This window comes from Lepus europaeus, chromosome 20, assembly GCF_033115175.1.
Source record: "Lepus europaeus isolate LE1 chromosome 20, mLepTim1.pri, whole genome shotgun sequence".
NCBI lineage: Eukaryota > Metazoa > Chordata > Mammalia > Lagomorpha > Leporidae > Lepus > Lepus europaeus.
The window spans coordinates 63,769,227-63,909,591 of record NC_084846.1 but is presented as its reverse complement, the minus strand read 5'-3'; the positions used below and the strand labels follow the sequence as shown (position 1 = coordinate 63,909,591).

The window sequence follows — 140,365 nt, the reverse complement described above, 5'->3', positions numbered from 1 at the left end:
GTGTGTGTAAGTATATGGCTGTGTATGTGGGTGTGTGTTTAGGTGTGTATGTGTGACTGTGTGTGTGTAGGTGTGTGTATAAATGTATGGCTGTGTATGAGGTGTGTGTTTAGATGTGTGACTGTGTGTGTGTTTAGGTGTGTGTATAGGTTATGGCTGTGTTTAGGTGTGTGTAGGTGTGTCACTGTATGTGTGACTGTGTGTGTGTGGGTGTGTGTATAGGTGTATGGCTGTGTTTAGGTGTGTCACTGTGTGTGTAGGTGTGTGTGTGCACCTGTATCAGTGTGCCCCTCTGGCTTCAGGGTGGGAGAACTGTGGGGTCCTCTGACTGCACAGCCCACGCCACGCGGCCTGGCGTCTTCACCACACTCTGGCCACGCTGCAGTGTCTGCTGCGGCCCACGCGGAGCCCAGGCTGCCTTGGGCTCTAACTCACACCCACTGCCCCTCTGCAAACTCCTGCTCAGAAGGCACCGTGCGGCAGCCCGGGCCGGCTTCAGAGGCCAGCACGAGGGCTCCGGTGGACACAGCGTCCTTCCCCCGCCCCGCCCCGCCCCCACTTGACAAGAGTCCAAGGAAATGATCCCCGCGTGCACACAGTGGGCCTGCAGGTCCCACATACACACACACGTTCGACCACGGCTCCGTCTCAGGCCCTGGTTGCCAGCGGACCCAGCCCCCGAGGCTCACGGCTCCGTCCCCATCTCTGTCCCTCAGTGCCGCCCCTCCAAGGGCAGAAAGCGGGGCTTCTGCTGGTGCGTGGACAAGTACGGGCAGCCCCTCCCGGGCTACAACACCAAGGGCAAGGACGAGGTGCACTGTCTGGGCCTGCAGAGCCAGTAGCCGCCACGCAGCCACGTAAGCCCGGGGCGGGTGGGAGCTCCTCCTCCGGGCAGCAGTGGGGGCGAGGATTGCTTGGGGCTGGGGAGCAGCAGCCAGGCAGCAGGGAGGGGAGCCGGTGGGAGGGAGGCCTCTGGCCGGCGCAGAAAGAAAGCCCCGCGCGCACCACAGCCCAGGCACATCGCAGCCCAGGCACGCACCGCGGCCCAGGCACACCACGGCCCAGGCACACCACGGCCCAGGCACACCACGGCCCAGGCACACACCACGGCCCAGGCACACCACAGCCCAGCCGAGGCCAGGGTGGCTCTGAAGCTTCGTTTCCAGCATGGCTGCATTCGAACCCCTGGTTCCTAAGTTAAATTCCAAGTTAGAGACGTGGCCCTTTTTTCCTGTGATATAGGTTACGAATATTTTCCTAGACTGTGGTTAACGTGATTGTAGTAGAGTTCACGTACGTCTCGGGCAACACTGGCGCTTTGAGCTATAATTTTAAAGAATGCTGTGCTAGTCAGTGTTCTTTTGCACTTAAACGTGAGGGAGTCTGGGGGCAAGACGGATACCTGCCTTTCCCTTCAGCTTCGCGAGATGAATTTGATAAGCAGAAGAAACTTGTATGGATTAGAATGTTTTATCTTGCAAGTTGGAAAAAAAAAAAGTTAGCTCTACCTTCCGGTAGCTTGATTGACAGTGAGCGCCGCGGGCCTCCCCCAGAGCTCCCGCTCTGCTGGAAGTGCAGGTGGAGACCCCTGGCGGCGAGCAGGGCGGAGCCCCCGCCGGGTTTGTCTCCAGGTCCCTGTCTTCTCCGTTTAGTTCTCCTGGAGCTCCAATCCGCCTTACTTTGCACAAGAGACTGCCAGGGCCACGGCCTCCGCTCGGATCTCTCTGTGGTGAACTGATTTTCCTCAAACCAAAGTTCAAAAGTTCTGGAAGCACCTGTGGTTCCGGAGATGCCCACCAGGGCACCTCCCCGCCCCAGAGCCCCACACCCCGCCGGTCCCCTCCCCACGGAGCCCGCCCCACTGTGCGCTTCCCTCCGCCCCGAAGGCCCCGACCGCTGTGCTGCCCGGCACAGAGCACACTTCATACCACCCTCCACGATCCCGATCCGTAGGGAGCCCCTGAACCCCAGTCATCTGGAGACCCCTGGGGGGCCGCCGAGCTCCCAGTGGGAGAGGTCAGATGTAGTCTGACTGTTCAAACAGAAACGACCCCCCGGGAATTCACCGGGCAGCTCCGGGGGCCGCGGGCGGGAGGGGCAGGTGGCAGCCAGCGCCAGCCTCCCTGTCCAGGTGCCCCCGTGACGACGCCATTCTTCAGATGCCTGTAGAGAACAGCCTTTGCCACGCACCGGCTCCTGGGACAGGTCTGTGTCTGAGGATCAGCTCCGGGAAGAGCAAGACGCCTGCGTCCCCATCACTCACCTATCTAACCGGGCCGGAGGGGTGGCTCACCGGCGGCTGGGCAGCGGGGGCCGCTCTCGCCCTTTTCTTTGTAATTCACACATGTAAGCAGAGAAGCCACGCTCCTGATTCACTGTTCACATTGTATGCAACGTAGCCCGAGTATAACCGGATCTGTGCTAGCCATTCCTAGGTGAGACGCTGGAGAAGCTGCGTGCCCGGCCGGCTCTCCCGGCACCCTGCCTGCCTGCTGGCTTCTCTTTATTTTTTTAATTAAGTTTTCGGGGGAAAAAGTATTTTTGAAAAGTTCATCTTGCAGTGTATTTATAAATAGTAAATAAAGTTTTTACCATTACAACCGAAGCCTGCTTTCGCCTTCTTCCTTATGGCCCCCGTGTTTTGTGTCTCTGAGGGGGTAGAATGTTCTAGACCGAGTTGCAAACTTCATAAGCTCAGGCAGGCTCCCCTGCCCGATTCTCAGCGAAAGACCCGGAACCAGGCAGGAAATCCCACCCTGGGGGCTGTGTGTGGGCTCCACTCCCCTGGCACTGTGGGGCAGGGCAACAGGATAGCAGGTGTGTCTCCCCAGCCATCGTCCTCACCTGTGGGCTTGCTCCCCGACTTGTCCCATCTGACACCCAGAGCAGGGACGGTCACACCAGAGGGGACGGTCACTCCCCCAGCCAGCCTACATCCTGCCCTCCGGGAGTGGACAGGCAGCCCCCTGGAGCCCATGCTTGTGATGCTGGGGACTGGAGGGAGACGGTGAGCAGAGCAAGCTCACTGGGTGGAGGTGAGGGGCGGTGGGGACCCCCAGGAGCCCAGACAGGAACCCAGCAGGCCCTGTGCAGCCACCACCCTGCTCTGTGAGCCCACGGTGTCTCCTTCCTGCCCTGACCTCGGGGTCCAGGAGAGAGGCCTCGGGTGTGACTGCACGTGTTCCGGGATGACACTGCCATTTGGCTCGCTGGGCTCAGGAAACTGGACTGGGCTCAGGAAAGTGGACTGGCCCTCCCCGACGTGTGTGGGTCTCACAACCTGCAGAGGGGCCGCAGAGAGAACAAAGTCACAGCTTTCTCCCGCCTCCTACAGCCCTCACCTTCTCTGCCCGGGGATCAACCCCAGGTGAGAGGGCTCTGGCCTCCGGGCTCCGGGCTCCGGGCTCTGGGCTCTGGGCTCTGGGCTCCGGGCTCTGGGCTCCGGGCTCTGGGCTCTGGGCTCTGGGCTCTGGCTGGAATGCACCATGGGCTTTCCTGGTTCGTCAGCAGATGGCAGCATCTGTAACTGTGCAACTCGATTCTTCATAATAAATCTCCTCTGATAGGAGATGGCCCAGCCGCATGATTGGCAGGTGGAGGGAGGGTGGGAGGAGGGAGACAGGGCGGATGGACGGATGGGCGGCTTGAACGCCGTGGTTCTGCTTCCCGGAGAACGCTGGCTGACATCGCTCAGCCGCCACTGGCAGCAACACCAGGGAGCTGCACCCGCCTGGACCCTCCTGCCCTGCGGTTCTCGACCTGCCTGCTGGCCTCCCAGCTCGACCCTTGGAGCTCCTGGGAGTCGCCCTTTTCCCTGGCTACCTTCTGCCCACTCGGGCTTTAACTTCCAATAGCCCTAAGATCACGAGATCACTAGCACCCATCTCCCACTCAGAGAAGGGAAGGAGCGTGGCCCCAGGCTGGCCAGCATCCAGGGAGGGAGAGGCTGTGGAATCAGCCCTCATCCTAACCATAACCCTAACCCCAACCCTAACCCTGACTGTAACCAACCCTAACCCTAACCCTAACCCTAACAAACCCAAACCAACCTTAACCCTAACCAAATCTAACCCTAACCCTAACCAACCCTAACCAACCCTAACCAACCTTAACCCTAACCCTAACCCCAACCCTAACCCTAACCCTAACCCCAACCCTAACCCGAACCCTAATCCTAACCCTAATCCTAACCCTAATCACGGGGGTGGGCCAGTTTGCATGGCGGGGTTCCAGGCACCAGCTGGAAGGGGCGCCTCCCATCTGGCCGAGGGGAACCGAGGGGTGACACCAGGGCAGGGGCTTCCCCACAGAGGCCCCTAAGACACTGCCAGAAACCAAGGAACTGAGGGCGGGGGCCCTGGGGCCAGCAAGAAGCCTTCAGGCTCTGTGAGAGGGAGCCGCTGTGCCTGCAGCGAGGGGAAGGGGGACACGCTCCAAGCCGGTGACACCTGGGCCATTGCAGCCACGCTTAGGGGGCAATGGGGCGGAACCCAGCTCCCGACAGGATGCCGAGCGGCAGGGGGCCCAGGACCTTCTTCCAGGGAGCCCCAGAGGAGTCCTAACTTGAAGATCACTGTAAACAGGGAGGAACCCCTCGGCGATGGGACCGGAAGGAGACCTGGGTGGGGGGTGAGCACACGGAGCGCTCTCGGGGATGGCAGTGCAGCAGCCCAAGCCGGCAGGAAGTGGATCCTGTCCTGCCGTGCCGGGCACACCTGTGACCTCTGTGGCTTGGGAGCAGCCCGCACCTGCCCCGCACCTGCACAGACACCAGGTCGATGCTGGGATCTGGGGCGTCGGACCTGGCTGCCGCTCAAACCAAAGACGCAAGAGTTAGTAAGGAACCACACTCGTGGAACGCAGAGTGGGGCGGGTGCGGCTCAGGGCTGACTTAGGGAAGCGGCAGAAGGAAACAGAAGTCAAGGTTCAGAAAGCACAGGCGGACAGTAGGACGAGGGCGAGGAAGAGCGGGAAGCCCGAGTGCAGACGGACAGTAGGACGAGGGCGAGGAAGAGCCGGAAGCCCGAGTGCAGACGGACAGTAGGACGAGGGCGAGGAAGAGCGGGAAGCCGGAGTGCAGACGGACAGTAGGACGAGGGCGAGGAAGAGCCGGAAGCCCGAGTGCAGACGGACAGTAGGACGAGGGCGAGGAAGAGCCGGAAGCCCGAGTGCAGACGGACAGTAGGATGAGGGCGAGGAAGAGCGGGAAGCCCGAGTGCAGACGGACAGTAGGACAAGGGCGAGGAAGAGCCGGAAGCCCGAGTGCAGACGGACAGTAGGACGAGGGCGAGGAAGAGCGGGAAGCCCGAGTGCAGACGGACAGTAGGACGAGGGCGAGGAAGAGCCGGAAGCCCGAGTGCAGACGGACAGTAGGACGAGGGCGAGGAAGAGCCGGAAGCCCAAGTGCAGACGAGAGGCGTCCTGGAGGAGACGGAGGACGTGGCAGACCACGCTTGTCCGACTCAGCACAAGGTTTGACATTGCATGCGGAGGCCTCGTGGAAAGTGCAAAGGATTGGAGTCTCACAGCACAGCCAGATAAACTGTGACGGCCTGAAGTGCGGAAGTTTCAGGGGGAACAACATTCCCCAGAAACAAGGACCCAGGGGGCACCAATTCCTTACAGTGACTCTGGATGCAGAAACAAAGGGAGTACTTTTCACAACTGGTTTTACACCCAACCGGCTGGCTCTAAGAGCAAAGGCACGGGGAGTGTCTGGCTTGGCGGTTACGTCAGAGCGCCTGGGTTCAACGCCTGTCTCCTGATGCCAGGTTCCTGCCAATGCAGACACTGGGAGGCGGCAGTCATGGCTCAGGTTACTGGGCCCCTCCCTCCCACAGGGAGACCTGGACTTCGGTCTAGCCCCAGCTCAGACCCGGCCCAGCCCCAGCCATCACAGGCATTTGGGGAGTGAACCAGCAGACGGGAGCGCTCTCTCTCTCAGGGGGGCCCAGAGGGGATGAGAGAACTCACCTGGAAAGAAATAAAGCAGACGTAGAGACAAGCTGGGACCCGCGGGCATAGCTGAAGCCGGGCGAGCGAGGAGATTCCACCCACGATCCCTTACCAGGGACAATCCGCCCCACCCCGCCCGCAGGCGTCTGTGGAGCTGCACCTGCCGGCATTCCCGGCCTCTGTGGAGGAGGTCCCAGGCCCCCAGCCCAGGAGCGAGCCCACCCAAAGTGCCAGCAGCGCCGACTGAGAAACCCTGATGCCAACAGCTGGGACAACTGTCCAAGTGCAGAACAGGCAGGTCCGGTGGCTCAAAACGAAGACGTACAAAGGGCCTTCAAAAAGGTCGTGAACGTGTGTACTATGAAAAATACAGGTTTTTAAAGTTTCCGCGCAGAAATAAGCGCATGTTTTCATTCCGTTCTCCACAAGCTTCTTGAAGGCCCTCCTGGTTTATTGCAACAGGCAAGGCTGAGAGAAAACGCGGGCGAGGCTGTGTCGGACACCAGGTCAGCAGGTGGGACTGCAGACAAAGTCCATCTCGAGCCAAAGAGAGATCGAAAAAGTCCCGACGAGAAGATGGGAAACCAAACCCGCCAGGAGTGCCTGTGCAGTCTGCGCAGGTGTGCGCCAAACAGATGATTTCCGCTGAAGCTACGGAAGGAAATTCAGACGTCTTCCCTCTTCTCACTGCTAATAGGCAGACCGGACAATCAGTAGGGATTAGAAGGCAGACCGGACAATCAGTGGGGATTCGAAGGTCTGGAACCTCCAAACACCACGTTTGCCGTAACGAATGTGTCAGAGCACTCAGAATGCAGGACATGGGGAGCGGCCGTGTGTGGGGGTGGACAAGAGGCCCCAGAAGCTGCTGGAGCGATGGCACAAGGCAAGAGTGTATGGCTGAAGCCGTCTCTGGAAATGCCCACGTTCCTGGGACGTTAACAGGCACACGGCTAAACAAGGCAAGGTTAACGAAGGCATCAGCCCTGACATGAAGAGCTGTGCACTTTACAATTCAAAGCCACCTGAGCTCCCTGGAGGGGCAGGTGTCGTAGCACATGAGCCAAGCAGCCGCTGGGGGCCCCGGCGCCCCATATGGCTGCATATTGTCCCACACTGTCACTTCTTCTTCGTCCTACTTCCCTGTCTACCCAGCTTCCTGCTAAGCCATCCTGGGAGGCAGCAGGTGATGGCCAAGTGCTTGGGCCCTGCTACCCACACCAGATGGAGCTCCCGGCTCCTGCCTTCAGCCTGGCCCAGCCCTGACTGCTGAGAGCATTTGGGGAGTGACCCGGTAGATGGGGGATACAGCTCTCTCCCTCTCTCCCTCTCTCGCTCTCTCTCCCTTTTGCTCATTCAGGCAAGTGAAAATAAACTTTTTTTTTTTGTTAAAACTCCCTAGATAACCCTCACGATGGTCACAAAAGCAAACAGGAGCTGGGGCTCGAGGGAGAAGCAGAAGAGACGGGAGTCAGCGCACAGGCGAGGGCAAGGAGAAGCGAGCTGGGCAGATGCCCCAGGCCGAAGCTGCTTCCGTGGAAAATCAAACCCGAGTGGCTGCAGAGAGGAGGGGGAAGGCGCGGAGCTGCGTGCCGACCACCGCCTCGGCAGACACAGGCCCGGCAACACGGGGCTCCAAGCTGAAAAACCTGACGCGCCCTGTGTCTCGGCACACACAGCTTCCGAGAGCAAAGCGAAGCCTGCAGTTCCTGAAAACGTGGCGCATGGGAGGGAAAAGTCTAGAAGATTCTCACCAAGAAGAGGCCGGGTGTCCGAGGAGCCGTTCCGGGTGCGTGGGGAGCACCCGGCCTGGGGGACACACACCCCACAGAAGCTTTGGAAGACAGTGCAAGACCGGGGGCCGGACCCGAACCTCACACACACAGGACAACGCAGAGGCCTCATCAAAGCCAAAATCCCCAGGAGCCGGTTCAGCAGCCGGTCCCCGGTCTGCACAGAGGGCACCCTGCTATGCCGCTGCCAGCCCGGATCTTCTGCAGACTCCCGAAATAGTTTCATCTATAAACACAGTCGGTCACAGTCCTCAGCAAAGAGGACAACTTGTGTTTTGATGGAAACAGTAAAAGCACTGTGCAGAGCTCGCAACAAAAGTGCTAAATCAATTTTTTTTTTTTTTTGACAGGCAGAGTGGATGGTGAGAGAGAGACAGACAGAGAGAAAGGTCTTCCTTTTTGCTGTTGGTTCACCCTCCAATGGCTGCTGCGGCCGGCTCATCGCGCTGATCCGAAGCCAGGAGCCAGGTGCTTCTCCTGGTCTCCCATGCGGGTGCAGGGCCCAAGGACTTGGGCCATCCTCCACTGCCTTCCCAGGCCATAGCAGAGAGCTGGCCTGGAAGAGGGGCAACCGGGACAGAATCTGGCGCCCCGACCGGGACTAGAACCTGGTGTGCCGGCACCACAAGGCGGAGGATTAGCCTGTTAAGCCACGGCGCCAGCCAAAGTGCTAAATCAATTAAGAGTGAAAGGGAGCCCCGCCAGCTCAGCAGTTTTGTTGATCTTGCCAAAGAACCAGGCTGGTAACGTTTCTCCGGCGTCTTTGTGGCTTAGGGTTCACTGGTTCTGACTTCGTTATTCCGTTCTCTGTCCCAGCTCAGGCTGAATCGCCCTTGGTGCCGTACGCTCCCAAGCCGGAGGCTCCAGTGACTGATTCGGGGTCCTCCTGCACGCACTGTGAGGCCGTACGTGCCCAGCAGGATCCCACGAGTTTGGAGAAACTGGGCCTGAAGTCTTCGTTTAGCTGAACCCCGTCATAATTCCTTGGAGACTCCTTTCTTTGAAAGCGTTCGGTCAGCCCCGAACGTCCTGTGATTTCCCACTCAGACCCGCCGTCGTCTCAGAGAGAACACGAGTGGCATCCGTTGGCCTTAACGTGCTGTGTCGTGCTTGTGAGCCGGAATGCAGGCTGCCCCACGCAAGGCCCCAGGTGAGCGTGAGCAGAGGTGTGTGCAGTGCGTGCCCACTGGATCCGGGTGGCGGACGGGGCCGCGGCTGCAGCTCTGTGTCTCCAGCTACCCACGGGGGTCCGTCCAGTTCTCCTCTCACGTCTGCCGGGTTTTGCCCCATTTACCTTGATGGCCTGTTGTTAGACACGGCTGTTACGCCTTTTTGAGTGAATCCTCGCTTTATTATGTAAAGTCTCTGTTTTAAAGTGATCATTTGGGGCCAGTGTGGTGGTGTGGGAAGCTAAGATTCTACCTGCAGGCCAGCGCCGCGGCTCAATAGGCTAATCCACCGCCTTGCGGCGCCGGCACACTGGGTTCTAGTCCTGGTCGGGGCACCGATTCTGTCCTGGTTGCTCCTCTTCCAGGCCAGCCCTCTGCTATGGCCCGGGAGGGCAGTGGAGGATGGCCCAAGTCCTTGGGCCCTGCACCCCATGGGAGACCAGAAGAAGCACCTGGCTCCTGCCTTCAGATCAGCGCGGTGTGCCGGCCGCAGCACGCCGGCCACGGTGGCCATTGGAGGGTGAACCAATGGCAAAAAGGAAGACCTTTCTCTCTGTCTCTCTCTCACTGTCCATTCTGCCTGTCAAAAAATTTTTAAAAATAAAAAATAAATAAAAGATTCTACCTGCAGCAGCAGCGTCCCCTTCGGCGCCAGTTTGGATCTCCGTCTCTCCCTCTCTCTGTCTGCAACTCTGCCTCTCAAATAAATAAATAAAATCTTTAAAAAATAAAAATATTTTTTAAAAAGTGGTTGTTTCCCTTGTGTGAAGTTTTCTCTGTATCAAATCCTGCTTTCTTTGATTCCTGTCAGCCTGCTGTATACGCCCCATCCCTTTGTCTTTAACCTGTCTTTATATTTAAGGTAGGACCCCCCAGGCAACAAACAGTCTGCTCCTCTTCTATTCTTTAAAGATTTACTTATTTATTTGAAAGGCAGAGTTAGAGACGCAGAGAGAGAGAGGTCTTCCATCCTCTGATTTACTCCTCAGATGGCCATAACGGCCAGAGCTGCGCTGATCCGAAGCCAGGAGCCAGGAGCTTCTTCCAGGTCTCCCACATGGGTGCAGGGGCCCAAGGACTTGGGCCATCTTCCACTACTATCCCAGGCCATAGCAGAGAGCTGAATCGGAAGAGGAGCAGCCGGGACTCGAACTGGCACCCATACGGGATGCCGGCTCTGCAGGCAGCGGCTTTACCCACTGTGCCACAGCGCCGGCCCCTGGTTCTGTTTTTTCAAGCACTCTGACGACCTCTGTCATCTAGTTGTTGCATTTAGAACATTTTGTTGAAATCACCCGTGTTTGTGAATAGTTTGTTTGCATTATTCCTCGTCTCTTTCCCCCTTTTTCTGCCTCCTCTAGTGTTAGCTGAGCAGTTTCTGATTTCGTTTCCCGTGAATTGCAGTTACTTTGTGAACGTTGGCTGTGAAGTTAACGCTGCCTGTCAACTGACGAGGAGCCCGTGGGCAATCAGACACGCTTCCGCTGCTTCTGTGTGGGTGTTGGGAGGGGTTCCCGTTGACGTCGGTACACTGGGTACAGCAGATCGCTCTCTGTGGCGTGGGCGGGCCTCAGCCACTTGGCTGAATGATGAGCAGGGTGAAAAGCCTCCTCCCCCGGGCAGTAGCCAGGCCTCCGGCGCTGGACCTGAGCTGCAGCCTGGGCCCCAGCCTGCAGGCCTTGGGAACGCGTGAGCCCACGGATCTAATAGCTCCATCCCGGCAAGAGAGAGAGCCCTGGCAGGCCACAGCCTGCCGTGGCAACAGAGGCCCAAAATATCACCCCTGGGTGCTTGCAGGAGGCACGGATAAGGCCTTCAAACATCCACGGCAAACAGGTACAGCGGCCTCCAAAGCTGGAGACAGTGCGGAGACATGAGGACGAGCTCGGGCTGGGAGTTCCCAGCCCACCGCCCTGGACCGGGCCTGGAAGCCTCTGTGTCTGCCCTGAAGGAGACCCCGTCTCACCCTGTGTCTCACTGGAGCACCGCATCCCACGAGCCTAACTTACACAAGCAGTGTGCCCTGTGACCATGACGGGGACGGGATGTGGACATCGGCCACGTGGGAAGCCCTGGTGAAGCTGGGGGCGCTGAGCCCCGAGATTCCGCTGATGGCCTGCGCGGGCAGAGCCCCCCCCCCCCGCCCCATCCAGGCCAGTGTCCTGGCCCCCAAGGCTGCTGCAGCGGCACCCGAGACACTGCCGCTGCTGTTCAGAGCCCACAGGTCTCTGAAGGGGAAAGTCAAAGCGTGACCACTAGGAGGCGCACTCACGCGAGAGAACGCCTGTGTGTTCGCATCTGCACAGACGCCTGTCTGGAGGACCCATGGGGATGGACACAGAGTGTGGGCTGACGGTGGGAGGACTGTAGCCCAGGATCCGCTACACTTACTAAGACGGACACGCTGAGCAGGGATTCCGACAGGTTGGTTGCCTGGTCGCTGGGTGGCTCAACTACAGAGCAGAGGTGGCCATGGGAAGCTTATCGGAATGCTGGCCCAGTGCTGGCCCCGTGCTGGGCCGCTGCCTGCGGTGCTGGCGTCCCATATCGGAGTGCAGGTTCAAGTCCCGGCTGCTCCACTTCCAATCCAGCTCCCTGCTCCTGCAGCCGGGAAAGCAGCCGACGATGGCCCAGATGCTTCGGCCCCTGCCACGCACACGGGGGAACCGGAAGGAGGTCCTGGCTCCTGGCTTTGGCCTGGCACTGACAGCCCCTCTGCCAGTTCTGAGACTTCCATCTCTCTGACACCCACCGGTATTACCAGCAAGGCTAGAGGTGGGGCACTTCGTGGTCCAGTCAGCGTGGTGTCACCAAAGGGTTGACCAGGGTAGGGCCTTGTGGAAGGGAGAAGCCAGCCAGATCCCTGGGATCCGAATTACAGCAGAGGCTGGGGGCCGTGGCACGCCAGGGAGGAGAGACAGCCCTGCCACTGCTCAGCCAGGGGAACAAGAGCTGGCCCATGGCTGGGAGCCCTTGGGATGAGGAGGGGGCTGGGCTGCAGGGAGGAGGGGGGAGGTCAGCCAGAAGCCACAGGGAAGGGGCTGAGGACCCTGGGAGGCAGGGGACTGGCGGAGAGGTGGAGGCCCAGGAAGGGGTGCTCGGGGCTGCGTGCACACAGACCACGGCGCCCCCATATGGCACGAGCCCAGCGCGCACGGGCAGGGTTGGGGTGAGGGTGAGGGACGCGAGATCCCAGAAACAAAGACCACAGGCGATTCCACCATCCTTGGTGACAAGCACGGGCCCAGGCGGGCGTTTATTCCAAACAGGCCAGGCGTGTGTGGGTAACAGCAGGGTCGACCCAGGCAGCCAGGGTTAGGCACGCAGAACCTATACTTGCCCTGCCAGTCCACACCACCACCACCCCCCCAGCATGCAGCAGGCCGTCCCCGGCCCCGGGAGGGAGTGTGGAAGCTCCACGCCCGTTTCTGGGCACTGCTTTCCCACTCTGAAAACCCAGAGGGGCTGCAACGCCAGGATTTACACCCAGGCGATGAGAAGTGCGTCCTGTACTCTTGTATAAGTTAATACAGCAAATGTTACTATGTAGAAAAAATAAACTTACAGAGAATAAATAAACTAACAGCCTTACATAGAAGTTGTATGTGGAGTATAAAAAGTAGTCCTATGTATATACAAGCACAAATATATATATAAAGTGTGTTTTCCAGAGGATAAATACACCCGATGCTTAAATAGTGGGGGAGCTCAGGCTACAGCCATCCTCAGTTTTGTGCATTAAAATACTGGTGGCATTTGGGGTCCCCTCTGATCTCCAGGGACCCCGGGATCCTCTTCCCACTCCACGGGTAGACGCACCAGCAGAGCCCGGCCTCTCCATCCAGGGACGTCTCACACTGCAATGCAAGGACCAAGGTTAGCTGAGTGGGGCGCTGTCACCAAGCCCCCTGGTGCCGAGGGCCACGTGCCACCAGGACTCCACGTAGGTGCTGTGACAGCTGCCGGCTTGGTGGTCCCCGTGCTGGGGGTACCCTGCCCCAAAGGAGCAGGCCCTGAGTGTGACCCCCCCACTCTCCGTCTGTTACAGAGCCGTGCCTCAGTTTCCCCCAATAAAACCCACAGGGCCTGTGCTTCGCAGGGCCTCCAGTGCTTCTAGGTTGACGCCTCGGCGTGCCGGGGCGCGTGTACTATTTGACAAGCCTCGGAAACACGGGTCCAAGTGGGCACTGGTTTCCCTGCTCCTGGATCTCAGCTGAGGGTAGGCACGAGCCCTTCACCTCCATTGCTTGCCGAGTGACTGAGCCCTCGCTGGGCCATGGTCTGCAACGTGCACTGTGCGTGGGGGGTGGGCACTGGGGGTGGCATTCTCGGCATGAAAGACCACGCGCCCGCAAGGCCACCCACCTGCTTGCTGTGATAGAAGCCGTTCTTGTTGCAGTTGGGCAGGTAAAACCTGTACACTTCTCCCCCTGCCTCCTGCTGCGCCTTGGCCAACTGCTCCAGCACGCGGTAGAGTTCGCGTTGGCAGGGCCCCTGGAAGACAAAGGGCAAGAGACAGTGAGCCTGCAGCCCAGGGAACGACCCGTCCAGGAGGCTTCGTCCCAGCTGGGAGGACGGGGCAGGGCGGCCGAAAGCTGGCCGGGGACCCTGCACCATGGGTGCCGGCAGGTGCCCTCTCTGAACCCGCTGTTCCACCGGCAAAGGGAGGGCCACCAGTCTGCCTTGAGCTGACAAGTGCAGGGGACCCGGTTCCCTCCCTCTCTGGGTATTGTCTGAGCGCCTGTCACAGAAGCCCAGGCAGGAACCTGGCTCACTCCAGGAAGATTCTCGCTGCCCCTCTCGGACAATGCAGGCCCCCTCCCACTCAGAGCGGCTCTGCTCTCTGCACGGAGAACTTCATTCCGCTCTCTGCACGGAGACCATCCCAGGGTCCTTCCTCTGCCACCAGCAAGGTCATTTCACGAGCGAGTGAGGCCTGAGCCTCCGAGAACCAGCGTCCCTCCTTCTGCCCTCACTTCCTGGTGTGAATATGCGGGGTCCTGGGCTTTCCTGGGCGTCAGCTTCTGCAGAAGGGACCCCTGGCTCCCAGCCCCAAGGAATGCCTGCGGCTCCAACTTTGGTTCTCTGTCGCCCCCAAGTGGCGGCACGGACGACCGATGTGGATGGAGGTGACCAGGAGCGGCTACTTGGGTTCAGAGTCTCATAGTGAGATGAGAAAGTTCTAGAGACGGCGACAATGGTTGCGAAATAACGGAATGTGTTGGGTGCCTCTGAGCCCACCCGTAAAGATGTCCACCAGAGTGTGTGTACATCCCCTGTGCTCGGCCACAGCACTTAGGGCAGGGCGAGAAATGTCCAGTGGGGAGGAGGCCACGCACGCTACTCCCAGGGGCCAGGACCAGGAAGCAGGGGCCTGGGCTGCCAGCTCCCCAGCCCAGCCGACCCCAGCCGGGGGCCCCGAAAGCACGGCGCCCACCGCATGGGCCTCACCTTCCGCTTTGTGCCGGGTGCGCCCTCCTGGGCCCCCGTGCCCTTCAAGGTGCTAATGGCGTTCCAGAGGGCCGGACCGTCCTCGTTGGAAGGGGCCATCAAGTGGAAACGCTCCAGCAGCTGCTCCTCCGTCATCTCCCCGCTCTGGGGGGCCGCGGGGGGCTCTGGGGAGGAAACACGCAGACCCTGAGCCCTGGGGAGGCCCCGCGCCGCCCCCCAGGTCCCCTCCCTCCCAGGCTTCTGCTGATGCCCCCTTTGCAGGAGCTTTCTCTGATGTCCAGGGGGAGCGAAGACCCAGCAGCGAGACCGGCTCCATCCCAGCACGGCGGGGAGGGTCGGCTGGAGGCGCTGGAGCCACGTGCATGGCACTCAAGGGCTGGGGTCAGCTCCTGACCCCATGGATGGGAGCCTTGGCACCTCAGCTCTCTCTTCCATCGATGGGACGTGACATGCGGAGCCCGGCGGCTTGCAAGGGGTCCCAGGGAGTGGCCCATAAGGGACCGTTCCCTCCTCCATGACTCCACAGAAGTGGCGCCACTCACAGGGCTGGTTCTGAACACCCACAGTGGAGGGTGGGGGCAGCATGGGGAGTCCCCACCCCGACTTCCCGAGGCACCCAGAGCCAGCAGCGAGGTGGCAGCTGCGCCACCCCACAGGCACAGGCCCTCACCAGCTCTGCACTAAGCTGTGTGGCCCTGGGGCCTCGCCATTCCTCTCCTCTGCCCCACCATGACCACACCAGGAGGCCCCGACTGGCACCTGTAGCTTCCCTCCCCTCCCTGGCCTGGGCTCTGGCTGCAAACACTGGCCCAGTGGGTTTTGGATAAGACCCTGCGAGACCGCACAGGGCTCATGTGTCCCAGGAGCAGGGACCTGGGGATGGGGGCAACGGTACCTGGAGCTTTGGTGCTGGGGGCAGCACGCTGGGTGGCCGCAGTCTCCTCCCGCACACAGGCGCCCTGGCCGCGGGTGAGTGCGTGAAGGGGCCGCGGCTCCCCAGGCAAGGCGCGGCAGCTGAGTCCGCGGGCGCATCGCGCAGTGGCCACGCCGCACGCAGCGCCCAGCGGCAGGGCGCACACCGGGCAGCAGCCGCAGCCAGCCGGCCGTGAGCGCTCTGGGCACGAGGCGGGCACGGGTGGGCAGAGCGCCAACTTCTCAGCAGAGCAGGGTGCGCAGTGCCATGGCTGGGGAGCGCCGGCGGCGGCGGCCTGGCTGGCCAGCACGGTCAGCAGGAGCAGCAGCGGCCGGGGACTGATCACCAGGATTGCGGGCATCTCGGGCGGGCAGGACGGCTGTCGGCGCTGGATGCTCTCTGGGGGAGAGGCAGAGGCACAGTGGCCGATGCCGCCAGGGGCAGCGTGCGCGCCTTATGAAGAGCCGGGCCGCGCCTCCGCGAGGTTAATGATTGGCAGCGTGGTGCGCTAGCAGCTCGGTGTTCAAAATAAGTTTGTTTTTCTCGTGGGCCCAAGGCCCCGGGTAAACGCGGCGAGGAGGGAAATGGTTGTTTCAGACTGTTTGTCCCGTTGTTAAGGGGTCCGCCTGGGGCCAAAGTCCAGTTCTGATGACGAGCGCTCGGCCAGGTGCAGGTGGCTCCTGTTTGGTTCCAGAAGCATCCAGTGCCCCTTGCTGACCCCCGCACATCCCCGAGGGTCAGCGGCCACTTCCCCAGTGCACCCCGGTTTCATTGCAGCTCTAGGGCCGAGCCTGTGCCCTGCGCTCTGCGTCTCCAGGGGCCTCCCGTGCTGGCCAAGGCTGGCCAGCGGCTCCAGCCAGGAGCCCTCCTGCCTCGGCTTTCTCTCGAGGTCACTTTCCCATTTCCTGGGTGATGAGAACTCGGTCAGGCTTCAGAGAGAATCTGAACTCCACAGCTGGCCTTGGCCTCCTCCAGCACCCGCTGCATGGCCTCCTGGGAGAGCGGCCTTCCCGGCCCGCCCCGGGGCCTCTGCTGTGTCCCCCAGCCAGGCACGTCCCTGCCAGCTCGGCCGTCTCGGTCTCTAAGTCCAAGAGCCCTAGACCGGCCCCAGCAGCCAGCCCAGAGCCATGTTTCAGGCCTGGGCTGTCAGAGGGAGCCTGCCCAGTCCTTCAGTTCCCAGAGGGCACTGGGGCCGGAGCAGGAAGGACATGGACAGAACTCACTCACCCCTGTCGCCTGGCCCAAGCTCCCGCTCACCGAGCCTGAGCCTTGGGGAGACGCCTTGCTCTGTACGGGGCGACTCGGCACCCTCCCGTTCCAGAGCAGGCGGCAACAGTGACCACTAGGGTTTCTTACTTGAAGCCAGAACCGATGAGGGCAACAGCCAGGCTCCTGGGAGACAGCCGGTGGGCACCAGGGAGCCGGGGCAGGGAAGCCCCCTGGAGAGAGGGTTCTCGGTTCGGAGTGGGGGGGGGACGGATGGAGCAGGAGGCGTGAGGTTCTGGATGAGACATCGCAGCGAACCCTCTGGGTTTGGAGGGGGGAAATCCGTACTCCAGGTGAGGGCACTCAGAGTCTGTCCATCCCCGGGGAGGGACGGCACACGCTCAGCCGGCTCTGTGCCTGGGAAGACGACACAGGACCTGACAGCGACACCTACTTGGGGGACGGGAGGGTGAAGCTGGGGCACAGGACAGCCTGGGTGACTTCAGGAGAACGTCACAGCCCATGTGAATAGCAGCCAAAGTAAGACGGCTTCTCCCCCACTTCCGGCCACTTCCCAGGCTCCCCCGGGGGACGCCGCGAGCCCTAGCGGACCCAGGTCTACTCCACAGCCGTCAGGGAAGGTCAGCGAGAGACACGGCAGCTCCAAGGTCACAGCCAAGCTTGCTGCTAACTCTCAACCTACCAATGAGTTTGAAGCTTCTTGGGTTTTTAAATACGTATTTCCATTTTGTTTGAAAGGCAGCGAAAGAGCGAGAAAGCGAGAGAGAGAGATTCTCCTGTGCTGGCTCACAAATACCCACAACATCAAGGCCGAGCCAGCCGAAGCCAGGAAATGAGAACCCAGGTCTCCCCAGGGGCGCCACCTCTGCTGCCCTCCAGGGTGTGCGCTAGCAGGACGCAGGATCGAAACACAGCCAGGGCTCCTGAAAAGGACGGAGGTGTCCTGGGCGGCGTCTCCAACCGCCGCACCACATGCCCGCCCCAGTTTTTTAGTTTAAATTCACATTTTTAACTTTACATTTTCTGTTTTAAATCAGCACTTCTATGCAGGTGCATGAATGCATTGAGCTCCAAGCACAGAATCTGTCTGCAGCGTCCCTCGCTCCTCCGTGTCCACACCTGCCGTCTGCTTAGCCGAGTGCGTGAAGCCATGGGGCCCGTGTTCCGGAATGCGGGACCTGGGCAGTCACACGCTTGCCGGGCGCTCGGCCAGCCCGGCCTGCTCCCCGGGGTCTGTCACCCGGCACGTAGCAGCACTTCCTCCTGCAGAATCGATTCCCCAAATGTTTCCATTGCTTGCCTCATAGCAACAGCAAACCACACCGTGCGTGTCAACACGAGCAGAACCCGGCCCTGCCTCCAGGCCCCTGTGGGCGGGCTGGCCAGCTGTCCATCTGCCCGAGCCTCCCCCGGCCCACAACGCCCACTCATTTCCCAGCGTCAACTCCTGTTCCCCTCTTAATTTGAAAAAGCCAGCATCACCGTGTGTCCCCAGGAGCCCTGTGTGTTCACGCTGTTCTGGGGCCTGAGCTGCTGCCGGTCCCTTGTCCCCGTCCCTCAGCCCTTGGTCTCCTACCTACATCCAGCAGCTCTGTCCTGGGACCCCGCCTCCTGCAGCCACCCCCCCAAAACTGCGCTGCTTGTGCAGCGGCGGGGACGGCAGCTGGCCCTGGTGACGACTATGGTGGGAAGAGGGGGTGTCCGGCCGTCACTGGGCACCTGGCCTCGGAGGGCAGGTGGGAGTGCCGTGTGAGGGGAGGGGGACACCAGCCATTCTCTTCCTGCCCAGAAGTTGGGATATGGGGGGAGAGAGAGGGGAGCAGGGGCTCTGGACACGACGCATGGGGGCTCAGACCCCACTGGGGAGGCAGAGGCCGTCGGTGCGAGGACACAGCAGGTGGAGCCCCCCCCTTACAGAGCAGCAGGAAGGGGCCGCAGTGGGGACCCTCACTCAGGCAGCCCCTCCCAGCACCAGCCACATACTCGGGTGGACACTGAGGGCCGGCCGTCGTTGAGACAGCTGCAGGGCGGAAGGAGGGACGCTGGGGCCAGGCTGCCCCACGGGCAGAGGGACAGGCAGCAAAGGCCCGGCCGAAGCGCAGGACTCGCCGGGCTATCGTCATGAAGAGGCCTGTGTGTGCATGCGCATGTGTGTGTCTATTTGCATGTGTGCATGGGAAACTTGGCCTCCCTCCAGCCTGGGGGCAGCACCAGGGTCCAGCCGTCCCAGGACACGGCAGATGCCCCGAGCCCATCTGATGAGGGACCGCCCAGTCAAGAGCTGAGAGCCCCCAGGTGCGGGGCTCAGGGGCTGGGGACGGCTCGGAGCCAGCGTTTCATCAGCACGGGCGGTGTGCTCCTCGGGCCATGAGCAGCTGTGAAAGTCCCCAGGGGCCTCCTCAGCACCCCTGTGCTGCCCAGGGTCGTGCCCGTCCCTTCCTGCCCCACACGGGTATTTGCTCTCAAGTGGCCAGAGACGCGAGCGAGTGCCAGGCCGCAGGGCGCACTCCAGGAGGCAGGGCTGCTGGGGTGCGGGAGAGGCTTTCGGGGCCAGCCAAGGGACTCCCATGGGACCCACATGGCGAAAGCCAGCCCTGGACCAGGGACCCAAGACGGAGCCTCTGCCTCCAGCCCCGGGAAGTCGTCTGCTTCCAGAGGGCAGGAGTAGGCATGGCCTGGCCCCAGGGCCACCAGGCAGCGGCCACTCTGCCGACTCACTGGCCCTTCCTGACGCACCCAGAGCAAGCACAGCGCACAGCCCTCGACCCAGAGCTCCGTTAGCAGCTGGAAGGAAGGTGGCAGAGGCTGTGCCCACCCGCGAATGCACCGCACGTGACCCTGGGCCTCAGTTTCTCTCCTAGCAGCGCTTGGCACACGTGTGCGCTGAACAGACACCAGCTGTTTGCCTCCTGGGCCACACTGCGCAGCTCACTCCTCCAAGGCTGATGAAATCACCCGGGGCTCCCCTCACCCGCTGCTCCCCGCTCTGCCCCCAGGCGGTGCGTCCCCCGCTCGCCAGCAGCCGGAAGCTTGGGCAATCCCTGATCTGAAAACAGTATGCAGGGGTCAAGGGCAACGTCAGACTTTCAAAGGGAACAAAACATTGCAATCCAGGGAAGCCTCAGAAGGGAAATTGTTTTTAACCTGGGAAACACACACACACACACACACACAGTGTTCTGGCCGTGTTCAGGTCAACGCCAGAATGATGTAAACGCGTACAAAGGCCCGGCCGACTGCCCTGGTCTCCCGGGCAGGTGAAGGGCACTGCTGTGCAAACTACAGGAAAAGCACTCACGCCCACGCTGCCCGAGGCGGGAGTCACCCAGCCCTCGTCACGTCAACAAACCCGGCTCTGAACACAGCGGCAGTTGGAGGTGTCCAGGGGCCGGTGCCCCAAGACCAGGCTCAGACGGCCGCTTTCAGTCTCCGCGCTGGCCACCAAAGCTGGGCAATGCCAGTGTCCCTGCACTCAGGGTACAGCTGGCGTCCGCCTAGCCCCTCCACATCAGTGGCCTCTGCATGAAGTGTGTGCAGAAATGTGAGCCCTGGGTGAACGAGAGCCCCAGAGACTTGATGCACACTCCACTCGGAGGCCACGGGCTCACCAAGCCCTCCGGTCCCAAAGTCACTCACACCGCCCCCGGCAGGGAAGGGGAAGAGGACTGTGGGGAGCAGGTGCATTTGGAAGGAGGACAGAGCAGCTGTGGCTGCAGCTGGGAGCTAGGGTGGCCAAGAGAAAGGTGAGTGGCCCCAAGGTGGCCCGAGGGACCTTCCCACACAGTCCCCGCTGCCCATGTGCAAACGGGGATCAGAGAGGACCACGCCCACCCAGGACGTCCCGGGCATCGGGAAGCGGGGTCTGCTCTGGGAGCCCGGTGTTGCTGGCTAAGCAGATTCACCTGCTGCAGGAAATGGTGGAAGGCACCGCCCCAGGCTGGCCCTGTGAGGGGAGACAGGGCTGCCATCGGCGAGCGCCCTTGGTGTGCCAGTGAGGCCACCCCTCGCCCCAGCCGCCTGCGGGTGCCCCCAGCCGGGGCTGGGCCCCAGCTCCTTCCTGAGTGCCACTCACCAGGGCTTCCACAGGTCTGCGTGTCTGCAGGCATGGAGGACTGGCAGCCCCCAGCTCTCCAGGGCTCCGGGCAGGCAGCCACGGCCCCAACCCACAGCAGGGGGGTCTCAGCGCCCCCGTCACAGTGTGCTCATTGCACAGGGGTGCTGTCCCCAGCTCCCAGTGTGCCCCGGGAGCCCCCGCCACGCCTGGCTCTGCTGTCGGACCTGCCGCCGTGGCGCCCTGGGTTTAGAGTCTGGACCTCCTTTCCACCTGCAAACTTCTCTTCCCCGTGACCGCGCAGACCCACAGGTGCGAGCGGCGAGGCCACCGTCCCGGGCCACGTGGCACTTGCCTTGGATGGCAGGGGCCGTGTCATGGCACACCTGCTGTCTCAGAACACCTCGCTGGGCCCATGCCCATCACAGCAGGGGCCCAGTGCCTGGCTCACCCAGGGACTTGGCCAACCCCCCCTCTGCCTCCCCAGCTCCCCCTTGAATGGACTATGCCAAGTGAGTTTCAGTTTTTAGAATTTTTACTTACTCATCACATGTTGTCCTAGAAAAATCAGGAAGAGAACTTAGAGTTCACCCATCATTGTGCCTGTCAGGTATCACCAATGTCTGTGTCTCTCTCCAGGCATGTGCGTACATGTGTGTGCATTGTGTACATGTGTGTACATGTGTGTGCATGTGTGTACATGTGTGTGCACACGTATATGTGTCTGCTTTTTAAAATGGATCCCCCATGTTATCTGTTCTGTAGGCTTTCTCATTCCATGTGTCACCAACATCCCGCCTACAGCGTACACATTCACACGCGTACACGCACAGATGTACATACATGTACATGTGTGTTTGCATACACACACTTTATCAGCTACAAAGCTTTCCCTTAGATTTGCCACACTGACTTCCTCCATGCCCTTCTCCTGAAATTGTGCACTAATTGGACCCATAAAGATAACCCCTCTGGCTATCAGTAATGGCGCTAAGTACCAACCCCGGCACGACCCCCGACACTCGGCAGGTGGAATTGCTGGCTCAGTCACCCACACTTAAGCTCACAGCACATGAATGCCGACTTGCCCCTGCCGCTGGGCAGCCCTGTGCCACCAGGACAGGCAGGTGGGTCCCACGGAGGCCCCTGCTCTCTGTGGTCAGGAACCTCAGCCTCTCTGGCCACCAACTGGGTCCTCAGAGCGGTGTCCGGACAGTGCCACGGCACCTACCCCAGGTGTTAGCTCCGCACCTGCCCGTGGTCTCTGCGCCGTGCGTCCCTTGCCGAGGTCCCTGTGTGCACTGATGTCAGAGCTGGAGCAGCCCTCCCAGCTGACCGCACTGCACAGAGAAACCAGAGGGCCAGTGGCAAAATCCACCGAAAGCACACGGGGACTTAATGGAAGGCTCAGGAAATTAACTTATTAAACAGTATAAACGAGCAGGAAGGGTACAGGCGGTACCTTGGTCAGATGGTCCTGGGGTCCTGTCTCACTTGTGCTAACCACCCCGGGCTGTTCTCCCCACCCCCGGGCGCCATCTCCCCTCACTGCAGGGGGCGCACTGAGCACTGCCCTGCAGGTGCCGGGCGCCTGGGAGCAGGAGGGTCCTGCAGAGGCGCTGTGCAGATGGAATTAAAAGGTAAGTGCATCTTGGTAAAAATATTCTAAATCCACGCATCGTGATACACTGTGTCTGTGAACCCGTGGGAGACCTGGCCTGTGTCTGAAAGCAAGAGACCACAGCGGCCGCTTCTGGTCCAGCCTCTGGCCGGGTTTTCAGGCCCTCCCCCAAGGCACAGGTGTGTGGATACCCAGAGGGGGAGGAGATGGGTGTTAGCAGATGGCTCAGATGGGTGCTTGTTACCCACCTCTGCTCTGGGTCCACAGGGGGCCGGCAGCAGGGCGCCACCTGTCCCTCCAGGCCTCGGCCAGGCCTTGGCCAGGCCTGACCTGCTGGAGGCCGGGGACACACACAGGTGCACACAGGAGGCACCAGCCAGGTGGAGGCCCCTAGCGAGAGCGAAGCCAGCCTGCCCTGCGCCTGCGCAGCCGCGTGCTCATTACATGAGCTCCAGCACAGGTGAGCGAGCTCCTGCCTGCGCTGGACGTGCAGTGGGAGGGGGCTCAGGGCAGGCGCCACTACGTCGCGAGTGCCCAACTCTCCGTGGAGGCCGGTCCTTCAGGGAAACAGGATGGAGCCTGGGACACAGGTATGGTGGAGGGGCTTTGATACGGGAGGACGAGGAGGCAGGGTCCCGCCGGTCCGCGGCTGGCACAAGGCTGTGACCCTGCCCTGGCTGCTCTGGGCAGGACCTGACCGTGCTGCCACCCTGGGTCCTCTGTGATGTTGCCTAGGGTCCCCACAGGGCACTCCCACCAGCCAAGCCTGCTGCCGTGTCCCCCTAACCTGGGCTGAGGCATCAAGAATGCACCCCAGGCCTGGCCAGGACCTCAGTGACAACTTGGGGGGGGGGCAGGTCCTGTCCTGAGACATGGAGCATTTCTGGGTCCATCCTGCATCCAGGAGTCTCGCAGTAGGAGCCTCCTGACCACAGCTCTCCCTCGGCCACGGCTAAGGCCACGGCCAGGAGGGGCCCCAGGACCATGCAGGTTCCAGGCCATCCCAGGTGCAGGCCAGTCTGGTTAATTGGCACCTGCTGGGCGCCCCGAGGCCCCGACGGCCTGGAGGCTCTGATGGGAGGAGGCGGCACCTGGGTGATTCAACAATGTGCAGGTGCTTCAGGAAGTTCCTGGAAAATGGAACCAAAAGCTAAGCTCATTTTGGTGCAAACGACTCTGGGGTCCACGCAGAGGACGCTCTGCCGCCTTCGAACGCCTTAGAGCACAGGAAGAGACAGCAGCCTGGCTCTCCCCGGAGGTGAACGAGACTGGAGCTGCCGCTTGTCTTCCCTCGGTTTGTGTCTCTGGTGCAGACAGGCTCTCCTGCTCTGTAAAAACGCTGTACTTTTACAAACGGCCGTGTCCAGGAAACGGACCACGAGGGCGAGGGTGGGGGTGGTTTTCAGTCTTCTACAAAACGATGCCATGAACACACATCCTCCTAGAATAGAAACTTCTAGAAGCAGAGTTCCCTGTCAACCGCAGCACGCGGAACGCTGCCCGGTTGCCTCCCTGCCGTGTCTAAAGCTCTCGTGCTTGGGGTCTTTGTCTGCTGGATTAAACAGTGTGGGCTGGTTTCCTTCTGATCCGTGCTCTTCCTCGGGGTGGAGTGGAGCAGGTGCGTGCCGAGGGGCCAGGCTCTGTGACCCACTGGGGCGCTGGTCCCCAAATAACAAGGATCCGCCTCTTGTTGCCCTCGCATGGGATCGACATTTGTCTTTGAGTTTTCATGAGCGTTTCCTCTTTGCCTGCAGGAGTTGGTATTTACTCTGACTTTTCTCTTACGGCGTCTATGCTGGGAGTCCCGGAAAGGCCTGATTAGGACAAGTGCTCAGAACCACCCTCCGCCTCCCCGACCCACCCTTCTGTAGCTCTGCTTTTCCGTGTCGGTCCTTATTCCACTTGGGATTTTCCTTGGCAGGTGACGTGCCACAGCAATCCGGGTCCGGTTCAGATTCCTTTACAAGTTTCTGGTAATCGATGAACTGTTAACACAATCCTGATTGCCTGTGGCGTGTTCTGGCTCGAGGCAGGAGGTGGGGTCCCAAGCGCCACTCACTTCCTAGATGGCCAGGACAGCAGGTGCTGGGAGACGGGAGCTCCCCCGCCCACCTGTGAACGGGTGGCAGGAACAAGGTTCAGATCGTCCTGTCAGCCGCCCACATCTTGTTAACTCACCAGAAAAACACAAATCACGTGCTGGCCCTGAGGCAGGCGACTTTATAACCGCCGAGTTCCCCATCACCGTCTGGGGCCCTTCTGGCTGTGTGTGCCTGGCCCCTCTCTCTCAGAGCCACCAGGATTTAGTGACAGGGCTCCCCACCGCCACAAGCACCTCCCAGAGGCCACGCCTCCCGGCACCAGATTCCATGAAGTGCCCACCCTCTTAAGACCCCAAAGTGGGGTTAAGTCTGAACCCGCAAGGCCAGGGCACCCAGACCACGCCAAGGTACCCACATGCAATCACGATTCTTTCCTCACTTTTACAAATAGGTTAAAAGGAGCCCATTAGTAAGAAACTATATTACTTTGCAGTTTCTTTTTTTAAGATTTACATGTTTGAAAGCAGGGTTAGAAGGAGAGAAGGAGAAAGAGATGGATGGAGGGAGGGAGAGATAGGATGATAGAGAGAATGAGAATATCTTCTATGTTCTGGTTCACTCCCCAGAGGCTGCAAGGACCAGGGCTGGGTCAAGCCAAAGCCAGGAGCTTCATCCGGGTCTCCCATGTGGGTGCAGGGGCCCAAGCACTTGGGCCACCATCCACTGCCTTCCCAGGCCACAGCAGAGAGCTGGATCGGAAGTGGAGCAGCCGGGACTCGAACCCGTGCCCATAAGGGATGCTGGCGCTAGAGGTGGTGGCTTAACCCACTGCACCACAGCGCCGGCCCCTGCAGCTCCTTTTTGATAAAAGCCCCTGTCTCCAATGCCCACGCGTGTCTAGAACACAGAGGCAGTGACAGGCCATTCGGTACGAGCAGTGTTCCAGGGACACTGGAGAGCACACGCCTTCCTTCTGAAAGCTGTGTGCAGGGCTGGGATCACCTGAATGGAGGCCGCACCCTGGACGAAGGCTGGCTGGACGTTGTCCACATGCAGCCACCAGCCCACCATGTTCCCCCGGCCCATGCATGAAAAACTGCCGCGTCCAGCGGGCTTGCACTGTGAATGTGCACGTTAGGTTTCATGTTAACTGCACATGTTAGGGTTACATGTTAACTTTGCATGTTAGATTCACATGTTAACTGCACGTGTTAGGTTTACGTCTTAACTATGTGTTAGGTTTACATGTTAACTTTGTTAGGTTTACATTATTAACTTTGCATGTTAGATTTATGTGTTAACTGAACATGTTAGGTTTAGATATTAACTTCTCATGCTAGGTTTACATGCTAACTGTGCATGTTAGATTTACATGCTAACTGTCCGTGTTAGGGATACATGTTAACTTTGCACATTAGGTCTATGTGAAAACCGGCCAAGCTTGGATCTCACAAGCCTGTTTCTGGCCAGGGCTGGCTGCACTGGTGGTGATGGTGGTGGCCTGGCTCCGGGGGCATCTCGTCCTGGGGCTCCACGTTGGTGACCCGGGCGGTCGTGCTGGGTCAGCTCCTGGCTGGGATGGGGGTCGCATGCCCTCTGAGACCCAGGTCTCCTGCTTCCCCCTGCAGGTGCCAGCACTGAGCCCCTTCCCAGAGACGAGCCCCCCTGTGAGACGGCCGGTCACACACAGCACCCCCGCGGGGCCGGCCCTGGGCTGCAGCCCCCCGGCCCCAGGAGGGGCCTCCTGCCTCACTGCGTCCCCTGAGGCCACACTCTCCTCCCAAGAGCTCGTGTCCCACCCAGCAGGGGTCAGCCCTGCGACCACCGCCAGCAGGAGGAGGCTGTCCACCATCAGGGCATCCGGTCAATCTTCGGCTCTCTCGGTCCCCGGGGAGGAACCGCGCACATCGGCCCCGGAGCCTCAGCAGCAGCAAGGAGTCCCACAAGCAAGGAGCGGGCTGGGGACCACGGGACTGCCTGGGATTCCTGACCCAGCCCCCAGGAAGAGACGAGACCCCCAGGCCCGGGCTGCGGCGGTACGCTCCGCCCCCGTCCCCCGCCCCAAACCCCAGAGCTCAGGGTCCCTGCCCTGACAAGTGAGCTCAACACTTGCCTCTGGCCTCTTCTGTTTCCATGGCCCTGGGCTTCAGGAGGCAACACCCCCACTCTGCAGGGGAGTCCTCCTGGGCTGACCCAGGCCCTCGGGCCATGGACGCCAGTGCTGCCTGTCCCAGGGTGGCTCTGCCTACTGTGACCAGTGCTGCCTTCGGAGACCCCGCCCTCTCGTCCCCGGCTGTGGGGCCTGGCTGCTCCTGGCCTCTAGTCAGCGCACAGGGGCCTGGGGCCAGCCTCTTGGCAACCACTTCCCAGGGCACCTGAGCTGCACCTGGTGCTGCCATTGCTACTCCTGGAACTGCCCTGGGCTCTGAGGGGTCGGCAGGGACCTGGCCCCATGGCCCTGCACGGCTGCGGACAAGGCTAGCCCACCCGCACTCCGTGAGACCTCTGAGTGCCCAGGAGCCAGGGAGTGCCTGGCACTGCCGGAGACCTCCCTCCTCCACCGGCAGGGGGCACTCTGTTCTCGCGCACCTGCTAGGATTGGAGGAGAAGCCCCTGGGAGCAGAGCAGGTGGGGGGCCCTGAAGCAGTTCTGTGCCCTCTGCATGCCTGGAGTCCTGGAGGGAGTCCACTCGCTAGCCCGGCTGCCTGCAGCACTGGAGGCCCCAGCCTGACGGGCGCATCTTCTCCCCGGCGTCTGTGCCCCGGGCAAGGACGCCGGGCCTGGCGCCTTGAGCCTGCTCGCAGTAACGATGGGGCGCCCTTCCTGTACAGATGGAGCGGGTGAGGCAGTGGGAGATCCGCCTGCTGCTGGACATCGAGGAGGCCGTGCAGCACGAGCTGACCATCCAGGAGGAGTGAGTGCCTGGCCCCAGGCCAGGGCGGGGGGCCCCCACTCGGCTGTGCCCTCCTTGGGCTGGCCCCAGGCCCACGCCCCCTCGCCAGTGAGGTGTGGGAGGTGAGGCAGGGCCCTGTGTGTCGTCCTGTGCTCCAGGACGAGGCTGCAGGCCTGGATGGGGCCTGGTGCTCACCTCGGGGATGTCTCTGCCGTCACAGCCTGGGTTTGCTTCCCTGAAGACAGACGTGACCGCTGCACGAGGGCGGCCAGCTGTCCGGCTCCCGGGGTCCTCTGAGAGGGCGGGGAGCTGGAGCCGTGGGCTGTTCCGGGCTCTGTTCCTTCAAACCCTCAGGTCCTTGGGACCAGAGAGGGGGCTGTTGCAGAGAAGAAACACAAAGCCCAGGGCACCGGAGCTGACCGGGCCTGAGACAGACGCGGCACCCTGGGCTTTGTGCCGAGGGAGGGGCGTGCAGGGCCCAGCTGCTGTGCCCAGCGTGGACTTGGAGCCGGGGCCTGGCTCCGTGACGGATGTGAGGAAGAGGAGACGGCCCCTGGAGCCCCAGCGTTGCCTCCCACTTGTTCTTGTGAGGATCCACGACTCCCCTGCTCACCCAAAGGGCTGCCATTTGCTTTCTTTGGATGAGAGAGTGAGGTTCCAGGCCAGGCTGGCTGCTTCCTGCCACCCCGCTCCGTGTGTCTGCTGGCTCCTCTGGGGCACAGGGTCAAGGCCGATGGCAGAGTGGACTCACAGGGCAACCCCACGGGAAACGTCAGCCTGGACTGAGAAACAGGCGCCAAGTCCCTCTGCACAGGCCCCAGCCCCTCTCTGGGGAAGCCCCCACCCCCTTCACACGGTGCCAGCCAGGGGCAGTGGCGAGCGAGACTGCGCCCCTAGGGCTGAGCCTCTGGCTGGCGGCTCCAGACACCATGGATGTCCTTCCAGTGCCCGGGCTGTGTCTGCTGTGTCGTGGGAACCCTCACAGCTCTAAGTTCTCCCTGCACCAACAGGTGTCCAACTGTTCACTTTCTTCTCTTTTGTAAAATTATGAATTGTCGAGTTATAAAACTGATGTATTAAAATGGTAAATTTGCTTTTCAAATAAGATTTAAAGTACAAAGCAGAAAAACTAAGTGCATAACAGAGGTGTAGACTTCAGAGTAATCTTCCCAATCCTTGTCAACAATAAAACTTCTCATGAGAACTGTTTCCAAAAGTCTGCGTTCAATGCCAAGTGATTCAGATGGGCTGTCAGGTGAGTTCCGGCCCTAGCTTGCTTCCCAAGTAGGAAATTCAAATGCAGAGTCCAGTGAGGAAGAACAATGAGGCAGGCATTTGGGGAAATGTGTCCTGGAAGGACTGGGGCTCTCAGGCGGGCGCTCGGAGGGAGGTGTCAGGTGCATGGGAGAACTTAGCCTGCCGCACCTCGACCCGAACTGATCGCCACCTGCTTGTCCGACTGAAGCACACGTGGCTGTCCCAGCGCCCTGGGCCATCTCACAATTGACACCACGCAGCGGGGAGTCGCGTCCTGTCCCTGTGCAGGTGCTGACGGGAGACAGGCTCAGGATGGCAGGGGGCCGCGCAGCGTGGTGGTGGGGCCGAGGCCCTGTTCCCGTCGGCTGCCAGTCTCCGAGCCAGAGGCGAGTTCACTGGGATGTTCGGGAAGCCCCCAGGGCTGCCGCGGCGAGCGCAGGAGGTGCCCGTGAGCTCCCTGCAGCTTCGTGCGGACCCCCCGGGCGTGGGACATGCGTGTGCTCCGTCAGCTGTCCCCTCCTGAGCGGCTCTGCGGAGCGGCCGTCTGTCTGGCGGTTGGCCATGTTTGCTTCTCTAGTTAAATTCCACGTGTGTGCCTTTGACTTTTTTCCTGGGGGGGGGGGGGGGGGGGTCTGCTTCATAATGATTTAAAAACCCTTTTACTAGGAGCTGACTTGAAGTCCGGAGGCACTTAGGGAAGTGTGCTTCCCACCTGCCGGGGCCGACCTCACGCGTGGACTTGGTGCGGCCGTGGACCCAGTGGTGGTGAGTGCCCCGTGAGGACGCTTTTTAGCTAGGACTCGGGTTTGCAAAGTGCTTTGGGGGCTGTGATGAGCCTGCGCCACGTGCTGGGCCCCTGCAGCCAGCTGACGGCCGCGAGAGCAGAGACCGAGTCCCCGGGAAGGGGAGTTTCTGGTCCCGACGCCAGCTGCAGCCTCGGCTCCTCCAGGGCTCAGCCTGCAGGCCTCCCCCAGCAACCCCCCCACCCCCAACGCCACGAGCCACTTCCTTAAGATGAGTTGTGGGTGTGCGTGTGCCTCGCTCTTGCCCACTGCTGCCCTGAGACCCAGGCAAGCACACGCATGCACACGCACACACACAATTGGTTCTGTGCCCCTGGAGAACCCGAGACAGCATCCCAGGGAAAACCACGCTGCCCACTTCTCAACAGAAACATCAGGGCCCGGCCCTCGCCCCTCAGCTAACCCCAGTGAGGTCACTGTCAACTTTCAAAGGACAATAACTTGTCAGCTGTGCGCACCTCTTAGGAGGTGAGACAGCTTACACATGAACAAAAGTGAGTTCATCACCAAGTCCCGCACTCTCTCAGCCGGGAGCTCCAACATTGTTCCAGAAGGTTCCTCCCGGCCAGGAGAGTGTGTGAAATAATACAGAGCCCCCACAGTGAACCTGTGACACAACACGGAGCCCACACTGAACCTGTGATGTAACACGGAGCCCCCACGCTGAACCCGTGACATAACACGGGGCGCCCACACTAAACCAGGAGCAAGTATGGCACAGAGATGCGGGGCAGGGACAGGCATTCGGCCCCACCTTTAAGAGGCCCGCAGCTCAATGCCTGCCTCCTGCCGAGGCCCACGTGGGGGACCTGGATGGGGTTCCTGGCGCTCGGCTTCAGCCTGGCCTGGCCCAGGTCGTCCTGAGCGCCTGGGGAATGATCCCACAGACAGGCAGTGCTCGCTGGCGCTCTCTGCCTCTCAAATGAAACTTTAAAGAATTTAAACACTGGTGGGCACAGCGCGTCGCGAGAGGGCGGCTGTTCCGAGGGAGGCGCACCTGCCTCTTCCACACACTCTTTGAACGATAAACCCCCCGAAGGCACACGCAGCGGGAAAGACGCCCGCGAGCGTCCTCAGGACCAGGAATCCTCCAGCACGGGGCCGTGCCGGCGTACTCAAGCAATTTTTTCCTTTATTTTTGTTAAATAAGATTTCAGAAAGTCTAGTGCAAACACTCAGTACAAAAGTTGCAGTTAAGAAATGTACATTCACATACAACATTTCAGGCCATTCACTTTTTAAATAAAAATAGGACAAATTAGTCAATGACTTGTCTCAATTTAACAACCTTGAAAAACACTGGAAGGAACTCTACAGTGTTCAGTTGACATAAAAATAGACCCGTATTGATCATACAAATCTATCATGAGAAGTTACCCAGTGAGATCGAGTGGCGGGAGTGCTAAAGCGCCCATCGCGTTCTCGGGCCGTGCGGGACACGGCCCCCGGCCCACAACCCCTCTCCAGGCAAACCCAGGGGCTCACACAGCCTTCTCTGCTCGTGACCATCCAGGCTGGGCCTGGGGGCTGACCTGCTATCAGGATGGAATCCACCAGAGACGGGGCCGTGCTGACATCTCTCCTTGTGCAAGTCGGTGTGCAGTCAGTGCACGGGTAGGGTGGTGGAGGAGGGAGACGGTGCATAATAAGTGCATGAACCGTGGCGGCTAGGAGGCTCTGGGCCCAGCCCACGGGTGGCTCGGGGCAGGCTTGGGCCCGTCCCGTGGTGCATGCTGCGCGATTTCGAATTCGAACTAAATGCCACACAATCAGGAATCTCACGGCATGCAGACGGCTTGCGTATACACAGTCTGAACAGGGATGAAGGCGGCACCGGGCAGGTGCGCTCCAGGTGGCGGGTTGCATTGGCACTGCCGGCGCGTGCTGGAGGCAGCGGTGGGCTTCCTCGAGACCCCCACATGGGGGCAGGGTCCCCTGAGACTTGTGTTTCAAGTGCCCAGGGGCCCAGGTGAGTGGTGGTTGCTGGTGGGAGGTGACCTGGCTGCTGTGGAGCGTCTCCCCGCTGCTCTGCGGGGAGACGGATGGCTACAGGCGGGACCTGGCGGCAGCTTCCTCACTGCCGGCCCCACAAGCGTGCTAAGCCCGAGAGATGCCACCGAGACCTTGGAGCTCGTCTAGGAGACTCTGCTGAAACAGGAATCCCCAACACCGCAGCTGGATGGGCTGTGAACCCCGCCCGCTGAGGGCGAGCTGCCCAGCACCAGCAACGGAGCTCGGGTGCTCGCCCGGCTTCCTACCACCTGTCCTACCTTGGAACATTCCCCAAGGCAACCTGCTCTGCCAACGTCCCCTCACCCTGGCCTGACCAGGGCCCTGAACCCCCAACACCCACGTCCTGGCCAGGGATGGCCCTACCACAGGGGAGGGGAGCACAGACTTCAAAGGCAGCCCTGGCTCCCAGGAGCCCGGCCTGGGACTGGACTCCCTGTGGGTGGAGAGGCTGAGAGGCCCGGGCTGCTCCCTGTCTGATGGCGGGGTGCCCCTCTCCCGAGAATGACGTCCTCTGTCTTCCCTGTTTAAGGGGATGCTGTACCTTGGCCACTACAACAGGCTGTGCACCTGCAGAGCTTTGGGACCTAAAGTATACCACGGCGAGGCAGGGAGGTTCCAAGCCTACCACGTTATGTCCTTGCTGGGAAGAGCCCTGCCTACCGAGGAGGGAATGGCTTAGCCCAGACGATGCACATGGCTGTAACTCAGCAGCCTGAGGCCAGGCAGGGACACTGATCCAAGGAGGGGCCTGAGAGCTGGCCTTGCCCATGAGAACCAACCCAGGCTGTAGCGAGAGCCCTCCTGCCAGGGGTCCCCTCTGCCACTGGGGACACTGGTGAGCAGACAAGCTAGCTAGCATTCTCCACCAAACCCAAGCAGTTAGCAGAGGTCACGGTCCGCACAGGCACTAAATGAAATGCAGAGACAAGGGCTGAGACGGGGACAGAACAGGAGGTGACACGTGCCCTTCTCGGGGTTGTCCCTCAGCTCTCTGCACCCCAGAGCCTCCATGGACAACATGAGGGCTGTACCGCCCACTCCCTCCACGGCTTTCTGGGGAGAGACACGAGGAACACGCAGGCGCCCAGCCACAGCCCAGCCAGGTCTGCTGGGGACCTGTTCAGCATACAGGAGAGGGACGGCTCCCTCCCTTGGTGATCAGGGTGGAGCTCAGCGAGTGCAGGGACCTCCCTCCCTCCAGGAGGGCCAAGCACTCACATCTGCAATGACCGGTCCACTGCAGGGGCTGGACACCACAGTTCTGACTTCCAAGGTGCTGTTTCCAGCCAACACAAGAGAGCCACCTGCCTGTTCTTCTTTCCCCTGCACAGCTGGGACGGGAGCTGGCACCCTCAGCCGGGAGGGTCTGGGAACAGGGACCTGAGGCTTCCCCTGCTGGAATCCCTGGGGCCACCCCTATCCAGGGCTCTCCCCAGGCTTCCATATGCACCACACCAAGCAAACGAAAAGCAAACGGGACCGTCCAGTGCCTCAGCGTCCCCAGACACTAATGCTGATACTGACTCAGAGGCCTGGTGGTTGTGTGGAGCTGGGGGCCTGGGGGCCCAGGAGCCGCGAGGACCCCCACGGGGATGCTGAGCTGCCCTGCCCTGCCTCCATGAGGAGGATTTCCAGGGCAATCACGTCAGACACTCGGGGCCGGCTCCCCAAACGCCCCAAGTGGCCGTCGTGGCTGGCTGAAAGTTCAATTTTGTCCCTTACACGAATTCGTCTTAATCCCAGGAATAAGTGATTTTCATTGCTTATGCTATGTGGCACACACAAATGCACAGTGCACACATGCGTGTGTTCACACATGGTACATATGAACATACATGTCCACAAATGCTACATGCTTTGCACACATGCACTCACACTCAGTACACGTGCAGACATGCACATAAGCACTCACGCATGCACACATGACAGGCATGTTCCTATGGCACATGCATGTGCACACGTGTGGCACATGTTGGCATAGCACACAGGTTCACAGACATGCACATGTGCACAGCATACACATCCCAGTGCTCACACAACTCACAGGCATAGGCACACTTATGCAGACAACATACATGTGATGTGCGTGCACTCCCACTGATCTGAGCTGTGAACAGATCTGGTTTGGAACACAACGGATTCAACTTCCAGGGAAATTCAGACAGGTGTCCAAGTTATGAACTGGCGGTTCGAGGCTTAGGGAAGCTGTGGGATGGACGGGCGGCGCTAACTTTGGAAGTGACAGGCTCCCTCCCATCCCATCCCAGGGTCTGGGGACAAGGCAGAAACCCGACATCTCCCCCAGTGTCCCTGCAGGTCCCAGAGCTGCGGCAGCCCCAGGAGCCCACTGTGTCAGTGGAGGGTTGAGCTCATGAACCACACTGCAGCCACTCTGATGCCCACGCTGTCTTCCAGGCGCAGGGAGAGGGTCCTCCATTCCCCAGTTCCCCCAGCATGGCCGATGCACTGAGCCCACCCCCTCCCCCAATGCACTGCTTGCCAGCAACAGGGCCCACCCCTCCCGACATCCCCTGGGCGCCATTCCTGCCCACCAGCAGAGCAGAAGGTCCTCAAAGCCCACCCCTCCTGCCCCCACCCCAGGAGCCCCTCAGCTTCAGGGGGTCCAGCTGGGACACTGCTCTCAGCCCTCATCTCCAGTTGCCTGAACAGGGTAGGGTCACAGGAGGCAGAAGCCACAGGCTGCCCAACCACGACCAGCACCTTCACCAAACACCGGAAATAGCGTGTCCTCCCTGGCGCCAGAGCGCACGGAACAATGCGTGTGCAGACAGCCATCGTGGGTTTCTGAGGCCCAGCGAGTCCCCCGTTGTCTCTCTGCCACCCTCGGGCTCACCTAGAAGGCTGAGCCACACCCACACCGGCCCCAGCAGCCCTCTATCCACACAAGTCCACCTCCAGGCGGGTCCCGGAGTCCTGGCCTGAGAAGCGGCAAGTGCAGACAGCCGGGGAGCGTGGAGCAAGAGCTGCGCGCACTGGGCCCCCTGCTCGCTCGGGAAGCAGAGTTCCGCTCGGGCGACCCGGGAGGCTGTGTAAGAGCAGCAGCCGCGCCGCTCAGCAGGGTCCGCACACTCCACTGGTCTCAACAGGCGCGGCACTGCATGGCCATTACTTGGCACACCATCAGCACACCTGCGTGTTTCCAGAATGTACGGTTTGGACATGGGACTTTCACCCTCCGTGGCTGTGACAGCTCCAGAGCGCACGCTTTGGAGACCAAGCACCCCTGTGGGGCCCACGTGGGTCAGGGCACTGCCCTGTACTCCAGTGCCCTGCTGGGACCCTCTACACACCCTGCCTCATGCCCACTGCGGCCAGGAGCTCTTGGTCAGCGACAGGACCTCTCCGTCTCCCCGTGGTTGGGTGAAGTGCACCACGGCGGCCAGGTGCTCCCTCCACCTCACCCAGAACGCCCCGTCTCCCACCATCCCCTCCAGCCAGGATGACGCCACGCAGGTGAAGGGGGGCATCCTGGGGAGGCCTTGCACTGCTCCCCCCTTTAACTCACTGTAGCAACACACCACGCAGCCAGCCACGGAGACAGCAAGGGACAGATCGGATCCTGCTAGGGGGCTGCCTTGGCTTCCTCCTCCCTCCCCAAGCGAGGCTCCCCACAGGAGGCTAGGACGCCCACGCTGTCTGCTCACCTGCCGGGATGCAGAGCTCAGCCTTGGTACTGGGGTGGGGCCTAGGGAGAGGCGGGGCCTGGGGAGTGGCAGCCCCAGGGTAAGACAAGCGCGTGGGTGTGTGGCTCTTCTCTGGGCCAGACTCATCTCTTTGGGATGGAGTTGGGGTTATTGCTTCTCGGACAGAGGGTCTAGAAGCCCTGATGGCCTTGGAGTCTGAGAAACCTGGGCTGGCGGCTCAGCTGCCGGGCCTGGGAGGCCCCCAGGAGTGGAAGCATTGGGGGCCAGAGGCCCGGGAGGCAGGCAACACCCCTCGCAGGGAGGTGTGGTGCCAGGCTGTTCCTCGTGTTTGGTACGGTGTGCAGGTGGGCCCTGCAGCGCGTGCACTATGTACAGAGCATCTCACAAGAAGGAACTTAGAGAATCCTACTGAGGGGCTCTACCCTCTGTACAGGAATATTGTACAAGATTAAAAATAAATAAGGCAATATCATACAGTTCTCATAAATAAAAAGGAACAGGTTTTTCCCCAAACCCCTGGGAACATATGGCTACACGTGCCGCTGAACACGCAGGAGGCGGGCAGGGTTTGGAGCTGCTGATGATGGAGAAGTGTGGGCCCAGCCAGGCTGCACGGCGCCATCCTGCACCCAGAGGCCTCCCGGTCCCCGGCCACAGGGGGGACCACACACGATCATTCACACACCCACCTGTGCTCTCGGCCTGGTGGCACGTGTGCCCGCCATGTCCCCCAGGCTTGGTGTGGCTAGCTGTGCTCCGGTCCTACAGGTCAAGTCCAGGTGTCACCAGAGGCCCTGGCGACACATCCGCTCCTCCTCCAGCTGTTGCCAAGCGTGGCTGCCATGGCTGTGGGAGCCACGTGCCGCCTCCCCCGCCGGCTGGGGCTGGGGCTGAGGCTGGGGCTGGCCTTGCGTGGCAGCCCAGCGGCACCACCTCCTGAGCCTTCGGTAAACCCAAATACAGCCGAGTCCCCACGCCGTCCTGTCTGGAGCCCCTCCCAGCCCTTCTGCCCCAGGTCCCTTTGCAGGGAGGGGACCATGCTCCCGCACAGTGCAGGCCGGGGGTCCACCCCCACCTGTCTTCCTTCTAACATCCCTGTTCTCCCCTCTGCCGGCCAAGTCCCATGGGCATCGGCGGGGTGGCTCCTCTGCCCCCCTCATGGGATGGCCTGGGCAGCCAGCAGCACTGGGGAACCTCGGGGACCAGGCTGCACGGGAGGCAGCCCCACGCCTGTGGCACCCAGGTTGTGAGTGACCAGGGCCGGGGTCCCCACACCCACTGGGCCCCGCTCACTGCACGTGGCTCCTGCTGGGGGCAGATGGACGGACGGGGAAGTCCCAGCACAAAGGGGACGACCAGGACGAGTCATCTGTCGTCCTAAAGACAGCAAGGTGGAGAGCCCAGCTGAGGCAGGGCCCTGAGCAGGGCCAGCCAGGTTCTCAGCCCGCGGGTCAGCAGATGGACCTGCCCACAGTGGGGCTGCGGGGGACACCAGCTCCTGCCTCCAGAGCATCCCCACCAGCCCCCAGCCCCACAATGCCACACACAGGCCCATGAGCATGGACGGCGAACCGGGGCCCCCAGAGGAAGACCAAGCTGCCCTCCTCCCCCTCTGAAGTCTGTGGCCGGCTCTGAGCTCAGCCTGGCCCTGGCCGAGGGGCTCCTGGGTGACCAGGGGAGGGTCACCAGGGGCCGTGGTGGAGACGCAGCCCTGTCTGAGAGGGAGGAGAGCAGACAGGGCTCCTCTCAGCTCTCACCTGTCCCCAGGTCCACACCTCAGGACAGGCAGGCAGGGGACTCTGCATGGCCCCTGCGCCCATTCTCAGAGCCACCTCGGCCACAGCCACCACCCAGTACCAAGCCACACAGCTGTCCCAGGCACCACACACGGCCCAGCAAAGCCACCCTGGCCTTCCCCAGCGTGGCCGAGGCCACACAGCTGCCCAGAGGACACGACCATCCCACCCGACTGGGATCCACACACAGCAGGGGCCACACAAGGGCCTACACTCCCGGGAGGGGGCAGTGGAGAGAGGCCCCTGAGCCTGGTGGTCACAAGCTGGGGTTGGGGGGGAGGTTTCCTTTTCTCCACTTGAGCCCTGTGGCCACCCCTGCAAACAGGGGGCCTCACCCTGCCCCTCCCTGCGACCAGAGGGCTCTGCCTCGCCCGGCAGGGGCTGACCGGCCCAGGCAGACCAGAGGGCTCTGCCTCGCCCGGCAGGGGCTGACCGGCCCCTGCCCACCAGTCCCCCACACCCTCATCTTGGACTCCAGTGCACGGGGCCACTGTTACAGCCACTGTAGCTCCTTCCCAGACCACAGCCGAGACCCTGGCCAGGAGGGCTCGATCTGCCAGAGGACCACGTCCTGAGCAAGGGAACTCGCCTGTTCTCAACCCGGCAGGTGAGGCAGGACGAGGCCACCCCCTCCTTAGAACACGGCGACAGCACGGGTAGACGTCCCAGGGTCACCGGAGCCAGGGCCGGCAGGTACACACGCACAGGCGGACCACGTGGCCCACACCCACAACGCTGGGAGTGAGGCTGTGGGCCAGCCCCTCCTGCGAGGATTCCCGAAGCCCCACCCCGCGGTCTCGGCACAAAACCCCGCCGCTCCCCACGTGGTGAGAGGCGTGTCGCAGTCCTGCCCACACGGTCCCCTGCAAGGCCACCCAGCCCCACGCTGTGCCCGTGGGGTGAGCAGCCCAGGCCTTGGGGCCCTGCCCAGTGGGTCCTCACTTCCCTTCTGGTTCTCAAGGCCCCTGCTCGTGGCTGGAGTTGGGATCCACTCAGGCCGGGTGGACATGGAGCTGTGTTGGGTCTCCTCGGTCAACACCAGGCAGACTTCCGCGTCCTCCCCGCGAGTCCGACGGATCTCTCGGAGTCCTGACACTGACGCCAGCCTGGCCTGACCCCAGCAGGTCCACTGGGAAGAACAGCTAAGCCCCCCCCCGGGGGGGGGGCTGGCACAGACAGGGCTCCCCGGGCCCTCGGTTCACACTCCGACAGCCAGGCCGCAGGCTCTCTGCGCTGCACGTCGGCTGGTCCTGGCTGCAGCCACACGGCCTGCATGGCCTGGGGCACTCTCGCCCCGGGTGTGTGCCCAGCGGCCAGCCTGGGCTCTGCTAGGCCTCCTTCCCAGCGGCTGCAGGGGGCAGGAACTGGGCACCGGGCTGTTGGGGGAGCCCGGCACCCACCAGGGGGCCGGCCGGGGGCCCCAGTGGGGGGCGCCTGGCCTGGAGGCCGCCTCTCCCATAAGGACACATCTTCTGCCCCAGGCTCAGGGACCTGGGCTGGGAGCCGTTCCCGTCGGTCCTGCCTTCCAGGAAGTAGGTCAGCATCTCCCCCTTGCCCTTCACGCTGACTTTGCCTCGGCATACGAAGTGGTAGGGGCACTTTCTCAGCAGCCGGTGGACGTCCTCCGTCACCTGTGGGCAGACAGAAGCCAGGGAGGGGGTCATGTGGGAACAGGAGCCGGAACATTCCAGAACATTCCATGCCACTTCTGTCCCTGCCCACCCTGTCAGCTGTGGCCCTAGCTCCTGCTGCAACCGTTTCATTCTGCCTTAAGACGGACGAGACCCTGCAAAGACCACCCATGGGACCCAGAGGGACCTGGGCTGGGGGTGGGAGGCACAGCCCAGGGGTCCTGATTCCTGTCCCTGAACAAATGGCAAAAGTGACCTTCGCTGGCCTGGGCCCTGAGCTGGGAGCGGTGACCTGGGTGCTCCCATGGGCAGGGGATGGGGGCTGGGCCGGCGTGCGCCACCAGGGTCACACTTCAGCTGGAAGAGCAATGACAAAGACGATGCAGCACTTTCCCATCCTGCAGCTGAACGGGTCAGAGCTGCCTCTCCCCTGCTTCATCCCAGAGCCACCCCTGCCCTCCCTGGTGTCCTGGCTGCTCCCTGTCCCATGTGGGCACCCAGCTCTGTCACCCTCAGCCGTGGCAGCTCGGTGCATCCCAAACCCCGCCCTGAGTCCTGGCAGCACGGAAGGCACGGGCACATCTGAGCAGGGAGGAGGTCCCAGGGCCTCTAAGTACCAGGGAGACACGAGGCCACGGCGAGTGGCCACGTGTGCAGGAGGCGGGGCCGGGGCAGCGACCAGCTCAGATCTGAGTCTGGAAACAGAAACGCATTGTGGGGTGGGGGCAGGGCAGACGGTGCTCCTGGGAAGCTCTCCCTGGACCGTGAGCAGCCGGGGAGGCTGCAGACCGGAGCTCAGGTCCACACAGCAACGCGCTGTGTGCACCGGACCACCACGAGCCCAGCGCCGTTTTTTGTGGATTTTACTGCGGTGAAGGAAATCACAAGATTTTTTTTAAGAACTCAGAAGTGCAGCACTGAGCGGCCGGCCTTAGAGCGCCCCTGAACTGCTGAGCTCCGGGGTGCAGCCAAGGCGCCCGGCCCAGAGCTCGTGCTGAGGCCCCAGGTGGCGGCCTTCGGGCTGCAGACCACGCTGGCTGCTGCACTGCCGCCCGGCACCCTCCACACAAAGGGGCGAACACCTGCACCCAGCAGGCTCCGCAGGACAACCAAGCCGTGGAAGCTGACAGCTGCTGCGGGAGGGGTCCAGACACCCGCCTCCGTGGTCTGTGGCCCAGCAGGAGGGAACCAGGCCCCCCGGCCAGCTCTGCCCCACGGCCACAGAGACCCCAGAGACCAGCACCGATGACGTCACACACCAGGAGAAGGGACCTCAGTTCCCAGGCGAGCTGGTCCCTCCATGGCTCCGTCTGACCCTTGGGGGTGTCAGGGCTGAGGTCACGCTGTCCCTTGGGATGCCAGCAGAGCCCATCGCACCCCTCCACACTGCCAGCTACACCTGCCCAGCCTTCCAGGACAGCCACCAGGTCACGACCCCCCTGAGTGGCCTGGGAGCTCCTGGGATACGGAAGGCACTCTGCCCTTGACCCCAGGGAAGAAGCCCTTCCTGCCACGGCAGTATGGGGCTGGGTCCCAGCATAGGGAGGGCCCTGGAGCACCCACAGGACACCACCCCGGCCGTATAGTCAGGCGGCAAACTCCAGCTCCAGCAGACGCCCTGACACATGCTGGGGCCCGTGCTGCCACAGACCGGCCATGCACCGGGGCTGGCCCTGGGCCCCCACGCCCGCAGAACAGGCATGCGTGTGCTCTGGGGACTTCTGGGGGAACTGACCTGGATTCGGCCCTGGACCCCAGTGCTGTCCATCCGACTGGCCACATTGACCGTGTTCCCCCAGATGTCATACTGCGGTCGGCGAGCGCCAATCACCCCGGCCACCACGGGGCCCACGTTGATGCCTGCAAGACAACTGGGCAGGTGTGGCCTGCGGCCAGCTGGCAAAGTGCCACACGCACCTGCTGGGGGCCACCCTGGACTGGGCGCCACAGCTGCAGGTGGAAAAGCTGTTCCCTTTGGGGTCCTGGTCCTGGGGTCATCTGGTACCAGGCTCCACCCCAAGTAGGGGCTCCCCCAGCCTCACAGGAAGGCAGCCGCGAGCCCCACCTGCACTGGGCTCCCTGAGCAGGCAGCGGGACCCTCACATCACCACCCACTGCCCCCTGCAGCCACACTGGCGGTCCGCAGATTCCAGATCCTGGAGAAAACCAGAGAGGTGGTCAGTCTGTCCCCAAGTGCAGCCTCTTCCCCTCCTATGTTGGGTGCAGCCCCAGACCGTGGGTCCCAGCACTGAGCCGATTCGCAGACACTTGGGGTGGGGGATGATATGTCTCAGGGCATCGCCTGACCCAGGCCCTGTGCCACCTTCAGCAAAGCACTTACCCTCTCTGGGTCTGGGGTTCTTCCCCCGAAAATAGGGTGTCTGAGCACCAGGGGCCCAGGCCTGGCCGCACCTAAGCACTTGGGCCCCCTGGCCTGGCCTCGGGCGGGGCATCTGGCGAGCTCTCCCCATGGCGTGGCCTGGAATAAGCCGAGGCCACCTCCACTGCCCCTTCCCTGCTGCTGGGTGGGTGTTTGTTTTTAAGCCTGGCCTAGCAGACTCCCCTGAGACCCGAGATGGTGGGGGCTGGTGTGTGGGAAGAGCGAGAGGTGACACGGGGGTGTGGGCCATGACAGGTGCATGTGGGAAACCCCAGAGGAACCTCACAGGGTTTCTGGGACTAAGGGAGCCCCCTCTGCCCACCCTGAGGCCCCTCCCACATGGAGGAGACGGTCAGGGCTACTTCTGGGCTCCACTGCAGGACGAGCCCCGAAGCCCGCCAGCCACTGCCCCATGGGAGTGCGAGGAACCAGGAAGCAGGTTTCCCTGGCCCACAGTTAGATCTGTTTCTGGTCACAGCCCGAGGCTAGCACCTGCCCAGCACAACCCTCAGGCCGGACACCAGGCCGCCAAGCACACACGAGTGCACCTGCCGAGAAGTGGACCCCCCGCCACCATCTCCACACCCCCACGGCACCCAGCTGCGCTCTTAAGGCCACGGAGTGCTTGAGTTCCGAACCGGCCAGAACTCTCCAGCTTGCATTCTGAGCTAGGAAGGGAGAGGAGAGGGAGGGAGAGAGGGAAAGAGGGAGAGAGAGACAGAAAAGGGAGAAACTGTTCTCCCCTAGGTTAACTCTATCCTGTACTAGCAGGAAGCTCCGGGTAAACTGTCTAGGGGGGGGGGGGGGGGTTAGGATTAAAATACAAACAGGGGGAACATCCGGGGGCGAGCGCGTCCCACATGGCGGAGCCTGAACTCAAGGCCCAGCTCCCTGCCGGTGCGCACCCAGGAGGCAGCAGTGGCGGCGCAAGTGCCTGGGCCCCCGCCACCCACGTGGGAGACTGTCGAGCTCCTGACTCCTGGCTTCGGCCTGGCCCAGCCCTGGCTGCTGTGGCATCTGGGAATGAGAACCACCTCTGTGTTTCAGTCTGTCTGTCTCTCTCTCTCTCTCCCTGCCTTTCAAGTAAAATGAAAATAAATAAAAGTGTTTTAAAAACCAACACACCATGGTTCTGAAAAGCTGGAAAGGAGCCTGGACACGACAGCTCCCCCACTCACTTCCCAGGCCACAGAAGGAGCCCCCAGACACAGGCCCCCCAGGGTCCCACCGGGGGCTCTTCCTGGGTGCCTGTGGCCCATGCCTGCACCTCTCCCTCCAGCTCTGTGGCTCTCAGCCTCTCGGCAGCACCTGAGTCCCACTGGGTCTCGGGACCTGGACAAGGACCTCAGTCCGAGCTGCTGCAGGACTGGGCAGCCCCGCCCTCCCTGAGGCAGGACAGGGAGCCGGGCCAGCAGGCGCGAGCACGTACCCACACGGAGGACGAAGTCGTTGTAGGACTGGTAGTTGATCTCATCCAGGACATCGAACATCTCGATGGCAAAGTCGGCCAGGGCGCTGAGGTGGCAGGAGATGGACTTTTTAGCCTGGGCAGGAACAGATGGGGGCCTTGTGTTTGGGGCACGCCCGGGGAAGGGAGCAGGGGCCGGCCAGCACCCCGCCCCTCACGGGATGGGGGCTCGCCTCCCATACCACCAGCACAGCAGCCTGGGGGTGGCAGGTGCCCTAGGTGTCTGGCCGGGGCACACAGCTGGTCCTCTTCGTGGGCAGGAGCTGCAGTAGAGATAGGGTCCTGGGCAGACCCCAGCTCTGGGGGGCAGACAGGACCCACCCGAAGCCATGTGAGCCACAGGGTGCAGGGCTGCCTGGGGGCTCCTGCAGGGACAACAGCACGGTCACTGCCCATGCAGAGGGGGACGGCAGAGGTGAGGGAGCAGCCCCGGCCTCCTTCCCTAGCCCGAGAGCCTGGTCCTGCACGCACATGCATGCGTGAGTGTGTGTGTGTGTGAGAGAGAGAGAGAGTAGGATGTGAGTGTACATGTATGTGTATATGAGTGTTCTGTGTGGAAGATTATGTGTGAGTGTATGTGTGTGATTCTGTGAGTGCATGAGGTATATTTCCATGTACGTGTGATTATCTGGGTGTATATGTGTGTGTAAGATTACGTGAGTGTGAAGGTGAGCCTATATTTGTGTGTGATTGTATGTGAGTGTGTGATTACACGAGTGTATATTTATGTGTATGTGTTAGGATTATGTGTGCGTGAATGTGAGTGCATGTATGTGTACATGTATACATGTATATACACATACATGCATGTACATGTATGTGTGTGTGTGTGTAACAGGGGTCCTTTCAGGGAACAGCAGCAGCTCTAAGATTTTTTATTTTTATGTTTAAAGGAAATTTTAATAGCCCTCCAAGTCAGGGAGCTGCTGTATTTACAAAGAAATGAGAGGCTAATCCAGTACTCAGCTATAACCCAGTACTCGGCTATAAACCGGTACTCGGCTATAATCCAGAACTCGGCTATAATCTGGCACTCGGCTATAATCCAGTACTCAGCTGTAATCCAGTACTCAGCTATAACCCAGTACTTGGCTATGCTCACGGCAAACCCAGGTAAACGAGACTAATCCAGTACTCGGCTGTAAACCAGTACTTGACTATAATCTGGTACTCGGCTATAATCTGGTACTCGGCTATAATCCAGTGCTCGGCTGTTCCCACGGCAAACCCGTTCACAGGCAGACTGAGCAGGCGGCACAATCTCCCGTCTGGCCGACACCTTGCCTCCCGGCCCACTCAGGCTGCGGCCCGGGGAGTCATCTCGTTCCCGGGTACAACGCTCCGCTGTGGTCTCCTGCAGGTGATCCAGGTGAGCTGAAGAAGCCCTTCACTTCCCGGTCACCCAGAGCTCCCGTCAGCACGGGCGGTGGGCAGAGCCTGGTGACCCCTCTGCACCGACTGCTGGGATCATCTGCTTTGTCCTACGGACACGCTGGACCGCATGACTTCGCTTCAGAAAGCCGAGCTGGCCTTGCGTATCTGGACTGAGTCTAACTTGGTCTTGACATGTAACTCTCTATTTATGTTTGGATTCAACTTGCTAACGTGTCTGAGGACCTCCCCATCGCCATCCTGGAGAAACCCTGCCTGCAACTCTCCTTCCCCGCAGTGTCTGCCGCGGAGGACTCTGGGTGGTGCCGGCCGCGCACCGCGAGCTATGACGAGGTCGCTCCTTGCGCCTCCTGGAGGAGAGAGGAGAGAACTGCACATCTGGGAGAAGCCCCTGGCGAAGGCATCTGGCCGGATCTTTCTGTTTCAGAGCGTTATTATGGATCGGATTTCTCTGACAGACACCGATCCACTCAGACTACGTATCTGTGTGTATTCACAATCCTGCTCTGGGAAGGACAAACCGCAGGGACCTGCCCAGGGCGCAGAGGGAACAGAGGGCTGGGCCGGGTCCCGAGCAGGCAGCCCAGGACGGCACTCACCCTGGTGCCGGCTGTGGGCGCCAGCCCCACTGCAGCCATGTAGGTGCTCCCGATGGTCTTGATCTTCTCTAGGTCCTTGTAAAAGTCTTTGTCCATGAGCTTTGTTTAAAACACAAAACTGGTAAACGTTACACAACATTTAAGAAACAGCACCACTGCTGGCGGCCACCAGGAGCTAAGCAGAGCGGCCCAGCGCCTTCTGGACACAACCTGACTCCATCGTTTTGGGCCTCACACAGATTCTGGGACCTCCTTTGGGAGGGGCAGTGAGAAAGGACAGGGCAGGATGTGGCCCTGTCCCCCGCCACTCGAGGGCCTGGGAAGCCCTGCCCATCCACGTGGTGAGGAGGCTGCCAGCCAGGTGCACTGGTGCCCAGCCCCGCCCGGTGGCCTGTCCCACCCCCTGGGGATGGCACGGCGTGCCTCGGGCTCTGCTTCCCCCCGCTGCAGCCACAGAGACGCTACGCCGGCCGTGGCGGCCTCACCTCGTCGAAGTCAGCGATGATCTCGTTGAGGAGGCGCAGACACTCCACCCCCATGTTGTTGCCATCCAGCTCGATGTAGAAGTCGTTGAAGTTGGGGATGGAGGCGAACATGACGCCCACCTGGGAGTAGGACTGGTAGTAGAGGTCCTGTAGGGCCAGGGCACAGGTCAGCCGCACACGGGCACTGGGCTCTGGGTCAGCCCCGCATGGACACTGGGCTCTGGGTCAGCCCCACACGAGCACTGGGCTCTGGGTCAGCTCCACACAGGCACCGGGGCTCTGGGTCAGCCACACACGGGCACTGGGGCTCTGGGTCAGCTCTGCACAGGCACCAGGGCTCTGGGTCAGCCCTACACGAGCACTGGGGCTCTGGGTCAGCCCTGCATAGACACCAGGGCTCTGGGTCAGCCTCGCACAGGCACTGGGGCTCTGGGTCAGCCCTGCATAGACACCAGGGCTCTGGGTCAGCCTCGCACAGGCACTGGGGCTCTGGGTCAGCCCTGCATAGACACCAGGGCTCTGGGTCAGCCTCACACAGGCACTGGGCACTGGGTCAGCCCCGCACAGGCATTGAGGCTCTGGAGCCACCTCGTCCCCGAGCTCAGCCACGTAAACGTAATCAGAGACCACAGCCGAGTGGGAGGGTGCGACTCAGGCCAGAGCAGCTCGGAGAGAAGCTGGGCTCCGGGCTGCCTCCAGGACCCGGAACCCAACCCAAACCTCGTTTTGAGTCTGGAGCTCTGGCACATTCCACGGCAGTTCTGAGAGCCTTGCCACACGAGCGCAGCCACGGGACACGAGCTCCTAGAGCTTCAGGGAGCTGCGCACAGCCCGTCGCCCCTGGGCTGGGCACAGGCTGCCTCTAAGGGGCCCAGAGCCCTAAGTCAGCGACCAGGGACACCACGCCCGGCCCACGTCCCAGGTCCTGCGCTGCAGCCTTTGTTCGTTTTCCCTCCCTTGGGAGCAATGGGTGCCACGTTCTCTGCTCCCTCCGGGCTACGGCACCGAAAACCCCTGCATCTGCCCGCCACCCCCGGCCTGGGCCTGCAGGGGAAGCAGAGAGGCTGCGTGTGGCACCCACGGGGTCCGTGGCGATCGGGCGCTCACCATGTTGCGTGGGTTGGACATAAGGAAGTGCTGGGCCACGTGGGCGGGCAGCAGGTTGAACAGGATCCGCTTGTTGTCCACCTTCACCCGCTCCATGTCGTCTCGCTCCTCTTCCGCCTGCGGGCCGGGAGCCCCGTGAGTCCCCCGGCCACGTGGCCCTCGCCGCCCACGCACGCTTCTGTGAGATCACACGCATGAGGCCCCAGGCGTGCCCAGGGTCTACACTCAACCTTCCCCTCCTCCCCACCAGGGGCGCCAGGACCACGGCAAGGGTCCAGAGAACCACACACACCAGCGGAGCCAGCACCCCACCTGCTGGGGCATCCGAGGGTAAAGCTGCCGGCTCCCCGTCGCCAGCACACCCGCCCCAGACTCACCCTCCCCACAATGCCGGGAGCCAGGGGGTGGGGTGGCGTCTCCCTCGGGCTCCTGTTTTCACTATAAACACTAAGGAGGAAGAGGTGGTGGCTCAGGGACTGCCACACCCTGGGGCCCAACTCGCTGTCCACCAGCCGCAGAGCCTTGCCGAGGTAGGTGGGGCCCGACAGGACAGCGGTCAGCGAAGGCCTGGGAGCCAGGAGCCGCCTGGCTCCACGTGGCTGACAGCCTCAGGGACAGCAAACTCCTGAGCAGGGAAGATGGTGCCGCAAGCCCAGGACGCCAGGCCCGCTCCTGAGCCGTGGCCGGGACATGACCAGCACGAGCGTCACCTGCCGTATGGTCTCCTGGCTGTGACGTGGCTGAATGACGCCCATGTCAGAGGCGGCCTTGCCAGGACGCTGCCCGCCAGCCCGGCCAAGAGGCCCCTGCCAAGTGTGCCACAGCCAAGGTCCCCATCGCGTGTCTGCGCCACGCGTCCACACGCTACACTCTGACCTACATGGGAGACAGGTTTCTGAGGGGAGGCGAACAAGCAGTGGTACTGTTGTTTATTTATTAGCGGCGTAAAAAACCTTCGCTGTCACCCAAGTGCTACTGTGGGGGCCAACAGTTCGGTGACAACGGGACTGGACACAGCTCAGGCAGGTACAATCCTGGTTCACGGGCTTGTGCGTGGAGGGCCTGGCCATGAGTTCCGCCCACTCCCACGCGTGACCATCAGAGCGGCTGCCCTTCCTCCATCACCACGGAGCCTAACCCGAGCACAGGTGACACCCACGTCACGTATTCCTATCAACCGAGCAGAAGTCGCACTGTCACGTTCTGACAATAAGACGGAACGCTAAGACTTTCAGGTGAGCCAGGAAGCTGTAGCATTTTCCAGAAAGAACCGTGTCGTGGGCGACCGGCCATTCCTGTCACCGGATCATGCGAGACACAGGCTCGGCTCCCGCCGGCCGAGCGCACTCCTGCCTCCCTCCCTGCCGGGGAATGTTTTGGAAACAACTGGCCCGGCTGCATCGATTTGTGAGGAGGTCACCACCCAGGTCACTTTTGCTGGGGAAACAGAACAACACAACACACAGCTGAGCCGGGGCCCCGTGCACGCTGCGTGCAAAGGGAGGGCCTGGGGCCAACACGGGGCCCCTGCCAGGGCCACCGGTCACCTGACCAGCGCGGGACGCCACCTCGGCTCTAGCAGCACACCTCTCACCCGCAACGAATGTCCCTCCCCACGCCCGCTCAGTCACCCAACACCCTTCTGGGGTGCAGGCACCCCTCTTCAGGGAAGCACAGAGGGCTGGATTTGACGTGCACCGTGGGGACACAGAGGGCACACACAGATCAAAGATGGCAGGCGACTCGGCACGGTGTCACCACCACGAGGAGAGACGCAGACGTCCCTAATGGTCACCACCGACCTCTCGGGGGGACGGGAACTGTGCACGTTCACCCACCCCGAGGCACAGCGAGCCCATGTGGCACTTCTGGGCTGGGGCTCAGGGGCTGGGGAAGCTCTGGCGGCCTCCAGCCTGGTTCCTGGATGAGGTCCCCTCCCTAAACCACGTGGCACATGGCATTCCTGCAGGGAAGGATGAAGCTCTGTGGATGCTACGGGGCCTCCTGGGGACGCTGTGGCTGCAGCACCTCCCCGCCTGAGAGCCACCGGGACACCTCCCCCAGTTAGGGCCCCCCTGGACCCCGCCGCTCTCCAGCCTCCCTCCTGCACACCCCCCGAAGGCACCCAGAACCACACACTGTCCCCCTCTGCCCACGGCCCTTTCCCTGCCGATACTGGCATTTCCAGAAGTCATCTTTCCTGCACGGTAGCAAGCAACCTGTCCCCAGCATCTCCTCGAGCCACTGTCCACTCTTCCTCCAATCCCACCCCTCTGCCTCGTCCAACCTGGACCCTCAGCTAGACACTGCGCGAGGGCCTCCCCTCTGGACTTCCATCCTGGGCCCGGGTTCAGTCCCCACTCCGCTCCCAGCACAGCCTGACGGGGCACAGAGGACTGGAACCCCCTCCCGCACCCTCCCCTCCTCCGGCCAGTGCTCTGACCCCAGACTGGCTTGAAGGCCCCTGCCATCAGTTGTCCAGGCTGAGCACAGCAGGCTGGGTGCGGCCCAGGCCTCCCCAGGAAGGACCTGGCCCAAGTCAGGGCTTTAGCCAATGGGGGGCTCGGAGGGGAGGGGGGCCTACTGCTGAGCTGGCTGTGCCTTCCCCGCGCCCACAATGCACAGTTCTGCCTGCTGCCCAGATGAGCTCTGTGTCCCCCTTGGCGGGGGTCCATCAGGAACAGGCGGCTCTCAGAGTGGACAGGACTGAGGCAGGGGAGCCCACGGGGCCCAACCTCCCAGGAAAGGTGCCAGAGAGGAGGGGGGCTCCAGAGGCCAGAGCAGGGGCCCCTCCAAGCCCCAGGCAGAGCCCTGCCAAGCACAGCCCAGGGACCGAGAGCCCCACAGCATGACGGGAACAACCCCCAGCGCTCACACAGCCCCGAGAACAGCTCTGCCTCCAGCAGAAGAAACCGGAGCCTCAGGATTCGCCGGCACCAGGCAGAACCTGGAGGAGGGCTGTGCACCACAGCGGGAAAACCATTCCAGAATCAACGCTCCCATGCTCTCCCTAACAAAAGCAAGATCTCGAAGGCTCAAAATGTTGGCAGGCAGCCGACCTGGGCCCCAAAGGATCAAGGGTAAGTTTAGGAAGTCGTGTCTGACACCCACCAGAAATTAACACAAGCCAAGAAGCAGGAAGGCTCCCTGACCGAGAGGAGAAATGAGAGGATGCTGACTTGGAATGCAGTTGATTAGTCAAAGACCTTAAAATGGTTATTATAGGGGCCGACGCTGTGGCAGTGGGTTAACCCATCCCATGGGATACTGGCCTGAAGCGCCAGTATCGCATATGGGTGCTGGTTCGAGACCCGGCTGCTCCACTTCCAATCCATCTCTGCTATGGCCTGGGAAAGCAGTAGAAGGGGGCCCAAGGACCCCCCATGGGGGACCCAGAGGAAGCTCCCGGCTCCTGGCTTCAGATCAGCTCAGCTCTAGCCACTGCGGCCATCTGGGGAGTGAACTAGCAGATGGAAGACCTCTCCCTCCTTCACTCTCTCTCTCTCTCTCTCTCTGCCTCTCCTCTCTGTGTAACTCTGACTTTCAAATAAATAAATAAATCTTTTAAATGGTTATGATGGTTATTATAAACGCATTCTATGCACCACAGAGGCTCACGGAAATGTGTTAAGCATAGAGAAGATACCAAAAAGGACCGAATTCTAGCGCCCAGGAAGCTGCAACGGCTGAGGTGGAAAACACACTGATTGGGTTAAAGGATCAGTAGGCCCGGGCCCGGCTGTGAAAACAGGTGAAGTACGGGGAAGACAGCAGCAACAGGCATGGACCCAGCATCGTGCGGTGTGGGTTGGCTCCGAGTGCCTGGCACAGCCGTGGGTGGGGGCCCCAAGGAGAGAGGGGAAAGGGGCGTGGCCTGACACAGGGGGCGTGGCCTAACACAGCTGTCACGGGCGGCCCTGAAGGAGAGAGAGAGACAGGGAGAGATGGACACAAAAATACTGGAAGAACTCACAGCTGAAAGATTGTTCTAATTTTTTGTAAACAATAAACCCAAAGATCCGAGAAGCTCAACAAACCCTAGGCACAAGAAGCCTGAAAAAAACCGCAGCACGCCCATGATCATCACGCCAGCTACAACCAGCGATAAGGGGAGATCTGGAGGAGCCCGACACGCACTCGCAGAAACCGAGACGACGACGACAGCAGGTTCTCGCCGGAGCCGACGCCAGCAGGAGGCGCGGCGGCTTCAAGGCACCGAACCCTGCGCTCAGCAAATGTGTCTCGCAGCCATGAAGGCACGTGAGGAATTCTCAGACTTGCAACGTCTGCAAGAGCCGATCCCCAGGAGACCTGAAAGTGGTGCCCACAAGTCCCCCGGGCAGGACCACGCCGGGCGGGGCCGGCTCCACACCGAGGGCGGAGGCGCCAGCAGCCGCACCTGTCGGGGAAGGGGCTGGCTTCGCCTCACCAGAAATCTCCCGCCAGAAGCAGGACTGACACACTTGGGATTACAGCGCACGCACAAAAGCCTGGGAGGTGAGCAGCGGCCTGGCCTGGGCCTGCTTCTCCCCACCGTGCGGCCTGGAGGGCTGAGGTCCAGCCACCAGCTTGCCAGATTCTGTCCCGACCACGGCTGCCCCGTCTCACCGTGTCCCATGTGGCACAGGGGTGCAGGTGCCCTCTCGTGACACGAGTCCCACCCACAAGGGCTCCTCCCCTTAGGACCCCTCACCTGCAGTGTGTCCCCTTAGGGGCCAGGACCCATGAGGGGCATGGCCGGCCCGTGGCGGACACGACCTGAGACCACATAAGGACAAACTGAGAGGTGCCCATCACAATAATACAACAGAGGCATGGCTGACAGGCCAGGAAAAAAAAAAGTGGAATAAAATAGCCCAAAAACAGGCAGGAAGAGAGGAACGTGGGACAATGAAGGCAGAATAAAACCCAGGCACGCCTGATTGCCCACGGAGGGTCCCGACCAGCCGCAGTAAAAGGCGCAGATTCATAAACTACGGGCACAAAGGCAAAATTCAGTGGCATGTGGCTTAGGAGACACCCGCTTTCAGTAAACAACACAACACAGGGTTAACAGCAAACCGATGGGAGCAGATATGATAGCTGGATCTCTGACACAGCAGACAAAGTAGGAGACGAGCTAAGTAACCAGTGAGAAAGGAGGCTCTTCTAGGACACCCCAGAGAGAGGAGGGCTGGTCTCTCAGGGGACACGCCCTCAACATTCCCGTATGTGACAACAGACCACCAGGGCACCTGCAGCCAACCCGATGGCACTGCTGGGAAACCCGGCCCAGCCACAGTGAAGACTCCAACACCTCTCACAGCGGCAGGATAACTGGACACTGACCAAGCACGGCACTGCCCAAGGACACCCTCCTCCACCAGGAAGCCCACCTGCACCCTCGCCACGTCACGGGCCCCTCACCCCGGTAAACCTGTCACCACACACCCGCAAGTTCCCTCAGGAACGCATCTGCTGGTGCATTAGCCTGGCATTTTAACCAAACAGCGACAACAGCACCCAGTGCCAACAGCGACAACACCACCCAGTGCCAACGGCGACTGGGGGCAGGGGGGAAGTCGTCACAGGCAACCCCGTCCGTCCTCGCTGAATGAGTAACAGCCGGCCCGACCATTGCACAACCACCACGGGCACTCTGCTGTTTACAATCCGCCTACACCTTTGTCCAGGGGCACTCACGCCAGCTCTGGAAAGTTCCGTGTTGTGCTAGGTTACGGGAAACAGCGGTGTTGTTTCTCACGACAGATCCGTGCAGAAATATGTCAGCGTGTTAGCTTCGAGGAACGCCTCCTCCCTGACCCGCCAGGAACACCCGCTGGCACGCTCACACACGGTGCAGGGCAGCCCCGTATTTACCAACACCCACACTCAGGGCACAGCACCGGGCGCCAGGACCCCAGGGAGGAGAAAACAGTTCTGCCGGGGGCATCCCCAGAGCCCCGAGGCAGCACATCCACAACCTGCGATCCCCGATGCCTGTTCCCCCGGCTCAACCTGAACCCACCCTTGTTCAGAGCAGCTGTCCACAAGGAAAAGACCTGAGGCCAGAGGGCAGCACACGGCAAAGGGGCCGGACAGCTGGGTTACCCCCGACGGCCAGCAGAGCCAGCCAAGGAGCACATGGGCAGCACCGCCCCAGGGGAGGCTCTCCCTGCTACCTGGAGAGCCTCAGGGCCCTCACCTGCAGGACGCTCTCCCTGCTACCTGGAGAGCCTCAGGGCCCTCACCTGCAGGACGCTCTCCCACTACCTGGAGAGCCTCAGGGCCCTCACCTGCAGGACGCTCTCCCTGTACCTGGAGAGCCTCAGGGCCCTCACATGCAGGACGCGCTCCCCTGTACCTGGAGAGCCTCAGGGCCCTCACCTGCAGGACGCTCTCCCACTACCTGGAGAGCCTCAGGCCCCTCACCTGCAGGACGCTCTCCCTGTACCTGGAGAGCCTCAGGCCCCCTCACCTGCAGGACGCTCTCCCTGTACCTGGAGAGCCTCAGGGCCCTCACCTGCAGGACGCTCTCCATGTACCTGGAGAGCCTCAGGCCCCTCACCTGCAGGACGCTCTCCCTGCTACCTGGAGACCCTCAGGCCCTCACCTGCAGGACGCTCTCCCTGCTACCTGGAGAGCCTCAGGGCCCTCACCTGCAGGACGCTCTCCCTGCTACCTGGAGACCCTCAGGCCCTCACCTGCAGGACGCTCTCCCCTGCTACCTGGAGAGCCTCAGGGCCCTCACCTGCAGGACGCTCTCCCCTGCTACCTGGAGAGCCTCAGGGCCCTCACCTGCAGGACGCTCTCCCACTACCTGGAGAGCCTCAGGGCCCTCACCTGCAGGACGCTCTCCCTGCTAGCTGGAGAGCCTCAGGCCCCTCACCTGCAGGACGCTCTCCCACTACCTGGAGAGCCTCAGGGCCCTCACCTGCAGGACGCTCTCCCTGTACCTGGAGAGCCTCAGGGCCCCTCACCTGCAGGACGCTCCCCCTGCTACCTGGAGAGCCTCAGGGCCCTCACCTGCAGGACGCTCTCCCTGCTACCTGGAGAGCCTCAGGCCCCTCACCTGCAGGACGCTCTCCCTGTACCTGGAGAGCCTCAGGCCCCTCACCTGCAGGACGCTCTCCCTGTACCTGAGAGCCTCAGGGCCCTCACCTGCAGGACGCTCTCCCTGCTACCTGGAGAGCCTCAGGCCCGTCACCTGCGGGACGCTCTCCCTGTACCTGGAGAGCCTCAGGCCCCCTCACCTGCAGGACGCTCCCCCTGCTACCTGGAGAGCCTCAGGCCCGTCACCTGCGGGACGCTCTCCCTGTACCTGGAGCGCCTCAGGCCCCTCACCTGCAGGACGCTCTCCCTGCTACCTGGAGAGCCTCAGGCCCCTCACCTGCAGGACGCTCTCCCCTGTACCTGGAGAGCCTCAGGGCCCTCACCTGCAGGACGCTCTCCCTGCTACCTGGAGAGCCTCAGGCCCCCTCACCTGCAGGACGCTCTCCCTGTACCTGGAGAGCCTCAGGGCCCTCACCTGCAGGACGCTCTCCCTGCTACCTGGAGAGCCTCAGGCCCCCTCACCTGCAGGACGCTCCCCCTGCTACCTGGAGAGCCTCAGGGCCCTCACCTGCAGGACGCTCTCCCTGCTACCTGGAGAGCCTCAGGGCCCTCACCTGCAGGACGCTCTCCCACTACCTGGAGAGCCTCAGGCCCCTCACCTGCAGGACGCTCTCCCTGTACCTGGAGAGCCTCAGGCCCCTCACCTGCAGGACGCTCTCCCTGTACCTGGAGAGCCTCAGGGCCCTCACCTGCAGGACGCTCCCCCCTGCTACCTGGAGAGCCTCAGGCCCCTCACCTGCAGGACGCTCTCCCTGCTACCTGGAGAGCCTCAGGCCCCTCACCTGCAGGACGCTCTCCCTGTACCTGGAGAGCCTCAGGGCCCTCACCTGCAGGACGCTCTCCCTGTACCTGAGAGCCTCAGGGCCCTCACCTGCAGGACGCTCTCCCTGCTACCTGGAGAGCCTCAGGCCCGTCACCTGCGGGACGCTCTCCCTGTACCTGGAGAGCCTCAGGCCCTCACCTGCAGGACGCTCCCCCTGCTACCTGGAGAGCCTCAGGCCCGTCACCTGCGGGACGCTCTCCCTGTACCTGGAGAGCCTCAGGCCCTCACCTGCAGGACGCTCCCCCTGCTACCTGGAGAGCCTCAGGCCCGTCACCTGCGGGACGCTCTCCCTGTACCTGGAGAGCCTCAGGCCCTCACCTGCAGGACGCTCCCCCTGCTACCTGGAGAGCCTCAGGCCCGTCACCTGCAGGACGCTCTCCCTGTACCTGGAGAGCCTCAGGCCCCCTCACCTGCAGGACGCTCTCCCTGCTACCTGGAGAGCCTCAGGGCCCTCACCCTGCAGGACGCTCTCCCTGCTACCTGGAGAGCCTCAGGCCCCCTCACCTGCAGGACGCTCCCCCTGCTACCTGGAGAGCCTCAGGGCCCTCACCTGCAGGACGCTCTCCCTGCTACCTGGAGAGCCTCAGGGCCCTCACCTGCAGGACGCTCTCCCACTACCTGGAGAGCCTCAGGCCCTTCACCTGCAGGACGCTCTCCCTGTACCTGGAGAGCCTCAGGCCCTCACCTGCAGGACGCTCTCCCTGTACCTGGAGAGCCTCAGGGCCCTCACCTGCAGGACGCTCCCCCTGCTACCTGGAGAGCCTCAGGCCCCTCACCTGCAGGACGCTCTCCCTGTACCTGGAGAGCCTCAGGGCCCTCACCTGCAGGACGCTCTCCCTGTACCTGAGAGCCTCAGGGCCCTCACCTGCAGGACGCTCTCCCTGCTACCTGGAGAGCCTCAGGCCCGTCACCTGCGGGACGCTCTCCCTGTACCTGGAGAGCCTCAGGCCCTCACCTGCAGGACGCTCCCCCTGCTACCTGGAGAGCCTCAGGCCCCTCACCTGCGGGACGCTCTCCCTGTACCTGGAGAGCCTCAGGCCCGTCACCTGCGGGACGCTCTCCCTGTACCTGGAGAGCCTCAGGCCCTCACCTGCAGGACGCTCCCCCTGCTACCTGGAGAGCCTCAGGCCCGTCACCTGCGGGACGCTCTCCCTGTACCTGGAGAGCCTCAGGCCCTCACCTGCAGGACGCTCCCCCTGCTACCTGGAGAGCCTCAGGCCCGTCACCTGCAGGACGCTCTCCCTGTACCTGGAGAGCCTCAGGCCCCCTCACCTGCAGGACGCTCTCCCTGTACCTGGAGAGCCTCAGGCCCGTCACCTGCGGGACGCTCTCCCTGTACCTGGAGAGCCTCAGGGCCCTCACCTGCAGGACGCTCTCCCTGTACCTGGAGAGCCTCAGGGCCCTCACCTGCAGGACTCTCTCCCTGCTACCTGGAGAGCCTCAGGCCCCCTCACCTGCAGGACGCTCTCCCTGTACCTGGAGAGCCTCAGGGCCCTCACCTGCAGGACGCTCTCCCACTACCTGGAGAGCCTCAGGGCCCTCACCTGCAGGACACTCTCCCACTACCTGGAGAGCCTCAGGGCCCCTCACCTGCAGGACGCTCTCCCTGCTACCTGGAGAGCCTCAGGGCCCCTCACCTGCAGGACGCTCTCCCTGCTACCTGGAGAGCCTCAGGCCCGTCACCTGCGGGACGCTCTCCCTGTACCTGGAGAGCCTCAGGCCCCCCTCACCTGCAGGACGCTCCCCCTGCTACCTGGAGAGCCTCAGGGCCCTCACCTGCAGGACGCTCTCCCACTACCTGGAGAGCCTCAGGGCCCTCACCTGCAGGACGCTCTCCCTGTACCTGGAGAGCCTCAGGCCCCCCTCACCTGCAGGACGCTCTCCCTGTACCTGGAGAGCCTCAGGCCCCCTCACCTGCAGGACGCTCTCCCACTACCTGGAGAGCCTCAGGCCCCTCACCTGCAGGACGCTCTCCCACTACCTGGAGAGCCTCAGGGCCCCTCACCTGCAGGACGCTCTCCCTGCTACCTGGAGAGCCTCAGGGCCCCTCACCTGCAGGACGCTCTCCCTGCTACCTGGAGAGCCTCAGGCCCGTCACCTGCGGGACGCTCTCCCTGTACCTGGAGAGCCTCAGGCCCCCTCACCTGCAGGACGCTCCCCCTGCTACCTGGAGAGCCTCAGGGCCCTCACCTGCAGGACGCTCTCCCACTACCTGGAGAGCCTCAGGGCCCTCACCTGCAGGACGCTCTCCCACTACCTGGAGAGCCTCAGGGCCCTCACCTGCAGGACGCTCTCCCTGTACCTGGAGAGCCTCAGGGCCCTCACCTGCAGGACGCTCTCCCTGTACCTGGAGAGCCTCAGGCCCCCTCACCTGCAGGACGCTCTCCCACTACCTGGAGAGCCTCAGGGCCCCTCACCTGCAGGACGCTCTCCCTGCTACCTGGAGAGCCTCAGGGCCCTCACCTGCAGGACGCTCTCCCTGTACCTGGAGAGCCTCAGGGCCCTCACCTGCAGGACGCTCTCCCTGTACCTGGAGAGCCTCAGGCCCCCTCACCTGCAGGACGCTCTCCCACTACCTGGAGAGCCTCAGGGCCCCTCACCTGCAGGACGCTCTCCCTGCTACCTGGAGAGCCTCAGGGCCCCTCACCTGCAGGACGCTCTCCCTGCTACCTGGAGAGCCTCAGGCCCGTCACCTGCGGGACGCTCTCCCTGTACCTGGAGAGCCTCAGGCCCCCTCACCTGCAGGACGCTCCCCCTGCTACCTGGAGAGCCTCAGGGCCCTCACCTGCAGGACGCTCTCCCACTACCTGGAGAGCCTCAGGGCCCTCACCTGCAGGACGCTCTCCCTGTACCTGGAGAGCCTCAGGGCCCTCACCTGCAGGACGCTCTCCCTGTACCTGGAGAGCCTCAGGGCCCTCACCTGCAGGACGCTCTCCCTGCTACCTGGAGAGCCTCAGGGCCTCACCTGCAGGACGCTCTCCCTGCTACCTGGAGAGCCTCAGGGCCCTCACCTGCAGGACGCTCTCCCACTACCTGGAGAGCCTCAGGCCCCTCACCTGCAGGACGCTCTCCCACTACCTGGAGAGCCTCAGGGCCCTCACCTGCAGGACGCTCTCCCTGCTACCTGGAGAGCCTCAGGGCCTCACCTGCAGGACGCTCTCCCTGTACCTGGAGAGCCTCAGGGCCCCTCACCTGCAGGACGCTCTCCCTGCTACCTGGAGAGCCTCAGGCCCCCTCACCTGCAGGACGCTCCCCCTGCTACCTGGAGAGCCTCAGGGCCCTCACCTGCAGGACGCTCTCCCTGTACCTGGAGAGCCTCAGGCCCCCTCACCTGCAGGACGCTCCCCCTGCTACCTGGAGAGCCTCAGGGCCCTCACCTGCAGGACGCTCTCCCACTACCTGGAGAGCCTCAGGCCCCTCACCTGCAGGACGCTCTCCCACTACCTGGAGAGCCTCAGGCCCCTCACCTGCAGGACGCTCTCCCTGCTACCTGGAGACCCTCAGGCCCCTCACCTGCAGGACGCTCTCCCTGTACCTGGAGAGCCTCAGGCCCCCTCACCTGCAGGACGCTCTCCCTGTACCTGGAGAGCCTCAGGGCCCTCACCTGCAGGACGCTCTCCCTGCTACCTGGAGAGCCTCAGGGCCCTCACCTGCAGGACTCTCTCCCTGCTACCTGGAGAGCCTCAGGCCCCCTCACCTGCAGGACGCTCTCCCTGTACCTGGAGAGCCTCAGGGCCCTCACCTGCAGGACGCTCTCCCACTACCTGGAGAGCCTCAGGCCCCTCACCTGCAGGACGCTCTCCCACTACCTGGAGAGCCTCAGGCCCCTCACCTGCAGGACGCTCTCCCTGCTACCTGGAGAGCCTCAGGCCCCTCACCTGCAGGACGCTCTCCCTGTACCTGGAGAGCCTCAGGCCCCCTCACCTGCAGGACGCTCTCCCACTACCTGGAGAGCCTCAGGGCCCTCACCTGCAGGACGCTCTCCCTGCTACCTGGAGAGCCTCAGGGCCCTCACCTGCAGGACGCTCTCCCTGCTACCTGGAGAGCCTCAGGCCCCCTCACCTGCAGGACGCTCTCCCTGTACCTGGAGAGCCTCAGGGCCCTCACCTGCAGGACGCTCTCCCTGCTAGCTGGAGAGCCTCAGGGCCCTCACCTGCAGGACGCTCTCCCTGCTACCTGGAGAGCCTCAGGGCCCTCACCTGCAGGACGCTCTCCCACTACCTGGAGAGCCTCAGGGCCCTCACCTGCAGGACGCTTCCCACTACCTGGAGAGCCTCAGGGCCCTCACCTGCAGGACGCTCTCCCTGCTACCTGGAGAGCCTCAGGGCCCTCACCTGCAGGACGCTCTCCCACTACCTGGAGAGCCTCAGGGGCCCCTCACCTGCAGGACGCTCTCCCACTACCTGGAGAGCCTCAGGCCCCTCACCTGCATGACGCTCTCCCTGCTACATGGAGAGCTCAGGGCCCCTCACCTGCAGGACGCTCTCCCTGTACCTGGAGAGCCTCAGGGCCCTCACCTGCAGGACGCTCTCCCTGCTACCTGGAGAGCCTCAGGGCCTCACCTGCAGGACGCTCTCCCTGCTACCTGGAGAGCCTCAGGGCCCTCACCTGCAGGACGCTCTCCCACTACCTGGAGAGCCTCAGGGCCCTCACCTGCAGGACGCTCTCCCACTACCTGGAGAGCCTCAGGCCCCCTCACCTGCAGGACACTCTCCCTGCTACCTGGAGAGCCTCAGGGCCCTCACCTGCAGGACGCTCTCTCCTGCTACCTGGAGAGCCTCAGGCCCCTCACCTGCAGGACGCTCTCCCTGTACCTGGAGAGCCTCAGGCCCTCACCTGCAGGGCGCTCTCCCTGCTACCTGGAGAGCCTCAGGCCCCCTCACCTGCAGGACGCTCTCCCCCGCTACCTGGAGAGCCTCAGGGCCCTCACCTGCAGGACGCTCTCCCACTACCTGGAGAGCCTCAGGCCCCCTCACCTGCAGGACGCTCTCCCTGTACCTGGAGAGCCTCAGGGCCCTCACCTGCAGGACGCTCTCCCTGCTACCTGGAGAGCCTCAGGGCCCCTCACCTGCAGGACGCTCTCCCTGTACCTGGAGAGCCTCAGGGCCCCTCACCTGCAGGACGCTCTTCCCTGTACCTGGAGAGCCTCAGGGCCCTCACCTGCAGGACGCTCTCCCTGCTACCTGGCAAGGTTCAGGCCCCCTCACCTGCGGGACGCTCTCCCTGTACCTGGAGAGCCTCTGGCCCCTCACCTGCAGGATGCTCTCCCTGTACCTGGAGAGCCTCAGGCCCTCACCTGCAGGACGCTCTCCCTGCTACCTGGAGAGCCTCAGGCCCCCTCACCTGCAGGACGCTCTCCCTGCTACCTGGAGAGCCTCAGGCCCCCTCACCTGCAGGACGCTCTCCCTGCTACCTGGAGAGCCTCAGGCCCCCTCACCTGTAGGACGCTCTCCCTGCTACCTGGAGAGCCTCAGGCCCCCTCACCTGCAGGACGCTCTCCCTGCTACCTGGAGAGCCTCAGGGCCTCACCTGCAGGACGCTCTCCCTGCTACCTGGAGATCCTCAGGCCCCCTCACCTGCAGGACGCTCTCCCTGCTACCTGGAGACCCTCAGGCCCCCTCACCTGTAGGACGCTCTCCCTGCTACCTGGAGAGCCTCAGGCCCCCTCACCTGCAGGACGCTCTCCCCTGCTACCTGACGAGGCTCAGGCCCCCTCACCTGGCCTGGTCTCCCTTGCGGGGGCCTGTGTGTGTTGCAGCCCGCTCCCCACACCCTGTCCCTGCGAGGTCACCCGTGCGCTCTCCCGAGGTTCGCTGGCTCCTGCTTGGTGCTGGTTACGTCAGTGGGGAGCACCCACAGGAGCTGGCAGGCAGAGAGGGAGCGGGTGGGGCCCTCCTGGCTCGGCAGCTGCTCTGGCTGGTAGATGGCTTGGCCCAAAGGTGTGAACCCCATCACGCGGCTCCCCCCGCCCTCCGGCTCTGGGGACCCTCCCACCGAGGTTGCTGGGAGCTCTTCGCCAGCCTGGGGTGACCTGCCCCTGCCACCTTTGCCAGTCCAAGGGTCACTCTGGTCTCTTGACCTCATCAGTAAGAGTGTGGCTTCCACTCTGCACACGCGACACCTGCCCAGATGGCCACCTGGGGCTGGACCCCTGGGACCACTTCCTGACCCCACGCCTGTGACTGTGCCTTGCAGGTGAGCCTGGGGCTCCTGCCTGAACCCTACACAAGCACCACACACTGTCCTGGCCCCACCGCGGAGTGGCCACGGGCAAGCCCCGGCATCTCTGTGCACCCACACAGCAGGCACAGGGAGCAAACACCCGGCAGGCAGTGCCCGCAGCACCTGAACCCGAAGCCACCTACAGACGTCAAGAAAGTGTGACCCCACCTGGTGCCAGATGGTTGGGGCCCACGGCCGCCCACACCACTACTTCTCCAAGTCTCCCAAACTGCCTCAATTTCCCCGCGTACCTGTCAAAAAATAAGTGAATAAATAAGAGTCCCAGTCCCTACGTGCAGACCTCCTACGCTGGCGTCTGACTGCCCAGTGACACCTGTGGCCAGTGCAGCCCTGCAGAGGCCGAGCCCTCGGAGCAGGATGGGGAGCACTGCCCATCCGACGGCCCCTGCACGGTCTGCTGCCCCCACACGTCCCCGCGGGGGATGCCTGCACCCAGCAGAGCACGGGCCTCTGGGACATACACCTGGCGCTCGCTCAAGGCTCCTTGCAGCCCCCGGCCCGCCCCCAGGAAGCAGGGAGGCCTCCACTTGCCTGCGCTGCCCAGAGGTAGTCCAGCCGCAGCTTGATGTCCACCTGCCTGGCGTGCAGGGCCAGCGTGCAGGAGAAGAGCAGGATGGCCATGACCGGCTCGTAGCTGCGCCCCGGGGCGGCTCCGGCCCTGTGGGGAGGAGAGACCATCAGAGCCCGGCCCACCAACCACCAGCACCTTCGGAGCGGCCCCTCCAGTGAGACACCCACACACCCGCTACGGGGGCCAGGCCCCGAGCCTCTGTGCCGTGGGACCCCCGAGGCCTAGCTATGACCGGGGCTGCACAGCAGCGACAGAGAAACCACCACAGCACATCCTGTGCCGGCCTGGCCCTCAGCGGCCTTCCCCCGGCAGGGGAGCGCGCGAAGCCCTACAGCAGGTGCTGAGGCAGCCCGCGGGGCCGTCGGCGCCTCACTCACCCGGCCTTGCCGTAGCCGCTGAGCTCCAGGGCCAGGATGTAGGAGGCAGTGAGCCCGCACAGCAGGACCATCTTGGGCAGGGAGGACACGCGCAGGAACACGGCCAGCGGCAGGGTGCCCACCAGGCAGCAGAGCAGGGCGTGCGGCGCAGACTCACAGGGCACGGCGGGCAGCACAGTGCGCCGGCCGCCGGCTGCCACGACCACCGTGGAGCTGTTGGCCTTGGCGGGCCAGGCCCAGGGCAGGCAGCCCACCTGGGAGGCGAGGGCGCAGGGGCTCAGAGGCGTCCGGCAAGGGGCGCTCGGGCTCCAGCTCCACCCGCCTCTGCTGGCCAGCCCAGGGCCCCGGCGGGGTCTCACAGCCCTGAGGCCAGGGCAGGAGAGGGGCCAGGGAGGCAGGAACCAGGCCCGCCTCTCCCCCAAAGCTGGGAGGTTGGCACCGTCTCTCCCCTCCCCTCCCCCCACTCCTCCTCCCCTCCACCCTCACTCTCCTCACCTCCACCATCACTCCTCCTCACCTCCACCCCCACCCCTCCTCACCTCCACCATCACTCCCCTCACCTCCACCCTCACTCCCCTCACCTCCACCCTCACCCCTCCTCACCTCCACCCTCACTCCCCTCACCTCCACCCTCACTCCTCCTCCCCTCCACCCTTCACTCCTCCTCACCTCCACCCTTCACTCCTCCTCACCTCCACCCCCACTCCTCCTCACCTCCACCCTTCACTCCTCCTCACCCCCACCCCTCCTCACCTCCACCCTCACTCCTCCTCACCTCCACCCTCACTCCCCTCACCTCCACCCTCACTCCTCCTCACCTCCACCCTCACTCCCCTCACCTCCACCCTCACTCCTCCTCCCCTCCACCCTTCACTCCTCCTCACCTCCACCCTTCACTCCTCCTCCCCTCCACCCCCACTCCTCCTCCCCTCCACCCTCACTCCTCCTCCCCTCCACCCTTCACTCCTCCTCACCCCCACTCCTCCTCACCTCCACCCTCACTCCTCCTCACCTCCACCCCCACTCCTCCTCACCTCCACCCCCACTCCTCCTCACCTCCACCCTCACTCCTCCTCCCCTCCACCCTTCACTCCTCCTCACCTCCACCCCCACTCCTCCTCACCTCCACCCCCACTCCTCCTCCCCTCCACCCTCACTCCTCACCTCCACCCTCACTCCCCTCCCCTCCACCCCCAGCCCCTCCTCACCTCCACCCCCACTCCTCCTCACCTCCACCCTCACTCCTCCTCACCTCCACCACCACTCCTCCTCACCTCCACCCCCACTCCTCCTCCCCTCCACCCTCACTCCTCACCTCCACCCCCACTCCTCCTCACCTCCACCCTCACTCCCCTCCCCTCCACCCCAGCCCCTCCTCACCTCCACCCTCACTCCTCACCTCCACCATCACTCCCCTCACCTCTACCCACACCCCTCCTCACCTCCACCCCCACCCCTCCTCACCTCCACCTGCTACTCTCACACCCATCTTGTCTGTCACTCCCGCTCTACTCCACCCTGTGTCTGCTCCCTGCACTAGAGCATTTCCTAGGCGAGGGCGCCTGTCCTCTGGGTGTGGCTCTCGTCACCCGCTTCTCACAGCTGCCCCGGCCCGTGCTGCTCCGGCCCGTGCTGCCCCTTCCCCATGACCACAGCCCTGGGCCCCTGTGGGAGGGAGAGACGCTCACCACGCAGCCCTGGGCTACCGAGTAGATCAGGAGCACGATGAAGACGCACAGGACAGTGCGGATCTGGATGGTGAGGCACCCTGGAAAACACTGGGGAGACAGCGTTTCAGACGGCGCCTCCACGGACCACGCGATGCAGGCACACGGCACAGCGGGGCCTGCGCACCGCCTGCCTGCTCCTGGTCCTCCCACGTCAGCTCCCTGGTGTCTTCACGGCTTTGCTCTCCTCCACAAACTCGCCAATGCCAGACAAAATCTAATCAAAGAGAACAACATCTCCCTCCCTCTTCAGGCATCGCGCCTGTGATTGGCTGAAACTAAACGGAGTCACGGGTGCGCACTCCAGCCAGAAACGGCGAGCGCACGCGTTCACCTGCGGCTTCTACGTGCTCCGAGCAGTGCGTCTACCACGTTCTTCCTCAGACTGGCACGTAATTCCTCGTCACTGGAAGCTTTATTCTCAACCTACTTAATCCAAATAAGTTTTGAAACAGTCAACAAGCGACTCCGTGGACAGAAGCAAGAAGCCTCTCCACACCACACTCCACGCCAGGCCCGAGTCGAGTGGGCCACACTGCCAGCTCCGGCTTTCCCGCTCGAGCACGGGGACCGCGGGCCACGGCGAGAGCCAGAGCCCCGGGACGCTGCGAGCCTGGTCCTCGAGAGTCCCACACCAGGGAGCGTGCTCCTCGCCCAGCTGTGCGTCCCCTCACACGGGCCACTCGGGAGTTATCCTGGCCCACGCTCCCAGCCACAGGCACAGCCACCTCATCAGCGAGGGGGCGACACCCCCAGGCTCACGTGTGGGCAGCCAGGCCGTGCTCAAGTCTGACACCATCCTGACGGACAGAGGCCGGGGGCGGTGCAGCTCCCCAGCCACACGATGGACCACACCACGGCCTGCTCCCACGCTGCCCCTGCCTGCAGACAGAGCCTGAGTGAAGTCACGGGCAGGGGGCGGAGCCCACGAGAGGCCAGGGGTCCTGGGCTGCCCCGGCAGCTCTGCTCCCTTCACACATGTTCTGCGTCTCTTGTGCTATTTGTACACCTGCAGGAGGGCACACAGGATCCCAGCACGGGGGACAAAGTGACAGGTTTCAAAACTACCTCCATCGGTCATGCTCTCCTTGAAATCACGTGCACAGAGTGATCGCATTTCAAGGGGGCAACTTCAAATCACCCGGTCCACAGCTGGGAACACAATGTCCATCGACAGCACCTTCTGACTGAAAGACCAAGACGCTCCCTAGGAACAGGGACGCTCCCTTCTGAGAGCCCCTGCCCTCCACAGCAAGAGGAACACACTCTGGGTGTGCCAGCAGCAACAGCTGGGAGGCAGCCAGCCCCACGGCAGAGCAGGCAGGCACCAGGTCTGCACCACGGACACGCGAGGCACCACCGCCTCCTGCCCCCACTGGCCTCTCGCCTCCAGAGCACAGGGTCATAGTCTCCATTTATATAATCAATATACATTCTGTACGGTTCTATAGTCAGCGCTCACTTCTATGACCAATACTCATCACCGGCCAGCTGCACATGGTACCCAGCCCAGGACCGGCCTTAGCGAGCACCTGCTACATGGGCAGCTCCACCACCCACCTTGCTGACAGGGCAAGCCACCAGGACTCCTGCAAATCTGGACTAGGTGATGGGCAGGTGCAGGACACACACCATGCACACACCTGGACTCGTGTGATGGACAGACACAGGACACACACACGCACCTGGTCAGGTGATGGACAAGGACACACACACACGCACCTGGTCAGGTGGTGGACACAGGACACACACACATGTATGTGGTCATGTGATGGACACAGGACACACACACACACGCACCTGGACTCGGGTGATGTGCAGGTACAGGACACAGGCCACCAGGAAGCAGATGCAGAAGACCAGCAGGAGCAGGACGGCCACACTCCTGCAGACAGAAGACACAGGTGTCCCTGCCAGACGGGGGCCAAGGGGCACCAGGAGGCTCCTGGGAACTGCCCCTGCTCTGATCCCCACACCCCAGCGCCTCCAGGAGGAAGCTGCCTGCCCGGGGTCCCCTCCAGGGAAGGGCATCTGGGGGCCCCAGGGGAGTGGCCTCTCCCAAGTTTGCCCCCCACTATTACTGTCCCCACCTCCACAACTTGGCCTGGCTGTGTGACACAGCTGTGAGCCCTTTTTCTACAAAATGCTTGACCCCCAAATACAGCTGTGGGGTGGCCACTAGTGCACTGTCTGCGTGGGCGTAGGGTTAGAGTGCCTAAGACTGAACCCCTCCTCCTCAGCAGGTGTCTCCCGGAAACGCCACGGAGCCTGGCCCCACAGGGAGACTCTGTTAGGGACTGAGTGTGTCTGGGATCGGCGTTGTGGCACAGCGGGTTAAGCCACCGCCTGCGATACCAGCATCCCACACGAGCATCCCGGCCGCTCCGATTCTGATCCAGCTCCCTGCTAATGCACGTGGGAAATCAGCAGAAGACGGCCCAAGTCCTTGGGCCCCTGCACCGCGTGGGAATCTGAAAGAAGCTCCTGGCTCCTGGCTCCTGGCTTCGGCCTGGCCCAGCCCTGGGCTGCTGTGGCCATCTGGGGAGTGAACCAGTGGATGCAAGACCTCTCTCTCTCTCTCTCTCTCTCTCTCTCCCTCTCCTTCTCTGTAACTCTGCCTTTCAAATAAAGGAATCTTTAAAAACCAACTTCAGAACCAAAACTCAGCCGTGACCAGCGCCACACTTCGAGGCTTGCTGCACTGATTCAATTAACAGCAGGACGGCCGGGGCTCGCGTCCCCCACCAGAGGCAGCTGTGAGCGAGGGTCCTGGGGAGGAGACCCTGGACCTCAAAGGAAGCAGCCGGCACCCCCGGGAGCCCAGGGCCCCGCGCCCACATCCCAGGGACCCAGGTGGGACCAGCACTCACTGCGGGATGATCAGAAGGTAGACGAGGCCGAACAAGGCAGCCAGGACGAGGGCGAGGACAACGGCAGTGGTGAAGCACTCATCCTGCAGCTGATGGTACTGTGGAGAGGGGACAGCGGGAGGGCAGCGGGGCCCCGCCCAGCCCCGCCCCGCCCGGCCCCACCACCCGGCGCAGGCACACGGAGGCGCTCACCTTCCGCTCCCGCTCCACGTGCTTGTACTTCAGCGTGAAGAAGTTGAGATCGGCCATCTCCAGTTCTGTCTGGCGGGCTTCCAGGAGGCGGCTGATGTACCTGTTGACACGCGAGCCCGGCGTGGCGTAGACGACGTTTGTCGAGAAGGACGAGCGGTTTCGGACTTTTTCCGAGGCTGTCCTCAGCGCCCTCCTCTGTGGCCACCGTGGGAACAGGGAGCATCAGCGAATCCCGCCCCCGATGGAGAAGAGCCCTCCACGCACCCCCCAGCCCTGCCCCACTGGCAGTGAGTCCTCCCAGCAGCCGGCGTGGGGGTCCCCAGCCTGCCAGGGTCCCCAGCGCTGTGTCAGGGCTTGGGGCTCTAGCACACGTGCAGTAGGGGAAACGGGGCTTGGAGCAGAGCACGCCCCGAGTGACAGCGCAGGGCTCGTGCCCTGCCCCGGAAGGAGAAGCAGTGGTGAGAGGAGTGGCCAGTGAGGGGGAAACACCCACCGCAGTGGACACCACTCCTAGAAGCCTCCAGACAAGCCTGCCTGCTCCAGAACCTCGAATGGGAAAACCCGAAAATCCAGAAACATCAGCGACCACCACGCTCCCACAGCCAAAGGCCACAGAAGCTGCAGCCACCCCTCGCCCACCCAGGCCAGCGAAAGCAGGGTGGGCAGGACAGGCCCCTAGTGGGGCTCAGCTCCAAGTAGCACTCCCAGGATGCACAGGGGGTCTGTGCGGGGACAGGGGTGGGCAGGACGGGCCCCTAGTGGGGCTCAGCTCCAAGTAGCACTCCCAGGATGCACAGGGGGTCTGTGCGGGGACAGGGGTGGGAAGGACGGGCCCCTCGTGGGGCTCAGCTCTGAGCAGCACTCCCAGGATGGACAAGGGGATGGTGCCAGGGATGGGGGAGGGGGGTGGGCAGGATGGGGCAGGGCTCCGCTCCGAGCAGTACTCCCAGGATGCACAGGGGGTCTGTGCTGGGGACAGGGGTGGGCAGGACGGGCCCCTAGTGGGGCTCAGCTCCGAGCAGCACTCCCAGGATGCACAGGGGGTCTGTGCAGGGACAGGGGTGGGCAGGACGGGCCCCTAGTGGGGCTCCGCTCCGAGCAGCACTCCCAAGGATGGATGGGGGGTCTATGCCAGGGAGGGGTGGGCAGGACGGGCCCCCCCTAGTGGGGCTCAGCTCCGAGCAGCACTCCCAAGGATGGATGGGGGGGTCTGTGCTGGGGACAGGGGTGGGCAGCCCAGCCCCTCGTGGGGCTCAGCTCCGAGCAGCACTCCCAGGATGGATAGGGGGACCATGTTGGGGACAGGGGTGGGCAGGACGGGCCCCTAGTGGGGCTCAGCTCTGAGCAGCCCTCCCAGGATGGACAAGGGGACGGTGCCAGGGATGGGGGAGGGGGGTGGGCAGGATGGGGCAGGGCTCCGCTCCGAGCAGCACTCCCAGCATGCACAGGGGGTCTGTGCTGGGGACAGGGGTGGGCAGGACGGGGCCCTCGTGGGGCTCAGCTCCGAGCAGCACTCCCAGGATGGATGGGGGGGTCTGTGCCAGGGAGGGGTGGGCAGGACGGGACCCTCGTGGGGCTCAGCTCCGAGCAGCACTCCCAGGATGGATGGGGGGTCTGTGCCAGGGAGGGGTGGGCAGGATGGGCCCCCCCTAGTGGGGCTCAGCTCCGAGCAGCACTCCCAGGATGGACAAGGGGATGGTGCCAGGGATGGGGGAGGGGGAGCGGGCAGGATGGGGCAGGGCTCCGCTCCGAGCAGCACTCCCAGGATGGATGGGGGGGTCTGTGCCAGGGAGGGGTGGGCAGGACGGGGCCCTCGTGGGGCTCAGCTCCGAGCAGCACTCCCAGGATGCACGGGGGACGGTGCGGGGAGGGGTGGGCCGCCCGGCCCCTACCTTGTCATCATCCTCACAGCTCATGACGTTGGAGAAGGGGATCTCGGCCTTGAACATGCGCCGGCAGTGCATGAGCTGCACCAGCAGGTAGCACACGGTCTTGAACTTCATCCGCTTGGCCGGTTTGATGTCTGAGAGAATCAGGCCTGGGAAGATCTGTGCGAACACAGCAGGAAGGAGGGCTGAGCAGGGGCGCTCCCTGCTCTCCGGCTGGGAACACGGCCAGGACGACAGCTGAAGGCGTGCTCAGTGCCGGGCACCGGGGAGGTGCGGGGGAGACGGCCCATTCCCAAACACCCCCGGCCCCTACAGTCCAGGGCCACTCACGGGGGCAGGGCCGCAGCCGGCCTGGGCTTCGGTCTGCACGGTGGGGCCCGCTCGGCAGGGGGCAGTTCGGGGAGGGTCAAGGGGATGCACGGGGGCGCAGCAAGCTCCAGGGGACACTCGCTCATCTTCCTTGCCAGCTGCCGGCCTCCCAAGGTGGTGCCGAAGCTCCTGACGCCAGCCTCGGTGGGGCTCAGGCCGCCTCGCCCCACCCCTCTCCTGCGCCAACACCGAGGCGCAAAGCCCCCTACTCTCCAACATGAGAAGACTGTCCACTTCGGGGCTGACCCCACCCCGCCTTCCCCACACCCCTGCATGCCCTGTCACACTGGGAGCCCCTCTCACTCTCATTCCCAGGACCCTGCCCTGCACCGCTGTCACCGGCACCCACACAGGCACCACGGAGCCCCCTTCTCAAGACCCCAGGAGCCCCTGACCCCCACCCCCTTGCCCCTCCCTTTCTGAACCTGTGCCTCTCGCCCTTGGGCCACCTCTGAGCTCTGCGCCTCACATTCCTCAGGTCCTCCCTCGGGGGCCACCCCAACACCGCCCCCGCCCCAGCAGAACACCCTGCCCTTGGACCCCAGGCCACCCCGGCACTGCCCCTTAAGGCAGATGGGGATGGCTGCCCAGGGCCCCACACCCACCCGTGAGAAGGGTCTCGCAGGCCCACAACGACATCCCCACAGCCAGGAGAGCACGAGCCCAGGGCAGGCAGGTGGGAGTCACTACTGGACTCACCCCACCATCCGAGTCCTGTCCACTCACACCAAACCCCGGTCTGCTGGGACCCAAGGCATCAAGGCAGGGGATCCTGAGCTGAGCGGTGAGCTCAGGGCCTGGAGCAGATGGGGGCTCGTCCTGCCTGAGCCCCTCTGCCAGAACCTTCCCTGCCCAGGTTGGGGTGGCCAAGCTTCAAGGCAGCTGCCCCAGGGCCTCTGATCCAGGGCAGGTCAGCTCCTGAGCCTGCGTCCCACCTGACACCCACACCCCCACACCTGAGCCTGCATCCCACCTGACACCCACACCCCCACCTGAGCCTGTGTCCCACCTGACACCCGCACTCCCACCTGAGCCTGTGTCCCACCTGACACCCACACCCCCACCTGAGCCTGCATCCCACCTGACACCCACACCCCCACCTGAGCCTGCATCCCACCTGACACCCACCCCCCACCTGAGCCTGTGTCCCATCTGACACCCACCCCCCACACCTGAGCCTGCATCCCACCTGACACCCACCCCCCCACCTGAGCCTGCATCCCACCTGACACCCACACCCACCTGAGCCTGTCCCATCTGACACCCAAACCCCCCAACCTGAGCCTGCGTCCCACTTGACACCCGCACCCCCACACCTGAGCCTGCATCCCACCTGACACCCACCCCCCTACCTGAGCCTGTGTCTCACCTGACACCCACACCCCCCCACCTGAGCCTGCATCCCACCTGACACCCACCCCCCAACCTGAGCCTGCATCCCACCTGACACCCACACCCACCTGAGCCTGTGTCTCACCTGACACCCACACCCCTACCTGAGCCTGCATTACACCTGACACCCACCCCCCACCTGAGCCTGCGTCCCTCCTGACACCTACACCCCCACCTGAGCCTGTGTCCCACCTGACACCCACTCCCACCTGAGCCTGCATCCCACCTGACACCCACACCCCCACCTGAGCCTGTGTCCCACCTGACACCCACACCCCCACCTGAGCCTGTGTCCCACCTGACACCCACATCCCCACCTGAGCCTGTGTCCCTCCTGACACCCACACCCCCACCTGAGCCTGCGTCCCACCTGACAACCACACCCCCACCTGAGCCTACGTCCCACCTGACACCCACACCCCCACCTGAGCCTGTGTCCCACCTGACAACCACACCCCCACCTGAGCCTACGTCCCACCTGACACCCACACCCCCACCTGAGCCTGTGTCCCACCTGACACCCACACCCCCACCTGAGCCTGCGTCCCACCTGACACCCACACCCCCACCTGAGCCTGCATCCCACCTGACACCCACACCCCCACACCTGAGCCTGCATCCCACCTGACACCCACACCCCCACCTGAGCCTGTGTCCCACCTGACACCCACACCCCCACCTGAGCCTGTGTCCCACCTGACACCCACACCCCCACCTGAGCCTGCGTCCCACCTGACACCCACACCCCCACCTGAGCCTATGTCCCACCTGACACCCGCACCCCCACCTGAGCCTGTGTCCCACCTGACACCCGCACCCCCACCTGAGCCTGCATCCCACCTGACACCCACACCCCCACCTGAGCCTGCATCCCACCTGACACCCACCCCCCACCTGAGCCTGTGTCCCATCTGACACCCACCCCCCACACCTGAGCCTGCATCCCACCTGACACCCACACCCACCTGAGCCTGTCCCATCTGACACCCAAACCCCCCAACCTGAGCCTGCGTCCCACTTGACACCCGCACCCCCACACCTGAGCCTGCATCCCACCTGACACCCACCCCCCTACCTGAGCCTGTGTCTCACCTGACACCCACACCCCCCCACCTGAGCCTGCATCCCACCTGACACCCACCCCCCAACCTGAGCCTGCATCCCACCTGACACCCACACCCACCTGAGCCTGTGTCTCACCTGACACCCACACCCCTACCTGAGCCTGTGTCCCACCTGACACCCACCCACCACCTGAGCCTGCGTCCCTCCTGACACCTACACCCCCACCTGAGCCTGTGTCCCACCTGACACCCACCCCCCACCTGAGCCTGCATCCCACCTGACACCCACACCCACCTGAGCCTGTGTCCCACCTGACACCCACACCCCAACCTGAGCCTGTCCTACCTGACACCCGCACCCCCACCTGAGCCTGTGTCCCACCTGACACCACCCCCCTACCTGAGCCTGTGTCCCACCTGACACCCACACCCCCACCTGAGCCTGCATCACACCTGACACCCACCCCCCACCTGAGCCTGTGTCCCACCTGACACCCACACCCCCACCTGAGCCTGTGTCCCACCTGACACCACCCCCCTACCTGAGCCTGTGTCCCACCTGACACCCACACCCCCACCTGAGCCTGTGTCCCATCTGACACCCACACCCCGACCTGAGCCTGTGTCCCACCTGACACCCACCCCCCGACCTGAGCCTGTGTCCCATCTGACACCCACCCCCCTACCTGAGCCTGCATCACACCTGACACCCACACCCCCATCTGAGCCTGTGTCCCACCTGACACCCACACCCCCACCTGAGCCTGTGTCCCACCTGACACCCACACCCCCACCTGAGCCTGTGTCCCATCTGACACCCACACCCCGACCTGAGCCTGCATCCCACCTGACACCCACCCCCCTACCTGAGCCTGCATCACACCTGACACCCACCCCCCACCTGAGCCTGTGTCCCACCTGACACCCACCCCCACCTGAGCCTGTGTCCCACCTGACACCCACACCCCTACCTGAGCCTGTGTCCCACCTGACACCCACACCCCCACCTGAGCCTGTGTCCCACCTGACACCCACACCCCCACCTGAGCCTGTGTCCCACCTGACACCCACACCCCCACCTGAGCCTGTGTCCCACCTGACACCACCCCCCTACCTGAGCCTGTGTCCCACCTGACACCCAAACCCCCACCTGAGCCTGTGTCCCACCTGACACCACCCCCCTACCTGAGCCTGTGTCCCACCTGACACCCACACCCACCTGAGCCTGTCCCATCTGACATCCACACCCCCACCTGAGCCTGCGTCCCACCTGACACCCACACCCCCAGCTGAGCCTGTGTCCCACCTGACACCCACACCCACCTGAGCCTGTCCCATCTGACATCCACACCCCCACCTGAGCCTGCGTCCCACCTGACACCCACACCCCCACCTGAGCCTGTGTCCCACCTGACACCACCCCCCTACCTGAGCCTGTGTCCCACCTGACACCCACACCCACCTGAGCCTGTCCCATCTGACATCCACACCCCCACCTGAGCCTGCGTCCCACCTGACACCCACACCCCCAGCTGAGCCTGTGTCCCACCTGACACCCACACCCACCTGAGCCTGTCCCATCTGACATCCACACCCCCACCTGAGCCTGTGTCCCACCTGACACCCACACCCCTACCTGAGCCTGCATCACACCTGACACCCACCCCCCACCTGAGCCTGTGTCCCACCTGACACCCGCACCCCCACACCTGAGCCTGCATCCCTCCTGACACCCACCCACCCACCTGAGCCTGCATCCCACCTGACACCCACACCCCCACCTGAGCCTGTGTCCCACCTGACACCCACACCCCCACCTGAGCCTGTGTCCCACCTGACACCCACACCCCCACCTGAGCCTGCGTCCCACCTGACACCCACACCCCCACCTGAGCCTGCATCCCACCTGACACCCACACCCCCACACCTGAGCCTGCATCCCACCTGACACCCACACCCCCACCTGAGCCTGTGTCCCACCTGACACCCACACCCCCACCTGAGCCTGTGTCCCACCTGACACCCACACCCCCACCTGAGCCTGCGTCCCACCTGACACCCACACCCCCACCTGAGCCTATGTCCCACCTGACACCCGCACTCCCACCTGAGCCTGTGTCCCACCTGACACCCACACCCCCACCTGAGCCTGCATCCCACCTGACACCCACACCCCCACCTGAGCCTGCATCCCACCTGACACCCACCCCCCACCTGAGCCTGTGTCCCATCTGACACCCACCCCCCACACCTGAGCCTGCATCCCACCTGACACCCACACCCACCTGAGCCTGTCCCATCTGACACCCAAACCCCCCAACCTGAGCCTGCGTCCCACTTGACACCCGCACCCCCACACCTGAGCCTGCATCCCACCTGACACCCACCCCCCTACCTGAGCCTGTGTCTCACCTGACACCCACACCCCCCCACCTGAGCCTGCATCCCACCTGACACCCACCCCCCAACCTGAGCCTGCATCCCACCTGACACCCACACCCACCTGAGCCTGTGTCTCACCTGACACCCACACCCCTACCTGAGCCTGCATTACACCTGACACCCACCCCCCACCTGAGCCTGCGTCCCTCCTGACACCTACACCCCCACCTGAGCCTGTGTCCCACCTGACACCCACTCCCACCTGAGCCTGCATCCCACCTGACACCCACACCCCCACCTGAGCCTGTGTCCCACCTGACACCCACACCCCCACCTGAGCCTGTGTCCCACCTGACACCCACATCCCCACCTGAGCCTGTGTCCCTCCTGACACCCACACCCCCACCTGAGCCTGCGTCCCACCTGACAACCACACCCCCACCTGAGCCTACGTCCCACCTGACACCCACACCCCCACCTGAGCCTGTGTCCCACCTGACAACCACACCCCCACCTGAGCCTACGTCCCACCTGACACCCACACCCCCACCTGAGCCTGTGTCCCACCTGACACCCACACCCCCACCTGAGCCTGCGTCCCACCTGACACCCACACCCCCACCTGAGCCTGCATCCCACCTGACACCCACACCCCCACACCTGAGCCTGCATCCCACCTGACACCCACACCCCCACCTGAGCCTGTGTCCCACCTGACACCCACACCCCCACCTGAGCCTGTGTCCCACCTGACACCCACACCCCCACCTGAGCCTGCGTCCCACCTGACACCCACACCCCCACCTGAGCCTATGTCCCACCTGACACCCGCACCCCCACCTGAGCCTGTGTCCCACCTGACACCCGCACCCCCACCTGAGCCTGCATCCCACCTGACACCCACACCCCCACCTGAGCCTGCATCCCACCTGACACCCACCCCCCACCTGAGCCTGTGTCCCATCTGACACCCACCCCCCACACCTGAGCCTGCATCCCACCTGACACCCACACCCACCTGAGCCTGTCCCATCTGACACCCAAACCCCCCAACCTGAGCCTGCATCCCACTTGACACCCGCACCCCCACACCTGAGCCTGCATCCCACCTGACACCCACCCCCCTACCTGAGCCTGTGTCTCACCTGACACCCACACCCCCCCACCTGAGCCTGCATCCCACCTGACACCCACCCCCCAACCTGAGCCTGCATCCCACCTGACACCCACACCCACCTGAGCCTGTGTCTCACCTGACACCCACACCCCTACCTGAGCCTGTGTCCCACCTGACACCCACCCACCACCTGAGCCTGCGTCCCTCCTGACACCTACACCCCCACCTGAGCCTGTGTCCCACCTGACACCCACCCCCCACCTGAGCCTGCATCCCACCTGACACCCACACCCACCTGAGCCTGTGTCCCACCTGACACCCACACCCCAACCTGAGCCTGTCCTACCTGACACCCGCACCCCCACCTGAGCCTGTGTCCCACCTGACACCACCCCCCTACCTGAGCCTGTGTCCCACCTGACACCCACACCCCCACCTGAGCCTGCATCACACCTGACACCCACCCCCCACCTGAGCCTGTGTCCCACCTGACACCCACACCCCCACCTGAGCCTGTGTCCCACCTGACACCACCCCCCTACCTGAGCCTGTGTCCCACCTGACACCCACACCCCCACCTGAGCCTGTGTCCCATCTGACACCCACACCCCGACCTGAGCCTGTGTCCCACCTGACACCCACCCCCCGACCTGAGCCTGTGTCCCATCTGACACCCACCCCCCTACCTGAGCCTGCATCACACCTGACACCCACACCCCCATCTGAGCCTGTGTCCCACCTGACACCCACACCCCCACCTGAGCCTGTGTCCCACCTGACACCCACACCCCCACCTGAGCCTGTGTCCCATCTGACACCCACACCCCGACCTGAGCCTGCATCCCACCTGACACCCACCCCCCTACCTGAGCCTGCATCACACCTGACACCCACCCCCCACCTGAGCCTGTGTCCCACCTGACACCCACCCCCCTACCTGAGCCTGCATTACACCTGACACCCACCCCCCACCTGAGCCTGTGTCCCACCTGACACCCACCCCCACCTGAGCCTGTGTCCCACCTGACACCCACACCCCTACCTGAGCCTGTGTCCCACCTGACACCCACACCCCCACCTGAGCCTGTGTCCCACCTGACACCCACACCCCCACCTGAGCCTGTGTCCCACCTGACACCCACACCCCCACCTGAGCCTGTGTCCCACCTGACACCACCCCCCTACCTGAGCCTGTGTCCCACCTGACACCCAAACCCCCACCTGAGCCTGTGTCCCACCTGACACCACCCCCCTACCTGAGCCTGTGTCCCACCTGACACCCACACCCACCTGAGCCTGTCCCATCTGACATCCACACCCCCACCTGAGCCTGCGTCCCACCTGACACCCACACCCCCAGCTGAGCCTGTGTCCCACCTGACACCCACACCCACCTGAGCCTGTCCCATCTGACATCCACACCCCCACCTGAGCCTGCGTCCCACCTGACACCCACACCCCCACCTGAGCCTGTGTCCCACCTGACACCACCCCCCTACCTGAGCCTGTGTCCCACCTGACACCCACACCCACCTGAGCCTGTCCCATCTGACATCCACACCCCCACCTGAGCCTGCGTCCCACCTGACACCCACACCCCCAGCTGAGCCTGTGTCCCACCTGACACCCACACCCACCTGAGCCTGTCCCATCTGACATCCACACCCCCACCTGAGCCTGTGTCCCACCTGACACCCACACCCCTACCTGAGCCTGCATCACACCTGACACCCACCCCCCACCTGAGCCTGTGTCCCACCTGACACCCGCACCCCCACACCTGAGCCTGCATCCCTCCTGACACCCACCCACCCACCTGAGCCTGCATCCCACCTGACACCCACACCCCCACCTGAGCCTGTGTCCCACCTGACACCCACACCCCCACCTGAGCCTGTGTCCCACCTGACACCCACACCCCCACCTGAGCCTGCGTCCCACCTGACACCCACACCCCCACCTGAGCCTGCATCCCACCTGACACCCACACCCCCACACCTGAGCCTGCATCCCACCTGACACCCACACCCCCACCTGAGCCTGTGTCCCACCTGACACCCACACCCCCACCTGAGCCTGTGTCCCACCTGACACCCACACCCCCACCTGAGCCTGCGTCCCACCTGACACCCACACCCCCACCTGAGCCTATGTCCCACCTGACACCCGCACTCCCACCTGAGCCTGTGTCCCACCTGACACCCACACCCCCACCTGAGCCTGCATCCCACCTGACACCCACACCCCCACCTGAGCCTGCATCCCACCTGACACCCACCCCCCACCTGAGCCTGTGTCCCATCTGACACCCACCCCCCACACCTGAGCCTGCATCCCACCTGACACCCACACCCACCTGAGCCTGTCCCATCTGACACCCAAACCCCCCAACCTGAGCCTGCGTCCCACTTGACACCCGCACCCCCACACCTGAGCCTGCATCCCACCTGACACCCACCCCCCTACCTGAGCCTGTGTCTCACCTGACACCCACACCCCCCCACCTGAGCCTGCATCCCACCTGACACCCACCCCCCAACCTGAGCCTGCATCCCACCTGACACCCACACCCACCTGAGCCTGTGTCTCACCTGACACCCACACCCCTACCTGAGCCTGTGTCCCACCTGACACCCACCCACCACCTGAGCCTGCGTCCCTCCTGACACCTACACCCCCACCTGAGCCTGTGTCCCACCTGACACCCACCCCCCACCTGAGCCTGCATCCCACCTGACACCCACACCCACCTGAGCCTGTGTCCCACCTGACACCCACACCCCAACCTGAGCCTGTCCTACCTGACACCCGCACCCCCACCTGAGCCTGTGTCCCACCTGACACCACCCCCCTACCTGAGCCTGTGTCCCACCTGACACCCACACCCCCACCTGAGCCTGCATCACACCTGACACCCACCCCCCACCTGAGCCTGTGTCCCACCTGACACCCACACCCCCACCTGAGCCTGTGTCCCACCTGACACCACCCCCCTACCTGAGCCTGTGTCCCACCTGACACCCACACCCCCACCTGAGCCTGTGTCCCATCTGACACCCACACCCCGACCTGAGCCTGTGTCCCACCTGACACCCACCCCCCGACCTGAGCCTGTGTCCCATCTGACACCCACCCCCCTACCTGAGCCTGCATCACACCTGACACCCACACCCCCATCTGAGCCTGTGTCCCACCTGACACCCACACCCCCACCTGAGCCTGTGTCCCACCTGACACCCACACCCCCACCTGAGCCTGTGTCCCATCTGACACCCACACCCCGACCTGAGCCTGCATCCCACCTGACACCCACCCCCCTACCTGAGCCTGCATCACACCTGACACCCACCCCCCACCTGAGCCTGTGTCCCACCTGACACCCACCCCCCTACCTGAGCCTGCATTACACCTGACACCCACCCCCCACCTGAGCCTGTGTCCCACCTGACACCCACCCCCACCTGAGCCTGTGTCCCACCTGACACCCACACCCCTACCTGAGCCTGTGTCCCACCTGACACCCACACCCCCACCTGAGCCTGTGTCCCACCTGACACCCACACCCCCACCTGAGCCTGTGTCCCACCTGACACCCACACCCCCACCTGAGCCTGTGTCCCACCTGACACCACCCCCCTACCTGAGCCTGTGTCCCACCTGACACCCAAACCCCCACCTGAGCCTGTGTCCCACCTGACACCACCCCCCTACCTGAGCCTGTGTCCCACCTGACACCCACACCCACCTGAGCCTGTCCCATCTGACATCCACACCCCCACCTGAGCCTGCGTCCCACCTGACACCCACACCCCCAGCTGAGCCTGTGTCCCACCTGACACCCACACCCCTACCTGAGCCTGCATCACACCTGACACCCACCCCCCACCTGAGCCTGTGTCCCACCTGACACCCGCACCCCCACACCTGAGCCTGCATCCCTCCTGACACCCACCCACCCACCTGAGCCTGCATCCCACCTGACACCCACACCCCCACCTGAGCCTGCGTCCCACCTGACACCCACACCCCCAGCTGAGCCTGTGTCCCACCTGACACCCACACCCCCACCTGAGCCTGCATCCCACCTGACACCCACACCCCCCACCTGAGCCTGTGTCCCACCTGACACCCGCACCCCCACCTGATCCTGTGTCCTCCCCAGAACCTCACACCTCCCGAGTCCTGCACCTCCCCCGCACTGAGCACCCCTCGCCTGAAGCTAACTATTGGAATCAGTACCCTCGTCTCAGCTCTGCGCCTCACCTGAGCCCTGCACATGGCTCAGCCACCCTGGACCTTGTCCAGGTCACTCTTTTCTGGGCAGGGTGACCTCGAGTGCTCCACATGGGATGGTCACGGCCACCCACGTGCACCGTACCCCGCAGCTCCCAGAGCTCCCCACCCAGTCCCCTTCAGGGGTCTCAAGAGGAGGTGGCAGGGAGGGGAGTATGGACACAGACTGGCCCAGTCCCCACAAGACCCCAGGCCTCTGACAGGGGTCCAGCCCCCTCCCCTCCCTGATTTGCCCCCCACTGCACACCTGCAAGAAGCCAGGCCCAGGTCACGGTGCTGCTGGGAGCCCTCTCCCCATCTGCAAGTTCACAGGCCGAGGGGCAGTGGCTGGAGAGGGTGGTGGGAACAAGGACACCCCCAGCCCAGGCCTGGCTGTTCAGGACCCGGAGGGAGGGGCAGGCCAGGGCGCACCTTCCTGCGATGCGACGGCACGATAAAGAACGTCTCGATGTCGTGGGCCCTCAGGAAGCTGTTCCTCTCCTGCCCGTGACCCGGCTCCACCTCGTAGTCCCCGTTCAAGCAGGCCAGGGTTGTCTTTGTGATGTGAACCTTCCTATGGGAGACGGGCGGAGCCGCGGGCGGGGTCAGAGCAGAACCCTGGGGAGGACAGCCCCCCACTCCGCCCGCCCACAGCCAGGACCCCGCCCCTGACTCACCCGGGCAGGCCGGCGGCCTCCATGACGTTGGCCAGGGTCACGTCATTGGACCACACGTCATACTGCCACTTGCGCAGGCCCAGCACGCCGCAGAGCACACGGCCCGTGTGCAGCCCCACACGCATGTTCAGGTCCACCTCAGTGGCCTCGGCCACGGACCTGCAAGACAGGGCATGGGGTGGGGCTGGGCCTTGACCATGGGGGGCTGCAACAGGATGGGTGCGGGAGGTCTCCGGGCCCAGTCAGGGGGCTTAGGGCCCTAGGCGGGCTGGGCTGCTCAGCCACAGCGTCTCCTGCCACTGGCCCCACTGCAGCCCTGCCCAGCAGGGTCCACCTCAAACGCTGCAGCTCTGCCGGCCCCAGGACCCCTGCTCCTGGTCAGCCAGGCGCCCGGAGCGCCGCCCACCAGCCTGCTCTCGGCCGCTCTCCCGGGACGGCCCTCCCCGCTTCACCGGCCCCCTTCTTCTTCTTTCTCCCCTTCAGTTCGTGTGTTTTCCCCCCACGTCTGCAGGTCTGACCCCGACAGGGAGGAAAGAGGAAGCAGCCCCCCCACAGCACGGGGGCCGCTATGGGCTCCCTGGTGTTAAGAGACCCTGCCAGAGCCGACCCCTCGCCGTGGCCACCTGCAGTGCCCCACGGGAGGACCGGCCACACCTGCAGCAGGTGTCCCTGGGCCTCATTAAGGACTGCGCTGCAGCCACGCAGGCCACAGGAGCTAGGCAGTGAGGATGCGACCAAGGCCAGCTCGCCAGCCTCTAGGTGAGGTGGAAGGTTCCAGAAAAGGCAAGCACACACACACACCCCTGCAGCTGTGGTGGAAACGGTGGAGAAGACAGAGTCAAGCCCCACCCCACCCCCGTCCAACATCACAGCTCCCCTGGGGCTCCCCATGGCCCTCCTGGGCCTCAGGATCCCCACGACTCTGCAGGCTCAACTGAGGACACACCGGCTCTGGATACCCTGAGAGGTGAAGAGCCGCGGGCACCCCTGACCCCACAGAAAACCCAGCTCCAAGTCCAACAGCCTCTGAAAACCAGAACCCAGCACTGAGACACGGTGCTACCTGCCGGGAAACTGAGGCAGGCACACACGAGCAAGTGCCGCTGGCGACAGCCCCAGGGCTGGGCACAAGGCCCTGCTCCCACAACCGACCACAGCACACACCAGTCACCCAGATCCGCAGACCACAGCGGGAGCCGTGTGCAGGGGCAGCCCCTATACGCCTGGCCTCGCCCACGGGGAGCACCCGCAGCCCAGGGCACCCTGGGCACCAGCCGCCACCCCCCCCCTCCCCTGCATGGCTGCAGGAGCACCTCCTAAGGTGCCACCCGGCTCCCACAGCGACCGAGAAAAGGGCGCTACCATGGAGAGGCCCCTCTGCTTCCTCAGAGACCCGGAAGGCAGCAGCAGGGGAGGATGTGCGAGGGGCGTGGTACAAACAGAGCAGGGCAGGCACAGGTCTCCCAGGGGCCCAGTACTGGTGGGAGGGGCACAGGTCTCCCAGGGGCCCAGTGCTGGTGGGAGGGGCACAGGTCTCCCAGGGAGCCAGTGCTGGTGGGAGGGGCACAGGTCTCCCAGGGGTCCAGTGCTGGTGGGAGGGGCACAGGTCTCCTAGGGGCCAGTGCTGGTGGGAGGGGCACAGGACTCCCAGGGGGCCAGTGCTGGTGGGAGGGGCACCGGTCTCCTGGGGGCCCAGTGCTGGTGGGAGGGGCACAGGTCTCCTGGGGGCCAGTGCTGGTGGGAGGGGCACAGGACTCCCAGGGGGCCAGTGCTGGTGGGAGGGGCACAGGACTCCCAGGGGGCCAGTGCTGGTGGGAGGGGCACCGGTCTCCTGGGGGCCCAGTGCTGGTGGGAGGGGCACAGGTCTCCCAGGGGCCCAGTGCTGGTGGGAGGGGCACTGGTCTCCTGGGGGCCAGCGCTGGTAGGAGGGGCACTGGTCTCCTGGGGGCCAGCGCTGGTGGGAGGGACACAGGTCTCCCAGGGGGCCAGTGCTGGTGGGAGGGACACAGATCTCCCAGGGGTCCAGTGCTGGTGGGAGGGGCACCGGTCTCCTGGGGGCCCAGTGCTGGTGGGAGGGGCACTGGTCTCCTGGGGGCCAGCGCTGGTGGGAGGAGCACTGGTCTCCTGGGGGCCAGTGCTGGTGGGAGGGGCACTGGTCTCCTGGGGGCCAGCGCTGGTGGGAGGGGCACTGGTCTCCTGGGGGCCAGCGCTGGCGGGAGGGGCAGGCCTCATCTGGCTCCACCTGCTCGGCCCTGCCCCGGCCCCTCTGCCCAGGCAGTGCTGTCTGTGGGCAGTCCCAGGCACAGAGGCCTCACACAGGCCAGGCCTCCCATTTCCCGAGGGTCGCAGGCAGGTGGGCACCACTGGGAGTCCTGAAGAACCCCGAGGACGGGGCCCCTGACAGCGGCAGATGGGGGTGGGTCCTGCTGGCCTTCCCGGCTGTCGGAGCCAGGAGTGGCCAAGGAGGGGGACAGCCCTGGGCCTCCGCTTCCCAGGACAGCATCCCCATCATCGTTCCAAGGAGATGCCCGCACGCTGGGGGCTCCGGCTGAAGCGCCCCTCGGCTTGGACCGCCTCCCCAAATACTGCGCTGTCCTGGGGTTTCCAGGTGCCGCCCGGTGCGGCCACAGGGGAGGGCGCGGGTGCGGAGAGTCCCAGTGGGAGGGTCTCCAAGCAGAGCGCGCCCTGGTGGCCACAGAGGGGGCAGGGGGAGGCCACCTCCAGAGCCCAGTGTCTCGCAGCTTCCTGTCCAGGGCCAGGACCCCACTGGACAGCTGAGGCCCCGGGGATTCCCCGGCAATCAGCAGCCGAGGCAGCTCCCGTGGCCCTGGGGTAGCCGGTCTCAGGTGGGGCTGGGACGCACGGCCAAGGGGCTCAGGACCTGAAAGCCAGCAGCTGACACACAGGTGAGCTGGGCAGCGCTTCGTGGAGCGAGCGGACCACGGAGCAGAGTGGGATGGTGGGTGTGTGGCTCCACACGGCTCCGCAGCGGCAAACGGAGCAGGGCGCACAGGGTTTGCTGGGTAGTGGCCAGGAACAGGGGCCCCTCAGGCTAGAATTCATCAAGGAGCAAATCGGGCAAGACAGAAGCCGGACCGCATGAGGGCCCAGGCCAGGGGTCCCAGCCGACGGCACAGCAGGCCACTGCCTGCTAGAGCACGACCGTGGATCAACTCCGTGAGCTGCCGGCCAGCCCAGGCCACGGCTCTGCTCCCCCCACGCGCCTCGGCCCAAGCTGAGCTCCGGCTCCTGGCTGCTCCCACCCAGCGCTCCGTGTCCCACCCCAAGAAAGCACACACCACAGGGTCTAGACACCCCAGGGCACTTTGAGAAGAAAACGGAGTGGAAGGGCAAGCTAACGGCGGTGAAGAAAAAGCCCCACAGCAACCCGGCTGCTCCTCTTCTGATCCAGCTGTGGCCCGGGAGGGCAGTGGAGGATGCCCAGGTGCTTGGGCCCTGCGCCCCATGGGAGACCGGGAGAAGCGCCTGGCTCCTGGCTTCAGATCAGAGTAGCTCTGGCCATTACTGCCAACTGGGGAATGAATCAATGAATGGAAGACCTCTCTCTCTCTCTCCCTCTGCCTCTCCTTCTCTCTGTAACTCTTTCAAATAAATAAAAACTAAAAAAAAGAAAAGAAAAAGCCCGACAGCTCCAGAGGGGGCCTCCGCAGTTCTCGGCAGGTGCGTGCCATGGGACATCCGCACACGGATTCCGAACGCTCGGCCCCGACAGGAAGCCACCTAAGTGTTCCCCTGTGGACTTCTGGAGCACCCTGGGGTGACGCATATGACACAGGATACCATGCAACGTGCCATGCCATGCCATGATGCGACATATGAGGACATCAGACGATGACACACAGGGGTACCACGTGGTGCACGTGACGTGATACATGGCAAGACACAGTATGATCTGATGTATGTTCTGATATGGTGCATAGCATATCATATGACATGACATGACATGACAACATGCTGTATACATGATGCAATATCCTGTGATACATGATACGGCACGACACGTGTGACGTGTATGTGATATGACCATGCTGTATCGGCTAGGATGTGACAATGCGTGAAGTGACACGACCTGACCTGAGTGACACGTGGGATGTGATGTGGGATGTGTACAATGCTGCGATGTATGCTAATGACGTGCTCCATGCTCTGTGACCTGGGGTGAGATGATGTGACGCTGACGTGTGACGCGACACCCTCCAGCGCACGGGAGACAGCCCTCCCCTCCGTGCAGCTCTCCGAGCCACGCGCCCGCCCACACCCCTTCCTGGTTCCTGCAGGCGGCTTCTCTCCAGGGCAGGGGTCGTGATGGGGAGTGAGGGGCTGCCCCATGCCTGGCCCTGGACCACACCCAGGACCCACACCAAGCCCTCGGGGAGAGCATGCACATCAGGGCCTGGAGGGCCCAGTGTCCCTCAGTGTCCCGGGCACAGGGGACCCACACCGGCTCCCTCCTGAAGCCTCCTCTGGTCAAACCCACATGGCACTGCTGGGGCAGCCCAGACACGGTAACACCACACAGGGAGCCAGGCCCACCCAGCTCACAGCCCCACGGTCCAGGGAGCCAGGCCCACCCAGCTCACAGCCCCACGGTCCAGGGAGCCAGGCCCACCCAGCTCACAGCCCCACAGTCCAGGGAGCCAGGCCCACCCAGCTCACAGCCCCACAGTAGGACTTGGCCGACTCGGCCACGGCCTCCCCGCGGCCACGGCCTCCCCACGGCCACGGCCTCCCTACACCGTTCCGGTGGCTGCTTTTCTGCTGTAACCGATGCCCGTGAACACTGGAGCACGCCCACCTCTCCACGACGGGAGAGACTTGACTTGGATGTGGCCTCAGGTCCACGCGCCAGCCTCCCAGCTCTGTCAGTGGTCAGGACCACAGTGGGCTGAGACTGCCCAGGAAGCAGCAGGCCTGGCAGGTGCACCGTTCACACCACGAAGACACCTGCTCGGATCCCAACCCTCCCCCCACACAGCACTGAGGCCAGGAGCCCCCGCCTCCTGCCCTGGGCCACCCTGACCTGGCTCACTGCCAAGGTCATTCCTTTCTATGCCATCCATGCACACCTGACAGCACGCGGGATCCTGTGGGAGAAGAAACACGCCAGCCCGTGCAGGGGAGGGGGTCGGGGGAGCACAGCCCCGGGCGTGGTGGGCTTCCTGGCCCCTGGCCCTGCTGCTGCTGCACCGTCAGACCTCCGGGCCCTCATGCAGCTTCGTGGGGGCGCCCGTGGTGGGCAGCAGGGGGCTCGGCGACCGCACACTCACGTGATGGTGTCAATCATGTCCAGTCCCATCTCCACGCAGCAGTGGGCGTGGTCGGCCTTGGGCTGGGTGAGGCCCGACACGCAGTAGTAGCAGTCCCCGAGGATCTTGATGCGGCGACAGTGGTTCTCCTTGGGGAGGCAAAGCACAGGTCAGGGACCACGTCGCCACCGGCAGGCGCCTCTGCCTCTCTCACCACCGCCAGAGGAAGGGGCCGCTGGGCACGTGCACCGCAGGGCACCCGCCCGCCCAGGCCACAGCCTTGCGGGGTCACCCACCCGCTCAGGACCAGGCTCACAGCAAGGCGTCCCATACTGCCCTGCCCCGCCCACCCCCGACCTTTTCAAGGGTTCCCTTCCTACTTGGATGAACCCTCCGGCCCTCTGCACTCGGCCAAGCTTCCCACCTAAGATCCAGGTGGCCTTACAGGGAGCTGCCCCAACCTGAGCTTGCCCGGCACCTCCCCTGACCACCAGTGCAGTGTCATGGGTGTGGGGTGAGCGCCCCTGGAAAGAGGGGGCCACGCCTGTCCCCGTGTCCTCGGCCCTGACCTCCCCAGCACGAGACACGGCCGGGCGCTGGATGCCCGTCCACTCCTCTGCCCAGCAGGGCGCAGAATCCAGGGGTGTGTCCCCCGACAGGACTGCCAGGCACAGGGCTTCAGGCTGTGGGGTTTCCAGGGTGGGGGAACTTGGAACGGGCTCTGCAGGCTGGGCATCTCTGACCCAAAAATCCAAACGCAAGATGCCCCAACATCCGACAGGATTTGAGCACAGTCACGTCAGATTCCAGGTCGGCAGATTCGGGGCGCCCCGTCTGACAGCAGCCACCTCGGGCCACAGTGAAGGGGGCGGCGGCCGGGGGAAGCCGGCTGCAGGTGAGCGCAGCGACTCCCTAGCTCACGGCAAGGCACACATTAAGACGGCAGCTCCAGAAGCTTCCACGCCGGGCCCCTGCACGTCTTAAGGCTACTGCTGTCGCCACGACGCTACCTCCAAGGGATCTGAGCGTGGATGGGGTTTTTAGACAGCGACCCCACTGCATGAGAACCTAGGTGGCATCCTGTGAAACACCGCAGCATGTCCCCCAATACTGACTGAGCAGCGTCCCTCTGCCGCCTGTCTAGGGACGCACAGCTGGGCGGACGCACAGCTGGACACACAGCTGGACGGACACAGTCTGACGCCCGAGTCTGCGCCCAGCCCTTCTCACAGGCATCCGGGAAGGGAGCCTGCCCCACAGTGAGGCAAGAGCTCACAGCCCCAGGATGGCCTCCAGCCGGGGTTTCATCTCCCCCTTCCCTTGCTGTGAGCGAGCTACTTCCTGTGGCCGGGTGCACACAGGGGCACCGGGGGTGAGGCATCCTGGTGCTCCCCCGCCCAAGCTCACCCGCACCCCCACTCCTGCAGGAGGATCAGCACAGAGCACCTGGGCTGGGCAGGGGTCAACAGAGCAGCTGAATGGCCCGAGGTCTGCCCAGGCCTGTCCCTGGACGAGCCTGCCCAGAGCCAAGTGGACAGCTGCCCCCACTGTCCTGCACAGACCCAGGCCTGGTGACACAGGCACCTTGAGAGGGAGTCCCAGCCACCGTGCAGCATCTGAGAACAGCCGGGCAGACGGCTCCATGCCTGCTCCTACCACCCCCACACCTCCCTCTGCTCATGACGCCGTGGACACGCAGGCGGCAAGGACGTGAGCAGAGGCTGCAACCTGTCAGAGGACACTGGGCCCGGCCTCCAAGGCCAGGGGCTGGGCCTGCCCTGTCCTGGACCACACAGGCTCCTCCCATGGGTAGGGAGCTGGTCACAGACACTGGCCAGAGTGCACTCTTGGTCCAGGGTTCCCCCACCCTCTGCACGACCATGGTGGTCCCTTAACCCTCAGGACACCAGCCAGAGTGGGGTCCTCCCATGGGCCCCCAGCCGGCCAGTCACAGGCCCAGGAGCACAAGCTCACGGTCAGACGGGGTCCGTGTCCTCCCAGCTCTAGCCTCCCTGTGTGTCCAGGGGTGCACCTGCCAGAGCGGTGACATGGAAAGGACAGCACCCCTCCCAGAGCAGGCACAGCCATGCCCCACACACGGACATCCAAGAGGCTGCACAGGTGACCTGGGTGCAGGGCAGCAGGGACCCACACACACTAGCATCCTGGCCCCCGCCTGGCTCCAGCGCTGGCCCCAGAAGGTCACAGAGTGCCGAGAAGGCTGCGGCCACAACAGGACGAGAGGGTTGGTGACAGGAGGAGTCACGTGGGCCCAGAGCCGAGACGCCCAAGCCCCGCCTGCCCAGAGACCACAGGTTGAGGCAGGGCCCCCAACCCACGCCTCGATTCTGAGAAGCAGGGACGTCCCGGGACGTGGCCGCTCCTGCAGCCACAGGAGAAGGCGCAGAAGCCTGAATTAACCCAGTTTGGGCTCCAAAGCAGCCACTTCCTGTTCCCGCAGAAAGACAGAGGAGCGCCTCTGCGTCAGCCGGGAGGCAGAAGGGAATTTCTGAAACCCCGTGGGTGTGCAGCGGCGTGGCTGAGCGTGGCTGAGCGTGGCTGAGCGTGGCAGCCTTGCCCGGCACGGGGCGCAGAGAGGGGCACTGTGGGGACCAGCCGGGAGCACCGGTGTGGCGCAGGTCTCCCTCCCCCGCCGCTGACACTGCACGCAGCAGCCTCCGGAGGAGACAGTAATGATTCCGTCTGCGAGGTCTCCAGCAGCGAGGGAGAGCACATGGGGATCCAGGCAGCGGAGGCCAGTGAACCTGGAATCCTAACACGACCGCAAAATCTGTCTTTTTCTTAAAAAAAAAAAAAGCACACAAATCTCCTATCTCTGTGCCCTGAAAAACCCCAACCAGGAGTTGTTAAATGCAGAAGAGAAGTGATGGAATTAAAAACCACCATGTTGCCAACCAAATACACGAGATCTGAGCCACGTGTGGGGAGCACAGGGCAAGGTGGGTGGGGGGCAGTGAGGGCAGGGTCATGTGACAAACCGTTCCCTGGTCAACCTCGACCTGGTCGGAGGGGGACAAGGCCAGCGCCCTCTGCCCGGGAGAAGCCACCAGATGCCCACAGCCATCCATGGAAGAGACCTGAAAACCAAAGGGACCCCAGAACCCAAGTCATGATGGGCGGGGACCACGGCACAGAAGGCAGGGCCACAAAGGGAGGGGCTCCCAAACATCCCCAAGGAAAAGCACTAACGACCCCAGGAGGAGAGTCTGCACCAACCAGTGCAGGAGACCAAGCCCGGCCACCTCTGAACTCTGGGAGCCGGGTGTGGGGGGCTGCAGGCAGCACTGGCACCCACAAGCCAACAGCAGGTGCACACAGCCTTGTCCTGAGGCCCCCGGTCGGCCAGGCAAAGACTTCTCAGGGGAAGCAGATGCTAGGGTGTGACACCTGGCCGGACAGAGGTGACCACAGAGGTCACCCCGGAGACTTGACCTGTGTTTGCCTCCCCAGCCCCAGCCCCACCCCCAGCAGCTTTGCCCCCACTTCCTCTGCACCCCAGAATGCCGGGAATGCTTCCACACGTGCCCCTTCCTCCGAGTCTCCTGCTGTGGGCGTGGATCCCACGCTCACCCGTTCACAGCTCTGTGACCTTCTCCTGTTCATCTGCCTACCGTCCATTGACGCCAGAGACTAAAACATCACACCTTCAGAGGGAAACGAGAACGCTCTACACTTCTCCTCCCACGTGATGGGCTATTTCCTGACGTCTTGGGATGTCAGGAACCAGCACCTCCTGGGGATGCAGCCGCTCACCTGGGCCCTCACCTCGCTTGTGCGAGCCAGCCCGGCCCACACTCCCTGGTGCCACACCCAGTTCACGGAAATGTATATTACAGAAAAAAAAACAGATGTGGACGTCCGATTTTTGCACCAGAATATACTCATCTTTAAGTTCCATTTCTCTACCAACTTCCTCGAGTTCCCTCTCACTGTCCCTGCCCTACATTACCCCAGAGCCAGTCACAGCTGTCGCCGGGCTGGTGGGTGTGACCGGGGCTGACACCCCAGGTGGTGGCACTGAGGGGCTTAAGGACAGGGTGCACGGGCATCTGGGGCTCTGAGGAGGCAGGGAGCAGCTGCTGAGGCCACACTTCTGTGGGTACGGAGGGGGCCGTCGTATTATCTGCTCCGACTTCACACCTCGGTGCACCCTGAAGCCAAGCGTGTTCCAAAGGGGGCGCGAAGACAAACAACAGCAATGCAAATGATCCAACCTTACACGCACACTGGATTCTTGTTGGGACACTCCTTGGTGTTGGTCCTTATGGACAACAAAGTCCCCGGTTGTGGCCACATTTGGAGACAGCACAGCCTGTGAGGGTCCGTCCCCCTGGGATTCCTCACACGCGGGGTGGCCCAGAGCTCAGTCCTGCAAATTGGCCACTGGCGCTGTCGCCTGCCCCCTCCTGACTCGGAACCCACACACTGGCCAGGCAGTAGCCACACCGGGGCTGAAACCCAAAACAACACCATGTGCTCGTGGGCACGGGAGGTCCCAGACAGATCCCGAGTGTCACAGCAGGACGAGGAGGCCCTCACCACCCCAAGGCAGGCCCAGGACGGGCTCCCAGCGCACAGCCAGCAGGAAGCCGGGCCCCAGCTGGTTTACCTCTGCAGGTGCACGCCGGGGCCTCCCGCGCTGCGCCAGTCCCAGCTGGAGGGACTATGGGCTGAGGCCAGCAAATGCACCATTAAGGAGACTGACATCCAGACAGAGGCCTGTCCCCACCCCCAACCAGGTGACGCTGGAGGAAGACAGCAGGATAAGCGCTTCTCCATCACGTCCAGCGACGTGGCCAGTTTCCCAAACACACGAGTGTCAGGGCCGCTGCAAGCCCACCAACTACTCCATCAATGGGGAAAAAGATATCGCCCCCTCTGTGACCGTCAACCACGCTGCGATGCCGAGCCCGTGACTGTCAACCACGCCGCGACTGCCGAGCCCGTGACCGACAACCACGCTGCAATGCCGAGCCCGTGACCGTCAACCACGCTGCAATGCCGAGCCCATGACCATCAACCACACCGCAACTGCCGAGCCCGTGACCATCAACCACGCTGCAATGCCGAGCCCGTGACCGACAGCCGCACGGCGACTGCAGAGCCCGTGACTGACAACCACACGGCGACCGCCGAGCCCGTGACCGTCAACCACGCCGCGACTGCCAAGCCCGTGACCGACAACCACACCGCGACTGCCAAGCCGAGGCAAGCGCGCTCTGGGCTTGCTTCCCTCCCCCGGCCTTCACAGAGAGCTCCGGGAAGGCACAGTCTGTTCCAAGAGGCACCCGTGGCGCTCGGGACTCGGCCCCACGGCGAGCACATCAGAGGAGCACACACGCCAGGGGCTCCCCTGAGAGGGACTCATGCAGATCCAAGCACTCACTTAAAAACGCACAACACTGGGCAAGCTGCTGCCGGCATGCTCACATCCCACATGGGCGCTGGTTCAAGTCCCGGCTGCTCCACTCCTGATGCAGCTCTCTGCTAATGGCCTGGGGAAGCAGTGGAGGATGGCCTGAGTGCTTGGGCCCCTGCACCCACGTAGGAGACCTGGAGGAAGCTCCTGGCTCCTGGTTTGGATCAGCACAGCTCCAGTCATTGCAGCCATGTGGGGAGTGAACCAGCAGATGGAAGACCTCTCTCTCTCTCTCTCTCTCTCTCTGTCTCTGTCTCTGTCTCTCTGTAACTTTGCCTTTCAAATAAATAAATAAATCTTAAAAAAATAAAAAAAGAATGGCCAGCGTTGGGCCAGGCTAAAACCAGGAGACGTGAACGTCCCATGTGGGTGCAGGGGCCATCTTCCACTACTCTCCTGGGTGCATTAGCAGGGAGCTGGATTGGAAGTGGAGCAGCCAGGACTCCAACCGGTACCCACAGGGATGCCGGTGTCACAGGAGCACCTTGGCCCGCTAAGCCTCCCCACCCCTCAGGCTCCAATGAGACGCAATGGTAAATGCACGGATGCAGAAGCTCCACGAACTGCGAGCACAGAAAACCACGGCAGAATCAAAGCCCTGACACCAGGACAGAGGGAAGGGCTTCCAGGCCGAGCAGAGCCCCAGCACCACAGCGAGCGCGAGCCGACGGCAGGCTTCCCGCTAGAGAGGACGCAGAGCGCGACCGCAGCGGCTCCACCATCAGAAGGAAGCAGAGCCGTCCGCCCAGCATCGGACGAGCAGTGGAGAGAAATCCCTTCTAAACGGAGGCAAAACGAGGAGCTCCGCAGAACCACGAAGGCGGGAACATCACCGCCGGCCCACGGGAGACGCCAGGGAGCCTCTGGGTGGAGAGAGGGAAACAGCGCCCCGCAAACGCACGAAGCAGCTCCTTGTACTGAAATCTCCCTCAAAGGAAACGGACCGTGTGAACAAACATACTAACAACATACAGCAGCCTCAACACAGGAAGAACTGAGACATGGCAATGTATTCAGAAAGGCCACAGGCAAGAAACGGGAGTCAGGTTCTTTTTACCAAAAAATAAAATTATTTTATTTATTTCAAAGGCAGGTGAAAGAGAGCTCTTCTGCCTGCTGGTTCACTTCTCAAATGGCCGCAACAGTCAGGCCTGGGTCAGGTGGAACCCAGGAGCCAAGAACCCCATAAGGGTCGCCTCCATGGGGGCAGGGGCCCAAGCACTTGGGCCATCTTCAGCTGCTTTCCCGAGGGTTAGCAGGGAGCTGGATGGGAAGTGGAGCAGCGGGGACTTGAACTGGTGCTCCAGTATGGGATGCCGGCATCACAGGCGGCAGCTTAACCTGCTGCGCCCCAGAAGTGAGGCTCTTACACGGCAGAGTCAGATCATGTGACACCAGATGTTACAAAATAGACTAGGAAAGCCCGAAGGAACCATGAAAGTATGGAGTAAAGGGATTTACTGTTAATAACAAGCAAACACAGTAAAACAGCATCATACAATGTACTCAACAAATCCACATAAAGGCGGGAAAAGCAAACAGGGAACAAAGGACAGAGGGGACAAACCACGGTCCTAGGAGGCGACAGGTCACAGCTGGCCACAGCAGCTAGGAGTCCAAACCCCACAGGCCAGGCCGCTGCTCCCAATCCCAGCCTCCTGCATTAGAGCGCCAGGTCGAGTCCCAGCCGCTCCACTTCCAATCCAGCTCCCCACTGATGCGCCTGGGAAAGCAACAGAAGACGGCCCATGTGGGAGACCACACGGGGTTCCTGGTCTTGGCTTCAGCCCGGCCCTGGCCTGGGTGCTGTGGCTATTTAAAGAAATGAATCAGCAAATGGAAGATACATATCTTTCTCTTTTTTAAAGATTTATTTATTTTATTTGAAAGTCAGATTTACAGAGAGAGAAGGAGAGGCAGAGAAAGAGAGAGAGAGAAAGAGAAAGAGAGGTCTTCCATCTGCTGGTTCACTCCCCAGTTGGCCTTAATGGCCAGAGCTGAGCTGATCTGAAGCCAGGAGCTTCTTCCAGGTCTCCCACACGGATGCAGCGGCCCAAGGACTTGGGCCATCTTCTACTGCTTTCCCACACCACAGCAGAGAGCTGGATCGGAAGTGGAGCAGCTGGGACTCGACCCGGCGCCCATATGGGATGCCGACACTGCAGGCAGCATCTTTACCAGCTATGCCACAGTGCCGGCCCCAAGATACGTATCTTTCAAATAAATATATCTCAAAGAGAAGTCTGAACACTCCACACCTAACCAAGATTGTTGCATGGCACAAAAAATAAAAGCAAAACCCAACTGGAAACAAACTTTAACTAGAAAGACACAAGAGACCCAACCTCACAGCATGGAAGACGCCTACTTTCTGATGACAACCAAAGGGAAGAGGAACAGAGATCGTCATCAGCGTCAGGCCAGCGAGACGTCGGAGCAGAGAACACTGTGGGGTGGGGCTGCTTCTTCACCACGGACGGAGGACACAGCAAGGCGCGCGGGCCATGAACCTGATGACCCAGGGCGACACAGAAAACTGACCAATCTGGAAGAATTCAAGATCTCCACGCTCGCAATGATGGAGAGAACAAGGGCCTGGGAAGTTGCAGGAGACATAAACAATTCTCTGGGCAATGTTTCTTTACTTCCATCTGCGTAAAAGGCAGGGTGACACAGAAAGAGATTCCATTTGCTGATCACACACACACACACACACACACTCAGCTAACGCCAGACTTAACGAGAGAGGGTGGACGGCTCTCCCTGGGAGCGAGAAGGAGACAGGAGGGCCTGCCCTCCCCATGTGCACTCAGGCACAAGACAAAGCAACAATGCATCCTGCTTTCATTTGCAAACAACGTGATCAAGACCTCCCTGGAAACCCACAAAAACCTGCCAAAACCAATGACTTGAAGAGAACTTCAGAACTACAAAATGAATACAAAAACCTCCACTACACTCTGCTACACTGCACCCGAGAATCAGAAATGGGTTAACAATAGCACCTTCAGTACCATCAAAGCGCAGGAACTCCTTAGGGATAAACCAGAAAAGACACGAAATGCCTGTTTCTCTGAATTAGGCCCCCAAGGACAGAGTCAGTGCGGGCAACCCAGCCTCGCCCAAGAGAAGCCACCGCGTGCTTCCGAGGAAAGAAACCTGCGCTGCTGCATGTGTGCCAGGGTGCCCGCCGCTGTCCTGAGCATCCGGGGGACAAGGCGGGGACGGCTGCACAGGCACCCGGATGGACAGGTCTCGGTGCAGGAGAGGGGACGCCAGACACACAGAGCGCTCCCTGCGCTGTCCACACAGGGACCTAGAGGACGCCAACCTGAGGCGCACAGAGCAGATCAGAGGTCGCCTGGATTGAAGGGAGGTGGGGATGAGACGGGGAGAGACGGACAGCAGAGGGTCCGGGCGGCCGCGGGGTGGGGGCAGGCACTGCCACCCGTGCAGGAAGCAGCCAACAGGAGGCAGCTCTGCGGGGCCCGGGCCCAGCCACAGGGAGGCGCGGGTGGGAGAGCACCCGAGGCCACAATCAGGGCTGGCAGAGGGCGGGCACACGGGACTCTCGTCTTCCTGGGAGAAGGAAGGCACCTGTGTGTCAGCTCCCCTTCCTGTCCACAGAGCCTCCTAAGCAGCACCCGGCCCCGCCAGGGAGAAAGGGCCGTGCACCTCCCAGCACCGTCCAAAGGGAGCAGCGTCCGCCCCGGCGTCCACACGGCCTCCCGGGCTTCCTGCACCTCAGTGACCCCCGCCCAGGCGGCCCCTCCCTCCCCTCATCCAGGGAAATTCTGGCCACCCCACCCCGACATACACCCCGACCTCAGCGCCCCCGCCCTGCCTCCTGCTAGCTCCTCACACACTCCCGTCTCACTGGGCTGGGCTCCAGGGACCCCGGGCACCAGAGCCTGACAGGCCTCTTGGAGAGGGAGAGAGGTGACTCCTGGGAGGTGGGCAGGGGCCTCGGAAGCCGTCCCCTCCAGCACGGGGGCCGCTACGTCTAGGGGGGGATGCACCAGCGGAGTGGAGTGAGCCAGCAGGGTGCAGCCCAGCGCTGGACCCACTATTGCCGTGAGCAGCCAGGCAGCGGGGAAACCCGGGGGGGCAAGCGCCCTCCCCCAGCCTGCATGGTCCTCGGCTCGCAGCCCAGCCCTGCAGGCCCCTTGCCTGCTCTGCAAACCCCTTGTGGCTTACTGCTGCGTTTCCTGAGACCCCAGACCAGGACCCCCAGCGAGTATCGGCCACTCGACCATCTGGGAATGCAAACACGCGTGCTCCTGCGTGGGATCTGCCAGGGACAGTCCCAGGAAGGACTTCCAGTCCCAGGAGGCAGCCTGCCCTGAGCAAGCGTGGCCCTCTCCCAGGCCAGCTCGGGCAGCTGGGCAGATGGCCGCTGCTGTCAGTTTCATCCCAGGAGGGCAGCAGCTCAGCGGAGGCAGTGCCCACAGAGCCACGGCCACAGCCGCCTCCAACCCTGAGGCTGCGGCCACTGGCTCTGTGTGCCACGCCCAGAACTCCACAAGGCAGCACGTGGCTGAGCCGAGCCTGAGCCGTGTGCCCAGAGCCCTCAATGGCAGGCAGCTGGCCGAGCCGGTGCAGCGTCGCCTCCTAGGTCCGCGTCGGTGAAGGGCGAGGCTAAAACCTGTGGCCACTGACCACCGGCTGGCAGGGCAGCTTCACCCCAGTCCAGCTCCCGTTCCATGGCCGGAACCCTCCCGGCAAAGCGTGCTGTGGGAGCAACTGCAGCCGAATTCCCGCTGCCCGGCGGAGCTGCTTACCGTGGCTAATTCATCGAACTTGCCAAAGAGCTCGTTGAGAAGTTTGACCAGCTCCTGGGCCGTGCACTGGGACGCCAGCCCCGTGAAGCCCACGATGTCCGCAAACAGGATGCTGCAAGAGAAAGAAGCGGTGACAGTGACAGGGACAGTGACGGGCCCCTCCTCCCCGTCCCTCGGGAAGTGACCGCACCCCTGGAGCGGCAGGGGCACCCACGTCCTCCTCGTGCAGGCTGGACAGCAGGACCTCCTCGTTCCCATTTCACAAGGAGAACACTGGGGCTCAGCGACGCTGTGGGGAGGGCAGCCACTGAGCTGGTCAGGGCTCGCTGTCCCCCACGCCGACCCCAGGGAGACCACGTGCCTGGGCATGGCCAGCAGCAGCAGCGTGCTTTCCCGAGGTGCCTGGGCCCCTGCACACCCTCCCTGGCCCCTTCAGCCAGCCGGACAGGGGTGACCACAAGGCCCTCAATGGCAGCGACTTCCTGCACGCCAGGCTGCAGTGCTGTGCAAACTCGGTCGGTGAGGACCGGCTGGGGGTCTGCTCGGCGCAGCACGGAGCTGGGTGGGCCGGAGCGAGACGGCGTCCGCCCGCAGACACAGCCGCCCCGTGCAGAGACTAAGACACGTCCAGCGTTTCCCCAGCATGCTCCCTGCGGAACAGACGCTGAAACGTGGTCCTAATGGCCCACTCCCCTGGTCCAGATGCTCCTGGCTTTTTCTTTTGGGACTCCCTAAACCCAGACGTGAAGCCCCACAGCCCCACACAGAAGCTATCCACGCCAAGAAGAGGAAAGGGGCCATGTGGGCCGCAGCAGAGGGTGTCGCCACAGACAGGCCAGCCCAGGAGGGCACAGGACCCCAGGCCACTTGCCCATCTGGGCCCTGCACCGGAGACGAGCCAGGCAAGTGTTTCAGTCATTCATCAACGTCAGCGTTCAACTCGTCCATTATTTCACTGGCTCATCCGCCAGGTACCGATGGTGAGGGCTGTGTGGGCAGGCACGGCTCCAGCTGCCCGGCACTCAGCAGTGGACAAGGGCGCCCAGCAAACGTCACTGCCCTCAGCAGGAGTCCACTCTGCACCCAGCGGACGTCCCAGATGGCCCAGGGAGCCACGGAGAAAACTGGATCAGGGTCCCTGGCTCTCCACCAGGGCGGGGCAGGGGATACACCTGCTGACGGGGCTGCTCCTGCCCCCACCGCCTCGGCCCCCTGGGCCCCGGGGAGAACTTGGCTGTGGGTCTGACCGGGCAGCCCCTGCAGGGCCTGAGTGGTCCCTCCCCGGCTGCTCTGCCGTGCTCAGCTTCAGAGCGTCCGTTGACAGCGGGTGTCCATGCACGCACCCTCCGAGTACACGGAGCTTCTCGGATGTGGGTCGATGCTTTCCCCAGCGTGGGCGACATCTCTGGCTGCTGTTTCTTCAATCCCCACTTCCTCTCCACGTGCCCCACCCCGCCTCCCTCTCAGCTGGGACTCCCAGCCGCGTGTCGATCCGCTGGGTGGCGTGTGTGTGTGTGTGTGTGCGCGCATGTGTGCGCGTCCCCCACCCGGGTCTCCGGGCGCCTTCATCTCCATGCCCTGTTCACTCGGTGCAGGCCGGCCCTCCCTGCAGCGCCCGCTGCTGCCTCCTGCCCGCTCAGTGCTGCTGAGCCGTGTGCAACAGCGGATTTTTCTTGCAGTAATTTTTCAAATCTGCAATTTCTGCTTCATGGGGTTTTTCAAACACTTTCTACCGCCTATGGCTCTGCCCGGCTGGAGGAGAACGCGTTCCCTTCGGTTGTGTAGACGGCTTTTCTCTGAACACCTTTAAATCAGCAGATTGAGGTTTTCTCCCAGAAGTCCAGGCCGAGGGTCCTCAGGGGGCTTCTGCCGCCTGCCCTAGCTCTGTCCGTGGGAGCCACAGTCTCACAGATCCCTGCTGAGAAACGAAGCCAACCACGCGCAGCCCTGCAAGCGAGGGTTCCCTCAGACGGGGAAGCACGGGGAAGCACCGGGGCGCCGGCTGGGGCTGCGGCTGACCTCATGCTGTGCGCTCCAGACGGCTCAGACCAGCTCTGCACGCGCTCGTCCCGGGCAGTCCCGCAGAATTCCAGACGTTCTCCAAGTGCCCCCCGGGCATCTTACTCGCTGGGTTTTCCTTGAGGCTTCCAGTCCCCTTGTTGTCTGCCTCGCCTGTTGTCACTGCCCAAGGAAGCTCTGAACAGAAACAACGCTGGTCGCTCTGGGCTCGGAGGAAGGCCCCGTTCTGCTGCCGTCGGGACGCGGGGCAGGGGCAGAAGCCGGGCCTGAACGCGGGCTCCCCTGTGGGATGCGGGCATCGCCCTGCGCCACAGGCCTGCCCCACAGCCCTGACTTAACCCCGGGTGCTTGTTCTCACTGACGACCGCTCCATTCCTCCCCAGCCTCTCTTCTGTTGGCTCCTGAGGCTGAAATGTTTCCAGGACAGAGCAGGGCCTCACCCCTGCCCTCTGCAGGGTCCTCACGCAGCAGCCGGAGGCGGGGCGTGAATGAGCGTCTGCTGAGCTGCCACGCCCTTAGCACACAGGGACAGCAGGGGCCCGGACAGTCCACAAACCCTGGCTCACGGGGACCCGTCTGCGGTACTGGACGGAAGGCAGAACCAGCGCACCTCAGGGGCCCAAGTGCACACAGCCTGGCAGCAACACCCGTAAGAGCCGGCAGAGGGCAGTGGACAGGCAGGCGTCTGGGTCCCTCCGAGTCCACCCACCTCGAGTGTCAACTCCCTACGGCAGCCCAGTCTGTTCTAAGCTCATCACACTCCGACAGAAAGTGCGCCGCGCACCCTGGAGTGTCTGGAGGGCTAACTTGCCTCACCTGTAAAATGGGGATAATCGTGACACCTCCTGAGGTTGTCACGGGAACAGCCAAGGAGCGAGGCGTGTGGCAGGCTCAGCCAAGACGCCGGCACCGGCGGAGCAAGGCTCAGCTCCGGCCCGCACCACCACCACCCCCACCCCCCCGCCCCGCCGCGACCCTACCTCACGTTGTCGTGTCTCTGGATGTAGATCTTGTGGAAGATCCTCTCAGGGGGCTTCAGGAAGTCCTCCTTCATCTCCATGGCGACGTTGCGGGGCAGGAGGCTCATGAGGAGCCGCTCCTGGCAGAGAGAGGGGTCCCCGTCACCCAGCCGGTCCCCCCCTCCCTCCCAGCCCGGCCTGCAGCAGTACAGAGGGACTTCTTCAAACGTGCACCCAGTCTCAACACCGACCGGGGGCCCCAAGAAGCAAAGCATCAGCGTCAGGAGCAGATGACGGCGTGGAGAGAACACAGGCCAGCAGGCCACGGGACGGAGGCCACCCTGAGCCTGCACCCTGCAGGGAAGGCAGTGCCTGCTAGGACCCCACAAACCTAAACTTGGTGACCCTCACTGCCCGGCGCGCCGCTCTCAACACCAATCAGAGGTGGAGGTGACAGCCGTGACGACTCTGCCGCGTCCTGGTCCCTCCTCCTCCCGCAGGGCAGCTAGGACCACCCAGGATGCTCCTCATCACGGTGGAGACCTCACGGCCCAGGCAGCCTGGGACCGACTCAGCTGGGCTCACTGGGTCTTCTGTCTCCCAGCACATCCCGGCCTCAGAGCCGGAGAGGCAGCAACTCAGAAACGCCAGTGGGCACAGACCAGAGAAGGCCCCCAGAACACTCTCCCCAGCCTGAGGCCCTCGGCGGAGCAGCCTCACGAAAGAAACTTCTAGACGGGGCCAGCACTGTGGTGTAGTGGGTAAAGTCCCCGCCTGCGGTTCCGGCATCCCATTTGGGTGCCAGTTCAAGTCCCAGCTGCTCCACTTGCAATCCAGCTCTCTGCTGTGGCCTGGGACAGCAGTGGAAGATGGCCCAAGTCCTTGGGCCCCTGTGCTGGGTCTTAGTCCACCCGTACAAGGATGGACTGGGTCCGAGGAAAGGTAAGTGCGCCGCTCGCCCGTTCCCCAGCCTCCCGATCCCGGAGACAATCAGACGCAGCGGGGAGCCAAGTCTAGCAAGGACTCATTTACTTCGTGCGAAACAGAACCTTTTATAGCACAAAACTGCAGAGTCATTGGGGCAGGGCTAAGGACCAACCAATCACTTAAACGGTCAATTTACAGGGGGATTTCTATAGGACTAGCCATATGTCTATACACTTGTGGGGTTTTTTTTGGTTTTTTTTTTTTTTTTTTTTTGCTACTACTTTATTTGATGTGTTTGTGCTGCCATCTTTTGGACAAACAGAAAAATGCTTTATGGTGTAGCATGATAAAAGTCCGATGTGCATTTCAAATACTGGTAAACAAAAAAAATTTTAATGCAAAAGACCAACGCAATGAAAACCTGATTTATCATTTTTTGTTTTTCAATATATTTGAAGAGAAGAGAAAGAAACAGACAAAAAGATCTGCCACCTGTGAATTCATGCTTTACATGCCTGCAACAGTCAGGACTACGCCACGCCAAAGCCAGGAGCCCAAAACTCATTTCTGTATTTATGCCTTTCAAATAAATAAACAGATATTGAAAGTCTCCCAACAAGAAAGTCTAGGATCTGATGGATTCACATATGCATTCCATAAAACATTTAAAGAAGAACTAAATCCTTGGGGCTGGTGCTGTGGCATACAGGTAAAGCCACCACCTGAAAGGCCAGCATCCCATATTGACACCAGTTTGAGTCCGGACTGCTCCACCTTTGATCCAGCTCCTTACTGATGTACCTGGGAAAGCACCGAAAGATGGCCCAAGTATTTGGGCTCCTGCACTCGCATGGGAGACCCAGAAGAAGCTCCTGGCTTCTGTCTGGATTGGCCCAGCTCCAGCGATTGTGGCCATTTGGAGAGTGAACCAGTGGGTGGAAGACATCTATGTCTCCCTCTCTGTAACTCTACTGTTCAAATAAATCCTTACAAGAAAAAAAAAAAAACTAAAGGGGATGAGTGCCAGGGAGACCTACTGGACAGGATGTTTATAATGAAATGGCTGTCAAGCTGGCTCCTATGACATGGTCATGGCCCATGACATAATGGCTACTGTCATGGCATGCACAGCCTAGCAATTGAGAGTTGAGAAGGTGGTCACTTGACAAGGAGTGTGGATGTTGGCCAGAGTGGAGGGCTAAAGAGAGGGCCTGGTGCCTGAACACTGGGCTACCAGTGGGGACGATACCTACGGCTGCCTCAATCCAGAAGCCCACGATGGAGGTACTGTGTCATCCTCAGCCATGCTGGCCCTGTGAGCTGTCAGCCTTCTCTGACATTGCTTCTGGTTCACTTGGAGACTGCACAACTGGTTAGTGGACACTCCCTCCCTCTTTCTTTTTCCTCCTATGGTGGTAAAATATGCATGACAACGCTGACTATGTTAACTGTTGCTGTGGATTCGTTTTGAGAGGAGAAACACAGTGGGGGCAAGAGGTGTGGAGTCAAGACACAGACACTGGGGGTCAGGTGAAGGCGGGCTAGAGGTGAGCAGCTTGCAGACTCTAGCAGTTGGTGCAGCAGCTTATCTAGCCAAGGCAGCCAGTCTGATCAAGGGATGGTTTGTGCCATAACCAATCACTGCCTGTTGCTAGGCAGGCTCCTTTGGGTTCTGAAGCCAGTTCCTGAGTAACTGCCACGCAGGCTCCTTTGGGTTCCGAAGCCAGTTCCTGAGTAACTGCCATTCGCTAGCCAGTGCCATCTTGGCGAGGTCTGCTCATCCCACCACAGTTAATTAGGTAAGTAGCATATTGTTGGGCAGGTCTTATCCACTCGAGAACATTTTCATCACCCCCAACTGAAACCTATCTGCATGAAATGCCACCTCACCTGCTCTCCTACCCGCTAGGCTCTAGCGGTCACTACTTTCAGTCTTTATGAATGTGACTACCCTGGGTACTTCATGTAAGTACAGTCATACAGTATTATCCTATTGTATGTGGCTTATTTCACATAGCATCGTGACCTCAATGGTCACTCGTGTTACACTCTGTGTCAGAGTTTCCTTCATTTCTAAGGCTATGAATATAAATAATATCCCATAATACGTATAGATAGTCCTGGACATACAATGTGTGATGCCCAGATAAGTAGATCCCCAAGAAGCTATGTAGGTATTAAATTATATACTTCAAGAATTTCATAGAAAATGGAATTAAAGTAGGAGTTTAATTAGGTGCTAAATTGAGTTTGAACCCCATACATTTTTTTTCCTTGATACACATTTTCCATGTGTTAAGAAAACAATTTTTAAAAGTTTTTAAATATTTGTTACTTATTTGAAAGGCAGAGTTACAGGGGCGGGGGAAGGGATCTTCCATCTGCTAGTTCACTCCCCAAATGGCCACATCGCTGGAGCTGGGCTGATCCGAAATCAGGAGCCAGGAGCTGCTTTCCTAGGAGCATTAGCAGGGAGCTGGATTGGAGTGAAGCAACCATACAGGATGCTGGTGCTGCAGGTGGTGGGTTAACCTGCTATGGCAAAGGGCCAGTGTTTTTGCTTTGTTTTGTTTTGTTTTTTTGCAGCAAAAACTTTTGTATGAAAACAAACGCCTACTTTTAATTCCACTTTCACATAAACTTTCTGAAGTTGCTTCTTATTTAGCCTCCAGTATTAGTTAATCTTCCACAGTCTGACAACTTTTTAATGAAGTCTTTTTGTTATTTCTAATTTTAAAAGACCATGCTTATGACAGAATATCTAAAACTACTGAGCAGCCAGGCACCATTAAAAACATCATTACATGAATGTCAGAAATACACACAGTATTGAATGAAAGAAGGGAGTCACAAGGGAATGACGACTTCAAGGAGCCTGTTTTGAAAACTGGACAAACTTGAATTCCACTGTCTGGGGGTATTTGGGGAGGCATGCTGAGGTGACAGAACTGTAAAGGCCACGAAGTGGTGATAGCTGTAGCACACTCAGTGGTAGAGACATGGGTGTGTACCCTGTGAGAATTCATTGAACTGTACACATGTTTTCTCTATATGTGTGATTCCTCACAACACAAATAGCTTTTAAAAAGTCAGAACCCTCAGACGCAGTTACACATTTCTCTTGGGACAAGCATTTGGAGCAGCAGTCAAGCCGCCACTTGGGATGCCTGCATTCAGGTCCTGGATCCACTCTTGACTCCAGGTTCCTGCTAATGTACACCCTAGGAGGTAACTGTGATAACTCAAATACTTGGGGTCCTGAATCTCCATAGGAGATCCAGACAAAATGCACAGTTCACTGCTTTAGCCTGGCACAGTTCTGGCTGTTGCACGCATTTGGATAGCTAGCTAGTAGAGAAAGAGATCACTCTGCCTTTCAAATAAAATTTTTTTTCTTTTAATAATTAGCATATAGCCTTCCAGTTCAATTCTTATCCATGATTATATCCACACACTATTTTGTAACAAGTTGTCTGTACTGGATGTATTGTGAGCATTCTTCCTTTTGGTCACATGAGATGGTGACTAGAATGGCTCCAATATAAAAGACTACAAATATCAAAATGTTGGAGATGATGTGGAGAAACTGGAACCTATCCTATCTTACTGGTGAAAATGTAAAATAGTGTGATGACTTGTAGAAATGGGTTAGCAATTGCTAAAAAGTCAAATATACACTTAGTATACATCCCAGCGATTCTATTCCTAGGCATTTATGCAAGAGAAAATGTGAAAATATATCAATGCAGACTCATACATATATATGTGTGTGTTTGTGTGTGTGTGCATAATCGTGAATTTTCACAGTAGCATTATTCATAATAGACAAAACATGAACACAGTCCAGATGTCCATAAACTAAAAATGACTCAACAAATGGTGTTATGCCCATACTACAGAATTCCCCACCCCTCAACACACACAACACTACAATGGACAGACTTCTCACACATGCTACAACACGGGTGAATCTTGAAGCCATTATGCTAAGTGAAAAGTGCCAGGCATACAATATTACATCTTGTATGTCCACTTACACTTTTTTTTTTTTGACAGGCAGAGTGGATAGTGAGAGAGAGAGAGAGAAAGGTCTTCCTTTTTGCCGTTGGTTCACCCTCCAATGGCCGCCGCGGTAGCACACTGCGGCCGGCGCACCGCGCTGATCCGAAACCAGGAGCCAGGTGCTTCTCCTGGTCTCCCATGCGCGTGCAGGGCCCAAGCACTTGGGCCATCCTCCACTGCCTTCCCGGGCCACAGCAGAGAGCTGGCCTGGAAGAGGAGCAACCGGGACAGGATCGGTGCCCCGACCGGGACTAGAACCCAGTGTGCCGGCGCCGCAAGGTGGAGGATTAGCCTGTTAAGCCACGGCGCCGGCTCACTTACACTTTTAATGTTGACATATATCTTCATTGTGTGGATATAGCATGTTATTCCATAAAGCCCTACTGTTAGACTAGACAGTATTTTGCACATTTCAGTATTAGTGTGCTTCGATGAGCATCTTTGTGACGAACCTTGATTATGTTTGTGCACCAGCATTTAGCAGTGGAACCGATTACTTGAAGTTTTGTGCATTTAAATGGTCCTTCCTGAAACTTCCACAGTGTGCAGAATGCCTGCCCCCTCCAGCAGACAGCGTCAAATGTTTCCTGTTGTGAATATAGGAGTGTAACACAAAAAGTTTGTGCAAAACTGGAATTAAAAATCAGTTGTGTTTATTTTTGGTTCCAAGGAATTTTTAAGTCCATGCATGGTTTTTGACTTGCATTTCCCATGACCTCTTTGATGTCCTCTTGCATAGCACTTTGCTATTGATACTGTGTCCCAGGGAGGACTGTGCCAGACCCAAGAGTCCCGCCCTCATGATGCCCTGTGTTTGTTTGCAGTTCTAGCGGGTGTGCTGCCACCATGACCTCACTCGTCAATAGTGCCAATCGCCAAGTAGCAGGTTTTGCTGTTTCCACCATAGGATGGCTCCTCCTCAGCACTTCCATGGGCCTTGCGGAGTGGCGATTGTGGTACATGGATGACCCCTCGCTCTTCCCCAAAGGCGTTGCCAGTGTGGGAATATGGAGAACCTGCATTTATCACCATCACCGCGATTCCAACCAAAGCGACGGACATACCAAATTCTGTCACCGACACACCTACAATGATACCTTCCTCCCTCTCAGTATCCGTGTATCTCAACACCTCCTGCTGGCTGCCAGCCTCCTAGGGCTTCTGGGGAAGGCCTTTATCATCCTTGCACTTAGAAATGTGTACATGGGCATTGTGCGGGCCAACACCCTCTTCAACCCATTTGTGGCTTCTGGCGTCCTGTACATAACTGCCAGTGCCTGTGTCCTAACCACTGCGTTCTGGAATTACTACTCCGTTGTGAACGTACAAGGCATTGCCTTCCCGTCCTCTTTCCATCTGCCCTTCCAGCCGGATACTCAGGAAGCCGGGAGTGCCATTCTAGTGGCAGCTCTGTCTGCCCTCCTCATGTTGTTGAGTGGCTTGGTTTTCTGCTTTTATAAGTTTCCCCCTGGACAGGAATGTGTATCCCGAGATTTCAGAAACACGGATTTTGTGGAAACATCGGCTGTGTAGATCCACGATTCCCAGGAGTTTATGGAAGGACTAACCCAGGATAACCTTTCAAATAGTTACAAACTCTGCAGACCATGGGACATAAAGTGGCTGACTGTTTTCTTCTACTATATTCTGCGTCTGAATTTGGTTCATTGGTTGGTTGAATTAAGAACTTTCATTAAAAAAAAAAAAAAAACACTTCGCCCATTTGCCAATTGATCTTTTCGGATCTGGATTTTAATTGCTGTTGGCTGAAATAAATAATCAAAACTAAATCTGTGTGTATGTAAGTAAGTGGATCTGAATACATTAACCTCCAATATCTCCCGCTGAAACTTCTGCTTCCAAAAATAATGGCTCCTATTTCCTAAGTCGTGGTGATAGCATCTCTTTGTCATACAAAGATTACCCTGAGGTGATAAGCAGAGAAAATAGCGTAAGGAATTTTTACAAAACCAGCGTTTGTCAAAACTCAGCATTTGTCAACATTTTTCTAATCCCTAAGTAGTTAAAGCCTACCTCTGACGTCAGCTCCCTTCATTCCCATATACTTCAGTATGACTCTCTAGGAATTTGATGTCTATTTGCATAACCATATTATACCTACAAAATTGCACAGTTATGCTTTCCAATCAGTTAGAATTTTCAATGCCTCAAAAATAATTCTGTAGTTTTATTTGTTCCACACCAACTGCTCACTCTGTCTCTTAAGTCTTAATCTACACCCCACCACCACACACACAAATACAGTATCCTGTCTGCTTTTCATTTATGCATCAACTATCCATTTATTTATTTGAGAGCCAGAGATTCTTATAGAATCAGAGAGAGACCACCCATCTGCTGACTCATTTCCCAAATTCCCCCAATGGCTCGGGCAGAGCCAGGCCAAAGCTAGAAGCCAGGAATTCAATCCACGTCTCCCACATGGGTGACAAGTGCGCAACTACTTGAGCCATCACAGCTGCCTCAGAGTATCTGCATGGACAGGAAGCTGGTGTCCTGAGCCAGAGCCAGGAAACAAATCTGGGTACCTTGGGACACGACATACGGCATGAGCATCTTAACCAGTGTCTTACCATCTAGGCCAAACACTAACTCTACTTATTTTTTAAAATGACTTTGAATGGAGCAGGTGTTCAGCACAGTGGTTAAGATACTGCATCTGATATTTACATATCTGCGTTCAAGTCTCAGCTGTGCTTCTGCATGAGCAAACAGAAGAATCCTCAAACCTGCAATCATAAAGTAACATGAAGGAATGAAAAATCTTAGCCATCCTGTTTTGTGCAATACACATAATATACATGTATTGAAATACCACACTGTGGCCCTTAAATGTGTCATATTTAATCACTAAAGAATTTTGAAAAGAAATGAGAATAGACAAAATCACTCAGAAAAAGCATTTAATGATAAGAATATACATATAAATAAATATTTGTAAAACATTAAAAGAATATAAGTAAATAATGCGAACCTAAACTGAATTCTGAAATTTGGAAAACCAAAATAAAAAGGCAGAACCTATGAAATCGAATTTTTCAATTACATATTTCTACATATGTTTGCAGCATACAAAATATATATATATAGACTAGCCATATGTCTATATAGACTATATAGACTAGTCTATAGTCTATATAGACTAGCCATATGTCTATACACTTGTTACTAGTTTTGTTACCTCCCCTGATGTTGTGCAGCCAATTAGTTTTAGTGGTAAACAACTTTGGATTCCGCCCACCTTACTTCCTTTGGGCACCATCATGTAACTAATTTCCCCACACCCCTGCACCCACGTGGGAGAGCCGTAAGAAGCTCCTGGCTCCTGGCTTCAGATCAGAGCAGCTCTGGCCACTGTGTCCACTGGGGAATGTATCAATGGCTGGAAGACCTCTCTCTCTCTCTTTCTCTCTGCGTAACTCTGACTTTCAAGTAAATAAATAAATCTTGAAAAAGAAAAGAAACTTCTAGGCAGTAAGCCCCCCTGCAGGCCACAGACAGTGAAAGGCCAGGGCTCCAGCCCCGCCCCCAGCAGCAAAGCCGGCGTGAGAGGTCCCCAGCTGGATGCGACCCCCACCCCACCCCAGGCTGGGTAGTGGAGCCAGGCCTGGCACCCCCACCTGCTGGAAAGGAGGCAGCCCGCCTCCTCACTCAGCACAGAACACGTGTGGGGCCACGGGAGCCACACCTCACTGGGTTGTTTTTTTTTTTTTTTTCAATATTTCTTTATTTATTTGAAAGGTTAAGTCACAGAAAGAAACCGAGAAAGAGACACAGAGAGAGAGAGAGAGATCTTCTATCCACTGGTTCACTCCCCAAATGGCCACAACGGCCAGGACTGCGTCAGGCTGAAGCTGGGAGCCAGGAGCGTTGTCTGGGTCTCCCATGTGAGTGGCAGGAGCCCAGGCACTTGGGCCATCTGCTGCTGCTTTCCCAAGCACATTAGCAGGGAGCTGGACTGGAAGTGGAGCAGCCGGGCCACAAACCAGTGCCCGTACAGGGGTTGCCGGTATCACAGGCGGCGACTTTACCCGCTACATCCCAGGAGCCAGGACTCTCACATGCACACAGCAGTGAGAGGTGGCAGCCCCCTTCCCCCACAAGAGCTATACCCAGGAAACCAGCCCAGACAAAGGTCACAGAGCCTCAGCAAACCCCCAGTGCCAGGGGCCTATGCAAGCTCACATACCACGAGCTCAGCCAGTGGACCCAGACCACCAACACACTCCCACCAAGGAAAGGAGGCACTAGCAGAACAGACTTTAAAACAACCATTCTTTTTTTTTTCCTTAAAGATTTATTTTATTCATTTGAAAGGCACAGTTACAGAGAGAGAAAGGGGGAGAGAGAGAGAGAGAGCGAGCTTCCATGTGCTGGTTCACTCCTCAATTGTCCAAACTCTCTGGGCTGGCCAGGCAGAAGCCAGGAGCTTCAACCTGGTCTCCCATGGGAGCAGGAGCCCAAGGGCCATCTTCTGCTGCTTTCCCAGACACGTTAGCAGGGAGCTGGATCAGAACCAGAGCAGCCAGGACTCAAACTGCTGCCCATATGGGCTGCCAACATCACAGCTGGCGGCTTTACCACCTATACTGCAGTGCTGGCCCCTGAAGCGGCCATTCCAGGAATGGGCCCATGAACGGCTGCAAACACGCTCTAAGAATGAATACAGGGGCAGGCACTGTGGCACAGCGGGTTGAGCCGCAGCCTGCAATACCAGCATCCCACGTCCGAGCGCTGGTTCAAACCCCAGCTGCTCTGCTTCCCATGCAGCTCCCTGCTAATATGCCTGGGGAAACAGTGAGAGATACACCAGGACTTGGGCCCCTGCCTCCCACTTGGAAGGCCCAGGTGGAGTTCTGGGCTCGGGGCTTCAGCCTGCTCCAGCCCCAACTCTTTGCAGCCATCTGAGGAGCGAACCAGAGAACAGAAAATCTCTGTCTGTCTGCCTCTCCCTTTCTCTGTAAAAGTTTTTCAAGTAACTAAAAGAAATCTCAGTAAAAACATGAACATAAATGTAGAATTCCTTACAACACCCCAGCAATTCAGTGATGCTTAGAAAGAGTTGTACTCCCTGGCCCAACGGGGCTCCATCCACGGATGCAACGCCACGGATGTTCCAATGCTCAAAATCACATACCAATCAGCGCTAGACACCACGCCAGGGGCAGGCTCTGACGCTCAGCAGGTTACGCTGCTGAGTCATCCACACTCCACGCCAGAGCGCCTGGAGTCCCACCTCTGCCTCTGCTCCCTGCTAACGTGCGTGGGAGGCAGCAGCAATGGCTCAAGTCCTTGGGTCTCTACTACCCACACGGGAGATCCAGACTGAGTTCCTCACTCCTGGCTCTGGCCTGGCCCAGCCCCAGCTGTTGGGAACCAGGAGTTATGAATCAACAGACAGAAGATCTCTGTGTATGTGTGTGTGTGTGTGTCACTCTGTCTTTTAAATTAAAAAAAGAACTTTAAACTTTAAATTTTTTTTAATGAAAAAAACACCATACCAGCAGGACAAAGAATTAAAAATTGCTTAGAAATGGGTACAGGAAAGGAAAGTGATGACACTCGGCACCCACTTACAATGAAAACTTCCAGAGAGATGGAGACAGAGGGAACTTCGTCCCCTGGATAGAGATCAGCAGCAAGAACCTGGGGCTAACATTCCCCTTAATGGCAAAAAAACACTAAATACTCCTGCCAGGAACAAGGCCAGGTGTTGACTCCCACACCCAGATGTGCCATCGCCCTGGGAGGGAGCGTCAGCGAAACAAGCTAAGAAAAGAAGGAGACAGCACAGAGACTGGGAAGGAAAGGTGAAAAAGACATGATGGGCTACACAGCAAGCAGAGAGGATGCGCAGCCACAAAACACCACACGTGCCTGCAACACAGAGTGGAATTCCTAAGGTCAACACCCAAAAGTCAATTGTACTTTTGTAGACTAGCAATAAACACACATAAACTGACATCAAAATTAAAATACCACTTATTATTGCTCAAAAAATGAAATGCTTGAGTGTAAATTTAACAAATACATAGAAGATCTGTACACTTACAAAGACACTAGTTAGATCATAAAAGCTCTAAATCAATGGAGACATACCATGTTCATGGACTGGAAGACTCCACACGGTAAAGAGGTCAATGCTCTCCAAACTGAATTCAGACTTAACACAATTCCTATCGAAATTCCAGCCAAGTTTACCATAAAACTTACATAAAAAAGAAAATAAATAATAATAATAGCCAACATAATTTTGAAAAAGAATAGTAAGGTAGAAGAAATCAACCTACTGGATTTTTTTAAACATCTTTTTTTTTAAGATTTAATTTATTTATTTGAGAAGCAGAGTTACAGACAGTCTGAGGGAGAGACAGAGAGAAAGGTCTTCCATCCACTGGTTCACTCCTCAAATGGCTGCAATGGCCAGAACTATGCCAATCCGAAGGCAGGAGCTAGGAGCTTCTTCCAGGTCTTCCACACTGGTGCAGGGGCTCAAACCAGCGCCCACATGGGATGCCAGCACTGCAGGCAGAGGATTAACCTACTGGCTTTCAATACTTATTACATCACAATACTAATCAATACTCTGTGATACTGGTTGCAGGATAACCACACAGTACAATATAACAAGAACTGGAACCTAAGACTCCAGGAATAGAACCTCACAAATGAACCCAATCAATTTCTGACAAAGATCCAAAGGAATTCAATGGAGGAAGAGCAGACTTCTCAACAACGCTGGAGCAAGTGGACATCCATAGGAAGAAGACAAACCTTCGCCCAAATCCCACACCTGCTGCAAACACTGACTGACCGTATCTCACAGATTTAACCACAAAATACGAAGCTATACAACTTTTAAGAAAACACATGAGAAAATCTTCAGGACCAAGGAGTGGGCGGAGGCCTTAAACTTGACATGAAAAGCACAGCCCGTGGCAGGAAAAACCAATCAATCGCACCTCATCAAGATCAGAGACGTGAATTCTCTGAAAGAGCTTAAGATGAGAGGATAAGCTTTGGGAAATGTGTTTGAAGCATACAGCCCAGGGAAGGAATGGAAGTTACAGCAGCTAAGGCCAAGAGTTAAAGAACCCACTTGAGAAGTGGGTGAGAGGTCGGCACTATGGCGTAGCAGGTAAAGCTGCCGCCTGCAGCACCAGCATCCCATGTGGGCACTGGTTCTAGTCCCAGCTGCTCCTCTTCCAATCCAGCTCTCTGCTATAGCCTGGGAAAGCAGTGGAAGATGGTCCAAGTACTTGGGCCCCTGCACCCACGTGGGAGACCCAGAAGAAGCTCCTGGCTCCTGGCTTCAGATCAGCCCAGCTCTGGCCATTGAGGCCATTTGGGGAGTGAACCAGTGGATGGAAGACATCTCTCTCTCTTTCTCTCTCTCTCTCTCTCTCTCTCTCTCTGCCTCTCAAATAAATAAATATTTTTTAACAAAGCAAGTGGACAAAAGACACAAACACACACATGTTGCCAGGAATGGAAACGGTGTAGACGCTTTGGAAAACAGCTTCTGCTGTCTGAGAAGCTAACTGTGCAACCCCTGCACTCCCGGCATTCATCCAGAGAGCGACAGCTACGTTCAGATGAGAACCTGTTCACGAATGTTCTCCCAAAGCGTCCTTCGAGGGGCAAAGGGCTAGTGATGATACGGACACACCTGACGCTGTCACCCAGCAAAACAACAGAACCAGCCACAGGGCCAGCTCTCCCAAGGAGCACGCTGGGTGAAAGGAAGCCAGACCACGGGATTCCATGTCCGTGGCATTTTTGAAATTACAAACTCACAGAAGCGGAGAACGGGGCCATGGCTGCAGCGAGCAGGTGTGGCTATGTCAGGGCGACAGATCCTCACAGGGAGCGATGCCCGTGCCCCCACCCAGCGTCCAGCTCCTGGCTCTAACACTGCACCTGCGACCTCACCGTGTCCCCAGAAGGAAATTGGTCAAGGACACACGGGGCCTCGGCGTTGCTTCTTACAAATCCACGTGAGCCGACAGGGAGCTCAAAGTTTTTGAAAAGTTTAAAAAAAAAGATAGGGGTGAGGGGCGGACACAGCAGGCTGGGCGGCCACTTGGGGCACCCACATCCCGCACGGGAGCTCCAGTTCAAGTCCCAGCTCCTCCGCTTCCAATCCAGCTCCCTGCTGGTGCATTCTGTGAGGACTGCATCAGGGGCTTGGTCCCTGCCACCCACGTGGGAGACCTGGGTGGAGTTCTCGACTCCTGCTTTCAGCCTGGTCCAGCCCTGGACCAGGGGCTCCCATTTGTGGAGTCAAGCAGCAGGTTCGATCTCTCTCCCATTCTCACTCTGCTCTCACTCCCACTCCCTTCCTCTCTCTCACTCTCTGACTTGCAAGTGGATGAAAAACAAAAGATTTTGAACATGGAGGCGCTGGAGCCTTAGCTCGTCCTACTGAGAACAGAAAACAGTACAGTCGCTGTGGGAATGAGCCTGGCCTGAGAGCGCCCCCGGGGCCTGCGACTTCCCTGCTAGGCACGGACCCGGCAGAGGCGAGGCCGCGTCCACACACAGACCTGCAGGCGGTCTGCCCGAGGCGGCCAGAATGAAGACAGCCCACACGGGGAAACAAAACGTGCTCCATCCACCAACAGGGACCGTTTCAACACTGACTCACACCACCCAGTGGACACGGGGCTCAGTGCAAGGAGCCAGCCGCAGAGGAGAGATGGCCCTCACGTGGCCCGTGGAGACACACAGGGGGGGACACCAGGGTGCCGAGGCCTGGCTGAGACTGGAGGGGTGGGGGGTTGTGCAGGGGTGCCGAGGCCTGGCTGAGACTGGGGGGTGGGGGGTGGTGCAGGGGTGCCGAGGCCTGGCTGAGACTGGGGGGTGGGGGGTGGTGCAGGGGTGCCGAGGCCTGGCTGAGACTGGGGGGGTTGGGGGGGTGCAGGGGTGACGAGGCCTGCTGAGACTGGAGGGGTTGGGGGGGGTTGTGCAGGGGTGCCGAGGCCTGGCTGAGATGCAAGTGGGGGTGTAATGGGGAGAACTCTAGCAGATGCAAAGTTTCTGCTCATGGCCCAAAAAGTATCATAAAAGTGATTCTGTATAGCAGTATTACTGCTACTTAATATCAGGATTAAATAAGACCAAAATATTATTAAGGTTACATAAAAATACATATTAAGTATAATTAATATAAAATTATAGCAATTCTAAAGAACAATAATTCTATAAATACTGGGAAAGCATTTAATTATTCTGAACTTGCAATTTGTCGTCATGGAAACTACCAAGATGGACAAGAACAAGGGCGGGGCAGAGGTGGGGCCCCACCCTGCATGGAGCCTGCATCACTCAGAGGGAAGCCTGCTGCCCCCAGGCCGTTCCACTCACCCAGCCAGGACAGCGCTGGGGGAGGGTGCGCCGTGAGGAGCCACGTGTTCTTTCTGGAATTCTGCTTCAATAACGCACTTGAGGTACAGGTGGCCCCCGGGAGGACCCGCGCTCCACGGTGGGGGTGAGGGTGCTGAGCTGGGGGCCCCAGGCTTCCTGGGTGCAGTGGGGGGTGGCAGGGGGGAGAGCCCCAGAGGCAGAGGGCATCCTTCCCTGGGCTCTCAGCTGTGACCGGCACAGAGCCCAGGGCCGGACCCCAGGACCCCATGGTGCCCAGGTGGTCTAGGCCCCGCCCCCACCTCTCCACGCAGAAGGAAGCCAGAGCTCACGGCCCTGCTGAAGACGTCCCATGGCCCCCAGCCTGCCGCCTGGACGCCACCTGCAGCTCCCACCTCCCGCCTGGCCTGGCCGACTGCTACACCTCCCTCAAAGCCCTCACCGCCCCCGGCCTCCCACACGCAGGCCCCATGGGGCGGTGCTGCCGGAACCTGTGCCACGAGCGCCAGGGCTCTCCTCAGGCACCACCTCCTGGCATTCAGCTGCACAGCCTGGTTCCGGGGGACATGGGAGGGGCTGGGTCCCCACAGCTCTCCCCCACGCACCTCCAGGACCCTCACTCCCTGCAGCTGGGGTGCACCCTCCCAGGTACCCCAGAAAGCTCCACAGGGGCTTCTGGGCAGGAAGGTGGTGTGGGGGCAGGGACCAGATGCAGGCGCAAAGGGCATGAAGGTGCCTGGAGAAGGAGGGGCCATGTGCTCTCCCTCCAAAGAGCACCTGGTCGGTCTCACCCAGGTGGGCGGCACCAGGCCCCGGCGTCCTCCCCTCACATGCCAGGCCCACGCCAGTTGTCCAACCACTGGCCACCCACTGGCCACCCACAGCATCCAGGACCCAGCCCACAACCCGCCTTGGGGACCACCCCTGGGTCACCCTCCCAGGCCTGACCTGCTCTCCTCAGTCCACGGCTGCTGTGACTGGCAACTTCCCAGGGTTGGTGCACAACTCAGCAACAGGTGGGCACAGAGACCCAGCCTGGTCCTCGCTGGATTCCACCCAGGACCACACCCTGCTCCTGGGGTCCGCCTGGGCTGTGGGCCCTGTAGCATGGGTCCGCCAACTGTGCAGGCAGCAGAAGCCCCGCCCAGGCCCTGCACAAGGAAGCTGCTCTCCCAGCATCGCCCATCTCCTCCGTCACATCCCCGGGACGGGACCAGGGGTGTCAGTGCTGGGCCTGCATCTCAGGGCAGCGGTCTCTCACTCGGCCTCCCGTCTGCTGGGCGTGTCCGGGGGAAGGTGTTTTCCGGTCTCGAGTCAAGCACTCGCTTTGGGAGCTGGGCCCTCTCCTCACCCACGGTACCTCCCGCCAGGCCCCAGTGGGTATCACACTCATCCTCAGGAAGGGACAAAATCAGCCCCAAAGTCCCCCCTGTGCACCTGTTCCCCTGCCCGGCTCTCACTCCCGACGGCCAGCGCCTCGTTCCCACGGGTGTCCGGGCCCCTTCCACGTGCAGCACCAGTGCCGCCACCGTGTGCAGCCGTCCCTGAGCAGACATAGGAGACAAGGAGCCACCCTGCCTCCTGCCCCCTTCAGGTCACCTCCTTCCACTGACGCCCAGCCCCTCACACGGGAGCCCAGCTCCCCCTGCCCACGCGCCCACCCCAAGGCTCGGCCCCCTGCAGGCCCCACTCCCTGGCCCCTGGTGACAACACTGGATCCCCCATGTGGGATGCACCCCAGTCACCCCAGAATCGGTGCTCCCCCATCACCCATCTTAACAGGCACAAGTGGCTAAAGGCGGCGCTAGTGGCAGCCACTGAATGAAGTGTCGCGAACTGAGCAGGCTGTGGGTAGGGTCCCCCCACTCCGGGATGCACACGGGAGGCTGCGCTTTCACAGGGACATAGGGGATGCCTGGGCAGGGCTCCCCAAACACCAGTGCTCAGACAGGAGCAGACCGCACGCCTGTGGCATCGGAGACCAGCGGAGCCGGCAGGACCACAGGGCAGAGGGCGGAGCCGGCAGGACCACAGGGCAGAGGGCTCCCTTCCTTCCTGGATCCAGCAGGAGGCAGGGCGGACCCCGAGGCCCGGGTACCACCCCTGAGAGGCAGCCCGGGCTGGGGCGGCAGAGGGCAGCGGCCGACGAGGAGGGCCCCGGGCTCCCAGGGGCCGTGTTCCAGGTCTGTGCTCCGCCTTGAAGGAGAGGAAGCCAGGAAGGAAACGAAGACTCTAAGCAAAGGAACACAAGGCTGGAAGACAGGCGCCCCCGCTGCTCTGCTGGTCTGGGAGAGCCGGGAGCCCTGCAGGGGCTGGCGGGCAGGGCGGTGTCTGCGGCAGCACAGGGGCGGGGCGGGAGAGGCAGGGACAGAGAGAAGGGGGCAAGCAAAGGCGATGAGAAGCCTCACGGGGCACGGGGCTGCTCCCCAGGGGCGGCTCCCCAGGGCCCGGCTGCCTGCAGCGCCCCACACTCTGCATTTCCAACAGGCTCGTCAGGGCCCCACACAGCCAGTGCTGCAGGCAGGGAAACTTTAGAGAATCGCCCAGGAACCTGGGAGAGAAATGACCTCGAGGGACCAGCACTGTGGCACCGCCTACAATACCAGCACCCCATGTGGGTACTGGTTCGAGTCCTGGCGGCTCCACTTCAGAACCAGCTCCCTGGAGCGGTGGTGGTCGTGGGGACTGAGCCTCAGCCCCGGGCTCTGTTGGCGTCAGAACCAGAGAGGGCCGGGGACGCGCAGCGGGCATCACCATCCCACTGCAGGCTGGCCGGGCGGGGAAGCGCCAGCCCCCTGATGTCAGAGCTGTGCGAGCAGAGCTGGTGAACCTGAGCTCTGGTCTGGTCCCCTCCTGTAGGTCATGCAGAAAAGGCACAGCGAAGCAGCCATCGTAAAGTACACTGGTAAGAGGAGGGGATATGGGGCCAGCGCTGTGGCATAGTGGGTAAAGCTGCTGCCTGCATCGCCGACCTCCCATATGGGCACCGGCTTGTGTCCTGATTGCTCCACTCCTGATCCAGCTCCCTGCTAATGGCCTGGGAAAGCAGTGGAAGATGGCCCAGGTGCGTGGGCCCCTACACCCATGAGGAAGACCCAGAAGAAGCTCCTGGCTCCTGGCTTTTGCCCAAGCTCCAACCATTGCAGTCATTTGGAAAGTGAACCAGTAAACAGAAAATCTCTCTCCTCAATCTCAATCAATCAATCAATCTCTCTCTCTCTCTCTCTCTCTCTCTCTTTCAAGTAAACAAATAAATGTTACATTAAAAAAAAAAAAAAAAAGGACCCGTGTCCCACGTCGGACGGCCTCAGCTGAGCGTCTGCTGCCCTCCCAGGGCTCCAGCTCCCGCTGACGCACACCCTGAGAAGCAGCGGCGGTGGCTCCAGTAGCTGAGTCCCTGTCGCCCGCGGGGAGACCTGGACTGAGTGCCTGGCTCCCAGCTTCCGCCCAGCCCAGGCCTGGTCACTGCAGGCACCTGGGGGCTGAGCCAGCAGACGGAGCCTCCCCCCAGCCCGCCCTCTCTTTGTCTCTGCCTCTCCAATGCAGCAGGTTTTAAGAAAACAAAGAAATGCACACAAGCATGTCCTGCTTTCTCCAGGACTCGGGGGAGGTTTTAAGGGGAAACAGGGCTTCTAGGACTCATTTCTAGGACCTTGTGGGTGAGAGAAATAAGGTCGAGCCCCTCTCAGAAAGCAGCCAGGGGACGTCACTGCTGGCGCTGATGCCTCGGCTCAGGGCACAGTGTCGGAAGACTAAGGCTTACGCACAACAGACCTATGGCCACGCTCACATATGCAAATTCCACACACACCCACAGACACGTGCAGGTGCACACATAGGCCACAAAGACACACATGTGTACCCGTGCACGGAGACAGGCAAACATGCAATATCCACACGTGCTTCTCCACACATATGCAAACGGACACATGTACTGCACCCGTGTGTCCTTCCATACACATGCACAGATGGCAACACACACGTGATCTTAACACACCTCTGTGATCTACTTCTTACTTATGTCCTGCTTTACTGTGCACACGAGGTGCCATCACGATGCAGTCAGCACGGCCACGCCCCATCGTCACGACATAGGGAACACAGTTCAGAAACAGGGCCTGCCTCTCCCATCTCCCAACAGCCCCTGCCTGGGAGGGCCTGGGAGCCCCAGGCTGGGAAAGAGCCTGGCCAGACCCACCGAGGGATGCACCTGTGAGGCCAGGCCAGCCTGGGGGTGTGAGAATGGGGTGGCAGCCACGCAGGATGTGTCCAGGACCACGCCGCAGCCTCCACTGTGGCCACCCTGCCCCACTCCAACTCCCAGCATGTCCTGGGGCCGGCCATGCAGGGCCAACACCGAGCTTATGGAGGCCTCAGCCCTTGGTCCACGCCGCTGGGGCCTGTGGGTCAGGCCTAGGGGCACAGCCAGGACCCGCCTTGTCCCCGCATTGGCCCTATTAGCCTGTTGCAGGCACATCCAGAAGGCAACGCACCCAATGCCAGCCGCTGCACCACTGCCTGCAAGCTGGTCAGCCCTCCGGGGACAGCCAATCCAGCTGCCCATCCATGCGACTCCTACACAACCTTGAGGGAGTCTTGTGCCCCCAGGGCCAACGTGCGACACTGGGAATATGGCCCGCCACCCGACACGGAGACCAGCCGGGACCCAGCGCCCATGCGACCCCAGGGGGCAGAGGGGCCACGGGGCCGGGGCCACTCACCTGCTTCTCATTCTCGTCCTCCAGCCGCAGCCGGTCCTCAATGCAGCTCCGTGCCTGCAGGAAGGCCTTGCGCTGTGAGCGCTCGGTCAGGATGCGCACGAACACGCCATACATGTTCACGCCCACGAAGAGCAGGGCGTTGGCGCCGAGCTGCAGGAGAGAACACGCGTGCCTTCAGGGCCTGGACTTCCCATGGAGCTGAGGGCCACAGGCTGTCCAGGGAGCAACAGGCCCCCCAGCACCCCTGCTGACAGCCACAGGGCAGCCACGGCCACTCAAGACAAAGCCACCACGAGCCAGGCGCAGGTTCACCCCCGTCTCTCCAAGCCGATGGACTACCAGCCCACCCTAGCAGCTCATCCCAGGGAAGGGGCTGAACTGGACCCCCCACACCCACACGCTGAAGACCGGACCCTCACTATGCGCTGAAGACCGAACTTCACCCCCACGCTCTGAAGACCAAATGCCCCGTGCTTCCCATGCAACAGTATTCAGAGGCAGAGCCTGGGGAAAAGCTGACCAATGTCGCCAGGGCGGCCCCGACCCAGGATGACCGCGTCCAAGGACCCAGGGAGAACGCGGCGTCTGCAGGCCACAGGCCGCGGCCGCACTTTCTGAGCGTCAGTCAGCTCGGGCTGCTGCACGTAGCGCGCCCTGTGCCCTGGAGACACACTCTGGGTCTGCAGGCCGGAGTCCAGGGCCGAGCTGTGGCAGCTGCACACCTCCTGCGGCCTCCACCCCCCCGCACGGAGGCGGCTTCGGCTAAAGGACCCCAGGAACAGGAGCGCAGCATCGACGACGTCCTGACCCTAACCCAGCTCCAGTCAAGACCTCACACGGTTCAGAAGGGGACGTTTCACAGGACCATGTGACAGCCAGGGACTCGCCCTGTCACACTGGGAGACCCGGTCCCCAAGACAAAGCTCTGTCCCCACATCACAGGACAGACAGACAGACAGAGGCGCTGCTCAGGAGCCCCTGGGCCCACAGCGCATCGCCCCAGAGGGGAGGCCCAGCCAGCCACCCCCCAGCAGGGCTGGGGTCTGCACGTGCCGTGTGCAGTGGAGGGCTCCAGCAGGGGAGGGGGGACTTCTGCATCCTGGTGAGAGCCGGGCATTTCCTCCCTGCCCAGGGAGCAGGTGCCACAGGTCCCAACCAGCCCGGAACTCACGGGGCAACCGCAGGTCTCCAGACACCCAACCGCGTACCACGGACCACTGAACAACAGGGAAACCTCAGCACCAGACACAAATGTGCACCACACACCATGCAACAACAGGGTAACCATGGCACCCAGATACGGCTGTGCGCCACACACCACCCAACAACGGGGTAACCCCACCCAGATACGACTGTACACAACATGCCACCCAACGATGGAGTAACCCCACCCAGATACGACTGTACACAACATGCCACCCAACGGGGTAACCACAGCATCCAGACATGACTGTGTACCACACAGCACCCAACAACAGGGTAACCATGGCACCCAGATACGGCTGTGCGCCACACACCACCCAACGATGGAGTAACCCCACCCAGATACGACTGTACACAACATGCCACCCAACGATGGAGTAACCCCACCCAGATACGACTGTACACAACATGCCACCCAACAGGGTAACCACAGCATCCAGACATGACTGTGCACCACACACCATGCAACAACAGGGTAACCATGGCACCCAGATACGGCTGTGCGCCACACACCACCCAACAACGGGGTAACCCCACCCAGATACGACTGTACACAACATGCCACCCAACGGGGTAACCAGAGCATCCAGACATGACTGTGTACCACACAGCACCAACAACAGGGTAACCATGGCACCCAGATACGGCTGTGCGCCACACACCACCCAACGATGGAGTAACCCCACCCAGATATGACTGTACACAACATGCCACCCAACGGGGTAACCACAGCATCCAGACATGACTGTGTACCACACAGCACCCAACAACAGGGTAACCATGGCACCCAGATACAACTTTGCGCCACACACCACCCAACGATGGAGTAACCCCACCCAGATACGACTGTACACAACATGCCACCCAACGGGGTAACCAGAGCATCCAGACATGACTGTGTACCACACAGCACCCAACAACAGGGTAATCATGGCACCCAGATACGGCTGTGCGCCACACACCACCCAACGATGGAGTAACCCCACCCAGATATGACTGTACACAACATGCCACCCAACGGGGTAACCAGAGCATCCAGACATGACTGTGTACCACACAGCACCCAACAACAGGGTAACCATGGCACCCAGATACGGCTGTGCACCACACACCACCCAACAACGGAGTAACCCCACCCAGATATGGCTGTACACAACATGCCACCCAACGGGGTAACCACAGCATCCAGACATGACTGTGTACCACACAGCACCCAACAACAGGGTAACCATGGCACCCAGATACGGCTGTGCACCACACACCACCCAACGACGGGGTAACCCCACCCAGATACGACTATACACAACATGCCACCCAACAGGGTAACCACAGCATCCAGACATGACTGTGTACCACACAGCACCCAACAACAGGGTAACCATGGCACCCAGATACGGCTGTGCGCCACACACCACCCAACAACAGGGTAACCATGACACCCAGATACGACTGTACACAACATGCCACCCAACGGGGTAACCACAGCATCCAGACATGACTGTGTACCACACAGCACCCAACAACAGGGTAACCATGGCACCCAGATACGGCTGTGCACCACACACCACCCAACGACGGGGTAACCCCACCCAGATACAACTGTACACAACATGCCACCCAACGGGGTAACCAGAGCATCCAGACATGACTGTGTACCACACAGCACCCAACAACAGGGTAACCATGGCACCCAGATACGGCTGTGCACCACACACCACCCAACAACGGAGTAACCCCACCCAGATATGGCTGTACACAACATGCCACCCAACGGGGTAACCACAGCATCCAGACATGACTGTGTACCACACAGCACCCAACAACAGGGTAACCATGGCACCCAGATACAACTTTGCGCCACACACCACCCAACGATGGAGTAACCCCACCCAGATACGACTGTACACAACATGCCACCCAACGGGGTAACCAGAGCATCCAGACATGACTGTGTACCACACAGCACCCAACAACGGGGTAACCATGGCACCCAGATACGGCTGTGCACCACACACCACCCAACAACGGAGTAACCCCACCCAGATACGACTGTACACAACATGCCACCCAACGGGGTAACCACAGCATCCAGACATGACTGTGTACCACACAGCACCCAACAACAGGGTAACCATGGCACCCAGATACGGCTGTGCGCCACACACCACCCAACAACAGAGTAACCATGGCAACCAGATTGGTTGTGCGCCATGCATCACCTAACAGGGTAACCATGGCACCCAGACATGACTGTGTACCACACAGCACCCAACAACGGGGTAACCCCACCCAGATACGGCTGCGCACCACACACCACCCAACAACGGAGTAACCCCACCCAGATACGGCTGTGCACCACACACCACCCAATGACAGGGTAACCACACCCAGATACGGCTGTGCACCACACATCACCCAATGACAGGGTAACCATGGCACCCAGACATGACTGACAACAGGTTGACCACAAGTACCTGAGACATGGCGGCATGCTACACTCCACTGAACAGACCAAAGACACAAACAGCACCATCAGGGAGCACAAAGGAGCCGTCCAGATGGCCTGGGACGCACTGGCAGCACTGCACCCACTGGGTGCTGGGCCGAGGGCCATGGGGGAATAGAGAACAGGACCAGGACCAGCGAGAGGGCGACCTGGGCACCCTGGACTTGAGGTATGAGACACAACCTCGGTCTGGAGGCCAGGCCTGAAGCAGCGCTGGGCAGACAACGGCAGGTGCACCTCAGGAGTGACTCCACCTTGCCTGATAAAAACACAACTTGGCCTACTGCTTGCAAACGCTTGTATGACAGCAGCGAAATCCCTCGGAAGCCAACAAAATCTTATAATTATGTTGAGGGACTTTCCGATGAGACAGATCAAATGAAGCAGGTGTATCACTGTAACCAATCTAATAATTTATTATGTCTGCAGTCTCCAGGTGTGCCAGCAGCCGATGCTCCACACTCAGAACGTGTAACTGCTTCAGTGACATTTCCCAATTCATAACTGCCTCAAACGCCTGACAACTGTTCTGTGCCACATGTGGCACTGTCACACCTCAAGGTACACACATCAGGAGGCTGGAAATAAAACCTGTGGTCCAGTCACAGGAAACCTAGAACATCTCACAGTCCCAGGAAACCCAGGACATCCCGCAGTCACAGGAATCCTAGAACATTCCACAGTCACAGGAATCCTAGACCATCCCACAGTCACAGGAAACCCAGGACATCCCACAGTCACAGGAAACTCCACAGTTAGGAAACCTAGATCATCCCACAGTCACAGGAAACCTAGAACACCCCACAGTCACAGGAATCCTAGATCATCCCACAGTCACAGGAATCCCAGGACATCCCACAGTATGGGAATCCTAGAACACCCCAGTCACAGGAATCCTAGATCATCCCACAGTCACAGGAATCCTAGATCATCCCACAGTCACAGGAATCCTAGAACATCCCAGTCACAGGAAACCCAGGACATCCCACAGTATGGGAATCCTAGGACATCCACAGTCACAGGAAACCTAGAACATTCCACAGTCACAGGAATCCTAGACCATCCCACAGTCACAGAAGACCTAGAACATCCCACAGTCACAGGAAACCTAGAACACCCCACAGTCACAGGAATCCTAGAGATCATCCCACAGTCACAGGAATCCTAGATCATCCCACAGTCACAGGAAACCTAGAACACCCCACAGTCACAGGAATCCTAGATCATCCCACAGTCACAGGAAACCTAGAACACCCCACAGTCACAGGAATCCTAGATCATCCCACAGTCACAGGAATCCTAGACCATCCCACAGTCACAGGAAACTCCACAGTTAGGAAACCTAGATCATCCCACAGTCACAGGAAACCTAGAACACCCCACAGTCACAGGAATCCTAGATCATCCCACAGTCACAGGAATCCTAGATCATCCCACAGTCACAGGAATCCCAGGACATCCCACAGTCACAGGAATCCTAGACCATCCCACAGTCACAGGAATCCTAGACCATCCCACAGTCACAGGAATCCCAGGACATCCCACAGTCACAGGAAACCTAGACCATCCCAGTCACAGGAAACCCAGGACATCCCACAGTATGGGAATCCGAGGACAGTAGAGACAGCCTCAGGAATTCCCGGACAGTAGAGACAGTCACAGGAATCCCAGGACAGTAGAGACAGTCTCAGAAGGGGACTGGAGTGAGAACTAAGGAAAGCATCTGCAGGCCCCCGTGGTCAGAGCCCCCAGCCCAAAACCTCCCTGGACAGCTACCCCTTGCCCAGCACAGCCCTCCACTGACAAACTCGACGACTCAACAGCACACACGGACAAGGGGAAGAGCCACCCTGCCTGATGTTACCCCAAGACCACAGCCTCCAAGGACCAAGCAAAATGCAGGCAGGCATTCGTTAGAGGTTCAGCAAGGATGGCGTGACATCCACGGAGAGGGTTCCCCAGGTCCCTGGAAATCCTCACGATGATCTCAAGTTTCCACTGTGACCTCGGCAGCTCCCTGTAACACAAACACCTGTGACCTCACACCTCACTGTGACCTCAACACTTCACTATGACAACACCTCAGTGTGACCTCAACACCTCACTGTGACCTCAACACCTGAGACACCAATGCCTCACTGTGACCTCAACAGCTCCCTGTAACACAAACACCTGTGACCTCACACCTCACTGTGACCTCAACACTTCACTATGACAACACCTCAGTGTGACCTCAACACCTGAGACACCAATGCCTCACTGTGACCTCAACAGCTCCCTGTAACACAAACACCTGTGACCTCAACACCTCACTGTGACATCAATGCCTCCCTGTGACCTCACCACCTCACTGTGACCTCACCACCTCACTGTGACCTCACCATCTGTGAACTCACCACCTCACAGTGACCATGTCTCCCTGTGACTCCGACATGTCACTGTGGCAGGTCCATCTGCCACTCCTCCTGTCCTTGCTCTTCCGAATCCCGTCAGAGAATGGCTGGGATTTAGAGCCTGCTTTCTCCTACAGCGCCTGGAACGCATTGCTGGGTGCTCATGGCCACGGTGTCAGTGACCTGGAGGTTCTGGGGGCACAGTCGGCCCATCTCTCCCACAGCCATGGTCTCCCGCTGCGTCGCTGTGTTTCCCGGGCCCCTCACCTAGGAGGTGACTCTCGGCTCTGCGTTTCTGAGCAGGTCCAGGCTGAGCCACACCCCCGCTGCAGAAATGCTTCGCTCGGTGCTTTCCTACAGGCTGCCCGTCGCTGCCCCCCGCAGCCCTGGGGACGGAATCCCACGCGCAGCTCAGAGCTGAGGCTGCCTGTGCCTCCAGCTCTCAGGTGAGGGCCCCCTCCTCCACTGTGTCTCCTGAGCCCACACCCTGCAGGTGTGCCCATTTCAGCCACCTGGCCAAACCAGGGATGGCCCCAGCTCTTCTAACTGCTTCGTGAGAGGACAGTGGCTGGGCTGCTCTGAATCTCCCCGGCCACTGGGGGCCACGTCACCGAGGACAGGAGCAGGTGGGCCAGTCTGCACCCCCCCTGCCAGCACAAGGCTGTACTCCTGCAGCCCCCACCCCAGCTCGGCCCCCTCCCCATCTCCTCGGGCACTGAGAACAGACTGGCAGATGGCACTGTGTGAAGTGGCCCCAGGGAGGATGGTGGGTGCTGAACCCTCCGGCCCCGTCAGTCCCCAGGGAAGTAACTTCACCAAAGGGACACAAACCAGTCCCAGGGGTGACTGCTCAGGACTGCAGGGCTATGGAGGCCAGGAGAGAGGGCAGAAGAACACGGAGCCTGGGAACCCACAGGACACCCAGAGACAGCGAGGCTCGGAGCCAAGAGCCGCCCGCACCCCCACCTGAGGCACACTGGAGGCTGTGGAGGATGGGGGACCTTGCGAGGGCCTGGAGCACGGGGGGCCACAGGGGCTGCCCCCAGCCCTCACAGAGCCCTGGGCAAGGCCTGCCGCTATATGGAAAAGCTCCCAAGGTCACAGGGCCAGGAGTCAGACACAGGCAGTGACCCTAGCACTGGGGGTCTCCGGGCCAGGCGTCTGGCCCCAGACACAGGCGGTGACCAGGGGTCTCAGGGCCAGGCGTCTGGTCCCAGATACAGGCAGTGACCCCAGCACCGGGGGTCTCAGGGCCAGGAGTCAGACACAGGCAGTGACCCCAGCACTGGGGGTCTCAGGGCCAGGAGTCAGACACAGGCAGTGACCCCAGCACTGGGGGTCTCAGGGCCAGGCGTCTGGTCCTAGACACAGGCGGTAACTCCAGCACCAGGGGTCTCAGGGCCAGGTGTCTGGCCCCAGACACAGGCAGTGACCAGGGGTCTCAGGGCCAGGCGTCTGGTCCCAGACACAGGCGGTGACTCCAGCACCGGGGGTCTCCGGGCCAGGCGTCTGGTCCCAGACACAGGCGGTGACCCTGCACTGGGGGTCTCAGGGCCAGGCGTCTGGTCCCAGACACAGGCAGTGACCCTGCACCGGGGATCTCAGGGCCAGGAGTCAGACACAGGCAGTGACCCTGCACTGGGGAGGCTGCAGGCCGCAGCATCTCTGCCCCTCAGCACAGGATGAACAAGCCTTCAGGGTCCCAGGGGCTCCTGCACAGCTAGGAGCCGGCATCAGGGCAGCTGGAGGTGAGAGGGTGGCTATGGCCTGACGCAGGACAACAGCCAGGGCTGAGCAGGGGAGGCAGGTGCAGCAGAGTCCCTCAGGACGACACAGCATGGACCTGGCCGGCCACTAGCCAGCGTGGGGTCTGGGAGGGTGCAGAGGGGCAGAGGGGCTGCACTGGGCGCCAGTGTCCACCTGCGGCAGGAAGGGAAAGGCAGAGCCCGGTCTGAAGACAAAAACTGCAATCAAGAACAAAACCTCCTTCCGAGCTCTCTCACACCTCCCATCGCCCTGCGCTGGAACCAGGATCGCAGGGAAGGGGGCCGCTGCGAGGCGGGGGAGGGGGGGCTGTGAGACCGCCGGGGCGGCTCCTTTCAGGTCCGCTCCAAGCCACAACACAACTTCCGCATGTGCAGGGGAGGCTCTGTGTGGACACCAGGGTCGCGCCGACATCACGGGCACCCCGACGACTCCACCCCCACTGCAGAGCTGAGTGTGGAGCTGGGTGGAGCTACTCCACCCTCCTCGTGCCCCCGCCGCACTCTGCACCCCAGCTCCCACTGGACAGGCAGGCCCACGGAGTGGACAGAGCACGTGGTGCCCCGGCCACAGCCCACCAGCGCCCGCTCGTGCCCAGAGAGGGGGCAGAACTCAGCCCTGAATCAGAGCCCCCAGCTCACACAGGAGGCAGAGGGTGAGCAGCGAGGCCAAGGCCCTCCCTCGGTCATTTTCCCACAGGAACGTGGGCTGGCTCCGGCCAGGCACTGCTTGGCCCGCCCACCACAGGGAGAGCGCCCAGCAGAACCACCGAAGCCACGGGAAACACACAGTGACCAGCAGCTGGACAACCTGGGGCAGCCTCTGGGGACCGAGCCGCCAGTCCCGAGCACAAGAGCTCCCTGGTCCTGGGACCCAGCAAAACAGCACAGCACGGTCCCCAGGCGGCCATTGTCCCCTGTGGGCCGCAGGAGGTCGCTGTCTGCCCACCCCCACTCCCAGGTGCCTCCCATGGGAGGAGGCCACGAGTTAGCCTGGGCAAGGCCGCAGGGGCCCACAGGGAGCCAGTCACACCCGGAGCAACTCAGGTTCAGCTCAACAGAGACACAGGCGGGCATGGCGCCAGCGTCCACACAGATGGGTCCACCCCTACAGCAAAGGGCGCCCAGGAGCCACGAGGCCGCCTGGGCCTGGGGACTGGTCTCTATCATAATGGCCTCACCAACAGAAGGGGCGGTGCTCCCGGGAAAGGCCAGGTTCCTGGGCCAGGCCACGAGAGCAGGATGGAACCCGGAGCGTCCCCAACACCAGGAAGAAAGGAAGGTGCTGACCCCACACCCAACAGGGGTCAGAGGACTCGGGGGCCAAACAGAGCTCGGGACCACAGCCGGACAACTCCGGTCACCAAATAAAGTGGAACTGCAGCAAACCCACGGCGTCAAATGAACATCACAAGCCCACGCTGAGAGCGAAGATAAACAACCAATCAGGCAACACTCAGGCATTCCTGACGACGAAGCCCCTCGCCCCTGGGGGCCGGGCGCTCTGCTGCCTCACAGGGGTGCGGCCACAGCGGCACCGGGTGACAGCCGGGCTGACGGATGTGGCTGTGATGGAGAGAGGGTGCTGCCCGGGGAGCCCAGAGTAACCACAGGAAACCAGCAGGCACCCTCCAAGGCCACCGCGTGAACGTGCCTCACGGTCAGCAGGTGAGCACCGCTCACGGTCACTCACCTGGGCAGCTCCAGCCTCGCCCCCGCGACGTCCCAGGAGAAATGGCCCGTCCCCCCCACCAGCCTTGTGCCACATGTAGCCACAGGGGCCCCTGCCCAGACCAGAACCTCCGAGTCCTCTGACACCGCCCCCCCCCCAGCTCTTTTTCTGGGCAGACGACACCCTCAGTGTCACCCCAGTGAGAAAAGTCCATCCATCCACGCCTGTCACTACAGCTTCTGGCCTCCTGACCCCGGACTCCACCTCAATGGGACTTGCTGCCACCTTCAACCAGGTCGCAGTGCCTGGGTGGCACTGGAGCCATCCACGGGGCCCAGGGAGCCCCTGCTGCCCCGGCCGGCGGCAGGACCCACAGCACCGGCACGGTCTGGCCGTACTGCAGGCCACCCCGGGCATGCACCATGGGCCACGCGTGGCGGCCGTGCCCCTCCCTAGCCGCGGCTGTTTTCTCAACATCCCAAGCGAGTGTTTTCCAATCAGCGTAGGGCTCGTTAGCGCTCCGCTTCTGAATTAATAAAAGTGGCCTGGAACCAGCCCTGCTGGCCGAGGCAGGCGGGACGTGAATCCCCGCTGGAGCTGGGACGGACACTCCAGGAACCTCCTGTGTCTATCTGAATCCCCCGTGACAAGAAAGAAAACAAACAGCAGTGGGGGAACCTGCCAGGGCCTCCCGGAACAGATGGCAGGTCCCTAACACCCGCGGCCTCCAGGCAACCGATGGCAGGTCTAACACCCGCAACCTTGGTCCCAGACCTGGGGACGGACCCGTGCGGGACCTGGGGCAGCAGCCGGCTTTGGTGCTTCCTGCGCCAACCCTAGCACCGCCATGCCAAGGGGCCCCGGGTGTCAGGGCCCCCACGCAGCAGCCACACCACCATCTGCTCACCCACCGCGCACCCTCCACGTGGGCACGCCAGGGCCCTCGCCCGGGACCCGTGCAGGCTGGGCTGGCAGGCAGAAGGGAGAGGAGACAGGAAGAGCGATGGGGGCCCACGCAGCCCAGCACCCCACCAGATGCCAGCAGCTCCCCACACCTCTCTTCCTAGAGGATCAGTGAGTGACACGGTGACGGGGGGGGGGGTACCCCCACAGAGGGCAACTCAGGCCCAAGCCCCCACCCAACCTCAGCCGGCCCCCCACACAGAGAGCCCACCCACGCCCTCGGCACCTCCCCTAGCTTCAGACACCTGGGACTCAGCGTCAGCTGAGCGCTCAGGGCTCCGCCCATTTCCAACCTCTGAACAAACCGAAGCCAAGGGGCTTTGGGTAACGACAACCACAGGGTCCAGCCAGGGACCAGAGCCCGCACGGCACCTGGGACGTGGTCGGTGCCCGGCAGGCGTCTGTGGCACCTACAGATGCAGCGCCTCCTCTCAATAGCCCCCCATCTGCAGGCTAAACCGTGACTCCCACATGGGCTCCTTCGGCCAATCACTGACAGCAGGGCACAGAGGGAGGATAAACAGCCGTGATGGGAAACGTGCTCACGGGCGGACTATTCCAGACCCTCTGAAGGCCGCAGCTCATTCCAGAGGCAAAGGCACAGAGGATTTCTGAGAGCAAGCTCGGGCCCAGGCTCACCATGCTGCACGCCTCCACGCCCACGCCCACACGGTGATCCCCCCCCAAGAGCGGCGTCCGGACTGTGCACCGACACCCCAGGCAGCCCTGCGCTCCGGGCTCTGAGCAGTCTCCAGCCCTCAGAGCAGACGCCCAGCTCCAGATCAAAGCAGGTTCTGCCCGCGGTAAATCTATGGAGACGGATCCTGCGGTCTGCGCTGCCTCCCGCTGGAGCCAGAGCTCAGCCGCTCGGTGGGGGCCCCCACGGGCCTGCTCTCTCTCCAGAACCCCCACAGCCTCTGTCTGCTTCCTGGGGCGGGCATCTCTGCACGGCTCGTGGGGAGGGGGGCTGGGGGGTCCCCTGGCAGGACACACTGGACTCCCTGAGCATCACTGAGGACACACGGAGCCAAAGTGGACAGAGGAGGAAGCTGGGGGTGGGGAGGGGCAGGAGGGACAGGGCAGAGAGAGGGGCCCGCACAGCTGGTGGGCGGCTCCACTCCCTTTCCTGCCTAGGACCCTGGGGTCCTGGTCACTGTCCCCACGGCCACTAAGGCCACTGTAGATGGCACCAAGAAACCATGATCTGAGCCTGGGGCATCCTTGGAGCCAGGAAGTGAGGCGAGCGTGAAACCCCACACGTAACAGGGGCAGCGGAGGACCCGGGGCCACCTCTGAGGTCGCCCAAGGTCACCGATCTGCAGGTGCAGGAGCTGAGCGTCAGCAGGGCCTCTGCACAGCGCCGCTGAGACTGTACACAGACGGGCCCTCCCTCGGAGACAGGGACACAGCCACCCACCAACGAGGGGCATGTGACAAAAGTGTGTGTGCACGAGTGCACGCCCTGAGTGGGCACAGGAGCGTGCCTTTGGGTGGGAGCACCCGTGGAAGTGTGAGAAAGGGAGAGCACTCTGGCGGGCACGTGTGGGGGGCACGTGTGTGAGTGCGTGACAGTGGGGAGGCCTCCCCGTCCTCACTCAGCCCCACAGTGAAGGGCGGGGCCTGTGGCTGTGGGAACAGGGTCCCTCAGGAAGGCCGCAGGGCCCTGCTGGGCGCCCCAGCCAGGCCCAAAAGGGGCCAGCCTGACAGGAGAAACCCGCAAAGCCCCCAGCCACAGGGATGCCCACCTGCACCGCCACCACGCAGCCCCTCTGGCTGGGCTGTCCAAGCCCGGCTGTTCGGGTTGCCGGCTGACCGAGACCACCACCCGCGTGCCAGGGCTTCGTCCAACAGGTGCTCCAGGCCGGTGCCACACGTCAATGGCTAAGGCTCACAGGCTACCAGCTACCAGCAGGTGTGACAGTGAAACACAGCTCCCGTGTAACAGGGCCCTGCAGGGCACAACTGGCATCAGAGCTGGCAGGGGAAGTACACTTGTCCTGCAGCCCAGGGGTGAGGCACTGACGGTGGGAGCTCAGGACACTCTTGTGTTATAGACACGGGAGAAGCACGGAGCCCACTGACGGTAGGGGCTGAGCCCGAGGACTGCCTGTGCCCCAGGTCGCATAGCTATGCCAGCACCTGAGGGGCTGGGAAGTCCACCCAGGTGCAGACCCGGGCTCCGCCTGAATGGTCAACTGAGCCCCTGCTCCACCTGCCCCGCCCTGCTGCACCCCTGCCGGAACGGCCGGTCCCCCAGGAGAGCACAGACCCGGCCCCCTGGGCCTGAGACATGACAGCAGAGGGCCATCATCCAGGATCGCCGTGGGTCCCAGAAGGGCATGCTGACCATTCTGAGGGTGGCGGGGATGGGCCATGCAGACCCCAGCCCACAGAAGCCTGCTGAGCGGGACGCCCCACCAGGGGCCACCTCTGGTCTCTTCTCTCTCCAGGCCCCTGGGCCTCCTTGACCATGCCCCTGGCCTGGCCTGCTCCCTGGGTCACTCAGTCCCCCATGCCCCTCCCCAAGGCCCCCTGAACCCCTGCCCACGTCAGGCTGCAGGCCGAGGGTCTCCTCCACAGATTAATTTCCCCGGGGGGTGGGGGGGACCCCAGCCCCTAGCTCGAGCCTGGTTCCCAACACCATCTGATCACAGAAGTGCCACCGAGAAGCACACACACCAGGCAGCTGCTGCCTGCGTGTGCTCCCGCAGGGGACTGGGCCCCAGCACCTTCCCGGGCAGCAGTCCCTCTGGGCTGGGAGCAGAGACAGCCCTGGCACAGGACAGTGGAGGCGGAGCAGGTGGGAGTCCCGGGGCCCAGGATGACTCCCAGCCTAGCCTCCCTGCAGCTGCCCTGTGGGAGTCAGAGACCACTGGCTTTGGGGGGGGGGGGGCAGGAGGCGACAGAGAAACAGACCCAGGGAGCCACCACTCTGGGCAGAGGCACAGGGTGACCTCCAGGGATCTGCATCCCCCGTGGGCTGCAGCAGACAAGGCCTGGAGGGAGTAGCAGGACTGGGGGGAGTGCAGGGCCCTGCAGCCAGGCGTGGAGGGCAGGAGCGCCCAGGCAGGACTGGGGGGAGTGCAGGGTCCTGCAGCCAGGCGTGGAGGGCAGGAGCGCCCAGGCAGGACTGGGGGGAGTGCAGGGCCCTGGAGCCAGGCGTGGAGGGCAGGAGCGCCCAGGCAGCCAGAAGACAGGGGAGGGTGGGGGGCGAGGGCCCAGCCAAGGACAAGGAGACCACCTGCGGGTGTCTCCTCCTCACAGCCCCGTCTTCACACAGCCCCTCCTTGCCCCAGGAGGAGTGCCCATCTGTCGCCCTCCTGTCAAGGCAGGGGCGTGCCCAGGAAGGTGAGCACCACGGGGCTGTCAGGACCAAGACAAGGGCAGCTGGGGAAGAAGAGGGCCAATGAGGAGGGGCTGGTGGGGAGGAGCTAAGCTGAGGGCAGCCGGCGAGGAGACGGAGCCAGCAGGGGAAGTGCGGTGCGCCGGGCTCAGAGCAGCTGGAGACAGTGTGTCCGGCCCTGGGCCCCGCACAGGTGAAGGCGTGAGTGCTGGCCGCTTAGCATCAGTGGCGCACACCTGGGCCGCCAGCTGTGCCACCAACAACCAGGTCACCCGCGGCCCAGCGCTGTGGTTCTGCACGAGGGCCGGGAAGGAGCTGGGGCCGCACAGGGAATGTCAGCTGACTCCCGTCCCCAACTACAATGGCGATCTCGGCTATCCGGACCACGGTGAAGCACAGCAGAAACAGGACCACGCGTCACTCATTCTTCCACGCAGCAATGCGCTCCTGCTGCTTCAGAACATACGATGACGCCCATCACCCTGCCAGGGCGCTCAGAGCGCCCGTGCTCCCAGCTGCCAGGGACCACACCCTGGGCTCTCCTGGTGCACGATGGGGGCAGGAAAGGAGGGGACCCGGCAGCTGGGCAAGGGGCGCGTGGGGCATGCTCTGCCCCGCCCTAGATGCCATCGTCCCTCCTGGGCTCTGTCAGTCCCTTGAGTGGGGTCCGCAGGGGGCTCGGCCCACACCCACGCCCTCACTCTCCAACCTGCCCGGGCAGGGCGAGCCTCTGAGGGAGGAGCCGAGTGCCAGCTACAGAGTCCACCCTGCTGGCGCCCTCCCGAGCCCACACAGATCCAGATACGCTGCAGCCACCGGCCTGCGTTCCCAGCAGCAGAGGGAGCCTGGGGGATTCCTGCGGAGGGGCAGGAGCTCTGGGAAGAGAACGAGGCACCGGCTCTGCGGCCAGGGGGAGGCACGAGGACCCAGGTCACAGTGCAACACAGAGGCTTCCTCCAGGCAACCAGGGTGTCCTTGACGGCATGGGGGGGGGGAGGTGCCGCGGGAGGAGCGCTTCTGCCCAGGGAGCTAACCTGGCTCTGTCACCAACCAGCCCCTCCCTAGCACTACCCTGGGCTCCGCTCGAGACCACCGCAGGGCTCTGACCGTGGACCCTGGGGCAGGGTCTGGCTGTGTGCACAGCAGGGCGACCCCTGCTCGAAGCTGCGCCCCTCCTGTCCTCTCGCCCATCCAGGTGGTCAGTCGGCCTCTCTGGGGGCATCCAATGCACCTGCCCAGAATTCCGGATCGAGGCGGCGCTGCTGGCAGCAGGCGACCACGCAGGGTCTGGATGGGAGGCAGAGCAGCAGCAGCCCCCACGCTCCAGAGGGTGGGTACCACCTGCTTGGCTCACCCTCAAGGACACGGGGCAGGAGCTCCACAGGTCCCAGAATCTTCCACCTGGAAGACGGGACCCCTCGGGGGTCCTGGAGGCCCCTCACTACGTCTCTGTGCGTTGACCCCACACCCACACACCATGTCAGCACCACGACCACTGTGCCGACCCGAGGACTTCTTATGAGTGTTCAAGACGACCGGGGGCTTCCACCACGGGCTCCTACAACTGGGATCTTCAGCCCTCACCACGGTACTGCTGGTGGGGGGCTCATGCCCCTCCTGTGGGTGGGGAAACCGAGGCCCATGGAGGGCAGGGTTTGCAGTGCCCAAGGGGCTGGCAGCAGAAAAACCCCAACGTTTGCTAGGAAAGGAGCCCAGGTGCCTCCTGAGAAGTGGGACAGAGGCTGCCCCGTGGCGGGGGGGGCGGGGGGCACTGCTGTGACACGGGAACCTCCAGAGGCTGCCCCGTGGGGGGTGGACCACTGCTGTGACATGGGAAACTCCAGAGGCTGCCCCGTGGGGGGGTGGACCTCTGCTTGACACAGGAACCTCTGAGGCCACCAGTGGCGGGTGGACCAGTGCTGTGACGCGGCCACCTCTGAGGCCACCAGTGGCGGGTGGACCAGTGCTATGACACGGCCACCTCTGAGGCCACCAGTGGCGGGTGGACCAGTGCTGTGACGTGGGCACCTCTGCAAAAGCCCCTCCCTTTTCAAAGCTTTAATCTCCAATGAAAGCCTGGAGGCTCTACAGGAAAATTCTCAATTTAAAAGGAGAAAACAATAATGCAGCCTTTTATTGCACCTGCTGTGTCCCTGTCCAAAACAGCCTGGTCGGGGCCCCTGGGCCTGGGTGTCTGGTCAGAGTGGGGAGGTCGTCTCCTGGGTACAGGTCTGCCTGTGGGGGACAGCATGAGGCCCCGGCTAAACCCAGACCTGGGGGGCAGGCACAGGTGTGTCCCTGAGATGGGCAAGGCCGACCTGTGTCCAGAGGAGGCTGCAGGGGAACCCTGCCCCGCCCTCAAGGGGAGGGGTCTCGCAGTCTGGCTCCATTCTCCCTTTTCTCCACCTTCACCCCTGCTTCGTACCCTCCCCTCTCCCAGCTCCGTTTCCAAGTCACCCCTAGGGGCCGTGGTGGTTTTGAGCACCTCCCAGCTCTCTCTGCCCCTAAAGCAGAGTCCAGACATGCCCCTGTCCCGGCACCCAGCCGTATGTCCCAGTGCCCAGTGACCACGGCACAGGGTCTGACCCCTCTCACCCTCTCTGTCCAGCTCCCCCCCTTCGCTAGTACTGCAAACCTCTCCTGGGGGAGCCCCCTCCCCACCTGACTCAGCCGGCCCTCCTGCCCACTGCAGCTAGAGGGAGAAACCAAACGTTCCCTGGGGCACTTCCAGCCCCAGGCACGCTGCCCCCCACCGCCTCCGACAGCCCCGCGGAGAGCTTGGGCCGCCTGCACCTCCACCTCCCCAGAGCCAAGGAGGAGCTGGAAGCCCGTCCTTGCCACCACCTCGCCCGCCCCGCTCGGAGGACAGTGGCAAAGTTCGGGCGCGGCGGAACCACAGTCAGGACGGCGGCAGCGCCTACCCAGAGTGTGACCTTGGCAAACCTGTTCCCTCGGGGCCGCAGGCGGGTCCGCACAGAGCGGCCCCGGGAGACGCGCGCGGGGTGGGCAGGGAGCGGCGGCGAAGTCCTTTCTCCCCCCTGCAATCTACCCCCGGATCCGCAAGGCTGGGAGGCGAGCCCGGCATGCGCCCTGGGCGCTCCCAAGAGGAGCCCCGGGCTACGCGCTCCGCCAGCCCAGGAGCCCCCCGCCCACGGAGAGCGGTGCAGCGAAAGAACCAGCGACGGCCCCGGCTCCCGCACCGCTGAACGGCTGCCTGACCTTGGGCCAGCCCCCCTCTCCTCCTGCCTGACCCCGTCTCCAAGAGGGAGCTGGGTGGACTCCAGCTCAGAGGAGCGCCCGGACGAGGGTGCCATCCCCGGCTGCGTTCCCAAGGGTCTGGGTGACCTTGAACACACACCCCCGCCCCTTCCCCGCATTCGGGGCCTCAGTTTCCCCCCACCCCCCGCCCGACAGGGAAAAGCGCGCCCCACTGCGGGCGCTCCCGGTCCCACCGGGCAGGTGCGTCCCAGACCAGATCCGGGGCACAGCGGCACTTACCGTCCTCCAGAGACGAGGGCGCCTGGCGGGGACCAAGGTGGCGGTGACCAGCAAGTGCGAGGCAGCCACCACGAGCCCGAAGCCGACGGCCAGCAGGCTGCGCACGGGCAGCAGGGCATAAGACACGAAGGTGACCAACAGCAGCTGCCAGACCCCCTGCTCGGCGGCCGCCGGCCCCGCCGCCGCGCCCGCGGAGCCCCCCGCGGGGCCGCCCAGCGCGAAGGGGCAGCAGAGCAGCGCGAAGGTGAGGCTGAACAGCAGCGCCAGCTGGCCGACCTGCTGCAGCTGGGGCACCTGCAGGGAGCGCACGTTGGTGACCACGAGCAGCGCCAGGAACAGGACGCAGTGCACCGGGTGCGAGCCCTTGGCCAGGCCGGGCGCGGGCCCCGGCGCGCCCAGCAGCTCGGCCAGCGCCAGCGCGCCGGCCAGCAGGCTGAGCACGGCCAGCGCCTTCAGCGTGGCCGCCTGCTCCAGCCGCAGCGTGTAGCCGCGGAACAGCGCCTCCAGCTCGGGGCACGCGAACTCCTCGCCGCACGCCCGCAGCCCGCGCCGGCCGCCCGGCCCGGCCGCCCTCTCGGCGCCCCCGGGCTCGCCCGCGCCGCCGCCTCCGCCGCCGCCTCCGCCGCGCGGCGCCCCCGCCATCTCAGCGCCATGCAGCGGCCGCCGCCGCGGGCCCGGGGCGCCGGGGCGGGCGGGCGGGCGGGCGGCGAGGCGCCGGGGCGCGGCGGGCGGAGTTGGGGCGCCGGCTGCCCAGCGCGCGCGCCCCGAGCGCGTCCTTTCCCGCCCGCCGCGCCTGCGCACTGGCGCCCGCCCGCACCCCGGCCGCGGGGCTCGGCGGCGGCCGCGCTGCGACAGCCGGGCCCGGGAGCCGCGGTCCGGGGCGCGCCCCGCCTGGGCGCCCGGCGTCCCCGCCCGCGGGAGGGCCTCGTGACCTGCGGGCACCTGCCTAGCCCCGCAGGGCCTCGCCTTCCCCGCGCTTACGCAGCGGAGCCCGCCCCCTCGGCGTCTTTTGGGACCTTAAAAAAGCCGAAACCCTCGAAATCGCCCAGGGAGGGGGGCGTGATCCCGCCACCAGCGCGTCCCCTCCCCCAGGGAGACCCGGCCGGCGCCGGACTGCGGACCCAGGGCGCGGCAGGGGAGCGGGCCTGGGGACGCCCGGGGCTGGGCGGAGGCCGGCGGCCCCTCAGCACGCACGCGGGACCCTCCACGTGGCTGTTCCCCCGGGCGCCTGCACACCGCGTGCGCAGGTGCGGGGCGTGGGGCTGCGGCAGGGGGCGGGGCGAAGTCGAATTAGCGCAGCCTGAGGAGGGGGCGGACTGTGGGGTCGCTCCCCCGGGCTGCGCCAAGGAGTTGTGTCCCCGCGTGCGGGGAGGAAGGGGCGGGGGGCGTAGAGGACGGGTTGCGCGCCCAGCGTCTCGGTGGGCGCCCTCTGGCCGGCCCCGTGTACCGTGAGCATCCCGAGTAACCGTGGGCGTGGAGGCGGCGAGGACAACCTGCCCGTCGTCGTCCCTCGGAGGGACCAGGACCTGGGGATCCCCTGAATTCTCGGAGACACGGGTGTATTTTAGGGGCCCCCAGAGACCCAGTGACGCTCCGGTGACAGGCACGGCCCGGGGCTGTTAGATGGGCGTGAGGATGAGAAATGCAGCAGTAGGCAGAACCCCGTGGAACCGCCTTTGTAAAAAGTCCAAGGCAGCCAGCATCCGCCGGCAGGCTCCCGCCCAGTGCCCAGAGCACGCGCTGGGTCCCACGCAGAGCCCACAGCAGCTCCCGGTGAAGGCGCAGGTCCGCGCTGGCTGACCAGCTGGCTCCTCCCGTGGCACGGCCTCCCCTGCACGGGCACCCACCCACGCAGCTCCCTGCTGCCTGCGGCCCCCACCTTCCCGCAGGCGCATCCGCACCCCTCCGCAGCCGTTTTCTGTTCCTCGTGCCGTCTCTGAGCACTGGAAGGAGGCCTGGCTGGTCATGGTTTTGTCACTCTGTCCTCATCGTGGGCTGCCTTCCTCCTCCCCGGAGCACAGCGAAATCGCCCAGAGTCTTCCTCCGAAGAACCGGGCATCAGGACCCTGCCTGTGACTCAATGCTGTGTGTTCTTGGCCTCGGGATTTCACGAAAGCAAAGCTGGGTAATAGCCAAACAGACCAAGCGGCGTTCAGATGAAGGCAGCGTGACAAAGCTCACACGCAGAGAGCCCCGTTGCACCTGCCTGGGCCCTCGGGGCCCCCGCATTCAGGAAGTATCTTTACAGCATTGGTTGCTGTCTGGGAGACTGCTGGGCTTCCGAGTATCTTTGGGTTCGGATGGCAAGGGGTTTGCTACTGGGCACAGCATCTGGGCATGGCCGCCCTGTCCCAGGACGGCACCCAGGGCTGGCGGTGGGCCCCATGTGGCGTTCTTCGTCATCTTTATGCCTCTGGTCCCACTGGCCCCAAGGGGGCATCTTAGAAAGCAGATTTGGGGGCCTCGTTTGTCAATGAAGTAGACACCCAAGCCTTGGGGGTCCCCCGAATGGGCCCGGAGCAGGGGGCCCCTCCCTCAACCCCCTGTTGTTCAACCCCGGAGGGCGAGAGCCTGTAACTCCCTGGAAAGAGGCGGCCTTCACAGGGGCAGTGTGCAAGCACAGGCCAAGTCTCACAGCTACGTGGTGCCGTCACACCCCGTGGCTGTCAGAGGTTGAACTGGGCCGCCCCAGGTTCTCAAATGCTAGAGACATGGCTTCGTCTGGAAGCAGGGTCATTGCAGATGGGATTGGAAAAGATGGGCTGTGCTAGGGAGGGGCGGCCCCCCTGCAATGCAACCGGTGCAGCCAGGGAACTCGGAGCGCACCGGGAGGGGAGGACGCTGGGTGAAGTCGGAGAGAGGCAGGGGGAGAGGCCAGCACCAGACCCTCCGGAGAAACCAGCCCTGGGACCCCCTGAGCTGGGAGCCCCGGCCTCCAGCACCGGGAGGCAGGACATGTCTGTGGCTTAAGCCTCCCCCAGTGAGCACTTTGTCCACCTGCGGGATGTTCCCTGGGAAAGGCCGCCCTTTTGGGGAGCACCTGCCACCCCCTCAGAGGGCAGCAAAGGGGGCACTTGTGGGTGTGTCTGCAGGGAGGGCACAGACCTGCCTCCTCCTCACGCCAGCACACGCCGGCTCTCCATAGAAACAAGTTCGCGGGGCATGTTGGGCCGGCTCCTTCCCACCGTGGCCCCTCCTGCCTTGGCCTCACTGGAGACACGGGCAGGGCTCAGGCAGGAGTGATGCCGCCGCCCGCGTCCCTGGCCTTTCACCATGTGCAAACCTCTCCTGTGCGTCTTTGCTCTGGAGCCTCCTGACCACCAAGGGCCCTGAACTTCTCCAGAAACTAAATGAATTTCCCAGATTGCAAGGGTGCTGTAGGGCGAGCTCAGCTCCTCCGACCCAAGTCCAGCTCACGGCCATTACAAGAGGGTCAGGTGGTGTCGGGGCTGGGGGTACGGAGCCCTGAGCTGCTTTGCGGCGCTGGTGTCTCGGCACCACCCTTCCTGGCTGTGTGACTGCGTAAGCTGCCACCCTTCTCTGTGCTCTATCTCTTAGCACCTCGCTCCTAGGACGCGTGGGAAGTGGGGCCCATGTGCACCTACAGTCTGCTTTGTCCTCGTGACAGGCAGACAGCCTTTGCTCTCAGAGTTCATTGTGTGCACAAGAATTGGGCAGGCGTCATCCAAGCTGTTCCAGCTCCATGCATCGGTTTGGGCATCTGGACAGCCTGGGGAGACGCTTACCCGTCCCCACTAACTCCAGAGACTGAGCCTCGGGGTGGGGGGGGCACGTGCGGGACACCACCCTGCTTCGTGTTCCCCCGGGCAACATGTGGAGCCACATCAGCCTCACGGTCTCCAGCCTCGAGCCGCTCGTGCGATGAAGCTGGGCAGAGGCCATCAGCTCTGTCCGTGGGACGCTCACGGAGTGAGCCTGGGCACGGCAGTTTTCGGAGGGGTGAAGACCAACCTCGGGGCTGGCTCAGATGGGGACGCCCTGGAAGCCGAGGTTTCCTCCCGCTCCTCCCCTGTGTGGGCCACTCCCGACCCCAGCCTGCTGGGAGGGACACCGGGCACCGGCCCGCGCCCCCGCAGCCCCTGCTTACATCCTCTGCTCTGTGCTTGGATCGCGTGGGGACACACGAAGCATCTGTGGTGCGTGGAGGGTGGCAGTGGGAAGCGGCACAGGCATCTGTTCAGGCTTCCTCCGGTCCCAACGGGAAGAAAGCTCCATGGCACAACACCTTAAGCCGGCACAGCCAGACTGCAGGGGCTGCGGTGACAGAAGCCTGGGGCTGGCAGAGTCGGGTCTACGCTTGGCAGTGAGCAGCGCGGCTGTGTCAGGCCCACAGCCCCAGAGCCTGGGGAGGCTGCAGCTGGGGTCTCTGCTGCCACCCACGTCACCCTGCCCACTGCCAAGGCCACGAGACTACAGCGGGAGGTGCTGGCCACCCGTGTGCTCCCCTCCTGGAACCAGGGGGCAGCGCCCAGACACCAGCTCCACGGCGAAAGGGTCTCAGGGCGAAGAGCAGGGCAGCAGGTGCAGGAAAGGGGTGGATGGTGGTTGGCCACGCCCAGCGGACAGAGGGGGAAGGAGCTGACCTTGCTGAATCCACCTCAGCATGATGGGGGGGGGGGGCTGCAGCACTCAGGGTCCCCAGGGTCGCAGGCCAGCCTGGGGGCGGACACTGGGCATCAGATAAGCATCTGCTGTGTGTCCCTGTGTTCAGGCTAGTGGGTACAGCTTTGCGCATTGTCTTAGTTCCATAGGATTTGGTGGTGGGCAGGGCAGGACCTGCCCCATCAGGACACCCGGCCAGGTGGTAGAGGCAGGCTGTAAGCCTAAACAGGTGCTTGTCAACGTGGCCAGAGAGAGGAGCCGCCCGGGCATGGCTGCGGCACACCCGGGAGCTGGAGGGGACACCTGTTCTGGGTCTCTCTCCCACTGCTCTGTGAAGTGGTCGTGTGAGGGAGCTGCGGCCAGGTCCACAGGACGGGGGTCCTTGCCCCTGTCGGGGAGGGGGGCAGTGGTGCAAACACAGGGGCTGCAGCAGGTTGCCAAATTCGCCCATCGTCCTGGCCGCACTGATTCGCACAGAGAGGGCTGCTCTCCTGCTGCCTCAGGCACGTCCTTGGAGCGTCCACTGAGGGAAGCTGTGGTCCCTGGCACCTGCAGGGCAGGGCGGGGCTTCTCCTTCCTCGTCCGCTCCCCACCACCACCTCCCTGCCTTTCTGTTGTCCCCCAGAGCCGAGCAGACCTCACAGCGAATGCAGGGACAAACTGAGCAAAGGCCACCCAGAAGACCTGTAGAACCCCCCAAGGCTTCAGTCCCCAGGACGCCGTCGGCCCCGGCTGCCACCCCCCCCCCCCCGAGCTCCCTGAGCCCATCTGAGACCCAGCCTCTCTCCCTGGCCCCTCTGCAGACCAGTGCGTGCCCCCGAGCCCTGGGCGAGCGGTGAGTTCTGTCTCCAGTGCTATCCGCACGCAGCTTCCATGCTGTGTCCACTCCCGGGAGGCGACAGGTCACTGCCACCCGCCGCCTGCCCAGCTGTCCCCCAGGAGCCGAGCAGGCGCGTCTGCTCCCATTCTTTCTCACTGCAGCTTCTTCCTACTCATTTCAGAAGACAAGGGATTCGCTGAGGTCCGCGGAGCAACCCCAATCCCCACGTCCCTGTTTTCTGAAAGCCCAGGCAAGCCGGAGGCTTGCCCACGTGGCGTGGACATGGTGTGTGGCACGTGCTGTGTCCTGGCTGAGCCCCCGAGGCTCATCCTTGGATGCAGGACTCTGTCAGCTCGGGCTGTGCGTCCCACCAGGGCTGGCCACCCCATGAGCACCTCCTAGCACGGGTGCCTGCTTGTCCCAGACCGGTTGCCCACTTCATAGAGGACGCCCAGTCCTTGTCCTAATACGCCCGGTGGGAGGCGGGGTGCTTCAAGGCCAGCCGTGGCCAGGTGCCGGGGCATTGGGAGAACAGGACCAGGGACCCCCACAACCCTTTCCTGCTGAGCGCCGCAGGCTGGGGGCTCCCTTCCAACTCCTCTGCATTGGCTTCAAACCACAGCCACGCCGTTCCCACAGCAAAGACACTGTCCAGGAAGCTGGAGTCTGCTGGGCATCCAATCACATGGGGCCCCCAGGGCGGGACATCCGCTCTGTGCGTGGTCCTCAGACTTAGCTGCCAATTTCGTCCTGCAACACTGGGATAACATGTGGCACCTGGGTGCCGTGGCCCAGCCCTGAAGTTAGCTGTCCTGGGAAGTGTGGTCCACGTCACTGGAGAGGGAAGCTGTCCGCAGGGCAGCCCCGTCTTCCTGAGTGCAGCAGCCTGGTTTGCGGGTGAGCAAAGTGTTAGAGACCAGAGCCCTCTCCCAAGGCTGGACCTGAGGCTCGAGACATGGAGGTGCCATTGGGCGGGGTGTCCTTCCTCCAAGTGCCCCCGGGACAGGGGGAGGATGACAGAAACGTCCAGCAGTCTCTGGACTGTGCAGAGAGGTAAAGGAGCTTTGGGAAGCAGGGGCTGCCCCGGTCTGTCTCCCTCTCGCCAGCATTTTAAGGGAATGGGCTGGGCCTTCTGGTCATGGCCCTGTGACGACTGGCCGGGCAGGTGCACCCAGAAGCCCGCCCACGTCAGGCCAGACTCAGGGTCTCCCCGGCAGCCTCTTGCTGGTCCCACCCTGGACTGAGCCAGGGTC

The 140,365-nt window shown here is 61.8% G+C and overlaps 5 protein-coding genes across 5 annotated transcripts in view; 3 read left to right on the top strand and 2 right to left on the bottom strand.

The window, feature by feature from the left end:
- Positions 1-2,605, top strand: part of IGFBP3 (insulin like growth factor binding protein 3) — a 7,113-nt gene extending 4,508 nt beyond the window's left edge. The window contains exons 4-5 of the mRNA XM_062178278.1: positions 717-857; positions 1,653-2,605. Of these exons, the coding sequence (XP_062034262.1) occupies positions 717-842 (126 nt within the window). The 3' untranslated portion in view covers positions 843-857; positions 1,653-2,605. The remainder of the gene's footprint in view (positions 1-716; positions 858-1,652) is intronic.
- A 9,537-nt stretch (positions 2,606-12,142) lies between these two features.
- IGFBP1 (insulin like growth factor binding protein 1) lies at positions 12,143-15,727 on the bottom strand. Its single transcript, XM_062178204.1, has 4 exons — positions 15,264-15,727; positions 14,369-14,532; positions 13,283-13,411; positions 12,143-12,774 (listed from the first exon to the last, which is right to left on the bottom strand). The coding sequence occupies exons 1-4, from the start codon at positions 15,640-15,642 to the stop codon at positions 12,643-12,645; spliced, it is 804 nt and encodes a 267-aa protein (XP_062034188.1). The 5' UTR covers positions 15,643-15,727; the 3' UTR covers positions 12,143-12,642.
- Positions 15,728-22,624: 6,897 nt separating this feature from the next.
- CCDC201 (coiled-coil domain containing 201) lies at positions 22,625-27,140 on the top strand. The gene is made up of 4 exons (XM_062178559.1): positions 22,625-22,640; positions 24,472-24,629; positions 25,851-26,258; positions 27,054-27,140. Exons 1-4 carry the CDS (start codon positions 22,625-22,627, stop codon positions 27,138-27,140), a joined length of 669 nt encoding a protein of 222 aa, XP_062034543.1.
- Positions 27,141-37,977: 10,837 nt separating this feature from the next.
- Positions 37,978-134,311, bottom strand: ADCY1 (adenylate cyclase 1). The gene is made up of 20 exons (XM_062178598.1): positions 133,670-134,311; positions 116,329-116,478; positions 97,256-97,374; positions 94,257-94,368; positions 84,057-84,184; positions 78,769-78,927; positions 78,524-78,665; positions 67,499-67,654; positions 65,607-65,801; positions 65,415-65,512; positions 64,345-64,429; positions 62,506-62,595; positions 60,818-61,071; positions 60,401-60,527; positions 45,712-45,828; positions 44,605-44,751; positions 44,120-44,218; positions 42,090-42,204; positions 40,016-40,140; positions 37,978-38,280 (listed from the first exon to the last, which is right to left on the bottom strand). The coding sequence occupies exons 1-20, from the start codon at positions 134,309-134,311 to the stop codon at positions 37,978-37,980; spliced, it is 3,363 nt and encodes a 1,120-aa protein (XP_062034582.1).
- LOC133749960 (claudin-34-like) lies at positions 103,070-103,663 on the top strand (the record flags this gene model as incomplete). The annotated part of the gene is made up of 1 exon (XM_062179329.1): positions 103,070-103,663. A coding segment is annotated over exon 1 (594 nt), but the record flags the coding sequence as incomplete, so codon positions are not given.
- Positions 134,312-140,365: the final 6,054 nt, after the last annotated feature.

Bases quoted from the DNA above. Each gene is read 5' to 3' on its own strand.
- IGFBP1 (XM_062178204.1), bottom strand. From the start codon at position 15,642: ATGCCCGCAATCCTGGTGATCAGTCCCCGGCCGCTGCTGCTCCTGCTG. The intron at 14,533-15,263 runs GTACCGTTGCCC...TTTCCTCCCCAG, and splicing joins CCCCAGCACCAAAGCTCCAG to AGCCCCCCGCGGCCCCCCAG. The intron at 13,412-14,368 runs GTGAGGCCCATG...TTTGTCTTCCAG, and splicing joins CACCCGGCACAAAGCGGAAG to GGGCCCTGCCAACGCGAACT.
- CCDC201 (XM_062178559.1), top strand. The intron at 24,630-25,850 runs GTACCCACATGC...TTCCCCCTGCAG, and splicing joins GGCACCCAGACCACGCCAAG to GTGCCAGCACTGAGCCCCTT. The intron at 26,259-27,053 runs GTACGCTCCGCC...CTTCCTGTACAG, and splicing joins CCCAGGCCCGGGCTGCGGCG to ATGGAGCGGGTGAGGCAGTG.
- ADCY1 (XM_062178598.1), bottom strand. From the start codon at position 134,311: ATGGCGGGGGCGCCGCGCGGCGGAGGCGGCGGCGGAGGCGGCGGCGCG. The intron at 65,802-67,498 runs GTAGGGGCCGGG...CGGTGGCCACAG, and splicing joins GCTGTGAGGATGATGACAAG to AGGAGGGCGCTGAGGACAGC. The intron at 38,281-40,015 runs GTCAGTTCCCCC...GTCTGCCCACAG, and splicing joins GGGTCCAGGGCCGAATCCAG to GTGACGGAGGACGTCCACCG.